Here is a 144,179-nt window from a genome sequence, read left to right on the forward strand (position 1 = left end):
TTCCTAAATCCTTCTTCTTCTGTTAAGGAAAATATATATAATAAGGAAAACATTATTTATTTTTTATTACTTAACATATATCTTAGGAAAATGGACCTAAGAAAGATGTGACTAATGACAGAGCAATCCTGGCTTCTGTTCCATCTCTCCTTCAGATGACAATGAAAATGAAATTAAAAAAGGAATAGAAACGTATTTAGATTTACTCTAATGTCTTGCTGGATCTGAGAGACCATTAGCATGGATACTATTTCCACTTGTACAGATCACAGATCTTCTACATCAATTTGTCTAGTATGCTTATCTGAATCTTCTTTTAAGCTCACCATGAGAACTAATGAACAATAATTTTTGGATCACTTTTTTTAAAGTGTTTTTTTTTCCTTCAATCAATAAATCAAAGCTTTTTTTCCTCCATTTTCTACCACCTTCCTACTCTCACTAAGAAAAAGTTGAAAATCAAAACCGTTGTTACAAGTATATACTCAAGCAAAACTAATTCTTGAATTGCCATGTCCAAAAGTTATATTCTTGAGCTCAACTAACTCCATTACCTGTCTTTCAGGAAGTAGATAGCATATTTAAATTTAAGTCCCCTGGAATCATGGTTGATCATTGAATTAACTGGAATTCCTGTGTGTTTTGCCTGGTTCTGCTCCTTTCTCTTTTCAGTGCATATAAGATTTCCCAAGTTTCTCCGAAACCATCCCCTTTATCATTTCTTATAAAACAACAGTATTCTATCACACGCATATGCTGTAAGTTGTTCATCCATACTATCATTGTTGGGCACTGGTCAGCAAGCATTAACTGAGGATTTATTTATTTATGCTCAAGGTCTTCTATGTTCTAATCATTGTAGTTACAGGTACATAACTTTAAGTGGTCATTGTTGATCCTTCCCTCTTGCCATAGACCTAGTTTAGTTTCCTTTCCCTTGATTTACAATATCAGTGAAGTATTTTATTTCAGTTTTTGTAAGCAACTCATCAGTAATAGGCTGAATTCATTAGACCTATCAATTCCTTTCTGTCAAATGCCATGACACTTTGAAATTCATAATTTCATAACTATCCATAGCTATAACCATTAGTTGGTTTTTTTTGTTGTTTTTTTTAGACAGCAAGCCTAAATTTGCTTTTATTGTTCCTTGATCTGCTCTAGGGAGGGGGACAGAATAATTTCATTTCCTTTTCAATTTTACAGCACTGGGATACTAACTGAGGTCTCCTGATTCCAAATCTATTATTGTCTCTGCTCCACACACTCCCTTTCTTAGACTACTATTTTGTGTTGTAGGTCATCTTATTTGTGGGCAATGATTGTGAATCTTTCTGCCTTTCCATTTCTTCATGTATGAAACAGGAATATTAAATTTTACTTCCTCTTTCAAAGGGATGTTTTGAAGACAAGTGAGATGGCATACCAGAAAATACTTAAATCTTTATAATGGAAACATTAAATAAATGCTAGCCATTTTTATTACAATATACATTCTCTGTTGAATTCTGGATGGACTCTGAAAGTTCCGTCATGAGCCATTTTATGTCTCTTTCAATGCAAAGAGTAAGAATGAGTCTTCAATACATTTTCCCCTACTTAGTTTGTGTCCACATGCCTGGCAAATGTTCAATAATTTTCAATTATCAACGATTATTTTGCAAAAGAGTTTGATGGACTAAAAAGCTCAAATATATTAAGATCCAAAGATAAGGTCAAGAGTTATTAGCCCATAGTTTTGTTTCCTCATTTTCAATCTCATCCAAGTCCATCTCTATATAAGTATCACCCAGGATGTCAAATAAATGAACTAATTCTTTTCTACTCTCCCAGCCAAATTTTCACATGACAGCAATAAGAATAAAGGATGTGATAAAGGAGAGCAACTTACTTATTGTCTCATACATTCAGGCTTAATTACCATCTTTGTGTCTATAAATCCTGTCATTGAAATGACCCATCTCTCTATTAAGTCCTTTGCATTTTATGAAAATTATTATTTACTTAAGATAAAGCTATCTTGTAACCTACTGCAACCAAAAGGCTCCATGTCAAATGTACATTAGATAGAAGGGATAAAGAAATTTTCTGTTAGCCATTTTTCAGATCATTCAGTTAGTTAGCTTTCATCAATTAAAAAGACTAATACCATCATTTGTATGCATTGTGGATAGAAGAGATATTCTTATGACATTAGTTATCATTTTTATTAACAAGCTATGTGCACTATTCTTTACTTTCTTTTTTTAGAATATCATCACATTTATTGCTAAATCCCCATCACCGTGTCTTTGGAAAAAAACTCCACAATTTTTAGAGGGTCAGGACCAAGAAAAGTCATGTATGCTGGTGACAATTTTGATAGTAATTGTGACAATGGTAATGACAGTGATTAGGGTGGTAGCTGAGTGATAGTAGCATTGGTAGTGGTCCAGGTAACAGAGTTTGTGGTTGGTGGTGGACATGGTGATGATAAGGGTTCTCAAAGTGATTGTTAAAATGCTGGTGCTTGACACAGGGTTATTAAGTATGGTCATTATATATTGGCAAGAATTGATGTTATTGGTTAAGATGGTAGTAATTAGACTTCTGAAAAAAGGATTCTTTTCCTTTTTTCCCTTTATCTACCTCTCCTACATTTAATTTACACTATCTCTCTGCTTATTTTCAGGTTATATTAATGATGTCTCAGAACCCTTTCAAGAAAATCAGAGAAGCTATACTATGAGTGTTAGTTGAGCCTTATAGGACATCAGTACATTTATGGACCTTTCTCATTGTCATCGAAAAAGCTTGGTTGCATTTCTGAGTGCACTATGACACTTAGGCAGCAAATTAAGCATCAACAACATGGCTCAGTGAACAGAAGCAAATATTCACCCTCAACTGTACAAATCCATTTAGCAACAGTATTTGACTACCCAAGCTAGGTCAATGACAAGTTAAAAGAATGTCTGAAAGGTATTCCTATTCTTTTTTTGAGGGCAGAAGGATGGTGGCAGATGGGAAATATAAGAACGGTGGGGGTTATTCATCTGGGGTTTTCTTTAAAAGCTGTTTAACTAAAAATATTGGATGTTTTTTTTGTTTTTTTTTAATATATTCTACTGAATGGCATTATCTATAGCTGTGTTTAGCATCTGGTTGGAGATTCTGGTTGGTTCCTTTTACTTCTCTTTCCCCTCTCCAACCTTTCACATCTGTTTGCCTTAGATGTGAACCAAGTGTCTTCCTTCTCAAAGACCTGTTAAAAATCGGTAATGCAAGGGAGCAGGCAGGCTAGCCTGGCGGCCACTCATTCCTTATGAATCATCTGGCAATTTTGTAGCTTGACAATTGCACCTCATATATTTTAATATTGGTTTTGAAAGAAGAAAGTGGGTTACTTCCATTTCTTTATAGCTCCCTGTAATTTCAACTTGCTCTTTACTTATGTATGAAGCCGACTTGGGTGGAAAGGTTAGAGGCAGATGAATTTCAAGTTTCAGAGCCCAGGAAAGGCCAATAAAATGTGCAATAATCTTAATGCTGGGGTTTCACCGAGCTGGAAGTGTGTTTTATATTCATGGATAAAATACCCTGAAAATGAGGATACAGGTTGGATATTTTAAAGGATTTTTTCCTTTTATTTTTTTCCCTCCCTGTTTAGAATTTTCCCAGGTTCTTTGTATGAAGACAGGGCATAACAAGCTCTAAAAACTGTTGCAACATCTTCAATATCCAGTGAAGATAAAAGTTTTCTTCAAAAGCCTACTGGGTTGATCATTGAAGAATTCATCTGCTCTCCTGATGTCTCTACTCCAGTTATATAAAGAGGTCGTGCTGATATATTCCTTTAAATTTTATAAAAGTTTCATTTCTCACAACAACAACATGAGGTAAAGGGAGCCCAAATTATTATTTCTCTTTGTTGATTGGGGAATAAACTCAGATAGGTTAAATCTTGTCTATGTTGAAACATTAAGGAGCAGAGTCACAAATCAAAACTATTTCTCAAGAATAGTCCCAGTGTTCTTTCTACAATGACAGTCTGCTAATTTAACCTTTTTCCTCCCTTACAATTTTCCCCACTTGTCCTGTACTTGCTGTAAATATCTTAACAACAATTAAAATATAATTTTTTATTTCCTTAATGCTATGTGCATATTCTGAAATCCTGGATTCAGAATCAGATCTTCTGCTAACTAGTCATGCAACTGTTGGCTAGTTTTTGAACTTTTTGAATAAAGATAAAAGCGTGTGTGTGTGTGTGTGTGTGTGTGTGTGTGTGCAGGCACGCGTGTGCATGTATGTGCATGTTTTCTCTTCTGATGGTAGGGAAACAAAGATCAAACAAAGGGACAGAGCCACTTTTGGGATGAATGCACTGGATTATAAAAGAAAAAAAGGATACATATTAAAATGTTTTTGCAACCTTATTTCTCAAATTTCCTGATTGGACATTATCAGAATTTTTAATTCTACCTTTGGTAAATCATACAGTTAATCTCCCTGTGTCCTGGTTTCTTCATATATAAAATAAGGATATTGAACTCAATAACTTCTGATGTCCCTTCTGGTTCTAAAACTATGAGGTAGTTGGTGTTTAGTAAATGAATGCTGAGTTAAACTGAATTTGTTGAACTACTTAAGAAGTCAGAGAGCACCTAGAGTTCTTGAATGAATTCAAGTCCTAAGGTCCAGAAGAATTATATATGTGTATCAAAAGAACTGGATTATTTGATTATTTCATCACTGGCAATGATTTTAGCTGGGTGACTCAATGAATCAAGATCCCTGTCTGGAGATTGGATCTTTTTGTTCCATATCTGGTTTCAGATACTTCCTAGCTGTGTGACCCTCGGCAAGTTGCTGAGATCCCATTGTCTACCACTTAACCACTCTTCTGTCTTGGAACAAATACTTACTATTGATTCTAAGATGGAAAGTAATTTTGTTTTCTAAAAAAGATTATGGAGGATATGAAGTAAGTTTGTTTTCTAAAAAAGATTATGGAGGATATGAAGTATACCACAAGATTCAAGAAGCTGGTATCAACCACAGATAATTGAATAATGTTAAATACAACACTAATAAACTCATTCTCATTGAGTATAACCTTGATTCCTGACAAAAATCTAGTTTATTTAAGAGGAAAAAATAGTTTCTAGAAAAGGAAACCATGATCATTGAGAATGGCTTCATCAAGAAAAGATCATATCAGACTAAATATATATCCTTTCTTAACAGATTTATTACAATGATAGTTTGGTTGAGTATTACATACTATAAATATATTAGTCAGATTTCAGTAGAGCTCCTTAGTAAAATCTACATGCTTTCTTCAAGGATAGTAAGGAAAAAGAAGTTCTAGAAAAATATAATTGAATTCAGAAACATTCATTTATTCGATAAGCATTTATTAAGCAATTTTTCTTATCAGTCACTCCATTAGACACTCAATTCAAGAAGACAAAAATACTTCCTGCCCTCAGGGTGCTAAGTTAATTAAATAATTGGCTCTAAAGAGGATCAATGAATGGTTTGAATTCAACTTACAATAGAATCACAGATTTATATTTGGATGGGATGTTAGGAGTCACTTAGTACTATCCCTTCTTTTACATATACAGTTGAAGTTCAGAAAGATTAAGAGACTTACCCAAGATTACAGAGAGTAAGAGTATAGTGGGGAATTTAAGTGGAATACTGGATAAAGCACCAGGCCTGGAATCAACAAGATCTGATTTCAAACAAATGCTTACACATTTACTAGGTGTATGACCTTGGCAAGTCAATTAACCATGTTTGTCTTATTCTCATCTGCAAAATGATCTGGAGAAGGAAATGGAAAACTAGTTCTGAATCTTTGTCACATAAACAACAAAAGGGGTCACAAAAAAGTTGGACATGACTGAAGTGCCTGAATACCATCACAAGTAGTAACAGGCAGGGATGATTTGAATCAGGATCCCATAACTTCAAAAGCAATACTTTCACCTGGGCCACATAGAGAGATATTTCTAATAGAGTATCCCGATAGGTTGTTTTCAGTCCTATTTTATCTAACCTTAAAAATCAATGTCTTGGCTGGAGGCATAGACCAGAGGGTTATGAAATTTGTAGTGAAAGAAGAATGTTTGATGATATAGTAAAAATTCAGAGGGGAAAAATATTCAACCGTCAAAACAATGGTGTAAACCTACTTAAAATCATGGCAATATAAAGGAAGTCTCCTGAGATATCCATTTTTGAACTTTTAATATCATACAGTTTAATAGAAATTGATGTGAATGGACAACCGAATCAAATTTCTAAGAACACAAGAGATTCCCCTATTGACGAATGCTCAAAAGATATGAACAGCCAGTCCCTAGATGAAGAAATTAAAATTATCTTTAGTCAAGTTTAAAAAAATGCTCCAACCCACTATTAATTAGAGAGATCTAAATAAAAATAACTGAGGTACCACCTTGTACATAGTAGATTACATGATATGACAAAAAAGGAAAATTATAATTGTTGGAGGGGATGTGTGAATATTGGGGCATAATACACTGTTGGTGGAGCTATGCACTAATACAGCCATTAAGGAGAGCAATTTAGAACCATGACTAAAGGGTCTTAAAATTGTACATATCCTTTAATGAAGCAATATCACTACACTACTAGGGTTGGATCCCAAATTAGATCAAAGTAAGGGGGAAAGGAATATTTATAAATAAAAATATTAATAGTGTCTCTTTGTGTGGTAACAAATTGGAAACTGAAGATGTGTCCATCCATTGGGGAATGACTGAACAAGTGGCAATGAAATATTTTTGTGCCATAAGAAATGATGAACAGGATAATGATAAAAAGTGGAACAACTTATAAGAAGTTTGGAAAAGTAAAGCAAGCAGAACCAGAACATTAAATGCAATGGCAATAATAATGTATGCTGATCAACTGTGAATGAAAACTATCTCCAACAATGTAAGTGTCCAAGTGAACTCTAAGAGACTCATGACAAAAAAAGCTATCCACTACCATAGGAGGAACTGATGAAGCCTAAATGCAGATTGGAGCATACTCTTTTTTAATTTATCACCTTCTAAATTTTTTTCTTGTATAAGTGATATGTGTCTTTCACAACATGATGAACATGGGAATATATATTGCATGATAGCACATGTATAATTTTTATCAATATTATCTCCATCTTAAGGGTGGAGGAGATATGCGAGAGAGGGAGAGAATATGGATTGCCCAGTGTCATAAAGTGATTATTCAAATTGTATCAACATGTATCAACGTGTAAAATAAAAAAAATACATATTTTAATGAAAGTAATATGAAGTTTTATATTTGAGTTAAAAAATCAAGTCAACAAGATCAAAATAGGAAAGGAGTGGTCAGACAACTGTTCACATGAAAGATCTGAGGGCTTTAGAGTACAATTGCAAAAATAATTAAGATTCTAACAGTAATAAAATAAAATGGAATCTCAGCCTGCATTGAGGTTAGCATGATCACAAAATGATTTAAAAGAAAGTTAGCCACTAGGGTTCAAGTTCTGCTTTCAACAACTATATGATCATGAACAAGTTACTATTTCTTAGTGCTTTAAATCAATTCTGAGGTTATATGAAGGAAGGAAACAAATACTTATAGGTCAACTACCTTATTCCAGGCACTATGCTAAGCCTTTTACAAATATATCATTTAATCCTCACAACAACTTTGGGAGGGAGGTGCTATTATCTTTCCCCCTTTCATAGTTAAAAGAATTGAGGCAGACAGAGGCTGAATGACATCCCTAGGGTCACACAACTAGTAAGAGTCTGGGGCTTGATTTTATTCTTTTAATTTTTAAATTTTAAAAATTTTATATTTTCATAGTGTTCTTTTTAGTAAGTGACTAACCTATGAAACCAAACTCAATAAATATGAATCCAAATAAAGATTTGAAAAATTGTATACTTCTATCAGCATTCAGTCTCTAAATCTTCTTTCTCTGGAGATGGATAGCATTTACTTTCCTAAATCCCTCAGAATTGTCCTGGATATGTGTATTGGAGAGAAAATTGGTCTATCACCTTTGATCATATTACATTATTGCTGTTATTGTGCACAATGTTAAACAGCTGGAAAACAGGATAGACCAAACAGAAAAGGAAAATCAAAAGCTTATAGCAGAAAACCAGTCTCTAAAGACCAGAATTTGACAAGTAGAAGCCAATGATCACGCAAGATAGCAAGAACTAATAAAGCAAAGACAAAAGACTGGCAAAATAGAAGGAAACATGAAATATCTTAATGACAGAATGACAGATCAAGAAAACAGGTCTAGAAGAGATAATTTGAGAATCATTGGTCTTCCTGAAGAATCAGAAATTGATAGAAATTTGGATACCATATTACAAGAAATTACACAAGAAAACTGCCCTGATGTTCTTCAACAAGAGGGCAAAATAGACATTGAAAGGATCCATAGATCACCCTCTACACTAAACCCTCAAAAGTCAAAACCCAGGAATACAATTACCAAATTCAAGAGTTTCCAAGTTAAGGTAAAAAATTACAAGAACCCTGAAAGAGACAAGTGAGATATCAAGGACCACCAATCAGGATCACACAGGATCTGGCAGACTCCATACTAAAAGACTGCAAGTCTTGGAATATGATATTCAGAAAGGCAAGCAAACTGGGTCTACAACCAAGGATCATCTACCCAACAAAACTGATTATATACTTCTAGGGGAAAGTATGAACATTCAACAAGATAGAAGATATCCAATTATTTTTAAAGACAAGACCAGAATTAAATGGAAAGTTTGATATCCAAGCACAAAAACCAAGAAAAATATGAAGAGATAAATAATAAACTGAGGGGAAAGAAAGAAAACCCTTATTTTTATATTTGCTTCTTTAAAGGCTTCAATAAAATCAAATTATTTGTATTCCTATATGGAGAAAGGTTATATATAATTTTCAAAAATTGTATTCACTATTATAGTAATTAGAAGAATTATTCATAGGGGGAGACTGGAGTACTAAATGGTCTAAGATGATACAGGGGGAGAAAAAAGGGGTAATAGAAGATGGCACCAAGAAAAACTTGAATGAATAAGAAAAATAGGATAATCTATAACACACAAAGAGGGCATGGTGAGGAATAAATTATCAGAAGGAGAGGAAGAGAGCTTTACTAAGTAATACTTAAACCTTAATCTCAGTGGAATTAACCCTGAGAGGGAAGAGTAGCTATATCTATTGGGATATAGAATTCTTTGTAACCCTTCAGAGAAAGTCAGAAGGGATAAACTAAGGGTAGCAGAGAGGTGAGGAGTTCAAAAAAGGGAGGTAAAGAGAGGGGGATGGAATTAATTAGGCCTTAAAAATAAAAAGAGGGAAACAAAAAGGGAGGGGGTAGAAGGGAAGCAAACTAAGGCAGGTAATAAGGGGGACTGATTTAAAACAAACCACTGGTTTAAAAGGGAACAGCATAAGAAGAAGGGGCAGAACTAGGAGAGGATATCAAAATGTTGGGGAACACAAAACTGATAATTATAATCCTGAATGTGATTGGGATGAACTCACCCATAAAACAGAAGCAAATAGCAGAGTGGATTAAAAAACAAAATCCTACCATATGTTGTCAAAAAGAAACATACATGAGGCAGGTGGTTAAGATCAAAGACTGGAGCAAAACTTATTGGGTTTCAACTGAGAAAAAGAAGGGAGGAATAGCCATTATGATATCTGGTAAAGCCAAAGTAAAAAATAGATCTGATTAAAAGAGATAGGGAAGGTAACTACATCCTGATAAAAGGCAGAATAGTCAATGAGGAAATAGCAGTACTCAACATGTATGCACCAAATGGTATAGCATCCAAATTTCTAAAGCAAAAATTGGCAGAGCTCAAGGAAGAAATAGATGAAAAAACTATTCTAGTGAGAGACTTGAACCTCCCACTATCAGATCTAGATAAATCAAACCAAAAAATAAATAAGAAAGAGGTAAGAGAAGTGAATGAAATCCTAGAAAAATTAGAGTTAATAGACATGTGTAGGAAAATAAATAGGGACAAAGGAATATACCTTCTTTTCAGCTGCACATGGTACATTCACAAAGATTGACCATGTAATAGAGCATGGAAAATTGGCAAACAAATGCAAAAATGGAGAAAAAAAATAAATGTAACCTTTTCCAATCATAATGCAATAAAAATAATAATTAACAAGGGCACATGGACAGGCAAACCAAAAATTAATTGGAAATTAAATAATATGATTCTCCAAAATCAGTTAGTTAAAGAACAAATCACAGAAACAATTAATAATTTCATTGAAGAGAATGACAATGATGAGACATCGTAACAAAATCTGTGGGATGCAGCTAAAGCAGTACTCAGGGGGAAATTTATTTCCTTGAGTGCATATATTAACAAATTAGAGAGAACAAAGATCAATGAACTGGGCATGCAAATGAAAAAAACTAGAAAGGGAACAAATTAAAAATCCCCAGTTAAAAACTAAATTAAAGATTATAAAAATTAAAGGAGAAATTAATAAAATTGAAAATAAAAAACTATTGAATTAATAAATAAGACTAGGAGCTGGTACTTTGAAAAAACAAATAAAATTGATAAAGTACTGATCAATCTAGTAAAAATACCTTCAATTTCTATTTTTTTTAATTGCTACTGCTAGTGTTTCTAGTACAATGTTAAAGAATAGAGGTGATAATGGGCATCCTTGTTTCACACCTGATCTTATTGGAAAAGCTTCTAATTTGTCCCCATTGCATATGATGCTTGTTGATTGTTTAAGATATATACTGTTTATTATTTTTAGATAAGGATCTTCTATTCCTATACTTTCCAGTGTTTTCAGTAGGAATGGTTGTTGTATTTTGTCAAAGGCTTTTTCAGCACATATTGAGATAATCATGTGTTTTTTGTTGGTTTGCTTGTTGATAAGGTCAATTATGTGGGTGGTTTTCCTGATGTTGAACCATCCTTGAAATCCTAGTATAAATACCATCTGATCATGATGGATAACCCTCTTGATCACTTTTTGGAGTCTTTTTGCTAGTATTCTATTTAAGATTTTTGCATCTATGTTCATTAAGGAGATTGATCTGTAATTTTCTTTTTCTGTTTTTGATCTCTCTGGCTTTGGAATCAGTACCATACTTGTGTCATAAAAGGAATTTGGTAAGACTCCTTCTTTGCTTATTATGTCAAATAATTTGTATAGTATTGGGATTAATTTTTCTTTGAATGTTTGGTAAAATTCACTTGTGAATCCATCAGGCCCTGGAGATTTTTTCTTAGGGAGTTCTTTGATGGCTTATTCAATTTCTTTTTCTGATAATGGATTATTTAAGTAATCTATTTCTTCTGCAGTTAATCTGGGAAAATTATATTTTTGTTAATATTCGTCCATGTCATGTAGATTGCTATATTTATTGCTATACAATTGGGCAAAATAGTTTTTAATGATTGCCTTAATTTCCTCTTCATTAGAGGTGAGGTCTCCCTTTTCATTTTTGGTACTCTTAATTTGGTTTTCTTCTTTCCTTTTTTTATTAGATTTACCAGTACTTTGTCTATTTTATCTGTTTGTTTGCTTTTTCAAAATACCAGCTACTAGTCTTATTTCTTAATTCAATAGTTCTTTTACTTTAGATTTTATTAATATCGCCTTTGATTTTTAGTATTTCTAATTTAGTATTCATCTAAGGATTTATAATTTGTTAATTTTCTAGTTTTTTAAGTTGCATGCCTAATTCTGCCCTCCCTAATTTGTTAATATATGCACTCAGTGATATAAATTTTCCCCTTATAACTGCTTTTGCTGTATCCCATAGGTTTGGGTAAGATGTCTCATCATTGTCATTGTCTTCAATAAAATTATTAATTGTTTCTGTGATTTATTCTTCCAATAAATTATTTTGGAAAATTATATTATTTAATTTCCAATTAGTTTTTGTTTTGCCTCTCCATGTATTCTTACTAATAACTATTTTTATTACATTATGATCCGATAAGGTTGCATTTATTATTTCTGCTTTTTTGCATTTGTTTGCCATGTTTCTATGCCCTATTACATGGTCTATTTTTGTGAATGTCCCATCTGTTGCTGAAAAGAAGGTGCATTCCTTTTTGTCCCTATTAATTTTTCTTCATATATCTATTAACTCTAATTTTTCTAGGGTTTCACTCACCTTTCTTTTCTCTTTCTCATTTATTTTTTGGTTTGATTTATCTAGATCTGATAGGGGAAGGTTGAGGTCCCCCACTAGTATGGTTTTGCTATCTATTTCATCCTTGAGCTCCACTAGCTTCTCCTTTAGAAATTTGGAAGCTATACCATTTGGTGCATACATGTTGAGTACTGCTATTTCTTTATTGTTTATACTGCCTTTATTAGGATGTAGTTACCTTTCCTATCTCTTTTAACCTTATCTATTTTTACTTTGGCTCTGTCAGAGATCATGATGGAAGGCCCTGCCTTAATTTTCTCATTTGAAGCCCAATAGGTTTTGCTCCATCCTCTCATTTTCACTCTATGTCTCTCTGTCTGTCTGTCTCATATGTGTTTCTTGTAGACAACATATGGTAGGATTTTGGCTCCTAATTCACTCTGCTCTTTGCTTCTGTTTTAAGGGCAAGTTCATCCCATTTACATTGAGAGTTAAAATTATCAACTGTTCATTCCCAGACATTTTGATTCTCTCTCCTAGTCCTGTCCTTTCTTCTTTTACTGTTTCCTTCTATTCCAGTGTTTTGTTTTTAATGAGTTCCTATGATCCCCTCACTTGTTGTACTTCCCTTTCTCCACCCTCCCTTCTTATTCCCCTCTTATTGTTCTTTAAAGCTATGCCACACTCCCCCCAAACCCTCTCCCTTCCTAGTATTGCTTCCCTCTCCACCAATCTGTTTCTTACCCTTCTACTTCTCTATAGGGTGTGAATCAATTCTCTGCGCCAATGGATCTGTTTGTTCTTCCCTCTTTAATTTGATTTCAGTGCACTTAAGTATTGAATATTTCCTCTCACTAATCTTTACCATTATACTGTATTGTTATTTTCCCCTGTTGGTGCCATGAGCTTCTTTATGGAATATAAATTTATTCTTTTTTGTTTTCCTATTTTTCTTATTATTCTTTCTTTCCTCCCCTTGTTTTGTGTGTGTGTGTGTGTGTGTGTGTGTGTGTGTGTGTATGTGTATAAATTGATTGTCATTTCATCCTATACAGTTTGTGCCTGTTCCCTCTATGTAACTTCTTCTAGTTACCCTGTTGGTAATATTTGCCAATATCTTCTTTTCTTCTTGGAATACAAATTGATTGAACATGTCGGGTCCCTTAAAGAAAAAGAATTTTTTTTTCTCCTCCCCCCATTATCTTAATTACCTTATATTGTTCTCTTGAGTTCTGGGTTTGGGCAGCAAACTCTCCATTTAAGTCCAGTTTTTATTTGATGAATGTTTGGAAGTCTTTGATTTTATTGAATGACCATACTTTTCCCTGCACTAATATAGTCAGTTTTGCTGGATAGTTGATTCTTGGTTGCTTTCCAGAATATTGTGTTCCATACCTTTCAGTCCTTCAATGTAGATGCAGCCAGATCCTGTGTTATCCTAACTGTGGTACCATGATAACTGAATGACTTCTTTTTAGCAGCTTGTAATATTTTTTATTTCTATTTCATTTGCACTCTTTTCACTTCCTTGAAAGAAGCTGTCAATTGTCTTTTCTCCTTTTCTGTTGCTTACTCATATTTTTTCCTTCCTTGGTCTGCCAGTTTGAGCAGATATATTTAATGGTCTTTGATGAAAGATCTCCTCCCCTCCTCCCCAATACAGGTTTGTAGTTGCTTTCTTTGCCCTCTGAAGACTTCTTGTCTGTTCAATTGTTGGGATTAATCCTGTATTGATTGGATTAATCTTACAGCTTAATCTGCCCTGAGGCTAAAACCTTGTGAGGAGGGAAAAAGGAACAAAAAAAGAAAGAAATAAAAATGTGGCAGGACAAGAAGGAGCATTTTTGCTGAACTGATCTCTCCAGCAGTGGGGTCCCCCTGCACTGTCCACTGTGTTTGATCTGGTTTTCTTTCCTCTTGAAGCCCTGTGTTCTCTATTTCTGTATGAGGAAGGCAAGCTATCTGAGGTCTTGGGTTTTTCTTTCTCTAAGCCACCATCTCCAGGGCATTTTTGCTGTGTTTCTTTGGTTTTCCCCTCCAGTCACCTCTCTAGTGCCTATGTTTAACTCCCCAAGTCCAGTACCAGCAAGGCCCACCTGCCCTGAGATTTCCCAGGCCATTGGAAACTATGCACAGCATGTGGGGGAGTTGTCCTGGTATTCACCATCTAAGACCTCAGATCTGACAGTTCAACAATTGAAGCCTTTCTCTTGGAGTACCTCTTTAGTTGTGCTGCAGTAGGGTTCCCCCTGGTCTGTCCTGTTATTAGATTTGGTCCTCTTTCTTCTCGAAGTGCATTGTTTTTTATCTAGGTGTGTAAGGGTGCAGAGGCAGAAGTTTTAAGATTTGCTCCATCTAAGCTGCCATCTTCCTGGAAATCCCCTAGCAGTACCAGATCTTAAACTGTATAATAAAGCAATTGTCATCAAATCAATATGGTACTGGCAAAGAGATAGAAGAGAGGATTAGTGGAATAGAATTGGGGTAACCGACCTCAGCAAGACAGTCTATGACAAACCCAAAGAACCCAGCTCCTGGGACAAAAATCCACTATTTGACAAAAACTTCTGGGAAAATTGGAAAACAATATAGGAGAGATTGGGTCTAGATCAACATCTCACACCCTATACCAAGATAAATTCAGAATGGGTAAATGACTTGAATATAAAGAAGGAAACTCTAAGCAAATTAGGTGAGCACAGAATAGTATACTTGTCAGATCTCTAGTAAAGGAATGATTTTAAAACCAAGCAAGAGTTAGAAAAAAATACAAAATGTAAAATAAATAATTTTGACTTAACTAAAAAGTTTTTGTATAAACAACAAAACCAATGCTACCAAAATTAGAAGGGAAGCAACAAATTGTTGAAAAAATTTATAACAAAAAACTCAGACAAAGGTCTAATTACTGTATAAGGACCTAAGTCAATTTTATAAAAAAAACAAGCCTTTCCCCAATGGATAAATGGGCAAGGGACATGAATAGGCAATTCTCAGATAAGTAAATCAAAATTATCAACAAATACATGAAAAAGTGTAGAATAACTCACAGGACAGCAAAGGAAAATGGGGAATGTTGGTGGGGATGTGGAAAAATTGGGACATTAATGCATTGCTGGTGGAGTTGTGAATTGATCCAACCATTCTGGATGGCAATTTGAAACTATGCTCAAAGGGCTTTTAAATTCTGTCTGCCCTTTTACCCAGCCATAGCATTTCTGGGTTTATACCACAAAGAGATTATAAGAAAAATACTTATACATAAATATTTAAAGCCACACTCTTTGTGGTGGCAAAAAATTGGAAAATGAGGGAATGTCCTTCAATTGGGGAATGGCTGAACAAATTGTGGTATATGCTGGTGATGGAATACTATTGTGCTCAAAGGAATAATAAACTGGAGGAATTCCATGTGAACTGGAAAGACCTCTAGGAATTGATGCAGAGTGAAAAGAGTAGAACCAGGAAAACATTGTATACAGAGACTGATAAACTGTGCTAAAATTGAATGTAATGGACTTCTGTACTACCAGCAATGCACTGACCCTGGACAATTCTGAGGGACTTATAGAAAAGAACGCTACCTACATTTAGAGGAAGAACTACAGAAGTGGAAACACAGAAGATAAACAACTGCTTGAACATATGGGCTGATCAGGATATTATTGGGGTTGTAGATGCTAAACAATAACTCTAGTCCAATTATCAATAATATGGAATTAGGTCTTAATCAATGATACATGTAAATCCCAGTGGAATTGTGAGTTGGCTACAGGGGAGGTTGGGGGATTTGGGGGAGAGGGAAAGAACATGAAATATGTAACTATGGGAAAATATTCAAAATAAAATAAAAATCTTAAATTAAAAAATAATTTAGGTACATATACTTAAATCTAGTTCTAGCTATTACCTATTATGAAATGCATTGACAAGGAATACAGCATCCAGATGAGGGTGACCAGAATGATGAGGGGCATTTAGGCAATTCTACATGAAATTTGGTTAAACGAACTAGGAATTCAGTTTGAACAAAGGATATATAGAGAAGATGAAGGAACTGTCGGAATATGAATAACGATTGAAGCATACTATTCTTCACTTTTATTTCATTCACTAACTTTTCTCTAGTGTAAACAATATGTGTATTCTTTCACATGATAAACATGGAAATGAGTAGTGCATGATAACACATGTACTGTATATATCATATTACCTTCTATCTTGGGGAATGGGGAAGGTAGAGAGAGAACTTGGATCTCAAAATGTCAGAAAACAATTATAAAATTATATTGATGTGAAATCTGAATAAAATATTAAAAAATCCTTAGTTCAGTCTTTCCCAACGTTAAATGTGAATAGACCATCTCAGATGTAGAAGATTTTCTCTCATTAGAGGACTTAAAATAAAGCCAAGAGAAATAATTATTGAAGATAATTATTGAAGATATCATAATGGTGTATATTAATGAAATAATTATTGAAGGTATCATAATGGAGTACTTTTACAGATATTGGTTTGACATAGTTCTCTTCTGAGGTTCTTTTCCATTCAGACATTCTGTAATTTTGTGGTTTTTAGTTTCCACATCTCTAAAAATGTGATAAGACTAAATGATCAATGAGGTCTCTTTAATTTATATAATTCAATTTTCTAAGTTTTTTTTTAGCTTTAAAAAGCTATATTCTTTGTTTTAAGGCTTTTCAACTCTACAAGATTAGGAAATTGTAAATTAATAATTAACAAGGGACAAGCATTAGGTAACTCCAGGTAGCCCTGGTGTATAAAATGAATTTTGCACCCTTGGACTTCATTTCCCAGAATCCTCTTCCTTTTTCATCCCCACATTGTGATAAAAGTTTGTTGTAACCCCGCCCTTTTTTTCTTCCAGTGTTTTCCTCCTGTTTCCCCCACCCTTGCCTCCTCCCCACCCCAATAGTGGTCACCTTAACTCTCTCTTTCTACTCACAGTTTTTATTTCCTCTACTTCAATTCATTATTAATGACATTTTTATAAAATATAAAACTTGGAGTATTGGATATAATTTTTAATTTACACTGCACTGATATACAATGGATATTGGAATGAAAGTCATGATTGTGCTGTGACTAGAATTTTGATATTGGAGTTATGAAGATCTGAGTTCAAGTCTCCCTACTACTACTACTTGTAAGCTATCTCTCCCCAGGAAAGACCTGCCACATTTCTGGGTCTCAGCTTCCTCACCTGTAAAATGGCAATGATAATATTTGTATAAACTATTGTACTATAAGAAATGACAAACAGAATGATCACAAAGGAAACCTGGAAAGACTTATATGAAGTGATACAAAGTGAAGTGAGTAGAACCAGGAGAATACTGTACACAACAGCAATTTTATTCATTATCAAGTGAATAACTTAACCAATATTAGTAATACAAGGGTCCAAGACAACTCTAAGGGCCCATGAAGAAAAAGGCTGTCCACCACTATAGAAGGAACCAATGGGGTATGAAAACAGATTGAAACATATTATATTTCACTTCATTTCTTCCTTTAATTTTTATCTAGTGTAAGTGATACATGCTAAATATGGAAATATGCATTGCATGATAACATATGTATAACCTATTTCATATTACCTATTGTCTTGGAGAGGGGTGAAGGGTGGGAAGGAGAGGACAAAATATCAGAAAACAATTATTAAAATTTGTTAACATGCTGTCTTGAAAAAAATTGAAAAATAATAGTTGGAAAAATTTTCTTAGATATAATGTTTGAAAATATTAAAATTTATTCTCTATATATCTATAACTATCTGCCAGTCTCCTATAGGACAGATTATCTAGACAGAAAAATAGCAGTTCCTTTTGTTCTTTTATATTCATTAAAGAATATTCTAGAGCAGGGTATAGGAAGAAATTAAATTTCCTGAGATATTACACTTCTGAATTGAACTAACATACCATTCATTTTTAACCTATATATTATACCTTGATATGCACCCATTACTTGTATCCAAATCTCAACCAGAGGTACCTAACCTGTTCCATTCATTTTGACTATCCATGCATTGCAAAGTATCATAACAATAACATAGCATGGACCTTTGTGTTTTAAAAGTACTTTATTTATATTAATGCATTTTATCCTCATACCAGTCCTTAGTTAGTTAAAGGCAAGTATTATTTATCATCATTTCTGAGGAAGTAGAGGTACAGAAACAACGCATTATAAGATTTGCCTATGATGATATCACAATAATTGAATTGAATTCTAATTATATTCAATTACAATTCAATTCAATAAGGCTTTATTTATAGTCTTGTAATGTGAAAGACTCTGAGCTAGGAACTGGAAACATAGAGATAAAAATGAAAATAAAACAAAATAATTTCTACCCTTAAGAAATTTATATTCTACTGGTGTGATACCACATGTGAGCAAATAAAATATAAGTACAATAATTACAAAAGAAAGAGAGAACATTAACAACCACAAGAATCAGGAAAGACCTTATGTAAGAAGTAGAACCAGAGTTGCACTTTGAAGGAAGTCAGGAATCCCATGAGGTGGAGGTAAGGAGACAATGTATTCTAGACATGGCGGGCCCATTGTGAAAGGCACAGGAGGACGTGGAAATGGGGAAAGGGGAATATCACATGTAATGGAAGAACTAGAAAGCCAACTTTACTGGAACAGGGAAAGTATAGAGTGAATGACAATGCTATTAAAAAAAACAAACCTTATATTTCTAAACCCATATTTCAATATATCTTCAATGGCTTGGGCAAGTGTCTCAATGTTTCAAGAATAAGCTCTCAGTCCCAACCCCAACTATACAAAACCTGAACAACACAATCATGAGGCATTGTTTTTAAGCCATGAGTGGTTTTGAGTTACTCTTCTTTGAATCTAGAGGTATGAAACCCAAGAAGCAGATAAAACCAACTTAAAGACTAGTTGGTCTGATTCCTAAAATCCTGGAGCTACAGAAGCTAAAGAAACTTCTGACTTATTTAAAATAACTTTCCTAAAATACTCAGTAAGCTACTTTTTATTAGTCTCTTTTCTCTCTATTTACGCTCTTCTATTACCCAAAGTGACTTATTGTAGAGGACCTGGTCCAGTACCTGCTTGGAATGAGACTATTCTACAGGACACAGAAGTTACAGTTGATTAAACAAAAATAGCATCAATGAACTGGTTCTTAAATAACTTCTATGAAAAATATTGAGAAACAGGTTATTTTTTCAAGTTCCAAAATGGTGAGAATGAGGGTTGCGAACTTATATCAAGGACACAATCAAAGGACAAGGTATTGCTAAAAAGATTTAAAGTACTCTCTTTGGACACTGGCTCAAAGCTAGAATTCATAGATAAGTTTACTTTTTAATGTTTCCCAAAATTTGCATTTTGATACAATTTTTAATAATCCCTTTTTGAAATTTTGCAATCCAAATTCTCTCCTTCTGCCCCACCCCAACCTCCCACAAGGTAGCAGGTAATATGAAATAGGTCATACATGTATTATCGTACAATATATATTTCTATGTTTGTCTTCCAACTCTCAGGTTTTATGAAAATGAGAACGATCAGTAACAGAACTAATTTTACCTAAATAAATAATATAAAATTTGCTTTTCTCCAGGAAAAGCAGTTTCCTTCCTGGGAGAAGGAAAAATCCCAAAGTGTGGATCATTCATGACTAATTCAAAGGAATATAGAATTAAACAAGAATGGACTCAGAATGTTCCTGCTAGTCTTGAGTAACATAGGAAAACTGACTTTTTTCCTTAGTATCCTTACTTTCATTCTTCAAAGGAGATATAATTGCTATAGGTGCATCTCATTTCTATACCAGATTAACCTGAGCCTCAGAGCCAGGAAATATGAAACCAAGCAATGTTTTGTTCTGTACTTTGGATACCTTTTCTATATTTACTTGGATCAAAGGAAAATTCCAAATGAAGCTGATCCATATTCCAATATGAGGAGTATGCTTAGAAGTAGACTGAATTTACTAGATAAAGAACCGTTCATTCACTTATAGTTCACATTCACCATTTCTTACAGGCTGTAGTCAATGCAAAAGATTCCCCTATGCATTTTCTTTAAATAATTATTTTTTTAAAAAATGGAATGGGATTTTCATATAGGTTTTTTTACATAGATTTTTATAGACAGTGAGCTTCAAATTACTGAAGCTATTGAGGCAGAGAGAGGAGAAAGGATATTAAGAAGAGTGAGTGTGAAGGGAGCACAGAGACAGAAAAGAAAGCACCTATGCTTAACAGAGATCTGGAATTTATTAAAAATGTTGAAACAAACAACTATAATCCCAATAATAGAGTTTATATCATACAAGGTCTTTAAGTACTTTATTTGTTTTATTTTTTTCCAGATTACATCTCAATATAAATTAATCATTTTCTGACAGTTGGCAATTCATATTCTCTCTCAGCCTCCCAATTCTCACTCCTTTCCGATATAAGAGTTAATATCATATAGGTCATTCATGTGTTATTATACATATTTTCATATTCATCATATTGTGAAAGAAAATGTATATTACTTACACCAGAGAAAAAATCATGAGGAAAATTAAATGAAAAATGATATGCTTCAGTCTGTCTTCAGATTCAGGTAGTTCTTTCTAATGTGGTAGGTAGTCTTCTATTCAAGAATTTCACTTTCCTAATTACATGTGATAATTTTAAAAACATATATTTTTCAACATCTTAGATCCAATTTGTCTCCCTCCTTCCCTTCCCTACCCCACCTCAGAAATGGTAGGCACTTTAATTTAGGTTATACATTTATTACCCTAAAACTTACTTCCATTTTGTCTGTTGTAATACGACAGTGATTTCCAAAGTGGGCGCCACCACCCCCTGGTGGGTGCTGCAGTGATTCCGGGGGGAGTGGTGATGGCCACAGGTGCATTTATCTTTCCTATCAATTGCTATCAAAAAAAAAAATTTCCAGGGATCTAAGTAATATTTTTTCTAGAAAGGAGGCGGTAGGCCAAAAAAGTTTGGGAGCCACTGTTATACTAGAATACTCAATAATTCAGAGGAACTTGTGAGAAAGAATGCTGTCCACATACAGAGAAAGAATTGTGGAAATGGAAACGCATTAGAAAAATATGTGATCAATCACGTAATGTGATAGGGATATGATTGGGGTTTTATGTTAAAGAATTGAGCTACTGAGGATATGAATAACAAGGAAATAGGTTTTGAATAATGGTAATGTATAACCCAGTGTAAATGCTTGTTGGATTAAGTAGCGGGGAGGAAAAAGCAGGGTAGAGAGGGATCATGAATCTTGTAACCATGGGAAAATATTCTAAATAAAAAAAAAGAATAATAAGAGATTACTCATATAAAACCAAAATCCCAAAATAAAAACACAAACTAATGTGAAAAACAGTGTGCTTTAATCTGCATTCTGACTCCTTTCCCTTGAGGTTGATAGCATTCTTTTTAAAGTCTTTCAGAATTGTCTTGGATCATTGTATTGCTTACAGTATCTAAATCTTTCACAGTGGATCATCACAGAACATTGTTGTTACTATATATAATTTTCTTCTGGTTCTGCTTATTTTGCTTGGCATCAGTTAATATAGGTCTTTCCAGCTTTTTCTAAAATTATCCTGCTCATCATTTCATATGACAAAATAGTATTCCATCAACATAATATTTCACAATTTTTTCAGCTGTTCCCCAATTGATGGATAGACCCTCAATTTCCAATTCTTTGCCACCATAAAAAGAGCTGCTATTCATATTTTTGTACAAGTAAATTTTCCACCTTTTTAATGATCACTTTGGGGTATAAACCTATTAGTGTTAATATGGGATCAAAAGGCATGCACAATTTTATAGTCCTTTGGGGGTATTTCCAAATTGCCCTCCAGAATTATTAGAATAGCTCACAACATGTTGGATAGTCCTTCAAGCCCTTTATATGTTACCTTGTTTAATTCTCACAACAGTTCTGTGAGTTAAATGCTAATTTTCTCCACTACAATTTCCCTGATGTCACAGAAGCCTCCTGTTCAATCCATATGGTGGTCTTATATACTCTTTACCTGAAGGATCCAAAGTTGAAATTATCCTATGGGGAAAAAAAGGTAATTTGAGCTGCCCTGGGTTTGCCCTAAAATATCCTGACTCACAAACATTGAGAGTACAGGTAAGAGGAAGAGTCATCTCACATGGCCTGGAAGCAATAGAGGTTAACTAAAACTGCCCCAGGCCTGTGTCAAAGGATCATGATCCTTGCTGTTAACCAAATGGTCCATTGACTTTTCCTGAGAATCATTTACTCAAGGAATTAATCTTTATCTTATCTTTGGAGATTAAAGTGGGATAACCTTACAGCCCTCTGTACTGAGTTTTCATTTCTAAAGAAGTCCACCTGGGTACCCCATGAGAAGCTATTTTTTGCTCCTCTGTCATGTTGGAAAGCTTATGACATTCAGTAAACATGATTCAGAGAGACTGCAAACTTAACAGTGATTTGACTCTACCCTGTGACCCAATATATCACTGTCTTTAGGATGCCTGATTCTGTAAGCATGGTTACCTCTCCAGCCATGTGGATCAGAACTTCTCTATGGATTAATAGATCATCTTTGAAATTTTCTGTGGTTGAAAAAAATCTCATCCTATAACCAAACTGATGATCTCTCTTTGGACTTAAATAGACTTGCTTTTTGCTAAGGTGTGTACTTTGCTGAGACACCTTAAAAAAACTCCTTCTTATTTGGGAGGTCCTGCAAATCTTGCCACTTTTCATGGTCTTCATAAAATGTAGGTCGCTTCTATACCAATATGTGAAGCATTGAAATAGTTTGGAGGAAATGCCTGAACATGGTTGCAAAACAGCTATACAGATTGTTTCATTGAATCCATCTGGGTTGATTTTTATTGTTGTTAATTCAAAGGCTTCTTGGGGAAAGAGTATGGAGATTAGGCTTCTTTCCCCTTCATTTATTAATTTGTCAAATTTTGAAAGATGTCTTTATTTCTTACTATGTTCACAAATTTCTTTTAGTATCCCTGCAGTATATATAAAGTTTATATTTCAATGGTCATTGCCTTTATAGAGCTTATAATCTCATAAATGAAGGAGACATAAACATCAATAATTACAAAACACAATATAATATTATGAGTGCAGTAGAAAGAACAAAACTCTGTATACTTTAAACAATTGTAACTTTCTTCTGGTCTTAATGTGCTTTCAGCAGTTGTTTTCCCAACAGATTACTTTGCCCTCCATTAGCCACCAGTAATTAGGGGGTAAAGTGTGGATGCATTTCCCATATGCCCAGGATACAGATGTGGCTTTATTAAGGTACAGTATATACAATGCATATCTATGTTATAAAAATTCCAGACATGCTTAAGCAATAGTCATAAACCCGTTAAATAAGACCATCCCAAGCAGTAAGAGGCTCTGTCTGCCAGCTGGGTGAGCCCCTTATATATGTCATTTTGATGTAATGCACTCCCATTCCTGCTGTTATTATATGCAAAGTATTTGAAAAGATGGGAGATTGAATTGAAATCTGATTACATCTGGGTTGTTTTTTTTTTTTGAAACATCAGCTCCCCTTCTCCCTCTCAGACAAAAACTCTCTTCTGTTTTCTTTATAATTTCACAAATATGTACACATGTACACAACCTCTCCGCTTCCTCCCACCCATCATCCCCCTGCTCTTTGAATTTCTCGATTGTGTGGGCTTCTTAATTTTCATTTTAAAATGCAATCAAGGTACAAAAAAGATGAAATTGCGCATTACAGGCCCCAGTAAAAGAAATCCATAACCTCTCTTCTAACAGTCTCTGAATGGAGAGTGAGCACGCTATCAGATGGAACCATAGAAATGCTGGGCTTCTTTGAATTCTAGCCCTGTCAGCCATTTAAGAACAACTCTATAATCACAGACTACCTTCTGTTGTATTAGCTTTCACTACCTAAGTGACTTTCATACGAGAATCTTAAATCACTAACAACACATTTGATTAGTCCTCACAACTACCCTAGGAGGGAGATAAACATGTTCTTCTCTGTGAAGAGATGGAGAGAAGGGGTGATTCAGTCTAGGGGGCACAAAAGCCCAGCTAGCTACCTAGAGACATCCTGAGATCCTCCTAATGACATTTTCCACGTATTCACAATAAAAGGAGTCCTTTTTATGAATATCAATTCACATGGAAAATGTAGGCATGTGCTGAAGTCTTGCTTCCTCCTTTCCCTCTTCACGCAATTTTGGACGACAGGAGACGTTGAGTACGTTCCTAGCATGTACTAAGATTCAACAAACTGGGACTCAACAGACATGTTTTCGAGATCTCTCAGTCAAATAGTGCTAGCCTTGGAGTCATGAAGACCTGGGTTTCAGTTCTGTTCCAACACAGGCTACGTGAATGAATTTGTGTCAGTCACTAAGTCTCTCTGAGGTTCAGTTTGCTTATCTTCGAAATGGACTTGCTGCCCTTACCTCACAGGGCGATTGTGTGGGAGTGTCTTTTAAACTTTAAATTCTTTATGAATGCTGTTTGTTGTGGTCATGGTAGTAATGATAATTATGAGGAGGAGAAGGATGAGAAAAATATGTACTGAGCACAGCAAAATGCATTTGGAATATAAAGATGAAAAATGGTACGTGCTGAAAAAAATAAAATAAGGGGAAATGGGTAGGTTGGACTGGACTAGACTGGGAATAACACAAATGGGAACACACCCCACACCCCACAAGGTAAAGGACAGACCAGAAAAACTGAATAAACCACACAGGGAATGTGGGGAATGGCTAATGACAGTTTAACAGTCATCCACACAACCAGGGATACCAGGGATGTTAAGGTAACTCAATAGAGGGTGCTTGTTGGTGTAGAGGAGATCCAGGAAGTATATTAAAAACAGATTTTAATGTTGGTAAGGTGGGAAAGTGGGTGAAGGATTTCTAACACGGAAGGAACAAACCAACTGCCTTTAGAATAAAAGGAGTTCAGCTGGCTCTTCCCTTACTGCACAGACAGCTCTAGCTAAGTTGGAGAAGGCTGGAGTTTGGGATTCTCATGGTTCCAGCTGATCCTAGAGGATGACAGGAACAGGAACAAATCCTTGAAGAGCTAGTGAGTCCAAATGAGCCGTAGGGAGAAAGGATATCTGAAAGCCATCCTCCAGCTGCAGATTGGAAATTTTTTCTCAACCTAGGCTGTGCTGATGGATGGTCTCTTCAATCTTCTTTCAAAGCCCCAAACTTCACAGCTACTTGAGTCTCAGCAAGCTGGACCACAGATCCACCCTCCCTCTTCCAGCTTAACCAAGAAGACCACTCTCCTTTTCAAATCTCACTCTTCATTCTATCCTGGAATGTCCATGCACTCAGTCAAGGCTTGCTTTTAGTTGTCAGCTTTCTATCCTAACTTAAATCTCTGTCTACTCTCTAACTTACCTGTAACAGTTCCCTGACTGTATCTAGTCCAGCACAAACATTAAGTTAAATTTTTGTGGAAAACTTCAAGAGACAAAGAATAGCCTATGTCCTGATGTTACTATTTTGATTCCCCCCCCATGTGTATGTATATGTATAATCCTTCTCCAGTAAAATGCAAGCCCTTTGGGAGCAGGGCAAAATTGATTTTGTCTTGTTAACATCAGAAATCATTACTGTGCATTGAAGACAGAATGAACATAATAAATTAATCCTAAAAATGATCTGGTGCTGACTATGTAATAGATTGTTGGATCAGAGGAATTGATGGGGTCTACAATACACAATAGTAAATGACCATAGTAATTTAATGTTTGAGAAATCAAAGGATTCAAGCTTTTGGAACAAGAAATCCATTTTTGAGAAATACTACTGGAAAATTTGGAAACTGTTACATTATGGCAGAGATGAGGGATAAACCAACATCTCACACTATATACCAAGATGAGGTTAACATGAATGCATTATTTATGATACCATGAACAATTAGGAGAGTATGACATAGTTTACCCATTGAATTTATTGAGAAGGCAAGAATTTATGACCAAACTAGAGAAAGAGAGCATTATAGGATGTAAAATGAGCAATTTTGATTATATAAAAGTAAAAACTTTTATACAAAAAAAACATCAGCAATATTAGAAGGAAAACGAAACTGGGAAAAATTTATAGCCAATGTCGCTGATAAAGTACTCATTTATCAAATATATAGAGTTCTAAGTAAAATTTATTTTTAAAATGACATTCTCCAACTGATAAATGGTGGAAGGATGTGAATGCTTGGTTCAGATGAAGAAATCAAAGCTATCTATAGTAATATGAAAAAAATGCTCTAAATAACTCTTCATTAGAGAAATGCAAATTAAAATAAATATGAGAGAATGATTCACACCTTTTAAATTAGTCATTTTGACAGGAAACTAAAGTCATATATATTGGAAGGGAAGTGGGAAAATTGGGACACTAATGCACTGTTGGTTAAGTCATGATCTGATCTGACCATTTTGGAAAACAATTTGGAACTGTCCCCAAAATGCTCTAAAACTGTGCATACCCTTTGATCTAGTAATACCACTACTAGGTCTATATACACATAGATAAGAAAAAATGGAAAAGGACCTATTTATACAAAATATTTATTGCAGCTTTTTTTGTGGTAGCAAAGAATTGAAAATTGAGGGGTAGTCTATCAATTGGGGAAAGACTGAACAAGTCGTGGTATATAATAGTAACGGAATACTACTGTGCTATAAGAAATGATTAAATGATTAGCAGGATGATTTCAGAAAAAAAACCTGGAAAGACTAAAATAAACTGATACAAAGTGAAGTGAGCAGAACCAGAGGAACGTTGTACACAGTAACAACAATATAATTTTAATGCACAACTCTGAAGGACCTAGTTATTCTCAGCAATACAGTGATCCAAGACAATTTCAGAGATTCATGGTGAAAAATTTGATCCACCTCCAGAAAAATAACTGATGAATTTTGAATACAGACTAATTGAATAAATACTATACTTTACACCTTTTTATTTCCCTTTGAAATTGTCCCCACAAAGTTACAAATATGGAATTGTATTTTATATACTTGTAGATATAAAATACATATCAGATTGCTTGCCATTTTAGTGAGGTAAGAGTGAAAGAGTGTACAAAGGGAGAAAGAATTTGGAACTCAAATTTTTAAAAAATGAATGTTAAAAATATTGTACTCATGGGGGCAGCTGGGTAGCTCAGTGGATTGAGAGTCAGGCCTAGAAATGGTAGGTCCTAGGTTCAAATCCTGCCTCAGACACTTCCTAGCTTTGTGACTCTGGGCAAGTCTCTTGACCCCCATTACCCACCCTTACCACTCTTCCACCTAGGAGCTAATACACAGAAGCTAAGGGTTAAAAATTAAGAAAAGAAAAGAAAAAAAAAAGAAAAAATATTGTACTCATAATTTGGGCAAAATAAAAATGTAAAAATGAAAATTGATTTTTACATTGAGTTGAAGTTTATATACTAAAATGTATCTCATTTATTTAATTAAATATTTCCCAATTACTGGCAAATATTTTTAATTGTGCTCAAAATTCTTTGTCTTTCCCTCTTGTACCTCTGCCTTCCTTGAGAAGACGAGCAAATTGATATTGATTAAATATGTAAAGTCACATAAAATATATTTCCATATTAGCTACATTGCAGAAGAAACAGGAAAAATATAAAACAAGGAAATTTTAAGAAGAAAAATGTACTTCAATTTGTATTCAGAGTTCATTATTTCTCTCTCTGAAGGTGGATAGCATTGTTCATTATGGATCCTTTGGGATTGATTTGGACCAGTGCTTAGACTGCATTCCTCAATACATAGTTTTTTTCATTGATTCCCTTAATATACATGACCTTTTTTTCTTGAGAATAAATGCGGTTATTTTTCTAGCTCTATAAAATAATTCTTTGGTATTTTGAATGGTATGGTATTCATTAAATAAATTAACAGATAAAATTATAATTTTATTATTTTGGCTCTGTCTACCCACTAGTAATTCACATTTCCCAAATTAAGATCTGTTAATATTTCTGTGAAATGGGTTTTTTAAATGTAGTTGTATAATCCCTGGATTTCTCTTGAAAGGTAGACCACCAAGTATTTAAACTATCTGCAGTTATTTTAACTGGATTTTTTTCCATCTCTTGCTGATAATTCATGTGTTTATTTTATATCTTGTATCCCTGATAATAACATTGTTAATTATTTCAACTACTATTTTACTTGAGTCTCTAGAATATACATCCCCATCATATAATCTACAAAAAGTGGTAATGTTATTTCCTGAGTAACTATTTTTATTCTTCCAACTTCTTATTATTGTCAATGTTGAGTTGTATTTTTAGTACAATATTGAATAATTATGGTGATATTAGAAACCCTGGCTTTCTGTATCATCTTATTGGCAAGACTTCAAGTTTATTTCCATTAGAGATAATTCTTACTCTTGGTTTTAGATAGGTACAATTTATTTTATTAAAGTGTCTATTTACTATTATACTTTTTAGTGTCTTTAGTAGGAACGGATTTTGTATTTTGTCAAAGGCTTTTTATATCTATGGAATAATCATTTGATTTTTTGGGTGCTGTAATTAATATGGTGAATTACACTAATATTTTTCCCAATATTGAACCATCCCTTTATTCCTGGTATGAATCCCAACTGATTATACTATATAATATATTGCTGTAATTACTGCTAATTGATTTGTCCTTCCTATTGTTTGATTTGAAAAATTTTGTATTCATATTTATAAAAGAAATTATTTTATAATTCTCTTTCCCTGTTTTTGCTCTCCCTGGTTTATGGAAGAAAATCATATAAGAAATTTGGTAGAACAACTCATTTAAATATTTTCTAAAATAGTTTGTATGATATTGTAATTAATTGTTCCTTAAATTTTTGGTAAAATTCACTTGTGAATCCATCTGGTGCTGGAACTTTTTCTTGGAAAGCTCATTAATGACTTATTCAATTTCTGTATCTAAAGTAAAATTAATTGAAATATTCTATTATCTTTTCCGTTAATCTGAGCAGTTTATATTTTTATAAATATTCATCCATTTAACTTGAATTATATTTTGTTTGTATATAAAAGGATAAAGTAACTCCTACTAATTACTTTACTTTCATCTTCATTAGTTGTGCATTTACACTTTCTATTTTGGATTCTGATTAATGTAGTTTTCTTCTTTCTTTTCTTAAATTAATCAAAAGCTGATCTTTTTTTTTTTTCATAAAAGCATGTTCTGGCTTTATTTGTTGATTAAATTTTTAGTTAACATTCACTTTTATCAATCTCTACTTTTTCTAGGATATATATTTTTGTATTTTCTTATTGATTAAATTTTTTCTAGTGATTTTTTAGTTTCATGCCCAATTCATCATTCTCCTCCTCTTTCTTTTATTGATATATGCATTTAGAGATATAAAATTTCCCCTCTGTACTGTTAGCTACATCCCACAAATTTTAAAATGTTGTTTCATTATTATGCTTATTGAAATTATTGATTGTTTTATGACTTATTCTTTAATTCACTTATTGTTTAGGAACTGATTATCTAGTTTACAACTAAATTTTCTTCTATAGCCCTTTATTGAATATAATATGTTGCAATGTGATTTGAAAAGGATGCATTGAATTTTTCTGCTATTTGCATTTGATGGTGAAGTGTTATATTTATTTATTTTTAGCCCTATTACATGATCAAATGCCATTTACTACTGAGAAAAAGGAATACTTTCAATTCCCATTCAGTTTTCTCCAATGTCTATCATTTCTAATTTTTCTTAGATTCTATCCATCTCCTAAATTTCTTTTGTATTTATTTTTTTATTTATCTAGCTCTGAGATCAAAAAGTCAAAGTCTTTCACTAGTATAGTTTTTCTGCCTATTTCCTTCTGTAATTTATTTAATTTCTCCTTTGAAAAACTAGATGCTATGCCATTTGGTGCATATAACCTTTGTAATGACATTACTTCATTGTCTATGGAATCTTTAGAAAAAAAATCCATTTCCAGGTTTTTCTTTATGTGAGATCATGATGGGTAATTTTATTTATTCTTTTAAAATACAACTGAAGCATAACTGCATATATCTCTGTTTCAATTGTGTTACTTCTAAGTAGCATAGTATTGGAATCTGGCTTCTAATCCATTATTCCATATTCTTCAATTTTATGAGAAAGTTCACCCCATTCACATTCATATTGTCCCTTCTGAAAAGACTACTTTGTTTCTGCCTTCTTTATGTCCTTTTTTTTCACTTTCTCTTTCTTTTAACCCCTTCTCCTCCTCTTTGTTACATGAGATAGAATTATATTACCAGCTGAGCATGTGTTTGTTCATATGTACATATATATGTGTGTGTGTGTGCGCGCGCACGCGTGTTTGTGTATAAACAATTTCCTTCTTTGGACCAGTTGAGATGTGAGTATTCTCAATTTTAATCTCAGCTCTTTTGCCTTTGGAATATTATATTTCCAGATTTTGGATCCAGGATTACCTGCAGAATCTTGTATGATGCTCACTATGGGTACACAGTATTTGATTTATTCATTTTCTGTTTGTATGTATTTTTTCTTTGATCTTGGCTCTCAGGAATTTGGCTATAAGATTTCTGATAGTTTTCATTTTGTAGATCTGTTTTTAAGTAATAGATCAATTATTTTAATTTCTATTTTACTTTCTAGTTCCAGGATATCAGAGCAGACCAGCTTGATGATTTCTTAAAAAATGACATCTAGACTCTTACTTTGATAATGGCTTTCAGATAATTTTAAAATTCTTGTTGCTTAACCACATTTCCATGTCAGTTGTTCATCCCAATGAGTTATTTCACATTTTCTTTTTTTATTCTTTTTATTCTCATCAAACTATTGTCTTTTCATAATTTCCTTCCTTTGACTCCATTTCTTTACCTAATTTTTCCTCCATTACTCTTATTTGATTTTGAATATCATATTTTTAGCACTTCTAGGAATTCTTGTTGGAATTCTATCTAGTTTTTCCTTTGAGTATTTGCATGTATCTATTTTGACTTCATTTTTGTCTTCTGAGTTTTGGATTTCATCTTCCCTGTCCCTTCATAGTAGTTTTTATGGTAAAATTCTTTTTTCTTGTTATTTGCTATTTCACAACAATTTTTTGATTATGAACTTTGTGTTAAAATTTGTTTCTGTCCCTAGCATAGAGGGTAAACTGAACATTTTCTCAAAATTCAGACTTTTCCACCCAAAACTGTTTTCAAAACTAGTTTTGATGTCCTTCATTAGATTTTTTTCTTGTATAAGTGAAACATGTCATTTTTCACAAGATTATGAACATGGAAATATATATTTCATGATAGCACATGTACAAACTATATCATATTACCTATCATCTTAAGGACAAGTGAAGGGAGGGAGAGAACATAGATCATAAAATGTCAAATAATGATTATTAAAATTGTATCTTCTTATAATTAAGAAAATATAATAACAGCAACAACAGCAATAATGATAATAATAAAGCTAGTTTGGGGCATTTGGAAGTTTCAGGTGCTTCCAAAGTGATATGATGTAGGGAAAAGTATGGTCACTATTCAAATGGTCTGCATCATGGTCCTTATCCAGTATAGGACTCAGCCTCTTGGGAATTTAATAGATACTGATCCTCAGAGTGCCTGTTGCCATAGGATAAGAAATGATACTTTTTCTGAGTGTCTCGACCCTTTTTGACCAAAAACAGTACTGATACTCAAGGTACACGTTCCCTCTTACCTAAGTGCTTAATCTTTACTCTTGAAATCTGACCCTGAATTGGATTTAAGTAATGGAGTTTCCAAACAATATTTGGTCCTATATCTAGTCCTAGCAAAACAGTTAAATGTCCAGGTCTCCCTACCATCTTTGGCTTTAGAACTGCAAAAGACATTGTTGCTTCTTTTTCCACCATCTAGTCTCACCACTGGTGTTTCATCTCCATTGGCTCCAAGTCAGCATCCAATACAGATATCTCTTTCTGACTTTTAAGTTGTCTTAGGCTAGAAAAATCTCTCATTCAGAAAAATTTTTGGCTCTGCTCTTCTAGATTTGATTTCAGACATTATTTCAAAGTTGTTTGGAGGTTAGGAGATCATACCTGAGTGTTTTCTTTACTCTGAAATATGGCTCTACCCTATAAGTCAGAAGATTACATTTTTATCAGACTTTGAGATTCAGAAAGGCTAAAAAGCTAGTAATTTTTAATGTGAAAATTTGGATGTAGGTTTCTTAGTGCCAAGTTTTAGTGCTTTTTCTATAGAATTATAATACTAGTGAATAAATTTATAAAGATTTGGTGCTTCAAAAAGGTGTCATTATCAAAGTCATTCCTCTATTAATGCAAACCATAACTCCCTCATTTCTTAGTATATGTTCTTCATCATAAAAAAACAAATCTTTACCTAATGAACAAGTAGAACCTTAGAAGATAACCTTCAGTCCTAAAACCTGATAGTTAAATTTTAAACTTTTTTATGCATCTCATTTAATTAATTAATATTATTATTCTCATTTTATAGGGGAGATTATTAAAACTTTTTACTTTTGTGATCTTGGCCAGCTTTTTTAACCTCAGTTTCTATTATTTTGATGGTGTTTTTTTTTTGTAAAAATGTATTTTTTAAAAAACAAGCATTTTATTTTTACTATGTATTTTAAAATTTTAATTTCCAAATCTTTCCCTCTAGGTTCTCCTTCCTCCACTGATAAAGCAGTCAATAAGACTCATTTTACATGTGAAATCAGACATAACATTTTTCAATATTAGACATGTTTATAAAAAAGCAAAAAAAATAAAATGGGAAAATTATGCTTCAATTTGTACTTAGAGTTCCTGAGTTCTTTCTCTGGAGACAGCAATTTTCATTATGAGTCCTTTGGAATTGTCTTGATCAGAGTAGCTAAGTCTTTCATGATTGATCATCTTTTGAATATTCCTGTTAGTATAAAATTACATGCTGATTCTATCCACTTTACTTTGTATCAATCCATATGGGCCTTAACAGGTTTTTCTTAAAACATTCTGCTCATCATTTCTTATAACATAAATAATATTTCATCACAATTATATTCCACAAGTCATTCCCTATTGGATCGCCATCCTCTTTTTGTCTTAACTTCCTTGGGTACAGATTTACACACCTGGTAGTTTCTTTCAGATGTTCCCAGGCAGTTATCCTCATCCTCTTTATACTGAAACCTGGCAGGTTGCCACTATGTTCATTGACACTGCTAGGTAAACTTTTGCTTACTCTTGTCAAGTATCACATCGCTGTGATACTTCCTATTCTATCGCCTAACAATGGCACTGTGCAATGGATTAACTGTTTTTAGGATGATTTTATGCATTGTTTTCATTATTAAAATATATATATGGCTAGATGCCAGGGACTATCTCTATCTCTTCCATGTGTATATGTATATGTGTATATATATATATATATATATATATATATACACACACACATATATATACACACACAAAGACATATATATTACACACATATATTCATACATATATATTCATACTATATATGTACAGGATGGATATATATTTGTGCACACATGTAAATATTATCTATATGCATGCATGCATGCATGCATGTATGTATGTATGTATATATAGATACCCTTCCTCCAAACTAAAGTCTTCTGGCACTTTATCATGACATTGAATTCATCCCAAATTTTTATATCCTATAGAATACCAGCCGACCAAAAACTTGGCAAGTGCTATTTAGTTAGAAATATTTTGGATTATTTTTTGAGGCTCAATTTATCAAGTCTGTTAAGTTCTCATTGCTCTAGGTACATAGATTTCTAAAAACACAAGTTGAAAAGAAAGTGCAAATATCTATTTTGGAAGGGATTTTCATCATTGGGAGTTCCCTGCAACAATAAATCACAGATCTGTTGCTTGTTCTGACCCTTATGACTGCTTTTTGCTGTACTGCCTTTTTAGCAACAGTCAAACATGCCACAGCATCAGATAGTTAGAGATTTGTAAAGAACAGCAGAGGTCATCTAGTCCAATTCAAGCCCCTAAAGAACTCCCACTATAGGAACATCTTCCTACAAATCCTCAATTTATTTTAAATTGCATATCATGTTCTTTGTTATCTGATGTTCCATATTAAAAAAAAAACACAACAACTACTAATTTGAACCACTAGTTAGTACTTTGACATTGGGCACATAATGTTTTCATCACTGATAATTTATTATTATTATTATTATTATTATATATTAAATTCTATTTTTAATATAGACTATAGAAGAGAAAACCACATGTGGAAAGTGAACAATTTGTAATGAATCAGGTTTCTGGGGAAATAATATTTATTTCTATATTATAGATTAACATTTTGGAATGAAGGAATTAGAGAGAATTGTTATAGAATGCACCCAATGAAGTTAGTAAAATGTATATATACTTTCAGTCATAAAATATTATTAAGAGAGTTTTAAATTAAAAAGTTAGAAAGGAAAAATACTTATATACAGTTAGTAGGTTAGAGTGTAGTATCTAAGACAGAGAAAGAGGGATAGCAGTAGAGACTCTAAGTAATTCTCAGAATTGATGATCCAACAAAAGAGAAAGCAAAATATATAATAAACAAATATGAATTCCTTACATATTAATACAGAAATGCATGAAGTAAGGGAAATTAGAAAGATATCCTGGTGGTGCTAATACAAGAAGCAAGTTTTATCTTGGCTACCATAGAGACATGGTAAAATAGGATTCATAAATGGAGTAAAGCTTTGAAAAGATACACTGTATTCTTATTGAACAGAATAAGTGAAAGGAGGGGTGGCAGAGGAAAAGCTTTATATATTAAGAAGATATACACAAATAAGAAAATTCAATAGCCTGAATGGGGAAGCCTGGTAAAAAAACTTTTAAACAAAAAATAGCAGAAAAAACACAAAAGTTATATTGTGGAAATTTCAAACAAACCCTAGGTGTGAGGTGGTACCTCAGAGTTCTTTTGATTTGCATTTCTCTAATTATTAGAGATTTAGAACACTTCCTCATGTGCTTATTGATACTTTTTGATTTCTTTATCTGAAAATTGCCTATTCGTGTCCCTTGCCCACGTATCAATTGGGGAATGACTTTATTTTTTGTACAATTTATTTATCTCCTTGTATATTTGAGTAATTAGATCTCTGCCAGAGGTTTTTGTTATAAAGATTTTTCCCACTTTGTGGTTTCCCTTCTGATTTTGGTTGCATTTTTTTTGTACAAAAACTTTTTAACTTAATATAATCAAAATTATTTATTTTACATTTTGTAATTTTTCTAACTTTTGTTTGGTTTTAAAATCTTTTCTTTCCCAGATATCTGACAAGTATACTATTCTGTGTTCACTTAATTTACTTACAGTTTCCTTCTTTATATTCAAGTCATTCACCTATTCTGAATTTATCTTGGTGTAGGGTGTGAAATGATGATCTAAACCTAATCTCTCCCACATTCTTTTCCCAATTTTCCCAGAAGTTTTTGTCAAATAGTGCATTTATGTCCCCAAAGTTGGGCTCTTTGGGTTTATCATAGACTGTCTTGCTGACGTCACTTACCCCTGGTCTACTCCACTGATCCTCCCTTCTGTCTCTTAGCCAGTACCATATTGTTTTGATGTCCACTGCTTTATGGTATAGTTTAATATCTGGTATTGATAGGCCACCTTCCTTCACTTTTTCTCATTATTTCCCTTGATATTCTTGATCTTTTGTTCTTAAAAAGTTCTATCAAATGAACTTTTTTGATTGGTATGGCACTAAATAAGTAAATTAATTTGGGTGGGATGGCATTTTTATTATGTTAGCTTGTCCTACCCATGAGCAAGCAATGTTTTCTCAATTGTTTAGATCTAGTTTTAATTGTTTGGAAAGTGTTTTGTAGTTTTATTGTCAAGATTTTTTCTACTTTTATTATGTAGAAGATGAATAGGTGTGAACTTGAAACAGGACAAGATGGATTCAGAACTGAATGAATGGCTAGAAGAAGGAATAGTCTTAATATATTACTTTTGAAAGAGGTTCCCAGTGGAGTGCCCCAGTGATTTGAGCTGCTTACCATTTGTGAATAAAAAGACTCCATGCATGTTTGTATTGTAGGTGTTGGGGGCAGCTGGGTAGCTCAGTGGATTGAGAGTCTGGCCTAGAGGTGGGAGGTCCTAGGTTCAAATCCGGCCACATACACTTCCCAGCTGTGTGACCCTGGGTAAGTCACTTGACCCCCATTGACCACCCTTACCACTTCCATCTAGGAGCTAATACACAGAAGTTAAAGCTTTAAAAAAATAAAAAAAAAGAATTGTAGGTGTCATAAATTGGGAGAAGAAAAAAAAAACTAATGTTTTGGGGAGACCTTAACAAGAAAGAACGAGGGGCTGAGTCATGCTGCATAAATTAAATTGAAATATATATTAAATATTGCATAGGTAAAATAAATGTCACTTGACATTTAAAATGCTCTGTCTGTTGTATTTCGTTTTGTATGCCAAAGGAGATTTAAAAGTAAGGGAGTCTTACTTATATTTTAGGAATATTAAATTGCTGCCTTTGTAGAGAATCATGAGAGACTAATTAAGAGGATACTGCCATATTCTATCGGTTGTTGCAACAGCAGTGTTTATGGAGATAAAAGTGGTTATATGTATTATGATGCAGTAAATATCCAGACAGAATCAGAAAGATTTGAATTTAGGTACTGCTTGTGGTATATTATTTGTATCAGACTATATTATTATGGAAAAGTCATTTATATTTCAATGCTCCAAATGGAGGACCAAAACTTCACTGAATTGTAGGAGTTTCCTATAGCAATAATATAAAAATTGTATTCTTTTATTATTTTTATTATTAACAATATCCATAAAATACTGTGATCATTATTATTATATCAATAATGATATAGGAGTTATATGGAACCATACACCTCTATCCCTTCTTTCTGAAAATGATACAAAATCTAGAGTTGTGACTAATAGAGGTCAGTATTGTACAAATCGTACTTGCTATTCAGAATATGTGAAAATGACTAAAACTTCTATCTGTGGTGATAGGCCCTATTTGTAATACTACCTTCTAAATTTTCAGTCCATCTGAAATCATTGGTCGAAAAAAGCCTCATCTTTTCTTTGTAAACATGTGCTGTGCCTGTAAGTTAGCTATGGAGTTGTTCCTTAGTAATCTAGTCATACCATATCATTTTGTTTATGCTTTTGTCAATCCAGAAATCAATTCTTTTGCTTGCCTTTAATGATTCCAGCAGAGTCCCACCTAGACTAGTCTCTAAGAGTACCATTGTCAACATTCTTGGCTTTATATGGAGGCTAAGATGGTAGCTGTTCTACTTCGATGTAGAGAGAATATATTCCAAAACTTCTGAACAAATCATAAGCATATCCTACAGGTGTAGGGAAAACAACACAGTGGTTTCTTCAAATCCCTTAAATTTGTTCCCTTCTTGAGATGTTTATTTTGACATTTGTAGGAAACCACCCTCTTTTTTATAGTGCCAACCACTGTGACAGATGAGAAGATACTCATGTGAGTTGTATGAAACCAATGAATTGGTCTTTCCTGGTTTCACAAACGGCTTTGACATCTCTCTTGGAGTGTTTCAGTTGTTTGCAAAATTACTATAAAACAAGAAAAGTTACCTGAACTTGTATGTCTGGCATCAGTATGAACAAAGGCCAGTGAAATGTAGGTGGGGAAATAATTGTTCAAAGAGAGAATTACTGGTAACATTGGATTTGGCATATCATTATCTGGATGAACCATTTATAATGAATGCCATTCAAGAAAGACAGATGTATCATCGTAAGGATGTGCCAGAAGAGAGATATTGTTATCAATGATACCCATTGCTGATGCTTTATGCTTTTATTAAAAGGAATAATAATATCTGCCAAATATGTGGCTAAATCACAAACATCCTTCCAGTCCAACACGGCATGTTTAAAAAAAAAGACAGATTTCTCCAAAAAGATTGAACTTTATCCAAGGGCAAAAGGATGAATAACAATACTAAGTGGAGAGTGGGAAAATCTGGGTTTGATGCTGCTTATAAAACTTGGAGGGGATGAGATAGCTCAGTGCATATTGCATACAATCTTCCCTGATGATACACACTTTGTGTGGTGTCATAGGCTGCATCCACCAACATTGTTGGATGTCACATGGAAAATATTCACATTTAGGAAAGAGATTAGTTTCATAGGCAATAAACCCATGTTGAACTAAAAGGCAGGGAAAAAAAGCCATAAAAATTTTTCCATATATGCATTTGATAGATGATTTATTATCTGTGATGTATTATGTATTGTGTTACTATTATGGAAGCTAAAGTGTAAAAAGGTAGTCCCCATCCTCAAACATTTCCAAACATGGAAATATTTGTAGTTGTGAGGAATAGTAGGAGGATATTAATATTAATATGATTAATTATTATAACTATCATTTATATAATATATTAAGATTAAAAAGTACATTAGAAGTGCTTTTTCATTCAATCCCCCCAAATCCTCTGAAATAAATGTTATTATAATCAACATTGTACAGGTGAGGAAACTGAGATAAAGGGAGGTAAAATGAATTTTTCAAATCATTTGGGCACAAATTGCCACAAGTAAACACCTGAGAAAGGATTTGAATTTATCTAGGTTTTTCTGACTCCAAGTAAGCCACTTAGCTGTCTAAGGATGTGATAGACTGAAATCTGCAATTTCAAGAACAGAGAATTTGCCATCAATAATTTTAACTCATTGATTTGCAAAATGCCTACACAAGTCAGAGAGTTGGATTTAACCTTTAGGGATTAAGAAAAACCAAATCTTAGTCACATCAAAGATATCTAGTAAGCCTTTAATTTAGTGACCACAGAGGCCAGATCCCCCTCCAGTAACCTCCAATGTAGTAAATATTCTTGTCTGGAGTTTGAAGCTATATAGGTTCCATATTTTACTATATCACTATTCTAATTATACTGTTATTTATATAAATCATCTTTCAACCCCAAAGAATTCTAATACGTCTGATATTGTGTTAATTAGCATTATCTAGTAAATTAAAATGTAAGAGATAGCTTGAAAAGAAAAATAAAGAAATGTGTGCTAATGAAGCATCTACCTGAATGAGTTTTCCCTAATCAGACTAGGGAGAATATAGTTTTGTTCAGAAGCATGTCTGTGGAAGAGGAAGAAAGAGGCAGCATCATTTTTTTAAATGAAAGAATACCTAGCATTTCACACTAACCCTCCAGGACAATACAGTGGACCTGCAATGTTATAGAAAATACACCAGTACATAATGGTCTGCAGTATGAAAATGTGTTAGCCTTTCTTGATTAAATCCTCTAATCTGTTTAGATAGGGTCTTATCCAGGCAATATAATGGGAATAAAGCAAAGTTTTGATGAATTTCTCCTGTTTAATTCTGATAAAAGAACATGGAATTTAGTATTAGAAAGAATCTTATCGAAATCAGTTAGTTCTCATTGTGTTGGTGATGCAACTAAGTCCTAAAAAGGTGAAACAACTTGCCTTGGGTCAGTTAGTATATTGTAATGTCAACATTTGCTTCCAGATTGTCAGGTTACATATGCAGTGTTTTGTTTTGTTTTTTCCTCTCAATTGAAAAAGGGAAAAGTTATTTTTTAATTTGGATATTAATATTTAAAAGAGTGGTGCCAAGAATTGAATAAATATCAATTCTACAATGATTTTTAGTAATTTATTTATAAAATATAAGAAAGAGAGTATAGAAGTAGAGAGATGAGAAGAGGGTAGAGTAAGAGATCTAGCTTAAAGAACTAGACTATGTACTCAATCCCTGGCTTTACTCCTGTAGTGCTCCAGAGGTCCCAGCTGGAGAGCCTAAAAGTCAATTAACAAGAGGTTTAGCTAAGAGGGCTTCTCCCAATCAAGGGAACCTCTGGGAGGCTAGACCCTCCAGGGAGGCTAAGGTAGTCAGGCTTCTTCACTCACCACCGGTAGTTCTAAGGAGAAGATTTAAGAAGAGTCTCACCAAGGTCACAGGGTCCCAGGTCTCAGGCCCAGCAAGTAGCATCTCCAACTCAAACTCCAACTCCAGGTAATTGAACAAGAAGACCCTACAGGAAGTTGTCACTCCCTTTTAAAAGCGCTTCTTTTTTGTCACTTCCTGTGCCTTCCTCTTAGTTTATGTGTCCAATCACAACAGATGCTTTGCTTAGGACTTCCCAGGGGTTAGTCAGTCAATTCCAATTAGTCATCCACTCTTGCACACATGGGTCACAGATTCATAACTTGGGAATTAAGTGGTGATATTTTCACCTTTGGTGATTAAATCTAAAGATGGGCAGAGTAGGTTTAATCTCATTATCTCACAATCACACAAGGTCTGTACAAAATTGGACCATACTAAACACTGAAGAATTGCCTCTGCATTCTTAACTCAGAAAGGGCAATTAGGGCTTTACTTTAAGATTTCAAAATATAGATTATAATGAAATTTTGAAGTATGCTTCCTCCTCTCATACTCATATTCAGCCCCAAACTCTCCAAATGCTGGTTTTCCCAGAAGTAAGTTTAGTGGTCCAGATCAGCGGTTCTCTAAGTGATGAACCATAGTGGTCCCCAAGTCCCTTTCAGGGGGCCTATGATGTCAAAACTATTTTCATAATAAGACTGAGATATTTTAATGTCTTATTTGGTAAACAGAACCAGATATTACTCACTTGAAGAGTCTTCATTAATTTAAAGAATGTAAAAGGGTCCTGATACCAAAAAGTTTGATCTTTACTCTAGATAAAATTTTCCCTATTCTTCCCCTTTATATTTCCTCTCCTTCCCTTGATCAAAATTCAAAAAGTCCTTGATCAAACTATAATTCTTTGAAAAATGTCACAGGGTTACAAATTCATATTCATTTTCTTTGTTTTGGATTGCCACGCCTAAAGAATTTATTATCAATTTTACCAGTGAACCAATGCTAGAATTTTAAATATGTGTGAATTGAATATCTAGGAGACCTCCATTGCAAAAAGTATATAGGAATCATAGGTTCAGGCCTGAAGTGAAAGTGGCACAGAAGCCAGAAAGCATGAGGTATGAAAGCCAGTGGCCAATGCAAGGATGGGGGCAGGAACTTAGGTTTGAAAAGCCAGCATTGATAGAGGAGTTACTTTTTTTCTCCCAGTTCTCCCTAATTTGACTTCCTTTGCCTCTGTATCTGTCTTTGTTCTGACTCCTTCTCTGGGCTGGCCCTTTCTCAGAACTCTTACATCATCTTGCTGTCTCTGGCAAGTGAAAGCCAATGGAAGGGACCATGTGAAGCTGGAATCTGGGACCTAATCCTACTTAAATTTAAAAGGCTTATATGAACTTTGTGGTGGCAAAAAACTGGAAAACAAGGGTATGTCTGTGAATTGGGGAATGGCTGAACAAATTGTGGTATCTTTTGGTGATGGAATAATATTGTGCTTAAAGGAATAATGACCTGGAGGAATTCCATGTGAACTGGAATGACCTTCAGGAATTGATGCGGAGTGAAAGGAGCAGAACCAGGAGAACATTGTACACAGAGACAGATACACTGTGGTAAAATCAAATGTAATGGACTTCTATACTAGCAGCAATGCAATGACCCAGGACAATTCTGAGGGATTTATGGAAAGGAAAGCTATCCACATTCAGAGGAAAAAATACAGGAGTGGAAATACAGAATAAAATAACTGCTGGCACACATGGGTTGATGTGGACATGATTTGAGATGTAGACTCTAAAGGACCAGCCTAGTACCACTATCAATTATATGGAAATAGGTCTTGATTGATGACACATGAAGAAATCAGTGGAAATGTGTGTCAGGTACGGAGAGAGTAAGAACATGAATCATGTAAGCATGGAAAATTTATTTTTCTAAAAAATAAAATTAAAATAAAAGAACATAAAAAAGAAAAAAGGAAAAATGTTTAAATATTAAAGGAATCTTTACTTAAAAAAATTTAAAAGGCTGAAAACTTTATTTCTCTCTTATTCTTTCTTATAATAAATGCTTATAAATTTAGTATTGTGTCCAAGATTAATTTTTATTTACAACACATATTTAATTAGACTGATCCTTAGGAAGCAGATATGATTTTTCATTGAGATCATACTCGAAAGTTTCTAGGAATAGTTGCATATGGCAGAGTTTGTGTGCAAAGTTGTAATATTAAAGAATGCAGGATCATTTAAATACCACAGTAAAGCACTGGAGAAATTCTGTACTAACTCAGAGTAAACTAGGCATTCAAAGTACACAGTTTTCTTAAAAATTCATATAATAAGATAATAGAACAAACTATTTAAAAAATAATGAAGTCCAAGATAGCATTTGAGTTTTGGAGCTTTTCTCTTTATGTACTACTATGAATTGGATATCTAGTTAAAATGTTTGTTTATATGTTTTGTCAAAGTAAGACTTGGAGCATGTGGATACTCACTTGATGTAATTGATTGAAAGCTGTCATTGCAGAGATCTGAAATAAAAGCAATTAAAAGTTGATTGGGTGGGATGTTTGACTCCAAAGTCTTCTATTGCTAAGGTTCCAGGTTTCTGGATTACAATCCACATAACAATATGTGAACATAGAATTATCTCTGCCTATTTTAATGAAACCTTTAACTCAATCAATCAAAAACTCAAAGTGCCTCTACTTAACACTTAAATAAGAATGTACACAAGTCAAAAACTCTCACCTCCAAAGGGGACTGCCTAGCCATAGGTAGGGTTGAAATTGAAGCAAAATGAAAGCTTGCAATTGGTTTCTGTGAAGAAGAGGGAAAGACAGGAAATGACATGGAAAATGAGGTATAAAAGAGACCATCATGGGCTGGAGAGTTTGGGCTTTCTTCCATTCCTTTCCGGGTACTTGGAGAGATTGGTTCTGGAGATGCCTGCTTTGGCTTTGGGGAAGACTCTTTCCATGGCTCTTGCCTTATTTTGCTGAATGAGTGGCTTGGGCTTTAGAGGAGGTTGAACTGGTGGACTTGTGGCTAAAAACTCCACGTGTAGATCAAGACCAGAGGAAGCGTCCTTCCAGGGTGCTGAACTGGATTTCACTTTGCTGGAGAAGTTCTTAGGGCTGGTAGGCTTGTTAAGAATCTTTCTCTTTATCTACATTTCCCACTTTCATTCTTTCCACCTCTTTGTAAATAAAAGCTGCTAAAAGTCATTTTGACTTAAGTTATAATGTTTTAAAATCGGCAACCACTATATTACTTTATAAATCTCTTATTGAGTCAAAAACCCCAATTTTAGTCCTTACAAATGCTAGATAGAACTTCCCTTAATAACTTGGCAGATACCCTAACCAGATTGGCAGGCCTCAAACTCATTAGAGAATTACTGGGATGTCTACTATGATATATAAAGACTTCCCATGATGAAATGGACAGATGAGAACAGTTCTTTTTCCATTGGCCTTAAAGGTAACTAAAAAAGGGCCCTATAGAACACTGAAGTTTGTCAGACATTGAAGAAACCAAACATCCATGGCCATTGCCAGTCGTCCTGATTTTAGTGTTGCCACTGGACTTCCATGACTCTGGAAGAACAAGTGAGGCTGACAACTTTGTAAAAGTTTACCTCACTTAAAACAAATTCATACATTAGTCAAGACATCACTCTATGAAGCCATTGGTCCTCTTTGAAATGAAGGATGAAAAATAGCATCTGTTTTTTTGTTTATGTTTTTGTTTTGCTTGATTTTGTTTTTGTAAGTATCCATCAAGAAGGAAGATAAAGAAAGGAGAACTTTAAAGCTAAATTAAGTCCTTCTAAGTGCCATGCAAATAATTCCATTTTCCTGATTTATCTTGGCAGCTTGTATCTTTTTCATACGATTTATTTACATACTGGGATAGAGATGTAAAATTCTCTTAGTGTGAATTCTGAAAGTTATATTCTTCAAGATTATTGATGTCTTTTTACTCAAAGAGCCATAAAACTATGCAAACTCTGACCCAGAAATACCACTACTGTGTCATATGCCAAAGGCATCAGAGAAAAGGGAACCTACTGGTACAAAAATATTTTAGCATTTTTTTGTAGTAGCAAAAAATTGAAAAGTGAGGGGTTATCCACCAACTGGTCAATGGCTAAACAAGTCATGGAATATAATTGTAATGGAATACTATTGTGCCATAAGAAATGTCAAGCAGGATGAGTACAGAGAAAACTGGAAAGAATTATGAACTGATGCAAAGTGAGGAGAGCAGAACCAATGGAAGCGTTTATACAATAACAGACATATTGTAAAAGATGATCAACTGGGAAGGACTAAACTATAATCAGCAAAACAAGGTTCCAAGATAACCCCTAGGCTCACAATAAAAAATGCTAGCAAAGAAAGAACTATTGAAATCTGATTACAAATTGCACACCATTTTCATCTTACTTTTTTCATGAATTTTTTATTGTATGTGTGATATGTGTCTTCTGTCATAGCATGGAGAATATGGAAATGTGTATTGCATGGAACCACTGGCAAGACCTATAACAGATTAACCACTTTGTGGAAGGGGAAAGAAGGAAAAGAATTTTGAAAAATGTCAGAAAGCAATTGTCAAAAACTGTTCCTACATGTAATTAAAAAAAAACAACTTTTTAAATATAGCTTTTATTCTCTTCCAATTTAAAATTTTTAAATAATAGCTAGGATTTTATTTGTTATGAATTATTCATTTAAAACACCAATAATCATGACATCTTACATTATCTAGAAACACTTGAAACCTCTTCATAAGAGAAATGTAAATACGGAAAAGTAAAGTAAAGTGTTCTAGTCATTTGTAGAAGGGCAGAATAAGACAAAAAGAAATGTAATATTTTTGGAGTACATGAATACTGAAGTGGATATATTTATTTTTGTCTTATTTCATAATATTTCGTATGATATTATATGATATTTTTTCTATTGCAAATATGTTATTTTTTAAGATTTAAATATTTGAATTTTTTAGAAAAATTTTTCATGGTTACAAGATTCTTGTATTTACTTTCTCCTTCACCCCCAATTAACTCCACCCACCCATATCCAACTTGCATTTCCACTGGTTTTAACATGTGTGATCAGTCAAGATTTATTTACATATTATTGATAGTTGCAATCATGTGGTCATTTATTGTCTAAATCCCTAACCATGTCTGCATCAAGCAGTTGTTTTACTTCTGTATTTTCACTCCTGCAGTTCTTCCTCTGGATGTGGGTAGAGTTCCTTTCTGTATCCTCAGAATTGTCCTGGGTCATTACATTGCTGCAATATAGAAGTCCATTACATTTGATTTTACCACAGTATATCAGTCTCTGTGTACACTGTCCTTCTGGCTCTGCTCCCTTCATTCTGTATCAGTTCCTGGAGGTCTTTCCAGTTCACATGGAATTCCTCTAGTTTACTATTCCTTTGAGCACAATAGTATTCCATCACCAGCATATACCACAATTTGTTCAGGCATTCCCAAATTGAAGGGCATTCCCTCGTTTTCCAGTTTTTTGCCACCACAAAAAGCATGGTTTAAATATCTTTGTACAAGTTTGTTTATATATGATCTCATTGGGGTACAAACCCAGCAATTCTATAGCTGGATCTAAGGGCAAGCAATCTTTTAGAGCTCTTTGGGCATAGTTACAAATTGCCATCCAGAATGGTTGGATCAATTCACAACTCCACCAGCAATGCATTAATGTCCCAATTTTGCCACATCCCCTCCAACATTCATTACTCTTCCCTGCTGCCATTTTATGCAATCTGCTAGGTGTAAGGTGATACCTCAGAGTTGTTTTGATTTGCATTTCTCTAATTATTAGAGATTTAGAACACTTTCTCATGTGCTTATTGATACTTTTGATTTCTTTATCTGAAAATTGCCTATTCATGCCCATAGCCCATTTATCAATTGGGGAATGGCTTAATTTTTTGTACAACTGATTTAGCTCCTTGTATATTTGAGTAATTAGACCTCTGTCAGAATTTTTTGTTATAAAGATTTTTCCCTACTTTGTTGTTTCCCTTCTGATTTTGGTTGCATTGTTTTTGTTTGTACAAAAACATCTTAATTTAATATGATCAAAATTATTCATTTTACATTTTGTAATTTTTTCTAAGTCTTGCTTGGTTTTAAAGCCTTCCCTTGCCCATAGATATGACAGGTATACTATTCTATGTTCACCTTATTTTATTATAGTTTCCTTCTTTATATTCAAGTGATTCATCCATTCTGATTTTATCTTGGTGTAGGATGTGAGATGTTGATCTAAACTTAATCACTCCCATATTGTTTTCCAATTTTCCCAACAGTTTTTGTTAAATAGTGGATTTTCGTCCCCAAAGTTCAGCTCTTTGGGTTTATTATAGACAGTCTTGCTGGCATCACTTACCCCAAGTCTATTCTACTGATCCTCCCTTCTGTCTCCTAGTCAGTACCATATTGTTTTGATGACTGCGACTTTATAGTATAGTGTAAAATCTGGTACTGCTAGGCCACATTCCTTCTTTTTTCATTAATTCCCTTGATATTCTTGATCTTTTGTTCTTCTGAATGAACTTTGTTTATAGTTTTTTCTAATTCAGTAAAAAAGGTTTTTGGTAGTTTGGTAGGTATGGCACTAAATAGGTAAATTAATTTGGGTAGAATGGTCATTTTTATTATGTTACCCCTCCTACCCATGAGCAATCAATGTTTTTCCAATTTTTTAGATCTAGCTTTAATTGTTTGGAAAGTGTTTTGTACTTGTGTTTCTATAATTCCTGTGTTTGTTTTGGTAGATAGATTCCTAAGTATTTTATATTGTCTAGAGTGATTTTAAATGGTATTTCTCTTTCTACATCTTGCTGCTGTGATGTGTTGGAGATACATAGAAATGCTGATGATTTATGTGCATTTATTTTGAATCCTGCAACTTTGCTAAAGTTGTTGATTATTTGATTATTTCTATTAGCTTTTTAGTTGATTCTCTAGGATTTTTTATGTATACCATCATATCATATGCAAAGAGTGATAGCTTAGTCTCCTCACTGTCTATTTTAATACCTTCAATTTCTTTTTCTTTTCTAATTGCTACTGCTAGTGTTTCTAGTACAATGTTAAATAATAGAGGTGATAGTGGGCATCCTTGTTTCACTCCTAATCTCATTGGGAAGGAATCTAATTTATCCCCTTTACATATGATGCTTGTTGATGGTTTTAGATATATATTGTTCATTATTTTTAGGAAAGGTCCTTCTATTCCTATACTTTCTAGTGTTTTCAATAGGAATGGGTGCTGTATTTTGTCAAAGGCTTTTTCAGCATCTATTGAGATAATCATGTGCTTTTTGTTGGTTTGCTTGTTGATATGATCAATTATGTGAATGGTTTTCCTAATGTTGAACCATCCTTCCTTTCCTGGTGTAAATCCCACCTAATCATAATGAATAACCCTCATGATAACTTGCTGGATTCTCTTTGCTATTATTCTGTTTAAGATTATTGCATTTATGTTCATTAAGGAAATTGGTCTCTAGTTTTCTTTCTCTGTTTTTCATATACCTGGCTTTGGGATCATTACCATATTTATATCATAACAGGAATTTGGTAGAACTCCTTCTTTGCTTATTATTTCAAATAATTTGTATAGTATTGGAATTAGTTTTTCTTTGAAGGTTTGATAGAATTCACTTGTGAATCCATCTGGTCCTGGGGATTTTTTCTTAGGGAGTTCTTTGATGGCTTGTTCAATTTCTTTTTCTGATATGGGATTATTTAAGTATTTTATTTCTTCTGCTGTTAATCTAGGCAGTTTATACTTTTGTAAATATTCATCCTACTCACCTAGATTGCTATATTTATTGCCATATGATTGGGCAAAATAGTTTTTAATGATTGCCTCAATTTCCTCTTCAATATAGGTGAGGTCTCCCTTTTCATCATTGATACTAATGATTTGGTTTTCTTATCTCGTTTTTTTTTAATTAGATTGACCAGTACTTTGTCAATTTTGTTTGTTTTTCCAAAGTACCAGCTTCTAGTCTTATTTATTAATTTAATAGTTCTTTTACTTTAAATTTTTTTGATTTCTTCTTTAATTTTTATAATCTCTAATTTGGTGTTTAGCTGGTGATTTTTAATTTGTTCCCTTTCTAGTTTTTTAATTAGCATGCCCAGTTCATTGATCTTTGCCCTCTCTAATTTGTTAATACATGCACTCAAGGATATAAATTTCCCCTGAGTACTGCTTTAGCTGCATCCCACTGAGTTTGGTAGGATACCTCATCATTGTGATTCACCTCAATTAAATTATTGATTGTTTCTATGTTTTCTTCTTTAACTGGTTTTGAAGAATCATATTATTTAATTTCCAATTAGTTGTTTTTTTAAACCCTTGTACTTTGGTGTATTGACTCATAGGTGGAAGAGTGGTAAGGGTGGGCAATGGGGGTCAAGTGACTTGCCCAGGGTCACACAGCTGGGAAGTGGCTGAGGCCGGGTTTGAACCTAGGACCTCCTGTCTCTAGGCCTGACTCTCACTCCACTGAGCTACCCAGCTGCCCCTCCAATGAGTTTTTGAGTTGCCTATCCATGTGCCCTTACTAATTATTATTTTTATTGCATTATGATCTGAGAAGGTTACATTTATCATTTCTGCTCTTTTGCATTTATTTGTAGTGTTTCTATACCCTATTAAATGGTCAATGTTTGTGAATGTACCATGTGCAGCTGAAAAGAAGTTGTATTCCTTTTTGTCCCTATTCATTTTTCTCCACATATCTATTAAACCTAATTTTCTAGGAATTCATTCACCTCTTTTCACTCTTTCTTATTTATTTTTGGTTTGATTTATCTAAATCTGAAAGAGGAATATTTAGATCTCCCACTATTATGGTTTTACTATCTATTTCCTTCTTGAGCTCTGCCAGTTTCTTCTTTAGGAATTTGGATGCTATACCATTGGTGCATACATGTTGAGTACTGTTATTTCTTCATTGTCTATACTGCTTTTTATTAGGATTTAATTACTTTCCCTATCTCTTTTAACCAAATCTATTTTTACTTTGGCTCTGTCAAAGACCATGATTGCCACTCCTGCCTTCTTTTTCTCATTTGAAGCCCAAAAGATTTTGCTCCAGCCCTTGACCTTAAACCTGTGTATGTCCACCTGTCTCATATGTGTTTCTTGTAGACAACATATGGTAGGATTTTGGTTTCCAATTCACTCTGCTATTTGCTTCTGTTTTTATGGGCAAGGTCATCCCATTCACATTTAGAGTAATAATTATCAGTTGTGTATTTGCTGACATTTTGCTATCTACTCCTTGTTCTACCCCTTCTCTTTATACTATTTCCTTTTAAACCAGTGGTTTGTTTTAGACCAGTCCCCCTTGTCCCCTCCTTTAATTTACTTCCTTTTCTACCCCCTCCTTTATTATTCCCCTCTTTTTATTTTTTAAGGCCTAATGAATTCCCTCCCTCCTCTTCTCCCCTCCCTTTTTTTGACCTCCCCACTCCCCTGCTCCCCTTGATTAATCCCTTCTGACTTTCTCAGTAGGGTTGGATAGAATTCTATATCCCAATGGATATAGCTACTCTTCCCTCTCAGGGTTAATTCTGCTGAGAGTAAGGTTTAAATATCACCTCTTAATGCTCTCTTCCTCTGCTTTTTATAATAGTATTCATTCCCTCCCCTTCCGATACTCTCTTTGTGTAGTATAGAATATCCTATTTTTCTTATTCATTCAAGTTTCTCTTAATGTCATCTACTATTCACACCCCCTTCTTTCCCCCGACTCTGTCTCATCTTAGACCATTTAGTGCTCCAATCTCTCCCTATGAATAATTCTTCTAATTACTATAATAGTGAATACAGTTTTTGAAAATTACACATAACATTTCTCCATTTAGGAATACAAATAATTTGATCTTATTAAGGCCCTTAAAGAGGTAAATTTAAGAATTAGAATTTTCTTTCTTTCCCTTCTTATTTACCTTTACATGTTTCTCTTGGTTTTTGTGGTTGGATAGCTAACTTTCCATTTAGTCCTTGTCTTTTCTGTGCAAATACTTGGAAATTTTCTATCTTGTTGAATGCCCATACATTCCCCTGGAAGGTTATAGTCAGTTTTGATGGGTAGTTGATCCGTGGTTGTAGACCCAGTTCTCTTGCCTTTCTGAATATCATATTCCAAGCCTTGCAGTCTTTTAGTGTGGAGTTGCCTGATCCTGTGTGATCCTGATTTGTGCTCCTTGATATCTCAATTGTCTCTTTCTGGCTTCTTGTAATATTTTTTCTTTTACTTGGAAGCTCTTGAATTTGGCCATTATATTTCTGGGGGTTGTCTTTTTAGGGTCTAGTGTAGAGGGTTATCTATGAATCCTTTCAATGTCTATATTGCCCTCTTGTTGTAGAACTTCAGGGCAGTTTTGCTGAATAATTTCTTTTAGTATGGATTCCAAATTTCTATTAATTTCTTGTTTTTCAGGAAGATCAATGATTCTCAAATTGCCTCTTCTAGAACCGTTTTCTTGATCTGTCAATTTTTCATTGAGATATTTCATGTTTCCTTCTATTATATCAGTCTTTTGACTTTGCTTTATTTGTTCTTGCTGTATTGAGAGATCATTGGCTTCTACTTGCCAAATTCTAGCCTTTATAGACTGGTTTTCCTTTTCAATCTGGTCTATCTGTTCCTTCGAAGCTTGCAGCTGGTCATTTCTTGTCTTCAGTTTGCTGATCAATTCATTTGATTTCTGAGCCTCATATGATTTGTGAGCCTCACTTTCCAATTGTGAAATTCTGCCCTTTAAACTGTTATTTTCTTGCCAGATCTCTTCCACCTTTCTCATAATCTCAGATTTGAACTCTTCAGGATCATTTTCATTTTTTCATTTTTTTGGAAAGGTTTGGTTGTCTTTAATTGTTTGTCCTCTCTTTTCTGTTTTTGTTTTCTGTGCAGAAATTATCAAGTGTTAGAGCTTTTTTCTTGGTCTTCTTGTTTATTTCTTGGGCCTTGCTTGGCATCATTATGTTTTATCTGCCAAAAGTCTGACCAAGGCAATCTGATCCTCTTTGTATGGAGTTAGGAAGTAGTTTTTTGCCTGCAGCTACTTTGTGAGTCTCTTGGATACTCTGGGGACCCTCCTGAGGTCTCTGGTCTAGTTGTTTTCAGTGTCGAGCCCCCGGGTTCCTAGCTAGCTGCCCAGAGCTTGGAACTTGGTCCATGCTTGTTCCTCCACCTGAGATTTTCCCCTGAGTCTGAATCTGCTGGGCTCTGCTGCTGCCTCTCTCAGCTCCACTCCTGTGTCCAATGTCTGAGTTTTCCAGCCTCATGTGTTCTCTTGTTTAGCTGTTTTCAGAGTCAAGCCCCTGTGGTCCTAGCCGGCTGCCCAGAGCCTGGACTTGTCCCACACTTGCTCCTCCAGCTGAGATTTTCCCCTGAGTCTAAGCTTGCTTGGCGCTGCTGCTGACTTTCTCAGCCTCACTCCCTTGTCCAAGGTCTAAATTTTCCAGACACCTGGGATCTCAGGTCTTGCTGCTCTCAGGGTCCAACTCCTCATATTGCCAGCTAGGTGCCAAGTGGCTAGATTTTGTGCCCTGCTCACTCTAACTCTGGAGCTCACCCTCTGACTCTGGTACTGTGGGTGGGGTGGGAGAGGGTTGATCCACTCCCATTTTAATGGGAGCTATTCCCCCCCTTATAGCATGGAAGTATCCAAATCCCACGTACCTTTGATACTGTGCTCTACTGTGGGGTCCCTTCTTTCATCTATATATTTTTTTGTCCTTTGGAGGTACGCTATATCACTTGGTAAGGAGAGAAAGTCACCCAACTTCTACTCAGCCACCATCTTAACCTGGAAGCCTGATATTTGTAGTCCAAATGTAGTGAATGTCAGCCCTGCAAAGCCTTGCTGCAGAGATTTTTGGACAGTTGATAGGGTTTGGAATCTTGGGGAAGTTTCAGTTGACCCTGGTGACTGGTGGAGAGCAGCAGGGTTAATCTGAACTCTTTCTTTGGATTGAAACCTGGCTTATATTCTGCAGCTTTTCTCTTTAAAATTATTAGCTTAATTATTTCTTTTGAATCCCCCTAACCTCCCTTGTCTCCCATCTTCATTTTTCCTTCCCTGCCTGGATTTCTGTGAGGGTTTGAAAGGAGGGCAGTTCAGAGTGTTAGTTTTAAACTTGATAGGTTTAAATAGTCAAATAGGGCTTACCATTGTTAAAAATTATCTATTGAATCATCGTATCCAAATTTCCTAACCCCTTTGATTACAAAACCACTTGAGAGCTGAGTTAAGCAGGTCCTTTCTCAGTTTCACATTCCTGTCTCCCTCCCCCACCTGAAGCTTTCACTAGTCGACTGTTAGGGTTACCTTGTATCCTCTATCCTTTCCAATCAACCCTTAAATTAATAAACCCAGTTTGTCTTTTAATCAAAACCTTTGGCTACTTCATTAGTTAATTGATAAGAGAGGGAGAAGGGAAAAAAGGAATCATATTGTCTCTGAGTCGTGAAAGGAGGTGAAGGTGTCCATTTTGGAGGAAGTGCAATCTAATAATACTTCCTCTGAACTCTTCCTTTGTAAACCTGAGAAACTGACTAGCAGCCCTCTAGTCAGTTTCAAGCCATTCTTGACTGTCCCTAACCTTGTCTGTAAAAGTGCCTTTTTTTACTTGAAGGGCTCAGTCTGTTTCAGTTCAGTGTTTGTCTCTAATCTGAGTACCCAGTCATGTTTCCCTGCTGCTGCTGCCTGCCTTAGATTAACTCATCCTCTCCCTTGCAACTCTATATACATCCATGTTTATATTCCCTAAACTCAGCCATACCCTTACTTCTACTATCACCTCATTACCTCAGTACCTTATTACATCCCTGCCATATTCCCTTATTACATCCAGCTATTAACCCTAACCTAATCCTCATATTACACTGACTAATTCACTTAGTACATGTTATATCTGAAGTAGATATCTTTTTATCTCTTTCCATTATAATGGGTACTCTACAAAGTTGCTAAATCTTATTCTTAAAACAGAAGTCTGACTACATCACTCTACCCCTTAAGAAGTTCTTATGGTTCCCACTTGCCTCTAGAATAGGATACCAACTCATCTCTTTGGCATTTAAAACCTTTCATAATCTGGACTAATATTTTTGAGCTTATTTCCATTAGTTTCCTTTGCGCAGTCTTTATTCCAGACAAACTGACCTACTTTTTGCTCTCTGTACAACACAAGGCTATGTTTTACTTCTCAAACACATTCCCTTTGCATCTAGACCTCTTAGAACCTTAGTTATATTTTAAAATTATTTTAATTGGCATTTCCTTCATAATTTTTTGTCCTATACTCACATTTGCTAATTCTGAGCTCCTGGAATCCCATGTTTTAAGTTGGTTAAGGCATATTTTAGTTGATAGTAGGTTGAAGTCAGAGTTTGTGGTTAGAAAGATGATTTCAAATCCAGATTCAAACACTTATGACCTTATGGCCAATAATCATGAAGTCTTGAATCAGAAACTGAAGACCACAGGTTATTCATCAGATTTATTTTTACCCATTGGGGAAAAGAAAGCAAAGGGAAGAAACATTTATATTTACTAACTATATGCCAGGACCTGTGCTAAACACATTTTACAAATATTAGCTAGTTTAATCCTTACAACAACCCTGAGAAGTAGGTGCTGCTATTATCTCCAGTTATAGTTGAGAAAAACTGAGGCAAACAGAAGTTAAATGTAGAGTTCCAGGAATGAATGAATTAAGAAAGTATTAAAGATGTAATCAAAAGCTGACTCTAAAGAGTAAAGTGCTCATATAACAAACTTATGGATATATTTCTAATATTTCACATGATTGATCCCAATCCTTGAACTGAATTGGAGTTCAAATCCTGTGGTATTCAAGCCCCTCCCCAGTCTAAAATATGGAAGGCTGATTAAGATTTGTAATGGTATAGGCACTCAGTTAGCATTCCTATGAAATGAGGCCAGTGTGCTGTTGGTCAAAGGAATTTCTGGTCTGGGCTTTGGCTACTCTATTGTCTTAGGGTCGTGTTCTTTTATCTTGTCATTGATTATGAATAATTTTTCTGCCATGTCACCTATTTGCTTAACCATCCCACATCCCCCAATCTTTGAAACCTCAGTAAAATCCAGTCTGTTTATCTGTCAAAAGGCTCAACCACCATTAGAGCTGAACAGCACAGGCTTGACACTATTCTGATGAATCCTGTGTCTCTTTTCCCTCCCTATGTCTTCCTCACCTTAAGCTTTAAACTCTTCCACCCATATTCCCTCAGTCCCCAGCTTCCCTTTCAGGTGGTCAACCCACACAGGAATATCTTGTAGCTGCTGGTCAGTGACATTAAATGAGGTTCCCAGAGTCATATAGCTAAGAAGTATCTGGGGTCTGATATAACTTTGTCTTCTTGGTTACAAGCCCCAAACTCTTAACTCTTGCTTTGCCAGGTACTTCTTTGTTATAATACACTGTAGGCAGATTCCTGACCAAAGACAGACAACACCTACCAAAGATTCATAAGAATATACTCCCCAGTTTCTTTCATCTCTATTCTAAAGGAATTTAAAAAGATTAAGGGAGAGAAATGATTTCTTAATGATAATCACCAAGTTAGGTACTAAGGAGAGTATTTACAATGAATAAAAAAGAATAACCACTTGGACAACCAGGAATTCTTGGGAGAGAGAGAGAATGAGAGGAAGAGAGAAAGATAAATAAAATGTATGACCTTGTCACTCTAGAGATATAATCATGATTTTGGTAACAAGATGAATTGGAGGTCTTACAGCAAGAGGGTGAATTTGTCCTCATAGATATCATTGAGATTTAGTGAAAAGAACATAAATTGCATTATAACTGTGGATGAATATGCTTTATTCAAAAGTAGCAAAACATATAAGGGTTAAGATATATGAGCACTGTGTATATATGTGCATATTTATATATTGCATGATGTAATATATGCATATATATATTCATTAAAAAAGTTTTTCTCTCAAGATTCTAAGCCTCTCATTAAGAAGGAAAGCAATGTGACACTCAATATATGTATGAAGTCATTTAAAATAATTCCATATTAGCCATATTACAAAAGAAAAAATTAAAAATTAAAAGATTCAATTTACATTTAGAATTTATGAGTTTTCCTTCTGAAGGTGGATTGGATTTTTCATCATGATTCCTATAGAATTGACTTGAATCATTGTAGCGATCAGATTGGTTAAGTCTTTCGTAGTTGATTACCATTAAAATATTGTGACAACTGTATACAATGTTCTCTTCGTTCTGTTCATTTCATTTTGCATACATTCATTAAATCCTTTCTAGGTTTTTATTTTTTTTCTGGAACCTCTGTTATGTCTTATAGGGTAATAGTAATAGTATTACATTACAATCATATATCATAATTTATTCAGATATTTCCCAGTAAATGGGCATCTTCTCACTTCACAGTGCTTTGCCACCAAAAAAAAGGGATGCTTCTAATATTTTTGCATATTTTTTCTTTTTTTAATCCCTTTGTTATTATAGACAAAGAAGTACTATTGCTGGGTCAAAGAATATTCTTGATTTTATAGCCCTTTGGGCACAGTTACAAAATATTCCCTAGAAAGGTTGGACAAAGTCACAGTACCATCAGCAATTTATCCATGTACTTATTTCCCCAAATGTCTTCTAGAATTTGTCAATTTTCTTTTTTGTCATTTAAGCCAATCTCATATACATGAGGTGGTATCAGAGTAGTTTTATTTTGTATTTTTCTAATTATTCATGATTTAATGCATTTTTTCAAACAATAAATGATAGTTTTGATTTTTTCTTCTTAAAATTGCTTATTCATGTCCTTTGAATATTGACTTTTATTTTGTCTCAGTTCTCTATATAATAAATGAGATCTTTATCAGATAAGCTTACAGTATACTCTTCTCCCCTCAATTTCCTGCTTTCCTTCAAATTTTGAATGCACTGGCTTTGTCTGTGAACAAACTTGCTGATACAATATAATTAAAATTATGCATTTTACTTTCTGTGATCCTCTCTATTGTTTACTCATAAATTCTTTATTTATCAAGAAATATGAAAGGTAATTGTCCCATGCTACTCTAATTTACTTATAATATCACCCTTTATGTCTAAATCATGTACCCATTTTGATTTTATCTTAGTATATGATGTGAGATGTTGATCTATACCAATTTTTTCCAAACTACTTTCCAGTTTTCCCAGTGATATTTCTTACATAGTGAATTTTGCCTCCAAAGCTTGGATCTTTGTTTTTATTAAACACTAGATTACCATGGTAATTTACTTTTCAGTATTATGTACCTAATTATGCCATTGATTGCTCTACTTCTTATCCAACACCAAATTGTATTGATAAGTATCACTATGTAGTATACTTTGAAATCTAGTACTATTAGGCTGAATTCCTTCACTTTTTTCATAGATTCCTTTGAAATTCCTGGTCTTTTAGAGAGATACTATTTTAAGAAAAGCTCCATTTTATTCCTACTATTTCTAGTGTTTTTAATAAGAATCAGTGTTGTGTTTTGTCAAAAGCTTTTTCTGCATTGATTGAGATAATCAATATATTTTTATAATTGATAAAAATGATTTATGATTATAGCTTTCCTAATAAAAAGCAGACCTGTATTCTTAATATAAATTTTATTGGGTCATAATGTATATTAGTGATATACTGCTTTAATCTCCTTCTAATATTTTATTAAAATGTTTTGTATCAATAATTGTATATAGACAAATTTAGTCTATAGGTTTTTTTTTGTTTCTTTTTCTGTTTTTGCTCTCATTGGTTTAGGGATGAAACATCATATTTGTATCATTAAGTAATTTGATAAGAGTCATTTACCTTTTCCTCAATTTCCTCAATTACATGTAAATATATTTACATAAAAAAAAGATTTCCAAAGTCTGTCCCTCTCTGCTCAACTTTCTGCTTCAATGATAAAGCAAATAATTTAATATATGTTATATATATGCAGGCATGCAAGATATTTCTACATAGGTAATGCTTTAAAAGGAAACAGAACAAAAAAAGAAAAAAGAAAGTAAAAGATAAGTATGTTTTAATCTACATTCAGCCTCTATCAGTTCCTTCTCTAGAAGTGGATATAATTTTTTCTTATGTCTTTCAGAATTGTCCTACATCATTGGATTGCTGAGAATAGCTAAGACATTCAGAGTTATTCTGCTATAATACTGTGGTAATATTCTCTTGCTTCTATTCATTTCATTTCACTTTGCATCAGTTCACTAAAGTCTTCCCAAAATTTGCTGAAATCATCCTGCTCATCATTTCTTGTAGCACAAAAGTATTCCATGACAATTATGTACCACAACTTGTCCAGCCATTCCTCAACTGATGAGCATCTTCTTATTTTTTTAATTCTTTGATACTTCAATAAAAATTTATTTAGAAGGTAGAGGTCCTTCCCCTCTCCTTTTTTTGTAATCATTTTAGGATCCAAACTTAGGAGTATTATCGCTTGGTCAAATTGTATGTGCAGTTTTATAACCTTTTAAAGCATAGTTCCAAATTTCTCTCCAGAATAATTGGATCTGGTGACAAGTATATGAATAATGCTTTAATGTCACTCTCCCAAACTTCAGGTTTTCTTTTACCATATTTTCACAGTTATTTCTGTAGCCTTTCAAAATTGTTCATGTTTCCAAGGTAATGTGATCTGAAGAGAGGTGTGGTCACTGCTTTCTGGGTCTGCAATCTAGTTTCAGCCTTACCCAACTAAGTACCCTGTTCCATAAAATAGCCAACCCTAGTATTCTTCTCTGCCCTTTTACAACAACTAGAAGCTTGGCCCCTGTCCCCTCTTTGCCCTGGAATTGTGTCCAGGAACTAGGAACTTTGCTACTTTGCATTGACTTTGTGTTCTCCACCCTGGAATTGTGACCAAGAATGGGATAATGGACAACGAAGGGGCCCAAAGGTGCCCAGTCATATACCCAGTACCAGCACAGGGGTTTTTCTGATAAATCTTTTCTGATTGTTTTCCAATTCTTTTACCAGCTTGGAATGCTGACCTTACTGCTTTGCTGTGACTGCTTCTATTATGGCTGCTGCCGCAGTATACACACCTGGTATTGCTGTCATATTGTACGCCTAGCTAGCCTCCACCCTGTACCAAAAACTTGTCCTTCCAACCTCCTAAGTAGCTCTGGACAGGAAAAACATCTTACACCAAATTTTTGTTGGTTATGCTGCTCCAGAATTTGATTTCATATTTGTTTAGAGAAGAACATTGAGAGAATTTGTCTTCATTGTTCCCCTTTTTGCCCTCTTTGCTCAACCTCCCATTAGCTTTGAATATCAATAAAGTATAGTCACATGAAGAAATCCAGGAACTAAGAGGGGGGAAGTATGTTCAAGAGTATTTGGGTGAAGTTAAATAAGTGATATGTAAATGGTCTATTCGTTCAAGAACATAATCAACTACTTGAAAAGAAAGAGGGAAGTGGATGAGAAGTTTAGAAAATTGGGCACAGTCCTGTAAAAGAGGCATGATAGTGTAGTGTAGTGATCAAGAATTTAAATTATTTAGATACCTTTTGGAGTTCAAACTCTGCAAAAAGTAGGCCAGCTAATAATTTTTGACTCACCTTCATGATAAATAGAAGCAACAAGGAGGAATGTTATTCTGGATCTGATTCTCATTAAGAGAAAGTAACTTTTGTTAATGTGGACAAGATGAAACCTTGGATGAAAGTGGCATCTGTATACTAGCGTTTATTATAGAGGAGAGAATAGGTAGGACTATACTAATATATTTTTTTTCAGATTTGGGAAAAAGATGTTTTTAAAAAGTTGAAACAGAAAATTTGATTCTACCCATTAATGTGCTTAGCAAAAATAAAAACATAAGGGATAGGAGATGCTCAAGAATGAAATTTTGCAGACACAAAATGAAATGATTCCAAAGAAGGAGGAAAATAGTATGTGTGAGAATATACCTATATAGATACCCAAGGGAATAATTCACCAACTTATTTTTTTAAAATATACAGAACATGGGATCTAAACCTGACAACAACAAAAAATGAATATAAAAGTGTGATAGGATTCTGTAAAAATAAAAACAGGAAAGCTAAAACTCAGAATCAGATGAGATGACTAATGAAGCCAAAGGAAATAAATAACCTTCATTTAGTCATTTGGGGAAAAAAGAAGAACCAGAAAAAAAATGATAGAACTCTTTTGTAAGGGCAGATGGCATGATGGTCACTCTCAAAAGACAGAGCAGGCAGAGATGCTTGTGTTTTATTTTTTTTTGCTTTATTTATTTTTATTCATAAAGGAAAATGAATGATTTCCATAAAATGATGGTATATCTGAGAAATGTCAAAAATAAATAATATGCCATTGACATAAAAGAAAACTATGGATGTAATAAGAATGCACTTATCTGCTATTGGTGTAGTCATTTCATTTGGCCCACATGAAATCTATCTATCTATATCGATATCAAAATCGATATTAATATAGATATCTTTGGGTTCTGAAAAAATTAAAAGATGTGATTACTGAGGTCCCGTCAGTGATACTGAATTATTCTAAAAAATAGGAGAGAATTATAAGAATAGTGAAGGATGAATCACCAAATTTTCAAAAAAGAAAAGAGTAAAATCCAAAAACTTTAGGCCAGTGAACTTGAATTTAATTTCTGGGAAAATAATAAAATTAATTTTTAAAGGCATAACTACTCAACATTTAGAAGGTTAAGTACTGGTGTAGGCATCAAAATAGGTCATAATTAGCTAAATTCTGTTCTTCCCTTTCTAAAAAAAATAAATTATACTTAATTCTCCAGTTTAGAATCATTACTAAATATCGGTCCCAAGACAAAAGAATGGCAAGGGCTAGGTAAGTGACTTACCTAGTATCACACAGCTAGGAAGTTTATGAGGTCATATTTGAACTCAGTACTTGCCATGTCCAGGTCTGTCCCTCTATCCACTGAGCTACTTCTTTGTTTATTCTTCCTTTTTAATTTTTTTAAGTTTTTGATAGCATTCTTAATCTTTTGGATAAATGAAAGGTTGTAGTTATGGCTTACCTAGGGTTTGTTTATCAGTATGTCTGTTCTTGCAAAACTTTTTTTAAAATTACCTCAGATTATTTTCTTGGAAAGGATGGCAAAATATAGTTTAGGCAACTATACCCCCCAACAAATTTAGAACTGATATGATGGCTAGATTCAAAAGTTACTTATAAATTGTTCAGTGTTCTTGGAACATGGTTCTCTAGATCTTAGTCCCTGGCATGCAACAAGCCACTTGATGAATGTTCTTTAATTGACTGATTTTTCCCCAATAGAATATGAGCTCTTTGAGAGCAGGAACTGATTAATTTTTGTTCTTGTTCCCAATACCTAGTAGAATACCTAAGATTTTTAAGAAATATGTGTTGAAATAATTACTGAACGAATGAAGGAATAAATGGCTATCACATGGAATGATAAATTATGGTCCAAGAGGTTCACAGTAGGCAAAGATGGTAAGTCATAGCTAATAGCATGAAATTTAATAACAATATATGCAAAGAAGATACATGTTCAAAAACATAAGTGTAAAATTTAGAATGGAAGACATAGATAGAAAACTTAGATGATTAAAAAATGGGGTATTAGTGCAATATGAATTTAATATGACAATAGTGTGACAGCAGTTAAAGAAGTTAATATGATATCAGATTGCTTTAATAGAAATAGTGTGCAAGGAAAAAATAGTAGTGCTACTATTTGTTTACTATTGGCAGACTGAATCTGGAGTTTATGTTTAATTCTAGCCATCACATTTATGAAGGACACTGATTAGCGAGAGCATTTTCAGAGAAGGATAACCAGGATGTTAAGTGTTCTGGAAACCATGCAATTAAGAAAAAGAAGTGGAAATGTTTTGTGTAGTAAACAGAAGATTTGGGGTGATAGGATAGCTTTCTTTAAGCATTTAAAAGACTGCCACAAGGAAGAGAAATTGTCCCTGTTTGTTTTGCTAGGTGTCAGAGGGGAAAACTAAGAACAGTAAATGGAAGTTACTGAGAGACAAATCACGCTTCAACATAAATGTAAATATTCTAACAAGTAAAGCCACACAAAATTGGATTAGAGTGTATTGAGAGATAATGGCTTCCCATCATTGAAGATCAAGTGAGAATTGGATGACAATATGTATAAATATAAATATAAACAGGATATATTCTAAATAAATACAAGGCAATTTGAGTGGAGAGATAGTAACAAATTAGGTACACGGGGAAAAAAAAAACATCCTTTTGGAAGTTGTATTTAAGCAGATTCTTGAAGGAAGTCTAAAAGCTAACGGTGGGGGAAAGTGAATACTAGGCATGTTGGGCAAGTTAGACACAAATACAAGAAAGGTAATGGAATGTGGCATATAAGGAATAGCAAAAACATGAGTCTAATCAGACCAGAAGGTGTGTAAAAGGGAGTAATATGTGGTAAATCTGGTACGGTAGGTAGGAGCTAGTTTGTCAGTAGCTTCAAATGACATATAGGGAAGTTTTTATTTGATCCTAGAGAATCTGAGAGTTCCTAGAGATTACTGAAGAGTACAGTAACATGGTCAGACTAATTCTTTTGGATTAACAATTTGGCACCTGCTCATAAAAGGGAAATACTGCAAGTGTTTTAACTGTGTTAAAATTAGCAAGCCACTTAATCTCTGTTGTCTCAGTTGCCTCTTATTTAAAATGGAGATAAAGTATGTACAGTGTCAGCTTCACAAGGTTGTGAGACTCATGAATCATGCGTTCAGGATTGAAGATTTAGAATTCGTCCAAAGTCACACACCTAAATTAGGTCAACACAACTAAATGGAATGATGTATTTAAGGATGTTTTTAAACTTTAAAGACCCTTTAAATGTAACTTATGAGATGAAGAAAGGGAGGTTCAGATAAATAGTTATCTGTTTAATACTTAAACATAACAGAAAGGTGATGGGAACCTGTACTCAAAAAATATTCTTTCTATTACTGCTTCAAACTGGTCTATATAGCTTGGACCACGGGTAGACCTTTCAAGATTACATTTATAGAATATAACTCCATATCAGAATGGACTAAATCATATGAAAAAAATGTCTTTCTCATGATAAAAGCTCAGGCTTCTGCTGACACAACCAAAGGTTTTAGATCAAATGACTTCTAGATCAATGAACCTAAGATAACATTTGTCTAAGGCCCCTTGCATGAATTATGTCAAGACTATGAAACTAATTTCATGTTTCTTCTTAAACAAGCCATAATTTTCCCAAGAAAATATGTTTTCTTCAAAAAATAAAACAACAACTAAATATAAGAGGCTGATAATCAAAGACTTGTCCCTGAATAAAAGGAAGAGGAAATTATAGTTGAACAAGACTATTTTTTTTTCATATTGGTCTCAGTTTGCCCTTGGGTGCAAAGACACATATATATGCACAAATACATGCCAGAAATACCTTTTTTTTGGGGGGGGTTATTCCCTTCTTCTAACTAAATTGCTCTCCAATTTTTGCTATCTCTGAAGTAGATTGAAATTAAGAAGAATCTTATGATGTGTGTGTGTGTGTGTGTGTGTGTGTGTGAGAGAGAGAGAGAGAGAGAGAGAGAGAGTAAATTACATTTCTCCTAAATGATGGTGAAGGACAAAGTAAACACCAATGAATATGCTACTACATCATACTACAACATTTGAGCATCAAAAAATCTATCTGACCAAGAATATTCCTGAAATTCAATCTGTAATGATTATATATATATATATATATATGTATATATATATATGTATATATATATATATATATATATATACATATATACTCATTTTCAATCACTTAAGGCATGTTTTTAATCTGGGTTAGAAATTGTGATGTAGAAGAAAGCACTGTGTAATGAGAACTGAATCTAGGTCCAACTTCACTAATTAACTGAGGGCTCCCTAAAAAGTTTATTTTACTGCTCAAGACTTCATTTGTCTCATCTGTAAAATGAGGAAGATGAACTAGATGATTTCTGAAGTCCTTTTCCCCCTGCTATTCTATTTTTAAAAGTCTGGAAAGGGTAATCGGAATGCTAGGTGAAGTGTCATGCACATATTAAGTATTAATAAATATATATTAAATTGTAAAATCTAAGAATTTTGTACTGAAAAAGATCCTTGAATATAAGATTAGCAGTATTAGACCTGAGAAGATTAAAGATCATAAGATCAGAGTATTTTAAGATTCTGAGCTGAAAGGTAACTTTGAAAACATCTTATACAGATCTCTTATTGTACAAAGAGGAAACTGAGTCCTAAGAAAATTAATACTCAATCAGAATTAGTATTCAATCAGCAAGTATTATATTGATTGGCTGTCTAGAATGCAGTGAGGCTATGGAACAGGAAAAAAAGTCCTCAGATTTCCTTTCTAATTCTCATATGATTCTATGCTTAGAACATTTTACATATAAGCACCCCCTTATTGAGATTTGCAAATCATTTTGCCTACATCATCACATTAATTTCAAATGATGAACCTGTGATTAAGATAATTATTAATAACCCTATTTTAAAAATAAGCATTTGAGACTTGCCTAAAAGCTAATAAGTATCAAATTCAAATCTCTCTCAGTTTCAGATCTACTATATGACACTGCTTAGAAATATGATTTTTGTACTGAAAGAGATACATTATTATTCACAGAATTGTATATTTAGAGCTGGAAGGGATTTCAGATAGAATTTAGCTTTATCTGCTCATTTTATAAATGGCGAAATCTGTCCCATCTCCTGAGTTTACAGCTTAGATAACTTAGATCCATTGAAAAATGACTAATCAATCACTTCAAATTGATTCGATTCACATCAGAAAATACATTAAGTCTGTAAAAAAATTAAATTGAAAGCATTCTATTGGGCCCAGTAAATTCATTCACCCCTATATATTTTCAGGTATAAAAGAGGACAATTGAGACCTTAGATGGTCTAGTTCTCCATAATAGTAGGAATTATTTTAAGAAAAAAAAAACTTTAGACTAGTGTTTTAATAAGAAATTCATACAGGGAATGCATGAGAACACCAAGAGACTGGAGTAGGGCGGAGTCATGATTATGAATTAATTGAGGGGAGACAGAGGAGAGGTAGGGAGAGAAACAGAAACAGACACAGAGATAGAGATAGAGGGAGAAGGGGAAAGAGTGAAAGAGAAGGGATACAGAGGAAGAAAGAGAATTAGGGGAAAAGGAGAGAAAGCCATTCTTTTAAGTGCCAGACATTTCTGAAATTCCATTTTGGATTGATTCTTCTCCAGGTAAAGACTGTTTTCTGTGACTGACACTAGTACTCAAAGACATCCTTTCATTATCAGCTAGTACTCCTATTACTTCCACATCCCTCATTCTTAATACTGTTCACATTTTTTCCTTTTCTTTCCCATTATTTTTTTTCTTTTTAGGGATGGTAAGAATTAGCAAGAAATGAGAAATGAGGCCAAGGAAAGGTGGGGAAGAACAGAACTAGTATTCAAAGTTTTAACTCACCATTTGTTGTCCCACAAAGGGATCCCATTGCATTTGTCAATGAGGCATTGGAGTAGCAACAAAGGATGGAAAATTATCTAATTTTGATCATGATCAAAACACTTGTGCCCCTTAGGGAGATAAGCATTTATGTCCTGGAATAGAATGCTAATCCCTTTCCAGTTGTTGCTACCTGCTCTTCATGGAACTCTTCAATGAAAGCAAGGTAAGTTCTGTAAAACCCATCAAAGCTCTGTGTCCCTGGTAACATTTAAACAGCTTACAGTATGCCTTGAGTCAAAATCAGCAATGAATATATCAAGTTTGTCAATCATAGGATTCAAAAGGAGGCCTTGCTTTCTAATTACTCTGCCAGAGGGTCATTGGACATAATTGAACACCTTAGGATTAGAGAGAACCAGAGATGAGAGCAGCAGGGGAAGGCTGGTAAAGGTTTCCCAGTCCTTTGAATTTTTCTTCCTTCTCTTGTTGAGTAATTGAACCCATTTACTAAAGCTACCTCAACTGGAGGGGAGGCCACGAGGTCTGGCTAAATCCACAGGCCAGAAAAGTGCGTGTTGAGCTTCTCATTTTCACAAATAGATATTAATGGAAAGCCTCAAATTATGAAGGTTTCATTAATGTAAGAGTAACATTTGTGTCTTATCAGGACATGATTCACCAGCCAAAAGCCTCGCTTCACAGGAACCCTCAGGGACAGATAGCCCAAGTACTTCTGCTCATCCATGAATGGCACCCTGCTGCAACTTTTGAATAGAGATGATGCCATGAGGAAAAACCATGTCTTCACTTGAGAAAAGCTTCAGAACCAAAAGATAATCAAAGAGAATTAAAAGGAGACCTCTTTGATGAGCAAACAGCATCATTACTATTAATTTTAATCTTGCTCATTCTATACAGAGCAGCTAAAATTCATTAATCTATGGGACAAAAACCTTTGAATATAACAAGTTTTGGAAAAGATTTTTTAGTCATTATAGATGGAGATGTTCTACATGTGCCTCATGCCTACTTCCTCCACCCCTCACCTTGAAGTAATCATTCATATGTCATATATATTAGAGCTAGAATAGTCCTAATCAAATTGCTGCATTTTATAGCTGAGAAAAATAAGACCTATAAAGTTGAAGTAATATATTTAACATCAGAGATGTTTAGGTCATTATTAGAGAATATTTTTGAGATCACATGCCCAAAGTGCAATTTCAAGCTGCCTTTTAGTCCCCCTGCAATATCCCAGATCAGTGATGGGCACACTTTTTTAAGAGGGGGCCAAAGGAAAGGAAATGCTCATCTGTCACTCTGTTTCTAAGGCAACTCTTTCGAAGTTTCATTGTATTATATCCTACTCATTGTATTCGTCAGATTAGGAATAATGTTGCCTGGCTTGATAAAGCATTTCAGGGGACCATATCTGGCCCATGGGCCATAATTTGCCCATCACTGCCCCAGGTAACAGAGATAGAAATTGGTCACATTGGGTGGCTGGACAAGAGGGCAGGGCATGCAAAAAAAATGTCCTTGGGTGCATAGGGCAGCCTTCCCTGTGTTGCCCTGGCATCTGTGCCACAGCTTTGCCAACATGATTTCTAGATTGTCAAAATGGGATTTGCACCAAGGTCTACTGATTCCAAAGGGAATATTCTTTTCATTACACCATTCTTGCTCTACTCTTCTTCATAACAATCATCTAAGAGAAAAGTACACCTTTTTCCAGTAAAGAGAATGTTGTACTATCCAAACACAAGTGATGAAGAAAGTCCCAGGAAGAGACAAAGAGAAACACATTGTTTGATATATTTTCAAACCCTTTCTCTGACTATACCACAAGGTTCTCACTGCCTACTTTAAGAAATAGAACCATTTCCCAAGCTACCATGACTTCAACAAATATTTATTAAGCCTTGAATAAGATGTGAGTAAGTGGATCAAACACTGGACAGAAAATTAGAATCCTAGTCTAAAAGCAAGAAGAAACCTTAGAGATTATTTAATCAGACATGGACATTTAACAGAAAAGACAACTAATGCCAAGGAAAATTAAGGCCAAATTGCTAGTTAGTGATATAGTAAAGATCATGACTAAAGGATCCTTAATTCCAACCCATTGCTGTTCGGCTATTCCATGAATATATGAAGGCTATAAGCAAAGGTGAAGAGGTAGGGATATGTGTAGGCTATGTTTGAGGAATAAAAAACATTCCAGGTTGGCTGTATTATAAGTTTCATTGAAGTACATAGGAATCAGTATGGCACCATGGAATACACACTTAACTTAATATAATACTAAAGATCCTCTATAGATGGCGAAGTCACCTAGGTGGTGGTGTTTGTTAGCTGACATTGGGATGATTAATTGCTTCAAGCCCAAGAATATCACAGAGACTTCTTTATGGTATCTAAAACAACTTCTAACATTTCAACATACGATAATAATACTCTCGGGGAAAACAAAATAGATGGGATATTTCTCTTGCCCAGTTCATGAAAAGCATTTGTTTAAGCAAACTGTATTTAGCCCATCAGAGTGTTTATCTAAAATAGATTTTGAATATGGACATTGATTTAGTTACAGATTTAAGTAGGAAGAGGAGATTGAGTTGTATTACATTAGGGAAATTAGTGTCTTTTTCTTTCCCTATTTTTGTAGACATATAGACATGTCATATAGTTTAGATAAATGAGAATCTGCATGTGATAGTGGAAAACACATTGGAAACCAGAAGCTTATGTTTCATTTATGGCTCAGTCATTAAGTAGCAGAGTGACCTTAGGCAACTACTGGATTCTTCCTTTCCTAATCTGTCTAATGTGAATGATAATTATAGTAACTTCTTGAGAATGGAAAAGTCCTTAAAGTTTTCTCTTCAACCAAAGGCTCATTTTTTTCCTTTTTTCTTTTTTCTTTCTTTTTATTTTTTTGCCATTTAGTAACATCCCCTAACTCTTTGTGACATCATTTTTTTCCCATTGCAAAGATACTGAATTGGTTCACCATTCTCTTCTCTAGCTCATTTTACAGATGAAACTTAGAAAAGTAGGGTTAAATGATGTATCCAAGATCAGATAGCTAGTAAGTGTCTGAAACCAGATTTGAACTCAGAAAGATGAGCCTTCCTCATTCAAGGCCCAGCACTCTATCCTCTACACTAGCTAGTTGCCCATAAAATCTTATTCCAGTGATTATATATGGATATAAGTCATGGAATATCATAGGCTAAAGAAAAGTTGTTGCAAACCATTCAGATTAATGAATGAAAAAACTTTATTAAACTCCTATTATGTGTGAATAATTATATTAAGCACTGTAAAGAGGAATAAAAACTGACAGTCCTCATAAAAGAAATAAGTTTTCTAAAGGGGCAAATAGCAGTTAGGGAGTTTCAGTTGCAAATCAGATGGAAAAGCCTTTGATCCTTTAGGGCAGGGGTCGGCAACCTTTTTGGCCATGAGAGCCATAAATGCCACATTTTTTAAAATGTAATTTCATGAGAGCCATACAGTGCTCACAGTGCAAGCTCCTGTAATAGTACACGCTCCTGTAACAGCACCTGAAAAAAAAAAAAAAGGACTTTATGGCTCCTGCAGAAAGAGCCATACATTGCTGACCCCTGCATTAGGGTATAGTAGCAAAACTAATGTTAAGGCTTATTTTATTAAATTTTCATTAATTATATGAAATAACTCTGTGATATTTAATCATTTGACAATGCAGAAGACTTTCATTTCTGTATCTTCCATAGTTGTGACAACTAATGAACGTGCTATGTGGAACCAGCAAGGGAAACTGAAAGTCACATCTCCATAAAAGTTGATTTCCTAGATCAATGTTGGGCAAACTACGGCCAGCAAGACAGATGAGGCCCTCTGAAATGTTCTATCTAGCCCCACAACATTATTCTTAATCTGACGAATACTATGAGCAGGATACAATACAATGAAAATTTGAAAGAGTTGCATTAGAAACAGACTGACAGATGAGCATTTCCTTTCCTATTGCCTCTCTTTAAAAAGTTTGCCCATCACTCTCCTAGAGTATAGCTTTGAGGAACTAAAAGAATGTTAGTGGTTTGGGAAGTGAGAAGAATAAAATTATTCTGTACTTTAAATACTAGGATAAAGAATATTTTTAATGTTCTAGAAGCAAACAAGAATCACTGGAGAAGATTCTGGGAAGATGGTGGCTTAAACTGAGGGAATCTTAAAACCTCTGCATCTTTTCCACATGGAGATAGAAAACAAAGCACTTTGAAAAGAAAGAGGAACACATCTAACAACAGGACAGACAAGGGGGATCCTACTTCTGGACAACTCAAGAGGTACGCCAAGAAAAAGTCTTGAATTTTTGAACTATTGGGTCTAAGGGTATAAAAAGGGAATCCAAATACCCCTCCCCCATGGGCTGTGTGGAAACTCTAGTGGCCCCTAAAATCTTCAAGAAGGTCTTCACACCTGCCTGGAGAGAGGGCCTTGCTGGAGCCAGACTTGGGGAATTGAAAACAGGCACTGGAGAAGTGGCTAGAGGAGAAAGCCAGAGAAACACAGCAAAAACACTCTGAAGATGGCAGCTTAGAGGGAGCAAAACTCCAGATGTATGGCCTTTGCCACATTGAGAAAGAGAACAAAGGGCATCAAGAGGAAAGAAAACAAGCAAGACAGAGCAAGAGGACCTTACTGCTGGAGAGCACAGCAAAAACACTCCATCTTGCCCGCCCCCCAAAATTTTTTTCCTCTCAAGGTTTTAGCCTCAGGGCACATTAAGCAATACAGCTAATCCAGGCTTAATCCCATCAATTCCATAGACAAGAAGTCTTTAGAGGGCAGGGAAACTCCAACACCTCTCTACCATAGATTGCAGAGAAACTAACCATAAATCACCATTGCCAGCTGGGGAAGATCTTTCGTCAAAACTCATTAAACCATTTCATTAAACTAGCAGAACAGAGAAGGAACAATATGAATAAATAACTGAAAAAGAGAAAAGAAATTACAATTGCCAGCTTCTTTCCACTAAAGATTTGGAGAACAGATCTCGAAAAGACTATTTAAGAATTTTTGGTTTACCAGAACATTATGACAAAAGAAAAAAATTTGGAAATCATCCTACAGTAAATTATCCAAGAAAACTGCCCTGACATTCTCGAACAAGAGGGAAAAGTGGAAATTGAAAGAATCCACAGATCACCTCCTACATTTAATCCACAACTTACAACTTCCAGGAATATTATAGCCAAATTCAAAAACTACCAGACCAAGGAAAAAATATTACAAGCTGCTAAAAAGAAGTCTTTCAGATACCAGGGAACCACAGCTAAGATAACAAAGGATCTAGCTGTTTCTACATTAAAGGACCCGAAGGCATGGAATATAATATTCTGGAAAGTAAGAGAACTGGCTCTACAACCAAGAATCAACTATTTAGCAAAACTGACTATATTTTTGCAGGGGAAAGTATGGTCATTCAATAAAATGGAAGATTTCCAAGCATTAATGAAGAAAAAAAACTGGTATTAAAGAGAGAGTTTGCTGCCCAAACACAGGACTCAAGAGAATCACCATAAGGTAATTAAGAGAGTAGGTTTGTGGGGGGGGGCAGAAGGAGGGATTTTTTTCTTTCTTTAAGGAACCCAATAAATTCTATTGATTTTTAACATTAGAAGAAAAGAAGATATTGGTAAATACTAAAAATTGTTACTATCAACAGGGTAACTAGAAGAAGTTTACTTAGAGGGAACAATGACAAACTGCATAGGATGAAATGTCAAGATATATATGTATTATATATATACATATATATATGTGTGTGTGTATGTATGCATGTATGTATGTATGTATAAATATGTATAAAACTAGAGGGGGGAATGGAGATAATTTTAAGAAAAATGGGAAAACAGACAAAATGCAGTAAATTTATGTTCCATAAAGAAGCACGTGGGGCAAACAGGGGAGAAGATCAATACAATGGAAGGTTAAAGAGGTTGGAGAGAGGAAATTCTTAATACTTAAGTGCATAGAAATTAACTTAAAGAAGGAAGAACTATCAGATCCATTAGGACAGTGAATTGATTCTCACCTTGTAGAGAAGTAGAAGGGTAACAAAAGAACTGGTGGGGAGGGAAGCAACACTTAGGGTGGGGGACAGCGGGGGGGGGGTGTAGCTTAAAAGACCCTAAAGAAGAATAATAGGGGAATAAGAAGGGAGAGGTGTTATAGGTGGTACGGACCTTCTGTATTTGGGCCTGATAAAGAGATGGCCCAAAGTCCTCAGATGGTATAAGAACCTGACTGAATCAGGATGGGAAACCTAGGTGAACACCAAAGATTGATAATGAACACTAGGTCCCACCAACATTTATTACTCAGTCGAGCACCAGTCCCACCTACAGTGCTCAAGCTTAAGTGGCAAGTAAGAAGCAGCAAGCTGACTCACACAGCCTCTCTGGCTACTTGGCTTGGGGTTGGGTTAATGGATAAATGTTTAGGGTGAAAATAGTTATTAATGAGGTTGGATAACATAAATGACTGGGGCTTAGCTAAAGTATTCCATTTCTCATTAGATGCAGACTATTAACTGATCATTGGAATAATAACAGGCTTCACCTGAATAAGTTCAAGGATTTTATTGTAATAACTCAAGGGGTAGGATCAAGGATTAGGAAGATGGTGTGGGATGGCTATACTAGTCTACCAATGCTAAAGTTAGTTAATCAGTTGTTAATCAAGTTTGCAGCTGGCTGGAGAGATCCCTTCTCCCACTCAGGCCCTGCTCAGGCCTGGCTGTGGCGTAGACCAAGTCGAGTGAGGTTAGATGAAATTCTTTTAGATGATTAGATGTTTGATGTATATCTCACAGCCCTATTCAGCAAATGATGAATTGATACTCAAGTAATAGAATACAGGTGCTAGTGCAGGTCTATAGGCCACTCAACACCCAGTCCCTGTTCTCCAGATTGAGAAACTGAAAGGTTCAGCTCTTAGGTTTTTATAGTGGTGGTAGCAACCGGCTCTTGCCCCTTGGCTCATGCCATCTGGGTAAATTCTAAATTCCATAACTGTCAGTTGTCATTCAAGTTCATCTCCATCTTCATTCTAGAGGTTGTTATTACAAAGGGAGAAAGGAAAGTACAGTAAGGGAGGGGACCAGGGGAACTGATTAAAAACAAAACACTGGCATAGAAGTAAAGAGTGAAAGAAGAAAGGGCAGGACAAGGAGAGAGAATCAAAATGTCTGGGAATACAAGTTGATAATTATAACCCTGAATGTGAATGGGATGAACTCACACATAAAATGGAAGCAAATAGAAGAGAGCATTAGAAACCAAAATCCTACCATATGTTGTCTACAGGAAAATAAACATGAGATAGGCAGATATACATAGAGTAAATTGAAAGGTTGGAGCAAAATCTACTGGGTTTCAACTGAGGAAAAAGAAAGCAGGAGATGCAATCATGATTTCTGACAGAGCCAAAGTAAAAATAGATCTGGTTAAAAGAGATAGAGAAGATAATTACATCCTGATAAAAGGCAGTATAAACAATGAGGAAATATAAATATTAGTATTCAACATGTATGCACCAAACAGTATAGCATCAAGATTTCTAAAGGAGAAGCTAGTGGAGCTCAAGGATGAAATAGGTAGCAAAATTGTACTAGTGGGTGACCTCAAACTTCTCCTTTCAGATCTAGATATATCTAGATAAACCAAAAAATAAATAAGAAAGAGATAAGAGAGGTGAATGAAATCCTAGAAAAATTAGAATTAATAGATATACGGAGAAAAATAAATTGAAACAAAAAGGAATACCCCTTCTTTTTAGCAGCATTGGAATATTCACAAAGACTGGCCATGTACTAGGGCATAGAAACATGGCAAACAAATGCAAAAAAGCAGAAATATAAATAAAATCTGTAACATGGAAAATGGCATGGTGGACAACCTTAACAGATTATAATGAAATAAAAATAGTTATTAGCAAGATGCATGGAGAGGCAAACTAAAAATTAGTTGGAAATTAAATAATATGATTCTCCAAAATATCTTAGCTTAAGAACAAATCAAAGAAACAATTAATAATTTCATTGAAGACAATAACAATGATGAGCCTTGCCAAAATCTAAGGGATGCAAGCAAAGCAGTTCTAAGGGGAAAATATATATCACTGAGGGCATATATTAACAAATTAGGAAGGGCAGAGGTTAATGAATTGGGCATCCAACTTAAAGAACTAGAAAGCAAAAAAATTAAAAATCCCCAGATGAAAACTAAATTAAAAATACTAAAAATCAAAGGAGAAATTAATAAATCAAAAGTAAAAGAGCTATTGAATTAATAAATAAGACCAGAAGATGGTATTTTGAAAAATAAAGTACTAGTAAATCTAATAAAAAAGGAAAGAAGAAAACCAAATTAATAGTATCAAAGATGAAAAGGGAGACCTCACATCTAATGAAGAGGAAATTAAGGCAATCACTAAAAACTATTTTGCCCAATTATTTGGTAATAAATATAGCAATCTAGATGATATGGAGGAATATTTACAAAAATATAAATTGCCTAGATTAAGAGCAGAAGAAATAGAATACTTAAATAATTCCCATATCAGAAAAAAATTGAACAATGCATCAAAGAATTCCCTAAGAAAAAATCATCAGGGCCTGGTGGATTCACAAGTGAATTCTATCAAACATTCAAGGAACAACTAATCCCAATACTCTACAAATTATTTGACATAATGAGCTAAGAAGGAGTCTTACCAAATTCCTTTTATGACACTAATATGGTATTGATTCCAAAGCCAGGCAGACCAAAAACAGAGGAAAAAAAACTATAGACCAATCTCCCTAATGAACATAGATGTAAAAATCTTAAATAGAATAATAACAAAAAGAATCCAGCAAATAATAATGAGGGTTATCCATCATAATCAGGTGGGATCTATATGAGGTATGTAACAATAGTTCAACATTAGGAAAACCATTCACATAATTGACCATATCAACAAGCAAACCAACAAAAATCACAATATTATCTCAGCAAATGCAGAAAAAGCCTTTGACAAAATACAACACCCATTCCTATTGAAAACACTAGAAAGTATAGGAATAGAAGGACCTTTCCTAAAAATAATAAACAGTATATATCTAAAACCATCAACAAGCATCTTATGCAATGGGAATATATTAGAAGCCTTCCCAATAAGGTCAGGAATGAAACAAGGGTGCCCATCATCACTTCTATTATTTAATATTGTACTAGAAACACTAGCAGTAGCAATCAGAGAAGAAAAAGAATTTGAAGGTATTAAAATGGGCAATGAGGAGACTGAGCTATCACTCTTTGCAGATGATATAATAGTCTACTTGAAAAATCCTAGAGAATCAACTAAAAAGCTAGTAGAAATAATCAACTTTATCAAAGTTGTAGGATACAAAAAAAGCGCACATAAATAATCAGCATTTCTATATATTTCCAAAACATTGCAGCAGAAAGAGTTAGAAAGAGAAACACAATTTAAAATCACCCTAGAGTAGTGATGGGCAAATTATGGCCCACAGGCCAGATGGGGCCCCCTGAAATGTTCTATCCAGTAGCACAAAATTATTTCTTAATCTGAGGAATACAATGAGTAGGATACAATACAATGAAACTTCAAAAGATTTGCCTTAGAAACAGACTGACAGAAGAGCATTTCCTTTCCTTTGGCCCCCTCTTTAAAAAGTTTGTCAATCACTGCCCTACACCATATAAAATACTTAGGAATCTATCTACCTAAAGAAACACAGGACTTATATTAACACAGCTACAAAACACTTTCCAAACAATTAAAACTAATTCTAAACAATTGGAAAAATATTGATTACTCATGGATAGGATGAGCTAACATTATAAAAATGACCATTCTACCCAAATTAATTTACTTATTTAGTGCCATACCTATCAAACTACCAAGAAACTTTTTATAGAATTAGAAAAAAATTTTAACAAAGTTCATTTGGAAGAACAAAAGATCAAGAATATCAAGGGAAATGATGAAAAAAAAAACATGAAGGAAGTGACCTAGTAGTACCAGATATTAAACTATACTATAAAGCAATGGTCATCAAAACAATATGGTACTGACTAAGAGACAGAAGGGAGGATCAGTGAAATAGACTTGGGCTAAGTGATGTCAGCAAGACAATCTATGATAAACTCAGAGCCCAACTTTTGAGACAAAAATGCACTATTTCTCAAAAACTACTGGGAAAACTGGAAAACAATATTGGAGAGATTAGGTTTAGATCAACATCTCACACTCAACAACTTGAATAGAAAGAAGGTAACTATAAGTAAATTAGGTGAACACAGAATAGTATACTTGACAGATCTCTTGGAAAGGAAAGATTTAAAAACCAAGCAAGAGTTAGAGAAAATTACAAAATGTAAAATAAATAGTTTCAATTATATTAAATTAAAAAGTCTTTCTCCAAACAAAAACAATTGAACCAAAATCAGAAGGGAAACAACAAACTGAGAAAAAATCTTTATAACAAAAAACTCTGACAAAAGTCTAGTTACTCAAACATAAAAGGGGCTAAATCAATTGTACAAAAAAAGCAAGCCATTCTCCAATCAATAAATGGGTAAGGGACATGAATAGGAACTTTTCAGATAAAGAAATCAAAACTATTAATAAGCACATGAGAAAGTGTTCTAAATCTCTAATAAGTAGAGAAATGCAAATCAAAACAACTCTGAAGTATTACCTCACACCTAGTAGATTGGCTTAAATGACAGCAGGGAAGAGTAATGAATATTGGAGGGCATGTGACAAAATTGGGACATTAGTGCACTGCTGGTGGAGTTGTCAGTTGATCCAACCATTCTTGATTGCAATTTGGAACTATGCCCAAATAGAGCTAAAAGATTGCCTGCCCTTTGATCCAGCCATACCATTCCTGGGTTTGTACCCCAAAGAGATCATAGGGAAAAAGACATGTACAAAAATATTTATAGCCACTCTCTTTGTGGTGGCAAAAAAATGCAAAACAAGGGGATGCCCATCAATTGTGGAATGGCTGAACAAATTGTGGTATCTGTTGGTGATGGAATACTATTGTGCTCAAAGGAATAATAAACTGGAGGAATTCCATGTGAACTGGAATGACCTCTAGGAATTGATACAGAGTGAAAGAAGCAGAACCAGGAGAACATTGTACACAGAGACTGATACACTGTGGCAAAATCGAATGTAATGGATTTCTATACTAGCAGCAATGTAATGATCCAGGACAATTCTGAGGTATTTATGGAAAAGAAAGCTACCCACATTCAGAGGAAAAACTACAGGAGTGGAAACACAGAAGAAAAACAACTGCTTAAACACATGGGTTGATGCGGACATGATTTGGGAAGTAAAGTCTAAATGACCAGCCTAGTACCACTATCAATTATATGGAAATAGGTCTTGATTGATGACATGAAGAAACTAATGGAAATGGGTGTTGGCCACAGGGGTAGGGGGGAGAGATAGTTGTGGGAGAGCGTAATAACATGAATCATGTAACCATGGAAAAAATTTTTTTCCAAAAAATAAAAAAAATAGAATCACTGGACCTTCTTGATGTAGGGATTAAATTTATTGTTGGTGACCAATTTTAAAATTAATACAGTTCAAGTCAAAATGATTTTTAGAAGCTTTATTTACAAAAAGAGGAAAGCATGAAAGTAGAGAAATGTGAAAGAGGGTAGAGTAAGAAGTCTATCTCATAACCCTAAATGTTGCTCCAGTCTCAGGCTCAACTCACATAGGGTTCATTAGTCAGAGGGCTTGGTGTTGAAGTAAGCAAGAGTTTCACCCATGCAGCCTCCTTAAAGAGGGAGGCCTCTCCAGTGCTAAATCTCTCTGGATATCAGGAAAGGAGGGTCAGCTTTTTTCACTCAACCAATCTGAAGTCCAAAAGAAGAAGATCCAAGAGTGTTTCTTACCAGAAGCAGCTCAAGTGCCAGAGTCCTAGGTCCAAATGAAGCTGAAGACCAAAATTCCAAGGTGAAGTCTCAAAGGAGAATCTCCTCCACACCCCAGATTTGGGTCAAAGACCTTGTGATAGGAAGTTCAGATCCTTTCTATGGACCTTTTTTACATCACTTCCTGCCCCTTCCTCCACTTTATGGGAATGAATTGCAATCTTTAAATTTGCTTAGCACTATCCAGGGGAACAGTGTTTGTATGTCCCACCTCTTGTCCTATGAATTTGTTAACTCATCACAAAGGATTCACAAGTTTCTGACTGAGTTGAAAGGGTAGAGCTCTCTATGTGGCTTTTGAGCTTCCCGACCTAGTGCCAATTAGGGGTGTTCAATCTTTGGTAGATTAAATTTAAAGATAGTCAAGGGGAGAGTCAATCTCATCTTCACATTGAGGATTATGACTATACAACATTTTCCAAAAATGATCATTCACCTACAGCTTGAAGACTTTTAGTACTGGGTAATTCACTACCATACTAGAAGCAACATCTTGATCATACCATCCTCCCCCCATTTCCATATTCACAAATTATGGCATTCTTGAAAGACTTCTCAAGCAACTATAATCCAAGAGTGACACTGTCCTTCTTGTTGTTCTCATATTCCATCCATTTCTGATTCTAAAGCTTTTCCTGGAGGGCCCCCAATGCTTCAGATATTTTCTCTATTTCCCTTCTATTAATGACTTCCTTCAGCAATTAGCTTAAATTCTACCTCCAGAAGAAGGGATTCTATTGTCTTCATCCAAATGCTCTATTAGTTCTAATGCTCATGAAAATCATCCCATTTAACCTATCTATATGCTCTAGGATCATAGTTGTTTGTATGTTGTCACCCCAATTAAAATTTGAGTTTCTTGACTATCTTTATATCCCCAAAAGCTAACATAGTGCTTGGAATGTGGTAAGTACTTAACAAATGCTTTAATTTATGATTGAATATTTAGTTTAGCTTGAAAAAAAGGTCAAGGTAATGAACACATATAGTACACAGATATCCTAATAAGTATCACCTATATGGTTGTGCCTATGTGTACATTACTTTATATTATTAAATTATAATATTTGATGTTTAAAACAGAAAAACAAAAGCACATTTATTATCATGTCCATCAAATAGACTACCGTAGAATGAAAAGAAAGCATATCCTTTAATTGTTTTCTTCTAGCATTAATCATTAGAGTCTTCCTTTTGGGCCACCCTACTTAATCCATCTGGAATTAAGCTGAACTTTCTCTTTTAATCCTTTGTCACAAGAAAAGTTAATCTTTTACTCGTTGTGTCTGAGATCCTTTCTCTTTAAATTTATATTTGATTCTTCTTCTAACTACATAGGTCTTATGAGTTTAATTATTGGATCTAGGAAAAAGATTCACAAATCTGTGATATAGCTCAGGTTTCTCTTCAGAAGCAGTCCCACATCCTTAATTCCCTTTTTAAATTTGGAACTATGTGTCCCTCAAACTCAACTTGTACAAAACAGAATTCATTATCTTTGTTCCTAAACTTTCCCTTCTTTGAACTTCATTAATCTAGTAAAGAAGAGCATCATCATTTTAAATTACCAGATTCACAGCTTTGGTATCATCATCAATTCCTTTCTCTTGACCATATACCTAATCAGTTGCTAAATCTTAAAGCTGCTTTCTCTTTAATAACTCTTATATGTGTCCCCCTTTCTCCACTCATGGAGTGATCACCCTATTTCAAGATCATTTCTCACCTGGACTGGAGTAATAAGTCTCCTTGTCTCAAGTCCCATAGCACTCTAATCCATCTTCCACTCACCTGTGAAAGTGATTTCCTTAGACTCTGGGTCTCGGGTCTCTAGCAACTTACAGTATATGAGCACCTTTGGCAGGAGGATTGAATCTAAGCCCTTTTCAGGGCTGCTAATGCATCTTTGGTGTCTTCCTTTCACCCAACTCTCTCCTGTAGCTCCAAAAAGCTATAGAATCAGAAAAGGAAAAAAAATCAAGGAAAAAAAACTATCTCTGCAGATGGGCTACAACAGTTTAAGGATAACTTGTAAATATTAAACCCTTCAATGAGTTGGAGAGATATATACTCCAAGCATTTAAAGGCTTCCCCTGATGTAATGAGTGAATGCAAGCAATTTTTCCAATGGCCATGAAAGCTGGCTGAAGTAGGTGAAATAAAACACTCACAGCTGGTCAGATATCAAATATGCCAATGTCATCCATTGTATCTTGGGCCACGGTAAGTTTTCCTAACTTGGCTTGCCAGTGGACCACGATGACTCTGGAAGAGAAAGTGAGGCTGATGACTTTGGGCAACTCTGCTTCACTTACATCCAATTCATGAGCAAGTCAAGACATGACTCTGTACTGCCATTGGTCTTCTTCAAAAGGATGAACCACAATATGGTAGGAACAAGTGACTGTCTATTTTTAAAACCAATGATTCCCTATTTGTTCTATGAACACATATCCACTCCTGCTTTAGAATTTTAAAACTTCACAAATTGGTCTCTTCTTAACTTTTTAGCTGCCCCATACGTCCATGTATGCTGTATTTTTCTTCATATATTATAGATTATAAATATTGTCTTACCCATTATAATGTTAACTCCTGAAGCAAGGGACTATTTTTGCTTTTTATTTAAGTGACTGACTCATAATAAGTGCTGAACAAATTTTCATTGATTAATTGATCATTACTTTTTTTTATTGTTGGTGTGATGTCATGGTTATGCTACAGTTAATGCTGCTGCTGCAGCAGCAGCTGATGATGATGATGATGATGATGATGATGATGATGATGATGATGGCCAGGTATACCATTGGTGGATACCATGCAAGACTTGGAATTTGCAGGACCTCTGTTCAAATATCTCCAGTGACACTCTGACACCATGGCCATGATCAGGTAGTTAACCTTAATAAAACCTGAATTTCCTTGTGTGTAAATGTGGGTATCTCTAATTTCTATTTCAGAAGCTAGTTTGAGACTAAAACAAAGCAATATATGTAAATGTTTTTCAGACTTTACTACTATAACTATCTAGCAGGAGCAAAGCACCCATAAATAAAGAACTAGTCTCAGCATCAGGATGTCTGAAGTTCAAGTTCTTTGAAACATTTTATGTGCCTCTAATCATGGGACTTTACCCCTCAGCGATACCTGGAAAATCTATAAGATGCTATCTTGTAAAAAGGTTGCTTGCCAACAAATGTATTTGTGGAGAGTTTTCTCAGTAACAAAATCTCTACATCAGTATAATCACAGACATATACATTTTATTGTTTTATACTGTTAATAATACAATAATTAAAATAAATACCCCACTGTTTTTAGTATCTGGTTATATGACACAATAGTATATCTAGACACTTTTATGAATGGAAATGTTATCACTAATTTCATTTTCCTTTAACAATTTTTGATGGAACCAGAATGTAGGGAAAGCAGGTTTGAGGAGGTTTTAGCAAGATTGGGAATAATGGTGAGTGTTATCTCTAGCTGTATTTCTTAATCCACATTTTTGGACATATATATATATATATATATATATATATATATATATATATATATATATTTTTTTTTTTTATCCTGGGACTCCATTCTAGGAGCATAGGGCCACAACCAGTAGGCAATGGGTCGCTCAGGGTCACCCAGCTGGGAAGTGTCTGAGCCTGGATTTGAACCTAGGACCTTTCGTCTCTAGGCCTGGCTCTCAATCCACTGAGCTAGCCCAGCTGCCCCTACTTTAGGTTGCAGTTTCTTTAGCAGATGTAGTTTTTACAGGGTGGGGTTGTTAGCCCCACGCCCAACCCTCCTCCTTTTTCATCTGGGCTAGGGACCGTCCTTAGCCAAGGAGTGGTAAGGGTGGGCAATAGGGGTCAAGTGACTTGCCCAAGGTCACACAGCTGGAAGTGTCCGAGGCCGGACTTGAACCTAGGACCTCCAGTCTCTAGGCCTGGCTCTCAATCCACTGAGCCACTCAGCTGCCCCTATATATATATATATATATTGAGGAATCGTTGAACAAGTTATGGTATATGGTTGTAATGGAATATCATTGTGCCTTAAGGAAAGATGGAGGAGACAATCACGAAAAACCTTCAAAGGACTTATAAGAACTGATGTAAAATGAAGCAAGCAGAATCAGAACATCATATACAGTTACAATAATAATGTAGGATGATCAGCTGTGATCAACAACTATTATCAGCAATACAAAGATTGAGGACCACTTGAAGGGACTCAAGATGAAAAAGGATATCCACCACCCTGTAAGGAATTGACTACTGACAGAATTCAGATTGAAGTATGTCATTCTTCACTTTATTTCCTCCATAATTTGTTCTCTGGTATATGTAACAGGCATCTTCTTTCTCAACATGATAAACATGGAAATATATATTGTATGACACACATGTACAACCTACAATGTGTTACCTGCCATTATAAGAAANAGGTAAGGTATAGAGGTCATTTTTTACCAATGTCTAAACCTGGAAAACATTCCATGTGTCATATATAATGTTTTCCAGGTTTAGACATTGGTAAAAAATGACCTCTATACCTTACCTCCATGCCATTATAACATGTACACTTACCTTGGAAGTTTTCAAACATAACATAGGTTTAGAGAAGTTGAAAATAGTGGGTCAAGTTGGATATGTTGACTTCCCCCAGTTTTCTTCAATGATATGATTATATAGCTGACTAAATTAGCCCTTACACTGGAAAAAATTATTTCTAAAGAGCAACTATCTAACCATGAACTGAGCTCTCACTCAGTTTGAAAAGTCCATGAACATATTATAGAACAATTTCCCTCTCTTGAAATTACAGGGATCTCAAAATGATCTTCCTCAAGTCAGAGAGCAAAAACAAAGGAAATAAGTTAAATGACAGAATCTCATTCTGGTCTGTTACAACAACCTCCTCTCTGAATAAATTCTTTCCTTGAGCAATTAGCAAGAATATAAAAAAGGAAACCATGTTTCATGCCTACTATTTCCCCCTGCCCAACTCCTAATGGAAATGCTACACAGCAATTAGGGACTGAATTGGAGAGGACAATAAGTGTTTACAAACAAAATAAAAAAAGGAAGTAACGATAATGCACAGTAAAAGTCAAGTGAGTCCAGTAATGTCCTCCAATGATTTGTCATGGAATGGAAAGTAGTCTAGCCTCTTTAAGTCCTATATTTTAGATATCCTTAGACAGTCAATTTGAAATTCCTCTATCTCTCTGTGTCTTGTCTCTCTGTGTCTCTGTTTGTCTTTTTGACTCTGCCTTTGTCTCTGCCTCTTTCTCTGTGTCTTTGTATCTGTCTCCGTGTCTGTGTTTATGTCTTTCTTTCTCCCTTTGCCTCTCTCTCACCTATTATTCTTTTACTTCTCCTATCTGTCATCTCCTATGTCTCCTTTAACCATAGGTTTTCTTCAAGGTTCTCTCTTGGGCCCCCTTTTCTTCTTCTATATTTTTTCCACTTGGTGATGTCATCTACTTCCATGTATTTAATTGTTACTTCTATGTAAGTGATTCTCCTACCTATCCTGCCCCCAATCTTTCTGTTGACCTTCAATCTCACAATTTCAACAGCATCTCAAACATCTCAATCTGGATATTTAATGTTGTTGTTGCTGTTTAGTTGTTTCTATTGTGTCTGACTCTTTGTGACTCCATTTGGAGTTTTCTTAGCAAAAATAGAAGAGTGATATACCATTTATTACTCTAATTCATTTTGTAGATGAGAAACTGAGGTTCATAAAAACAGGGTTAATTGATTTGCCAGTGTCACACAGAAACTATCTATGTAAGTATATAAGAGATATAAGTATCTTAGGCCAGATTTGAACTCAGAAAGATGAGTCTTCCAGAATTCATGTCCAGTATTCTATCCAGTGTGCCACTTAACTGCCCTGGATGTCCATTAGACATCTAAAATTGAATATATGCAAAACTACACTCATCTTCCCCATAAACACTCTTTTATCTCTTCCCTTCTTATTATATAGAGCACAACACTGGCCTTCTAATCCAACCCCTCAAAACCTAGATTGCTCATTATCATCCACACGCAACCCTCAAAATCTAAGCTGTTGTCAAGACCTACTGATTTCATCTTTGCAACAGCTCTCCAATATGTCCTCTTTATTCCTCTGACATTGCCACAAATCTGGTGGAGACCTTTATCATCTCACACCTGCATTGCTTCAAGAACCTAATGTTAGGTCTGCCTACCTCAAATCTCTACCTACTCCAATCCGTTATGTATTCAGCCACTAAAATGTTTATTGGTTTTTCCCCCTAAAGTACAGGTTCAATCATGTCACTCTTTCACTCTCTACTTAATAAATTCTGGTCTCCTCTATTACCTCCAGGAACAAATACAAAATTTTCCTTATGTAATAATGCCAGCAATATTATATAAATATATAATACATTGGTATATTATGTTGATAGCACTTCATATAAAATTGCATATTCATATATAATATGTATATATCTTAAAAAGCCTCCTTACTGCCAAATTCTTTCTGCACAATATCTGTGATTCAGGAAAGCCAAGGACACAGGTAATGACTAACTGTTTTCTATAGGTCTATAAAATATTCATTAGCTCACTATTGTTTAACTGAGCTAAATTAATTTAAATTTGGACAAAAGGAGAAAAGGATAAAAGAATCTTAACCTGTAAAGCAAATCCTAATAATGAAGTGAGGCCCTCAGCTGGTAACTCTAATTTAGGACAAGCGTATACTTTATTTAAAAAAAATTTTTTTTAATCCTTACCTTCCGTCTTGGAGTCAATATTGTGTATTGGCTCCAAGGCAGAATAGTGGTAAGGGTAGGTAATGGGGGTTAAATGACTTGCCCAGAGTAACACAGCTGGGAAGTGTCTGAGGCCAGATTTGAACCTAGGACCTCCTGTCTCTAGTCCTGGCTCTCAAACCACTGAGCTGCCCAGTTGCCTCCAACAGTATACTTTTGAAAGGAGGTGATATAGAAAGGAAACATATTCCTAAGGTCAATGCAGGTTGAAATTCTTTGGGAGGATTTTGACGAAGGAAATGCCAAAAGGGATGGTTGGGGGACAATATATTTCCAAACTGTGTCAATTAGTATTCTAAGACTGTTGAAAAGAAGAAAAAAAAGTGAATGAAGAGGTGATGAAAAGAAAGCACATAGGGAATCAGATTGGGCCCAAGCGATATCAAGAAAAGGCAGGAAGAGTACCCCTGGCATCAGTTTCACAAGAGTTGATATCATTTACTTTTTTATTTTTTTTAAAACAAGGTGGACCATTGGAGAGAGCTAGACTTGATTCAGAAAGACATAAGTTCAAATGCAGTCTAAGATGCCTCCCAGCTATAGAATGAAGACATATCATTTAAACACTTTCTGTCTCAGTTTCTTTATCGATAAAATAGGGATATAGCACTTATCTCCCATGATTGTTGTGAAGATAAAATGAGACAATATAGGTAAAGTTCTTTGTAAACGCTGAAATGCTTTATAAGAGTTAGTTGCTATTTTTATCAAGCCATTATTAATAACAACTCTAACAAAGATCCAAGGATCTGTCTTAGTTTGTGTACTACTTCTATTTATGCCATAAAGAAGTAAGTAGAAGAGGACCAAAACTGCAGGCATAGAAATGTCCAGTTTTCTGCTGCTGCCAACTTTCTCCTTGAAGAAATAATCATGTTTCTTAATGATAGCTTGACTCCCTGACAAAAAAGGCAAGGTCAGATTAATATCATGGGTTGTCTGCAAAGGTATTTTATTGGTTCCCTAGCATCACACTCATGCCTGGCTGTCATCCGTCTCATACATAACTCATATTTCTATAGGGCCTTAAGGTTAAGAAATTGCTTTCCTTTTGACAAACATTGAAGTAGGTAAGTGTCTTAGGGGTTAAAATGCCTAAGACAAAAATGAGAAAAACAAGACAGAGAAGTTAAGTAATAAACTTGATCAAGGTAACAAAAGGCAGGGGTGTTCTGAGGCTCAAATGAGATAGCAGATATAAATCATGCAAGATGTAAAGTGCTTTACAAATGCCAGTTATTAGTCATAGTAATGGTATTGTTGTGGTGCCGTTGTTTTCAGCCTATGGTCAAAAGGTTTCTAGTCTAGAGAGGATTCTTTTCCCTTAGATTTCTACAACACTCCTGCTGAACTCAAACATTGTTTAAAAAGCAATACTGGGGTTTTCTGGGAAACATTTAACATGTGGGATTCTCTGGTGCAAAATGTGTGAACTCGCATTTTTAGGTTTAATCTTCATTATTAACACTTTCTTAAATCTAAACACTCAATAAAATAGATAAAACCTTAATTTATATCTATTACTTATTTTTAGTTATAAATATTCATCCTGAAAATTAAACATTTGGTTTTGCAAGCTAATTATAACTGGCTTCAGTATAATATGGATTATAGGCTACTCTTATTTCAGTTGTGTATTGTCTATAATCTGGCTTCAATATATACAATTTACCTCAATGTATTTCCTCTAAGACCTCCAATGATCTCATATTTACCAAATATAATGGTTTTTCCTCCAACCCCATCCATTTTTAATTTTTTTGCAGCATTTGCATTTCTTTTAGCTCCTCTTTCATTTCTAAATGTCTTCAGACCTTCATTGGATCATTTTCCTAGTCAATCTCCTTGACTGAGAGTGTCTTCCATGACTCTGTCTTGGGTGTTTTTCTCTTTTCTTCCCATGCTTGCTCACCATGGTTTCAATTATTTCAATGCAAATTTATCTCAGACCTATAAAACTAGTCATAGTCATTCTAAGCTACAGTTCCACTTTACTACCTGCCTTGAAATGGAAGTCCATAGTTATCTCAAACTCAACAAATACAAACTAGCACTCATTATCCACCACTTTAATCTATCTTTCATTCAACTATCAAAGTCTTAAAATATAGGTCTACTCATGTCACTTTCTACTCCATAAACTCTAGTGACTTCCTCTTACCTGCAGGTAAGAATAAAATGAAAGCTCCCTGGCATTCAAAGTTTTGATTCTATGTGGCTAGATGTCAGCATCATTCCTTCACTGTGGTCTCATTCAGGCTAGTACCTACTTTGGGGCTAAGAGCTTCTTCAATTGGGAATATCCATCAGTCATGTGAGTCTCCTTTGTGAATTCCTCCTATATCTTCCATTTTGGAGAAGGGCCCAGGTTAGGCGGCCTTACTTCCTTTCTTCTGATTTTCCATGTCTTCAGTTCCATGCCTCTAATATAACCTTACCCTGATACTTTCTTCAGTGCCTGGTCCTTTCTCACTCTGGAATATCACCTTTCCAGAGCCTTCATTTTGATCTTCCATCTATCCTCTTCTACTGTGTTTCTGATTTCAGAAGTACCTCCTCTTTCTCCTTGCATTCTTTAAATTTCTTTTTGATTGTATTTGTCTCCTAATCATTTAGCATAGTGTCGTGTACATAATAAGCTCTTAATAAATGCATGTTTCCTTGTCTCCTTATATTTTTTCTTTCCAAATTAGTTCTGTCCCAAGTTTTTGCCACCTGACCTGAATTACCCAAAGTTTTGTAAGTACTTCACCCTAAGATTATATTATTATTGGCTGAAAATCTCTCTATAATTTTTACTTAATTAATAATAAATTTCTATGTGATCATACCTTTCACATTCCAGAGATTCAGATCATCACTCAAACCCTGCTCCCCATTTATACAATTCCTTATTCTCATCCCCCTCAGTGAATTTCCTCCAAAGTTCCAACTAAAAACTCTCTGTTCCTTCTGCTTTGCCCTGTAAAATGCATGCTCCTAAGAAAAAACATTATTTTTTTATCTTTAAGCATTTCTTTTCCTACTCTTACAATCTTCTGACTCTCACTAAAACCTGATTCCTTCTTAATGATACAGCCTTCCTGTCTTCCCATAATACAACTGACTACACTTTTGATTACAGATAAAGGTAGGGAAATCTAACACACTGTTTGCTAAACATAGCCATTTATGGATTCTCTTTATACCAGCTTTATTTAGCAACCCTATCTCCTTTGATATTCATACTTTCCACATCTACTACCCAGCCTGATAGGTATTGCCTACAGATCTTCAGAATACTCCCATTCCTACTTTAATAAGTTCACCACCTGACATACAATCCTTCTCTCCTCCTCACCTCTGACCACAATGATATCAAACTTCAACATACTTATAGATTCAATCTACTTATTTCCCACGACCATTCTTCCAGAAAATCTCATTCTCATGCAACAATGGTAATACCCTTGGTTTTGCTAACACTTACAAATATTTCAAACCCATCTCCATGAACTCTGAAATTCCCTTATTTGATTAAAATCCATTGGAATTCCTTCTTTCCATATGCTTCATTATTCGATTGTCTCTTTAGACTTCTTTTTTAAAAAAAGAGTGGCAAGATAATAGACCAGGCACACACACTCACCTCATCTCTACCAAATTACCCACTAATGAATGATAATGTAATGGCTCAAAACTAATTCATATCAATCAAAAACTATATAAACTATTTGACAAAATAAGTAAAGAAGGTCTCCTACCAAATTATTTTCATAACACAAGTATGGTGCTAATACCTAAGTGAGTAAGACAAAAAACAGAAAAAGAAAATTACAGATTAATTTATTTAATGAATATTGATGCAAACAATCTTAAATAAAATACTAGCAAAGAAGCTACAATGATATATCACAGAAATTATACAACATGATCAGATGGGATTTATATGAGGAATTCAAAGTTGGCTTGATATTTATTAGGAAAACTATTGCATAATTGACCATATTAATAGCTAAACTAACAGAAATCAGGTGATTATCTTAATAGAGGCAAAAAAAGTCTTTTCTATAATAAAGTTGTATTAAAACACTAGGAAGCACAGAAATAAAATGGCCTTTCATTAAAATAATAAATAATTTATTATATTTTGTTATATTTTTACATATATTATTTATTAAATTAATAAGTAGTATCTAAAACCATTAGCAAGTATCATCAGCAATGGGGACAAGTTAGAAGACTTCCCAATAATATTGGGAGTGAAGCAAAGATGCCCATTATCACCACTATTATTTAATATTGCACTAGAAATATTAGGTTGAACAATGATAAGAAAAGGAAATTGAAGGAGTTAAAGTTGGCAATGAGGAAACTAAAATCATTCTTTGTATATGCAGGATACAAAATAAATCCACATAAATTATCACCATTTCTATATATTTCCAACAAAGTCCAGCAGCAAGATTTAGAAAGAGAAATTCCATTTACAATCACTCTAGACAATATAAAATACTTGGTTATCTTTTTCCCAAAGCAGACACAGGAATTATATGAATAGAATTATAAAACACTTTTCACCCAAAGTTAGATCTAGACAACTGGAAAACATTAATTGCTTATGGGTAGGCCAACCTAACATAATAAAAATGATAATCCTACCTAAATCATTTTACTTGGTCAGTGCTATAGCAATCAAACTACCAAAAACTATTTTATAGAATTAGGAAAAATAATAACAAAATTCATCTAGAAGAACAAAGACCAAGAATATCAAAAGAAAATAAAAAAATGTGAATGGTGGCCTAGTAGTACTAGATCTTAAACTGTACTTATAAAACAGTAATCATCAAAATAATCTGGTACTTGCTAAGACACAGAACGGTTGAGCATTGGAATAGATTAAGAGTAAATGGCCAATGGAATATAATATTTTGATAAAGCCAAAGATTCCATTTTTGGAATAAGAGCTCACTATTTGACAAAAACTGCTAAGAAAATTGGAAAACAGTATGACAAGATAAGGACAAAATGAGTATAATGATTTATACATAAAGTTTGATGTTATAAGTATATTAGGGGAACTTAGAATAGTTTACCTGTCAGATCTATAAAAAAGTAAAAAAAAATTATGACCAAATAAGAGACAGAGAACATTACTAGATGTAAAATGAATAATTCTGATTACATTAAATTAAAAAGGTAATGTAATCAAGATTAGAAGGGAAAAAACAAACTGGAAACAAATTTATAATAAATTTCTCTGATAAAATTTTCATTTCTCAAATATAAAAATATTAAGTCAAATTTATAAGGCTATAGTTCATTCCTCAATTGGCAAATAGTCAAAGGATATCAATAAGCAGTTTTCAGAAAAAGAAATAAAAGCTATCAATAATTTATGAAAAGGTTGGCAGCTGGGTAGCTCAGCGAATTGAAAGCCAGACCTAGAGACAGGAGGTCCTAGGTTCAAATGTGGCCTCAGACACTTCCCAGCTTTGTGACCCTGGGCAAGTCACTTACCCCCCATTGCCTAGCCCTTACCACTCTTCTGCCTTGGAGCCAATACACAGTATTGACTCCAAGACGGAAGGTAAGGGTTTAAAAAAATAAAAAAATAATAATATATGAAAAAATGTTCTAAATCACTCTGATTAGAGGAAAGCAAATTAAAGCAACATGGAGTAGAACCACATGCCTATCAGACTGGCCAATAAGGCAGTAAATAAAAGTGACAAATGTTGGAGGAGATGTGGCAAAATTGGAACATTAATACATTGCTGGTAGAATTGTGAACTGATCCAAACATTCTGGAGGGCAATTTGAAACTATGCCCAAAGTGCTATAAAACAATGCATAACCTTTGATGCAATAATACCAACACTATGTCTGTATCCCCAATAGATAAAACAAATAGGGGGAAAGAACCTACTTGTAGAAAAATATTTATAGCTGCTCTTTTTATAGTGGCAAAGAAATGAAAAGTGAAATGATGTCCATCACTTGGAGAATGGCTGAACAATGTGTAATATATGATGGTGATGGAATACTATTGTACTATAAGAAATGATGAACAGTATTTTTTCAGAAAGAACTAGAAAAATCTTCTTTAACTGATGCAGTAAAGTAAAGAGAAATAGGAGAACATTGTACATAGCAACAACAATATTTTTTTATTTTTTTTAATTTCAGAATGGTTACACGTGATACATTTAACTACTCTCAGTGATATAATGATCTAGGACAAATGTGAGGGATTTATGAGAAAGAATGCTATCTACCTCCAGAGAAAGAAAAGTTGGAGTCAGAATGCAGATGAAAACAGTTTTTCACTAATTCATTTGGGGTTTTGGTTTTATATGATTATTGTTATTTAAAATGAGATGGATATCTCTTGATCTTTGGAAGAAGGATAGACAGGAAGGTGCTTCTATAAGCTGGGCCTGCTAAACTGCCCCAAGATCCTCAGGTGGTAGATGGATCTAGGCTGAGTGGGACAGTGATGCCTGGATAGCCACCAAGATGTGTTGGTAACCACCAGGGTTTATAGATGATCAACTCAGCTAAGCACCTGACCCAGTAATAGTGCCCAAGCCAAAGTTATTGAGGGAGAAGCTGTAAATGTTGTGCAATAGCCCCTCTGGTTCCTTTGCTTGGGGTTAGGTTAAGTGATAAAGATTGGTAATGGGCTAGTTATTGGTATTAAATGGGTAACACTAACTGACTAATGTTGGTAATCTTTTTCCCCTCTTGCTGTAGTTATTCACTTGCCCCGGGAATGAATGCCAGCCTTCACTTGTATCAAGTTTGAAACAGCATTTAATGCTTTGGCTCAAAGGGGTTAGGAATCAAGATAAGGAAAGACGTGTTGTGAATGGCTATGCTATATCTGTAGAGAGTTAAAGAAATCTAAACCAATGAGCATCTGGTTGGTATTTGGCTGGAGATTCTTCTCCCCATCACGGATCCTGGCCAGACTCGGCCGTGGTCTAGACCAAAGGAAAGGAAGGGGTAGTGATGTTCTTCTTGGCAGCTGTGCTGTGGTTATCTCCCAGCTCTGTTTGGTAGTAGATAAATGAACCTCTAGTGGCAATAGGTGTGGATGCTAGATCCGCAGGTCTATTGGCCTACCCACCCATCACTACCCACTGCTCTCAGAAATTCCCTTCTCCAGACTGAGACCAAGAATGACTGAGTCCATGGACTTTTCTAGACATGGTCCCAACTGTCTTTTGCCCTTGGCTCATGCCATCTGAGTAAATTCCATGTTCTATACCGACGATCTGTCGCTCAAGCTGTTCTTCATCTTTTTCCAGAGGTTATCTATAACATTATTCACTTGCATAAGTGAATAATGTGGAAATATGTTTTGCATGACAATTAATTTATAATCCAGATTGAATTGATTTCCAGCTCTTGGTGGAAAAAAAGGAGACAATTTGGATCATATAACTTCAGAAAATTTATGTGGAAATTTCTTACTACATGTAATTGGTAAATAATTAAATTACAAAAAAAATTTCTGGAGTATTTTAACCTACAAAAAGAAGGGATAAAATAATATTTTAGTTCAAAACAATTTAGAAGGTTGGCATAAAAGATCTCTTACACCAGAGTGGAAGTGAAACCCAAAGGAGCATGCCCCTTAAGCTGTGGGGGCAACTGAATCACAAGGAAAGGTTTCTGGATGACTCAGCCATATATGGTAAAAGGGGCCCAATAACTATTCAGAAGGAGATTACAAGGATCTCTTTGCTGGCTGTAGGTGCAAGGCAATACAGTTCCCATATGTAGATGCAGATCATAATCCTGGGTCCCAGTATCAGGGTTAGCAAGGGCATTAGCACACACTGGTGAGGTGATGGCAAACCTATGACATGCGTGTCAGGACTGACACATGTAACCATTTTTATGACATGAGGCCACATGTGGCCGCATACAAAGAAGTCTCATGCCAAAGATAAAATATTTGCTGTTGTGTAGTGTAGACATTCTGTGCACTATAGATGAAAATTCTACCTACATTTATTTATCTATTTTGGTTTATTAAATACAGTTATATATTATAATTATACATTTTTGCCATTTAAGCTATAAATATTGAAAAATTATGCTTTTTTTTCTTGAAGTGACACACCACCCGAGTTATGCTTGTTTTTTTGGCAAATTTTGACATACCAAGCTCAAAAGGTTGCCCATCACTGCACTAGTGCCTATGGTGACAGAGGTGGAGGGTTTCCTGAACACAGTTCCAAGATAGAAAAGTGTGCATGTGTTTGTTCACAGACCAGAGCACAGTCTAAGGGAGAGTATTAAACACCGCTCTCTTTATATCATACCACACTGGAAGTACTGAAAACTTATAAATGTCCAGTGCTAGCTCTGATGGCAACTTCACAAAGAACCTAAAGCTTAGAACAATGCTCTCTTTACCACAAGAATAGAACCCAAATTCAACATTTTTTTTGTTAGAAAAAATAGAAAGCTTAGAAAAAGACCAACAACAATAATAACAAAATACTCGACAAAAATGGTTTTTTGGCGACAGGGAAGACAAAACAAACAAACAAAAACAACCTCATAAGAAAACAACCAAATGAATACTACTATATCCAAAGCCTCTAAAAAAAAGAAATAGTTTTAAACCTCAAAAGAATTCATGGATGAGCTAAAAAAATGATTTTACAAATCAAATAAGAGAGGTAGAAGAAAAATTGGGAAAAAATGGATGTGATACCGGAAAACTATGAAAGAAGTTAACAGCTTGAAAAAGGAGGCACAAAATTCTTGAGGAAAATAATACCTTAAGAAACAGCATAGGCAAATTGTAAAACACGCATAGAAATTCATTGAACACAGGACCTCTTTATAAAGTATAATTGGCCAAATAGAGAAAGAAATATTAGAAGTCATGAAAAAGAACTTTTAAATGATAAAATTGGCCAAATGGGGAAAAAAGTTACAAAAATTCACTAAGGAGAGCTCCTTAAAAAAATAGAATGGGCAAAATGGAAAAGGAGATACAAAAAAGATAGAGAAGAAAATAATTTTCTGAAATTAGAATTAGTTAAGTAGATACTAATGATACCAGGAGACATCAAGAAATAATCAAAATCAAAAGAATGAAAAAATAGAAGAAAATAAGAAATATCTCATTTGAAAAAAAAAACTAGCTCTGGAAAATAAATCAAGTAGAGATAATTTAACAATTATTAAACTATCTGAAAGCCATGATCAAAAAATACCCCAAATGTCATCCTTCAATGGAAACTCCCCTGATATTCTAGAATCAGAGATTAAAATAGAAAATGAAAGATTCCACTGACAATTTCCTGAAATAAATACCTAAAATATAATTCCCAGAAATAGTATAACCAAATTCCTGTACTCCTAGCTCAGGTAGAAAATATTACAAGCAGTCAAAAGAAAACAATTTAAATATCATGGAGCTAGAGTCATAAAACATGAGCTTCTGTATTAATAATCCTTCAAAGGGAAAATGGATATTTAATGAAATAGAGGACTTCCAAATATTTTGATGAAAAGACCAGAGCTGAATAGAAAATATGACTTTCAAATACAAGACTTGAGAGAAACATAAAAAGGTAAAAAGAAAAAATAATCAAAAGATATTCAATAAAGTTAAATTGTATTCATCCCTACATGGAAAGATGAGTCTTTTAATTCCTAAAACTTCCTCATTATTAGGGCAGTTAGAATTAATATACATAGACAAGAGGGAAAGAGTATGATTTGAATATGGTGGGATGATATCTAAAACAAATTAAGGGTGTGAGAAAGAGAAATTCATTGGGACAAAGGGAAAGAGAAAAATAGAATGGAGTAATTATTTCACATAAAAGAGTAATGAAAAACTTTTTTTAGAGTGGAATGGAAAATGAGAAAGGAGAGTTGAGAAGTACTTGAACCGAATTATCAGAATCATCTCAAAATGAGAAGAACATACACAATCGATTCCGTATGCGAATCTATCTTACCCTAGAGGAAAGTAGGAGGGGAAGGGGATAAGAAAGAGTTGTGGCACTGAGAGAAAAGAGGGTAAATTGAGGGACATGAATGTCAGAAACTGAACACTTTTGAATATGAACAGAATGAAAGGAGAGAGAAAAGGACATGCAGAGTGGGAATAGGATGAAGAGTAATACCCAATAATGAGAATGGTGTTTTTTTCCCTATTCTCTCTAATAAAGGCTTCATTTCTCAAATGTATAAAGAAATGGGTCAAATAACTAAAAATACAAGTCATACCCAATTAATAAATAAATGGTCAAGGGCATTCTCAGAAAAAGTAATTAAAGCTATCTATAGAACTCATAGAAACTATAATCATGTAAAAATGCTTGAGATGACTATTAAATAGAGAAATGCTTATTAAAACAACTGAGATATCATCCCACACTAATCAGATTTGCTGTTCTGACAAAAAAGTAAAAATGACAACACTTGAAGTGGGTGTGAGAAAATTAAGACACTAATGTGCTGTTGGGGGGTGGGTAGGAACTTATTCAACCATTTTGGAGAACAATTTGAACCTATATCCAAAGGTCTACCAAATGGTTCATTTCCTTTGATACAGCAATACCATTACGATGTTTGTGTAAAACAAGGGAAGGATCTGTATTTTCAAAAATATTTAACTGAGGCGTGTGTGTGTGTGTGTGTGTGTGTGTAGGCAAAGAACTGAAAAGTAGTGGGATACACATCAATTGGGGAGTGGCCAATTAAATATTAGTATATAGTTGTAATGGAATACTATTTTGCTTTGAGAAATAATGAGAAGTTAAAAAAAACACTTGAAATGATTTGGGCAAGAATTGGGCAAGTAGGAGCTAATTTTCTCACAAGACAACAAGAATTAATAAAGCAAAATCAAAACAATAAAAAATAGAAGGAATTATGAAATATCTCATTGAAAAGACAATTGATCTGGAAAACAGATCCAAGAAAGATAATATGAGAATTATTAGATGACCTGAAAGCCTGAACAATAACAAAAAAATCCTAGACATCATATTACAAGAAATTATCCAAGAAAACTGCCCTGATATTCTTGAACTAGATGACAAAATAGATGTTGAAAGAATCCATAGATCACCCCCAACATTAAATCCCCAAAAGACAATTCCCAGGAAAGTTATAGCCAAATTCAGCTCTGAATCAGTTCTGAAATGGAAGAACATTCATATATATTAGAGTATAGAATTCTATCTTACCCTACAGAGTAGCTGAAAAGGAATAAGGAAGGGGTCATGTGAGACAAGGAGTATTAAAAGGAGGGAAAGACTGTGGGGGTAGGGGGCAATTAATAGACCTTACAGAGAAATAAGAAGGGAATAAGAAGGGAGGGTTGGGAAGGAAAGTAAAATAAAGATTAAAAGCAACACACTGGTGTGGAAGGACGTAGCAAAAGAAGAAAGTAGTATTAAAAGAGGAAATCAAAATGATGGGGATTACACAGATGATAATCATACCTCTGAATATGAATGGGATTAACTCACCCATAAAACAAAGGGGATAGCAGAGTGGATTAAAAACCAAAATCCCACCATATGTTATCTACAAGAAACACACATGAAGCAGAAGACACAGGGTAAATATAAAAGGCTGGAATAGAATTTTTTGGGCATCAACTGAGAAAAAGAAGGCAGGAATTGTGTTGTAATAATAGTATGATATGTATGTAGATGATATATAGATGGAGAATGATATGACACCTCCCTCCTTTATAACAGTGCCCAGGCAGGATCTTTTAGGTCAATGGATGATATCCCTTCAGGTACCACCTGGGATTGATTGGTATTATATAATGGGCTCTGTTTGATGTTTCAGCTTCTTCATCTTTGCTAGATGATATGCCTAACCAGTTTTGAGATATCCACCCCTATCCACCCTCTTCTTCTTCTCCTGCCCACTTCCCAGATCCCTCCTGGGCCCTGGGAATCCTAGATAACCAAGACGATTGATTTCCTAATATCTAGGGGCAGTAGAATCAGAGATGATGGTCTGGGTACAGGTTAATAATGTTAACAGGAACAAACAGGAAGATCTTGTAAGGTTGAGCCTACAAGTCTCAATCCTCAAAAGACCAGGATCCACTGATCTCAGGGCTCAGAGAAAGAAAAGATCCCCTTCCAGGGCTTCCAGGGTGTTTTTATAGCCCCCTGGGCCAACTGCCCTCTCCTATGTCCACACGCCCCCTGGGAACATTCCGACATCCAATGGATCCACCTGTCAATCAACTGTGTGGACTTCTGGCCCCCAGAGATTCAGTATAACAGTTGCAATCATGGTATCTGACAAAGGTAAAGCAAAATTAAATCTGATTAAAAGAGATGAGGAAGGTAATTATATCCCGATAAAAGGCAGTATAGATAATGAAGAAATATCATTACTCAACATGTATGCACCAAATGGTTTAGCATCCATATTTGTAAAGAAACTATTGGAGCTTAAGAAGAAAATAGATAGTAAAACTATACTAGTGGGAGGCCTCAATCTTCCTCTATCTGATCTACATTAATTAAACCAAAAATTAAATAAGAAAAAAGTGTTTAGCATCCATATTCGTAAAGAAACTATTGGAGCTTAAGAAGAAAATAGATAGTAAAACAATACTAGTGGGAGGTCTCAATCTTCCTCTATCTGATCTACATTAATTAAACCAAAAATTAAATAAGAAAAAAGTAAGAGATATGAGTGAAATTTTAGAAAAATTAGAGTTAATATACATATGGATAAAAGTGAATAGGGATAAAAAGGAGTATACCTTCATTTCAGTAGCATATGGTACATTTACAAAGACTGATTGTGTACTAGAGCATAAAAATCACAATCAAATGCAGAAAATCAGAAATAATAAATGTACCTTTTTCAGATCATAATGCAATAAAAATTATAATTAGTAAGGATACATAGAGTGACAAATTAAAATAATTGGAAATTGAATAAATGTATTCTACAAAACTGATGGTTCAAAGAATAAATCAAAGAAACAATTATTGATTTCATTAAAGACAATTACAATGAGAAAACAACATATTGTGAAGATAGGATTAACTTTCCCTTTGTCTACTTTTGAATTAATCAACAGAAACAAATATAACCCTACTTAACCCTAACGTATGCAAAGTCCACAAACTTACTTAATATAGGAGTTTACACCTCCAAAAGCGAAGACACCTCACATAATGCCTAAGTAGGAGAGGTTCCAGAAGTCACTTGCAAAAGTGAAGGACAACTCAGAAGTGACTGACTTCCCCCTGTGCATTGATAAACAGATTTTAAAACAGCAATTGGTCCCTGTAAAATGGAGGAAGGACAGGAAGTGATAAGGAAAAAAAGCAATATAAAAGCCCTGAACTTCCTGTCCAAATTCAATTTCTTCTTCAGACTTCACTTTGGAGGAGCTACAACTTAGAAACTCTGACCTTGGAGGAACTACAACTTTGGAACTCTTGGACTGCTTGTGGTAAGACTTTTCTTGGATCTTCTCTTTGAACTACAATGTGGGTGAGTGAAAAGGCTGACTTTCCTGGCTTCTGGAGAGATTAATTTCTGGAGTGGCCTCCCAATCTTGGGGAGGTCGTCTGGTTATTCATCACTGGGTCCTCTGGCTAAATGGCCCTCTGACAGAGGGCCCTCCTCTGCAGGGCTAATTAGCCCAGCCTGAGTTGTGCCAGGCACTGGATAAACATTAGGGTGATAAGCTAGATTGCTTCCTCTACCCTCTTTCACATTCCTCTACTTTACTGTTCTCTCTATTTTATAAATAAAGTTGCTAAATAAAAAGGTCATTTTGACATTATCAACTTATTAGAAACCACATTCTCTCATATTTTGTCCAACCATAAATTTTAATCCCTACAATACCAAAATTTATGGCATACAGCCAAATCAGTACTCAGGAAAATTTATACCCCTGAGTGCCTACATTAACAAAAAAGAGAAAGACAAGATTAATGAATTAGTCATGCAACTAAAAAAACCTCACTGAGCTAGAATTTCTTGATCTGTTAAATAAGACATTTGGAGTAGGATGGGCTTTGATGTTCTTTCCAGCTATAGACATAAAATCTCATGATCCCATGGAAAATAGAAAACTAATCCAGATTTGACTTAAAGTGCATAATCACCACCTTACCATAATTCATACACACACTCACACATAGATGTATAAGCATATACTCATATAGAGACATACAAAGGCATACAAGCACATAATCATACATGCTTCTCTCTCATCCTCAAAATTTTCAGCACGAAAAAGTGTATAAAATGCTGGATTTGGAGTCACAGGAACTGGCCTCTGCCTCTTACACCCTGTATAACTTTAGCTGAATTAATTAACCATCCAAGTCTTGGGGTGATGTTCAATTGAAATGTTGGGTTAGACTACCTTACCTGACCTATAAATTCCTTTTCAATTCAAAATCTTCTGGTTCCTTAGGGAGAAATTCCCAATTTTGTTTTGCTTATTTCTTTTGTCCTTGACTATGAAAACTGGTCAAGCAGTTGTCTTTTTTTAAAGAGTTAGTTGAGTAGCTTAGTACAGCCCTTTGAGAAGCTCAGGCTCCTGTGCACTATTGTCTTCCAGAATCATTTAGTCTGGGCACTTGAATCACTCTGCCTTAAGCACCCACACATAATATCTGAAGTGAAAAATAGAGTGGTTACAAAGAGTCTCTCTTGTACTCTCAAAACATCTGTCTATTCCCCAAACCCTGCCAAAGCAAAACCAAATAGGCCAATTAGGAGTTTTTTGCTGTTTCTTTAACTTCCCAGAATCCTTTTTTTTAACCTGCCTTAGAGAACATCTAAGTGGAAGTAGCAAAGGAAACAGTTGAAGAGCTAACGCACTCAGAATACTTTATTTGTAAGAGGATGAGGGGAAAACATCCCTGCTTCTTATTTCTAGATGCCAATTTCTCTTACAGAAAAACTGTCTGTGGGACAGGGCTTTTGTACAAGAATGACTTAAGTTGTATCTAGTGCATTTTATCAGTGTGTCTCATCTAGGGTGGCTCAAGGACAGGATGGCAGCAAAAAGGGGCAAGCGATGCATCTTTTTTCTGTTCTCTAAAGAAAGGGAAAGATTCTAGAAGAGATTAGAGGGGTAATATAGAGAAAGAAAGCTTTCTTTTTAGTTCATTTTATGAAGTAAAGGACACACCATAGTAAAATTATTTATGCTAATAGAACAAGTATTTATAAATAGGGGAAACAGAGTATATTTGACCTATTGGTGCCTCATTTCAGGTTAAATAAACTACTCAAGGCTCCATAAAGTCAATGATAGAGCAAGGACAACTAAGTAGCCTAAGGCTATTCTTTCAGACAACCCTATGTCTTATGAGGGGCAGCTAGGTGGCACAGTGAATAGAACTCTGGACTTGGAGTCAGGAAGTTCAGTCATTTTACTCATGTCTGATTCTTTGTGACCCCATTTCAGGTCTTCTTGGCAAAGATACTGGGGTAGTTTGCCATTTCTTTCATGCCACTTTATGAATAACTAACTTGAACAGTGTTAAGTGACTTGTCTAGGGCACAGAGCTGTAAGTATTGGAGGTTAGATTTGATTATAGGGTGATGGGTTTTCCTGACTTCAGGTCTGATACTCTATTTTACCACCTATCTGTCAGGAAGACCTGTGTTCAATTCAGACTCAGACATTTACTGACTGTATGACCCTGGGTAAGTCATTTAACCATTTACCTGTTTCTTCATCTGTAAAATGAACTGCAGAAGGAAATGACAAACCACTCCAGTATTTTTGCCAAGAAAAATCCTAAATACAGTCATGGCTGAAATGACTGAAGAACAACAAAGTCTCTGATGATCTCATTTCTCCGAATTAACAGAGTGACACTATGGTGAAAAAAGAGGATACCATTTTGAATTTAATTAATAATATTTAGCAATTTCATGGCACTTTAAAGTTATAATTTGCTTCGTATACATTATTTTATTTGGGTTTCATGAAAATTCTGTGAAAGAGCTACCATAAGTATTTTTAACTCTGCTGGATATGAGATATTTAACAATTAGAAAAGTTAAATGACTTGCTCCTGCTCAAACAACTGTTTATTAAAAGCAGAATTTGAACTCATGTTTTCTTAAATTCAGATATTTAAATCTACTCACTGTGCTGTGTACAAGCAGATTGTCTAGAATTGGAGTGGAGATAGTTTCACTTTTCCCTCATGAGACCACTTCTAGAGTACTGCATTCAATTAGTGGCTCATATTTTAGGAGTAATGTGGACCAGTTAGTGTGAATCCAAGGTATGGGAAATGAAATGGTGTCAGGATTTGAAATCATTTCATTTTTGGATCACCTGAAGGAAATGAAAATGTTTGCCCTGGCTAAAAAAGAAGTCTTAGGTAATTTGCAATTTTGTGGAAAATGTAATTAGAATGCTCTTAATCTTTGACCAAAAGAACCCATATATAGGTTGTGTAGGGCTTGTATTACTTAGGCTAGTTTGGTATTTCAAACTCAGGATTAGAAAGAAATGAGATTTTTCAAAAAGAGAAAAAAATGAGATATCTCTTTATCATGTAATATTTTTTAAAAAGAAGTTTATTCAACAATACTATGGAAAAATGGTTACAGAACAAGTATGGAATTTTTGTTCACCTGGGCAAGCTTTGCTTCCGCTCTCCACTACCAAATGCACAACAGCTACTTGCGAGGTTAGATTTGTTTACGGATGTTGATTTAAATGGTTCTCCACTAAACCTGAAGAGCAATAAGTATTCATATGTTTGACTTTTATTCCTTATGTGATTGATAAACTACATGAATGCATCAAGCCTCTTTACCCTGGGATATGGGACACTCATGTTTAAAGGGTGGTTCCACTGACTTTTAACAAAAATTTGGGCATGTGTGAAAAATTTCTTGCTGTGCAAAGGGGCTATCTGTCATTGTTCCTGACAAAATTGCTTGGAGAGCCTGTTCCTGTCACATAGGGGTAATACCCTAAAATGATCTGAAAGAAATATAGATACTTTTTTAACAAGGTATTCATAGTAACACTTATTGTGACAGCAAAAAAAAATTGCCAACAAAGTAGGTCCCTATAGAATGGGTAAAAGATTAGAAAAACTATAGCATATTGATGGAGTGGAATATTACTGCAGTGTGGAAAATGAAATATTAAGAAAAAATAATGAAAAGATTAAGTGAAAAGTTCAGAGAATCATGCCTAGAAGTTTAGTCAAAACATATATGGAGATAGTGACCCCTTCTCTTTCTGAATATGTTCTTGCAGAGGTATTTCCAAGTGCCACGTCGACAATTCCTTTAAGATCCATACTTTGGACTCTTCAGAAATCATATGTGTAACTGGAAACTCTAGTTTGTTTCAAACTTATGCCCCCTCCTATTTACCTCCTGAAAAAAAATCCAGAGACATTATTAAAAAAATAGAAACACCAAATAGGAAGAACAGTATACTCAGATTTCAAATTAACCTTTTAATTAACCATAGTTTTCTTTCTGTCTTTCTCATGAATATATGTACACGTCTCCCTTGGGAATCAGGAAATTTGATATTTCTTTTTCTCTCAGCATCCCAGAAAAATACTGTCTGCATATGGCAGTAAGCATGTATGCCAACCTAGATAGTCCTGAGACTGGATATCTGTCCCAGGCCTGAAATCAGAAAGACTCATCTTCTTGTATCCAAATCTGGTCTCAGATATTTACTAGCTGTGTCACCCCAGGTAAGTTACTTAACCCTACTTGCCTCAGTTCTTCATCTATAAAATGAACTGGAGAAGAAAATGGCAAACTACTCCAATATCTTTGGCAAGAAAACCCCAAATGGGGTCACAAAGAATCATACATAATTGAAATAACTGAAAAATAATAGCAGTATTTGTCAGTAATATCTTTCACTTGAGAGAGTAGAAGTTCTTGGAATTGGGTCCAACAGGAGAGAAGTTCTGAAACAAATTCTCAAAAAAATCTAACAAGATATGCCAGCTACTTATATATTCCATTTTAATCTCCATGGTGAGTAGAATAGGAGGCATGGAGTATTATAGCATACATTAATTATTTCAATATATACTTATGCATCTTTTATGATTTAAAGTTTTTTTTTGTTAGAAGAAATTCGTATATTTTTTTTGCCTGCTTTACTTGTAAATTGATTTCTTTTCATGAAGAGATACTAATGATCTTTATGGTAGGGGTCCAAATTGGGTAAAAGTTTGTCACCAAATTTCTCTACATGAATGTGGGAATAGCGAGCAATAAAGTTTGGAAAAAGCCTTGACTGCCTTCATTTAGAAGTTAAGATTAGGACCAAACTTAGTCCACATGAGTCTAGTTACAATCTCTTTCTGGTACAAAGATACCCATTCTTTTGACTTCATTGATTAGTTACATAAGGATAGAAATATAGGTTCTAATTCAGAATAAAGCAGAACAACAAAACACCTATACACTTAAAAATAATAACTAAATTAAATAACTGAACAATAGGATAAAATGAAATTCATTACTTTAATATTATAATGAACAAGATTTGTTTTGTTTTTTCTCTGCAGGAGATTTGTTAAAAAATTACATTCCACCTTTCATTGAAGAAATAGGAGACTATGATTGTGGGTTGCTGCACATGTTGGCAGACATAGTAGCTGTTTTGTTTATTTTGGATTAACTGTTTCTTCTTTTAAAATCTTTGCTCCCCAGGAAGGATCATTATATAGGAATGACTATGCATACCCAAAAATATAATGTAAATACAAAATGCCTTGATAAAAATTTTACAAATAACAATACTTAGAAGAGACATGATAATTGTCTTAAAATAATTCCAAACCTTAATGCAAAATGTAAATATAAATGATTGTGATTATGCTCATTTGAAAGGCTGCCATGTGGAAGGATTATTAATTATTTGGTCTCAGAGGGTAGAACTAAGATAATAAAAAAGACCCAAAAAGGCAAATGTCAGTTTAATGTAAATAAAGATTCCTAACATTTAGAACTACCAAAGAAGAAGACGCTATCTCAAGGAGTGGTAAATTCCTTGTTTCTAAAGGTCTTTGAAAGTGGATACCCATTTATGAAAGATGATTTAAGCTGACATTCTTACTTTGGATTGGATTCTATTAAATGTGAACTGGGCTCCCCTCCAACTACAAATTTCTATAATTCCATGAAGATTCTGGCTTCTCTAGCCAGCACCAATACCACTGTCATTTGGATATTTCTTTTTTAAAATAGATCTTGTTAGTGATCATTCTCAAGCAAGCTGCTTTTAGTGTCCATAGGAACAGGACCAAAGACATTTACTTTCTAATGAAAAAAAAAACAACAAATAAAGATAATAGCAATGGAAACTCTGGGTTGAAGAGGATGGACATTTTAGTGAATTTTTTAAATAAAGTTCCAAACTGCACTCACATATAGCCCTATATATCTACGCACTGTTCATTTCTTTGGCTGCATGAGGAACACTTCAAAAAATGTTCTTTAGGAGCAGCTGGGATAGCTTAGTGGATTGAGAGCCAGGCCTAGAGACAGGAGGTCCTAGGTTCAAATCCGACCTCAGACACTACCCAGCTGTGTGAACCTGGGTAAGTCACTTGACCCCCATTGCCCACCCTTACCACTCTTCCACCTAGAAGCCAATACACAGAAATTAAGGGTTTAAAAATAAATAAATAAAATTGTCATTAAACATGTTCTTTAAAGGTGAAAAGGGGAGTATTGGTACACAGCTAGCCTGGGAAGGTTGTCAAGAGAGTGCCAGTGTGTGTGAGCTGGCTTGGGGATGCCTACAGAAGTCCTGGAACACACACATGGTTGGGTGCAAATCTAGCTAGGGGAGTACTAGAGCACCTTAGCTCTGGCTGTGAAGCTGGGCACAACCAGCTCAGGAAGGAGGCTGCTAAGGCTGGCCACATGTGGCTGGTGCTTTCTTTTTCTTTGGCCTGCTTTTATTATTTAATAAATAATTATAAATTTAAAAAAAGAAAAGAAATGTTCTTTAGAGGCTAGGTACAATGAAAGGCTCACAAAAGGAAAGTAGTGCTGTTCACTTAAAAGAAAGTAAATGTATTCATTAAAATAGATTGAAGAGTGGTACTTACATCATATAATCATAATATTATCTTGTTTATTATCGTCTACCAAGTGCATATTTTAAATATAAACACTTGTGGCTAAATCAAAAATAAGGAGAAGAAGGAATTGTGGGAAGATGGCAGCTTAGATGGAGCAAATCTTAAAACCTCCTGACCATTCCACATTGAAATAGAAAACAATGTTCTTTGAGAAGAAAAAGGACCAAATCTAACAACAGGACAGAGCAGGGGTATCCTACTGTTGGACAGCTCAAGAGATACACCAAGAAAGAGGCTTGAATTCTTGAACCGTTCGGTCTGAGGGTATAGAAGGGGAATACCAGGACCCATTCCCTACATGCTATGTGGAGTCTCCAGAGGCCCATGAAATCTCCAGGCTGGTGGGCACATGGACAAGGAGAGAGGGCCTTGCTGGGGCTGGATTCAGGGAGTTGAACACAGGCACTGGGGAGGTGGCCAGAGGAAAAAGCCAAAGAAACACAGCCAAAATGCTTGGAAGATGGCTGCTTAGCTGGAGCCAAATCTCAGACCTCCTGGTTTACCACACCAAGATGTAGAACAAAGGGCTTCTAGAGGAAAGAAAACCAGGTCAAACAATAGGACCGAGAAGGGGGACCCTACTGTTGGACAGCACAGTGAAAACACTCCATCATGTCCCCCCACTCCTTTTTTTTCTCCTTCTATTGAGGTTTTAGCCTCAGGAAACTTTAAGCAATGTAGACTAATACAGCCTTAATCCCATCAATTAGACAGAGAAGAAGTCTTCAGATGGAGGGAAACTCCAACACCCCTACCCTATAGGCTGCAAATAACTAAACTACAAACCTCCATTGCCATCTGGGGGAAGATCTTTCATCAAAGCTCATTAAATCCATTTTATTAAACTAGCAAAACAGGAAAGGAAAAAAAATATGAGTAAACAACAGAAAAAGAGAAAAGAAATGAAAATTGACAGTTTTTTTCCAGGAAGCAAAAAAGAGCAAATGAAACAGAAGAGGAGGAAGCTCCAGCGAATTATACACAGACTTTGGAAGATCTCAAAATTCAATTAACTCAAGAACTTCAGGAACTCAAAAAGTAATCAAAAGAGGCTGAAGACAATTTGAAAAAGGAAAGACATGAACTAAAATAAGCAAATAAGGTATTAAAAACCAGAAATTACCAGCTTGAAAACAAAGCAAAGAAGGCAAAAGATGATCTACAAAGAAAATCAGACCAGAAGGAGAAGGATGACCAAAAAGCTAGAGATGAAATTCAGTGTTTAAAAAATAGAACTCAACAACTAGAAGCAAATGACTTCACAAGGCAGCAAGAATATATAAAACAAAATAAAAAAATTTGAGGAGAATATGAAATACCTCATTGATTCAATCAAAGATCTGGAGAAGAGTTCTCAAAGAGAAAATTTAAGAATTATTGGTTTACTGGAACATCGTGACAAAAGAAAAAGTTTAGACATCATCATACAGAAAATTATCCAAGAAAACTGCCCTGACATTCTCAAACAAGAAGAAAAAATGGAAAATTTAAAGAATCCACAAATCACCTCCTACATTTAATCCACAACTGACATCTTCCAAGAATATTATAGCCAAATTAAAAAACTACCAGACCAAGGAAAAACTATTACAAGCTGTTAAAAAGCAGTCATTCAGATACCAGGGAACCACAGCTAAGATAACACAGGTTCTGGCTGCATCTACATTAAAGAACATGAGGGCATGGAATATAATATTTTGGAAAGCAATTGAACTTGATCTACAACCAAGAATCAACTATCCAGCAAAACTGACTATATTTTTGCAGGGGAAAGTATGTTCATTCAATAAAATTGGGGACTTCCAAGCATTCAGAAAAAAAACAGATTAAAACTGAGAGTTTGCTGCCCAAACACAGAACTCAAGAGAATCACCATAAGGTAATTAAGAGAGCTTGGTGGAAAAAAAAATATTTTCTTTATGGGACCCAATAAGTTCAATTGAAGAAAAGAAGATACTGGATATATATATGAATGTATGTATAAATATATATGAAACTAGAGGAGAAAAAAGGTGATAATATTAAGAAAAATGGGAAAACAAACAAAATGGTGTAAATTTATATTCCATAAAGAAGCACGTGGGGTGAACAAGGGATAATATAAATACACTGGAAGGGTAAAGAGTATATAGAGAAGAAATATTTAATACTTAAGTGCATTGAAACCAACTCAAAGAGGGAAGAATAATCAGATCCATTGGGGCACAGAATTGATTCGTGCCCTATAGAGAAGTAGAAGGGTAACAAAAGGATTGGTGGAAAGGGAAGAAACACTAGGAAGGGAGAGGGTGTGCAGTAGCTTAAAAAGACCCAAAAGAAGAATAAGAAGGGATTAAGAAGGGAGAGGGGAGAAAGGAAAACTACAATAAGGGAGGGGATTAGGGGAATTAATTAAAAACAAAATACTGCAATAGAAGGAAATAGTCAAAGAAGGACAAGGAGAGAGAATCAAAATGTCTGAGAATATACAGTTGATAATTATAACTTTGAATGTGAATGGGATGAACTTGACCCATAAAATGGAAGCAAATAGCAGAGTGGATTAGAAACCAAAATCCTATCCTATGTTGTCTACAGGAAACACACATGAGATATGCAGACATACATAGAGTAAAATTTAAAGGATGGAGCAAAATCTATTGGGCTACAACTGAGAAAAAGAAGGCAGGAGTTGCAATCATGATTTCTGATAGAGCCAAAGTAAAAATAGATCTGGTTAAAAGAGATAGGAAAGGTAATTACATCCTAATAGAAGGCAATATAAAGAATGAAGAAATATCAGTACTCAACACGTATGCACCAAACGTTATTGCATCCAGATTTCTAAAGGAGAAGGTAGTGAAGCTCAAGGATGAAATAGATAGCAAAACTATACTAGTGGGAGACCTCAACCTACCCTATTAGATCAAGGTAAATCAAACCATAAAATAAATAAGAAAGAGATCAAAGAGGTGAATGAAATCCTAAAAAAGTAGAGTAAATAGATATATGGAGAAAAATAAATAGGGACAAAAAGGAATAAACATTGTTTTCAGCCAAACATGGAACATTCACAAAGTTTTACCATGGACTAGGGCATAGAAAAATAGCAAACAATTGAAAGAAACAGAAATAATAAATGCAACCTTATCAGATCATAATGGAAAAAAAATAGTTATTAGTAAGAATACATGGAGAAGCAAACTAAAAACTAATTGGAAATTAAATAATATAATTCTCCAAAATAAGTTAGTGAAAGAACAAATCATAGAAACAATTAATAATTTCTTTGAAGACAATGGTAATGATGAGACTTCTTACCAAAAAAATACAGAATGCAGGCAAAGCAGTTCTAAGGGGAAAATATATATCACTGAGGGCATATATTAACAAATTAGGGAGGGTTAATGAATTGGGCATGCAACTTAAAAACTAAAAAATGAACAAATTAAAAATCCCCAGATAAAAGTAAATTAGAAATACTAAAAATTAAAGGAGAAATTAATAAAATCAAAAGTAAAAGAATTATTGAATTAATAAATAAGACTATAAGCTAGTATTTTGATAAAAACAGATAAAAAAAAGACAAAGTACTGGTAAATCTAATTTAAAAAAAAGGAAAAAAGAAAACCAAATTGACAGTATCAAAGATGAAAAGGGAGACCTCACCTCTAATGAAGAGGAAATTAAGGCAATCATTAAATAATATTTTTCCCAATTATATGGGAATAAATATATCAATCTAGGTGATACAGATGAATATTTACAAAAATATAAATTGCCTAGATTAAGAGCAGAAGAAATAGAATACTTAAATAATTCCCATATCAGAAAAAAATTGGACAATGCATCAAAGAATTCCCTAAGAAAAAATCATCAGGGCCTGGTGGATTCACAAGTGAATTCTATCAAACATTCAAAGAACAACTAATCACAATACTATACAAATTATTTGACATAATGAGCTAAGAAGGAGTCTTACCAAATTCCTTTTATGACACAAATATGTTACTGATTCCAAAGTCAGGCAGACCAAAAACACAGAAAGAAAACTACAGACAAACTTACCTAATGAACATAGATGCAAAAGTCTTAAATAGAATACTAGCAAAAAGACTCTAGCAAGTGATTACGAAGGTTATCCATCATGATCAGGTGGGATTCATACCAGGAATGCAAGGATGGTTCAACATTAGGAAAACCACCCACATAATTGACTATACCAACAAGCTAACAAACAAAAATCACATGATTATCTCAATAGATGCTGAAAAAGCCTTTGACAAAACACAACTCCCATTCATATTGAAAAAAACTAGAAAGTAGGAAAATAAGGACCTTTCCTAAAAACAATAAACAGTATATATCTAAAACCATCAACAAGCATCATATGCAATGGGGATAAATTAGAAGCCTTCCCATTAAGATCAGGCATGAAACAAGGATGCCCATTATCACTTCTATTATTTAATATTATACTAGAAACACTAGCAATAGCAATTAGAGAAGAAAAAGAAATTGAAGATATTAAATAGGCAATGAGGAGACTAAGCTATCGCTCTTTTCAGATGATATGATGGTCTAATTAAAAATTCTAGAGAATCAACTAAAAAGGTAGTAGAAATAATCAACAACTTTAGCAAAGTTGCAGGATACAAAATAAATGCACATAAATCATCAGCATTTCTATATATTTCCAACACATCACAGCAGCAAAAGGTAGAAAGAGAAACACCATTTAAAATCACCCTAGACAATATAAAATACTTAGGAATCTGTCTACCAAAACAAACACAGGAATTATACAAAAACAACTACAAAATACTTTCCGAGAAATTAAAACTAGATCTAAACAATTGGAAAAACATTGATTGCTCATGGGTAGGACAAGCTAACATAATAAAAATGACCATTCTACCAAATTACTTTACTTATTTAGTGCCATACCTATATAACTACTAAGAAACTTTTTTTTTTACTGGATTAGAAAAAAACTATAACAAAGTTCATTTGGAAGAACAAAAGATCAAGAATGTCAAGGGAAATATTGAAAAAAAAACCTGAAGGAAGGTGGCTTAGGGGTACCAGATATTAAATTATACTATAAAGCAGTGGTCATCAAAACAATATGGTACTGGCTAAGAGACAGAAGGGAGGATCAGCGGAGTAGACTTGGGGTAATTGACATCAGCAAGACAGTCTATGATAAACCCAAGAGCCCAACTTCTGGGACAAAAATCCACTATTTGACAAAAACTGCTGGGAAAATTGGAAAACAATATAGGAGAGTTTAGGTTTAGATCAACATCTCACACACTACATCAAGATAAATTCAGTGTGTGAATGACTTGAACATGAAGAAGGAAACTATAAGAAAATTAGATGAACACAAAATAGTGTATTTGTCAGATCTCTGGGAAAGGACAGATTTTAAAACCAAGGAAGAGTTGGAAAAATTATAACATGTGAAATAAATAATTTCAATTACATTAAATTAAAAAGGTTTTGCACAAACAAAAATATTCAGCCAAAATCAGCAGGGAAACAACAATCTGGGGAAAATATTTATAACAAAAAACTCTGACAAATGTCTAATTACTCAAATATACAAGGAGCTAAATCATTTGTACTAAAAATCAAGCAACCCACCAATCGATAAATGGGCAAGGGACATGAATAGGCAATTTTCAGATAAAGAAATCCAAAATATCAATAAGAACATGAGAAAGTGTTCTAAATCTCTAATAGTTAAAGAAATGCAAATCAAAACAACTCTGAAATATCACTTCACACCTAGCAGACTGGCTAAAATGACAGCAGGGGAGAGTAATGAATGTTGGATGGGATGTGGCAAAATTGGGACATTAATGGACTGCTGGTGGAGTTGTGAATTAATCCAACCATTCTGGATGGCAATTTGGAACTCTGCCCAAAGAGAGCTAAAAGACTACCTGCCCTTTGATCCAGTCATACCATTGGTGGGTTTGTACTCCTAAGAGATCATAGGGAAAAAGACATGCACAAAATATTTATAGCCTCTCTCTTTATGGTGGCAAAAAACTGGAAAACAAGGGTATGCCTATCAGTTGGGGAATTTCTGAACAAATGGTGGTGTCTATTGGTGATGGAATACTTTTGTGCTAAAAGGAATAGTAAACTGGATGAATTCCATGTGAACTGGAATGACCTCCAGGAATTGATATAGAGTGAAAGAGAAGAATCAGGAAAATATTGTACACAGAGACTGATACACTGTGGTAAAATCTAATGTAATGGACTTTTGTACTAGCAGCAGTGCAATGACCCAATATAATTCTGAGGGATTTATGGAAAAGAACGCTACCCATATTCAGAGGAAGAACTACAGGAGTGGAAACAGAAGAAAAACAACTGCTTGAACACATGGGTTGATGTGCACATCATTCGGGTATAGACTCTTAATGACCACCCCAGAACAATTATCAAAAATATTGAAATAGGTCTTGATTGATGACACATGAAGAAACCAGTGGAAATGTGTGTTGACTATGGGTTGGTGGGGTTTGGGGAGAGAGAGCAAGAACATGAATCATGTAACCATGGTAAAATTTTTTCTAAAGAAGAAAACAAATAAAAATAAAAATAAAGTACCTGATTCATAATAGGCACTATATTAAAAAAAAAGGAATGGGTTTCCTCTCCTTGCTCTTCTTCAATTAAATGTAAGATGACTACCAGGGTATGTCTTAGAGACAGCTAGGGGTCAAAGAAGATTAAATGCTCAACTGTACTTGGAGTCAGAAAGAATTGAATTCAAATCTGGACTCAGACACTTCCTAGATATGGGATCCTGGGGAAGTTTCTTAACTTCTATCTACCTCTTTTTAAAAATGTAGATAATACTAGCATCTACCTTCCAGGGTTGCCATAAAGTTCAAGCAGATATTTATTGTGTCTTTTTGCAAATCAAAAACCCTATAAAAATGCTAGATTCTATTCTTTTCCAGGTCTGGCTGGGAATAAGGGACTACTGAGGTCCCTTCCAAGTCTGAAATTCTGTTATATAAGAAAAGCCATAGTATCTATATGCATCAAGCTGTTTGTGAGCAGCTGTCATGAAAAGTGGAAGCAGATTAGACTTCTATTGCATTATCTCCATAGGGAACTACTAGGAAATATGAGGGACTATGTAGAATGGCAGGATTTCAGTTTGACTTAGGGAGAAAAAGAAAGAAAATACCCTTCCTGACATAACTGTCAGAAATGGAAATGGAATATAATGGGTAGTTTTTCTTCAATATAGACAACTACCTCAACCTGGAGGCTAGTTGAACATTTGCCATACATGAGACAGAAGTAATTCATGCAACTGTTGTATTCACTCATTTTTGTTGTCTCTTCCAACTTTTATGTTCAGAGCAATTCATTACTTCTTCTACCTTTTGAAAGGTAAAGGAGATGTTAATTGTCATAACCTGAGACCTGAATTCCAACAAAGAAATGCTTAACCAAAGATGAATAACCATGATCCTTGTTCATGAATTCCTGAATATCCAGTTCCTATTGATATTGGAACTGGGTAAAGAGTAGTGGATTAAAATTCAGAGGATTTAAGTTTAAATTTCTGCTCATCAACAAACTCCCTTTCTATATTTATATTCTTATTTGTTTCTTCATATATAAAAATATGGCAGCTGAATTACCTAGTCCCTAAGATGCCTTTTAGCTCTGTCTCTCAAAATCTTATTATCTGTTGCTATTAGGCCAAGTTCACTCACTAGTCTGACATTTATATCTAATTTACCAAAGGATAAAAATAATAAATCAAGCCAGAAAGGAAAATTTAACATTAAGAAACTAAATTTGTCAAACCATTTTACACAATGTATGAAATATTGACATGTAAGAAATTAAATAAGTAAATGATTTGACACATATGGAAATTATTTGACAAACTTTAAAATGCAATGTTAATTTCAGTTTTGCTATTATTACTGTTGTTAATGATCAACTAATGTTTTATTAAATTCTTAAATTAAGGACAGGAACTATGAATGAAGTATATTAAAAATGTATGGCTCTCCTTGCCTGTATTGGAATTGTACCGTGACATTTCTCTTCCTTAAAAAAGGGGAAAAAGCTTTCCAATACTATGGGATGCTTCCAATTATCTCAAGGAGCATTATAAAATTCTCAAAATGTTCTGAAAACAAAATTAATTTTAATTCATTTTAATAAATCAGTATGTGCCCTACAGCATTTTTAACAGAAGGGAGGAGAGAGTGGTGGGAATTTTTAAAAGGATAGGATGTCATTGCTCTAAAATGGTTGTCAATCACCACCTTCCCTGTCACTCCTCCTTCCTAATGAAAAGAAGTCCATCATCCTCATAAGGATCAAAACTGTCAGCTTTTGTTTTAAATGTTCCTATGGATCTATATGCACCAAATGGCATTGTGGGTATATTTTTTCTGTTTCTCTTTACTTCACCAATGTTTCAGTTCCCTGTCTAAGCTGACCAAATCAATCTTTCTAGTCCTCCCTATTTATTATTAAACCAATTGTTACCTTTTATAGTAAATCTGAAATTGATCCCTTGTGACAAATATGGAACAGGGGAGTATGAGAGGTGGAAGAAAATTTTATTGGGGCCAAAGTCCATAAAATGAAATTAAATCATAGCCAGGTGAATAAGGCATTTAACTGTGGGACCTGCAGCTATGGACAAGGGCAAATTCACAGGTGTTACAGAGAATCCTTTCATCACATAGTAAAAACAACTTACTAGCAAATTGAGTGGTAAATGGGGATCACCTGCTATATCCTGTTGGACTTCAGAGATGAGCTTCTCTGACTTCTAATTTATCTCTTCCCTCTGAATTATGTGGACCAATAGTTGAACTTCGGCTAGTATTTACGATCTTTTGGAGGAAAAAAACCTCTTTCTTAATGCATTTATCATTAATCAATCAATCAATCAATCAATAAGTATTTAATAAATACTTAGTATTTGCTGGACCTTATGCTAGGTATTGGAGTTAAAAATAAGAAGAAAGGAATCCCTAAACTCAATGAATGTATGTATTTATATATCTGTGTAACATCACAAAGTTATACGTGTATATATTGACAATCTTACTTATAAGAAAACCCTTGCTCCAAATGAATCACTAAATCCCTGAGTACCTGTCAATCATCTAAGCCAGAATTCAACTAAAGAGAATTAAAAACTAAAGTATATAATAATCATTCAAGCTCTGGTGAATTCAATTAAACAGATTAATGTCTTTACTTTCTATATAAATGCCTCCCTTTGTGTAGTTCCTTAAAAGTCCCAGGATTGTAGTTCCGTGCAACTTCCTAGATTATAATTGCTCTTCTCTGATTAAGGACATTTGTTATAACTACTTTAGGACTGATTTATTTACAGGTTAGCAATGCATGTGTGTATGTATATATAAGATATGTTCATATGTATATATTTTAAGAATAAATGGAAAGCAATTAAATACAAAATCATGTGGGAGAGAGGGTACTGCCAGCTGTGGGAAATCATGAAAAGTTTCACTTATGAGATGCTTATTGAACTGCCATTTTAAGGAGGAGAGAATTCTGTGAAGTTAAGATGAGGAGGAAGAGGATTTCTAGGAATGTGGGACCACCAGTGAAAAGGCACAAATACAGGAGCTGATGTCTCATATATGTAGAAGAGAAAGGGATTCATTTTGGTTTCAAGGACATAATATTCAACAAAAATGAGAGAATGATTTGGAGTCAAGTTGAAAAGGACTTTGAAAGCTAAAATCACTTAACTTTATTGAATAGAGCAATGACATAATCAGAATTCCACAACAGTGTCAGTCAGTCAATCAACATTTATTACGTACCAAGTATGTGCCGGGCACTGTGCTAAATTCAGGGTAGACAAAGAAAGACAAAATTGAAGAGAAAATTGAACCATGAGAACAAATTAAAAGTCTGTAGTACTAATTCAGGAAAGAAGTGATAAGATTCTTTACTATTACTGTGAGGATGAAAGGAGAGGCCTGTGATTAGAAATGTGAGAGATTTTGTGGAAATAGAAATAAGGATTGGCACCTATTGGAAGCTCATTGAAAAATCTATACTACCTCTCCCCTCACTCCTATGCTATCACATGACATCTAGAATTCCTTTTATTGGTATTCTGAAACAAAAGCACTTTTCTAAGTGTATCTCTTTCTACTTCTCTATGCAAACTGTCCGCTCTTCATAATGATCTCCTTAATGTTTTTTATGTGTCTTGTACAATCAAGGACAGATTAGTGTCAGCAAATAGTAAGAGGATACCCATGATGGAGATTTAACCAGGACAGAGAATTATGGGAGGGAATACTCTAAAGTTCTTCTAACCATGAAAGATTTTAAACAGACTCAAGAGAAAAACCTGAAGAATAGAAAAAGCAGCAACACATAGTTTTATATATACATATATATTTGTGTTAAATAATGCCTTCTCTAATGGGAGTAGAGTAGGGATGGAGATAGTTACTTAGGAATTTAAATGTAATAAAAAATACATTTTTTAAATAAAAAGAAGCATTTATTAAGCATTCAGCATAGGACAGCACTGTGCTAAATGCTGGAGATCCAAAGACTAAATAAAAAATAAAGAAAACAGTCCCTAATTCTAGGAAGTCACAGTCTAATGGAGAAGAAAAGGACTAAGCAAAGAAGAGACATTAAGACCAAGAAAAAGCAAATTCAAATTGATAAAATTCAAAAAACAGGTATGAAGCATTTGCTGTAGACAGTGTTCCACTAGTGCTACAAATTATTCAAAGTTCAACTATCCACATTCAGAGGAAGAACTGTGGGAGTAAAAACACAGAAGAAAAATAATTCTTGATCACATGGGTTGATGGGGATATGATTGAGGATTTAGACTCTAAATGCTCACCCTAGTGCATGTATGGAAATTGGTCTTGATCAATGATACATGTAAAACTCAGTGGAATTGAGTGTCACCTACTGGAGTGGGGTGAGGGTAAGGGAGGGAAAGAACATGAATCTTGTAACCATAGAAAAATACTCTAAATTAATTAATTAAATACAATTAAAACAACAATATACAAAGTTCATATAAGACAAACTTCTAATCTTCCTGAAGCTTCTTGTCTCGTAAAAAGACATACCAAATATCTAAGTAATTCTAAAACAAATTAAACCTAAGTGCATTTGAGAATTGAAAACCTAGTTCTACATGAAGGAAAGATGGTGTAAAAGCTATGATTGACTGGCAATCTAGGAAAGCAAGATGCTCTTTGTTAGGCTTTAAGGAAAAGTTAGTGAAGGAATTCAACAGGTCAAGATGGAGAAGAGTATATAACAGGTAAGACAACAGAATGGGCAAAAATTATAAAAGCAAAAATATGTGAGCATGATAGGCAGGAAGTTTATAGTATGGAGTACATTAAAATAGTTAATATTCATATAGCTCCTTAAAGTTTGGCAAGAATTTTACAAATATATCATTTAATCCTCAACAACTATCCTGGGATACTGGTGCTATTATTATCTCCACTTTTATAGATGCGGATGAGGACACGGAGACGGACAGAAATTAAATGACTTGCTAAGCCAAGCCAAGTCACATAGAACAAGTATTTGAGTTCTACATTTGGACTCCAGTCTTTTTGATCCCAGTACAGGGGTCTATTTATGGCTATTCAAGAGAAAAAGCAAGAATATGAATCATGTAACCATGGAAAATTTTTTTCTAAAAAATAAAAAATATAAAATATAAAAAAATTATTGTTAAATGAATATTTTTCTCCTTTTGGCTATATTCACCAATATCCCATAGTTCTTCCTTCTTCAGTGAAATAGAATTTACTTCCATTTCCACTGGATTGCCTTTAAAATATTTGAAAGCATTTTAAATATTTGAAGGGAATTTTATGCAGGATTACAAAGCTAGATAAGTATATGAGGCTAGATTTAAACTCAAGTCTTCCAGACTTGATGGATACCATTGTATTCATTATACCACTCAATTAGTTTTTGAACTATGAGGAGTTGGAAAGACTTGAGTTCAAATCTCATCTCAGGTGCTTAATAGGTTTGTGACACTGGAGAAGGTAGTTTCCTCAGGCTTCTGAGAATTAAATGAAGTAACATATGTCAGCATTTTACAAAGTGCTATATAAATGTTCACTATTATTCTTATGTTTAAGCTTATTTCTGTTTAACATAAGTTGGTATTAATTGCTAGTCTATGTGATGTCAGAATTAAGAATTAAAATATTTTTGAAAGGCTATAATGTTATATTAAATAAAAATAAGATAAAATATGATAGGCTACACTTGGGTTCAAATGATTGTCTTCACAAATATAGGATGAGACAACAATTAACAAGTCTTTGAAAAATACATAGAAAAGGACTAAGTGCAAGACTACACCATTGAAAAGAGTGACATGGAAATCCCAAAAGCAAATGCAAGTTTTAGTTTGTATTAATTAAATTATACTATCCAGAACTCTATTTTATACCCCTACTTTATTCTTTCCTGCTTTGACTTCATCTATATTATATTCAGTTCTGGCTACCACAAAAATGTCAAAACAAAAATATAGATTACTTTTTTTTTCCTTAAAGAACCCACACTGACTCTCAATGATGGTCACTTTCCTTTTCTAGTTACTTGCAGACATCTCAATACAATAGTTTTTTTTTTTCCCATTGGTCAATATGAAGCTTAACAAACTAAAATTTGAAGAATCTGATTTTTTTCCATTTCTTAAAAACTGGGGTATCATTCTTGACCTCCAAACTCCTCATACTTCTACTATGCTCCATTACTTTTCAAAGAATTATGGCTCAGCAATTACATGCATAAAATCTTTTATATGTGGCATATAATTAGTAATATACATGATATGAACTCTTGGAATATTAAAGAACAAAAATTTTACCTAAATATTTTTTAAAAACACAATTATTTAATCCCTTCAAAGAAGACAGAAAGTTGTAGCTAAGTGCAATTGTTTTCTCAAAGATCTGAATATATTTTATTTTTGTTTTTTTGTTTTTTTTTTGTTTTTTTTAGACCCTTAACTTTCGGTGTATTGTCTCATAGGTGGAAGAGGGGTAAGGGTGGGCAATGGGGGTCAAGTGACTTGCCCAGGGTCACACAGGTGGGAAGTGGCTGAGGCCGGGTTTGAACCTAGGACCTCCCGTCTCTAGGCCTGGCTCTCACTCCACTGAGCTACCCAGCTGCCCCTCTGAATACATTTTAAATAAATAAATAGAGAGATCTATAAGTGAATAAACAAGCAGATGGATTGATGATCAATAGATCAAATAAATAAAGTATTAGGTAGAGTTGGTTTCACTTTGATTCCAAAGGCAGAAAGAAACTTGACCCTATGAGTCAATATCATTTTGTCTTTCAATGCTCATGTTCAATATAAGCAAAAAGTCCGAAATTAATATATTTAAAACATATATGGTGTTTTATGTGATACTGTATTGGGTAAAGAATTTTGAAATACCTATGAAGAGTTGGACAAGATTCTCTAAATAAAGTCATCACAGAGCCTTATTGATTATGACCTCAACCAAAAAGGTGTGTTGGGGGAAACAAAGTCAAAACTATGTTACATTAAAATATGTGGAGTATTCAAGAAATTAAAAAGCCTAAGGCTTGTAGAGTAGTATGAAGTCTACATACCATGAAAATTTTCTCTCAGAAGAGAGGCAGAGAGTGCTGGACATACTAAGCACAAAACATTCAAACAAAGCTAATTAAAATGAAGTAAAAGATAAAATTGACTATTGTTGTGGGACAGGGCATGCCTAATTATTGCCATGGGAGTTATTCCAAAATTAATTGTCTGAGAAGGTAGATCATTGTCTGGCTGGTGCAAAGGTTAAAATCAATAGCAAACAAGAAGATATTCTAAAGATGAGCCAATAATGTTACATGTAAATCAATTGTACTGCAATCCCACTTGAGTAAAACGAAATGTAAACTTTGAAAAAATCAGAAATGGGTAAATGTTAACTTGTCATTCTGTTACAGCTTCTTAGAGAAATTTAACCTATGTTAGAGAGTTTCTAAAATAAAGGAGGCAAAATAATATCAATCAACAAACATTAAATTATAATGGGAGGAGATGTAGCAGTTTAACACATTGTGTTTTAGAGAAGTTTATTATTAAAGCAAGGAGCTAAGCAAAGGGAAGGATAATACAAGATTACCCAAGTGAGATTACAGATAGAATAATGAAAAGAATCACTTTTCCCATTGAGAGGAAAAATGGGATCTTCAATGACCTTTATATAAGTTCTTTCCAAGTCAAATAAATACTCTGAGAATGTTAACAGAAAACTGAAAGATTCCAGATAACTATGAAAAAAAAAACTCTTTAAATTTTTATAGTGACCTATTTTCATCAGTGGCAATAATGGAAGAACCACATTAAAATTCTGCTATCTCAGTCTTCTTTGGCACATAAAGAAGTGGCAAAAACAATAAGGAAGATTGAATAGAATAAGTGGACCTTGGTTTGAAACAAATACCACGAGAAATGTATATTATTAAGGCAATGCTTGTGTCTATTGCTTATTATTTTCACACACAAATATACACACAGAACTATGCTTTTTTGGAAGAAAATGCATTTGATTAGACAGACTAATGACTTACTTTTTAATGTGTCTGTATGTGTACATGTCTAAAACATGCCAGAGATGGACAAGCTGGGCACAGAAATGAATTTAATATAGATATCACTTGGAACTGCATTTGGGAAACTTCACAGTATTTTTGATGATCTGATGTTGCTTATTTCTGCAAGGACTTGTCTGTCTAACATTTAAATTTTCATCTGATGTTTTAAGGATGTTAATTATGAGGCTCTGTGATCTCATAAGAATCAAAATTTCAGGGAATTAAAATGGTAAGAGAAAGATACATAATGCATATAAACAGACTACAGAATATTTAAACAGATGATATCTATAAAAGTGGTATCAAAGGTATAAAAGAATGGGCCAACTATGTAGTAAGAGATGTGGACATTAGGGGAAAAAACCTACTCATAGAATTTACTGGTGCCATCTAATATTGGTTTCTCCCTTTTTAATGTTTATTTTATTTTTATCATATATGAATTCCATGGAGTTCCTTTCTCTCCCTCATTCCCTTACCACCACAGTGTAGAGAAGGACGATATTCATTATGTATGGGCTATACATGATGTATTAACTATTATTGTATTTTAAAATTTGTTTGCAATATCTTTGTGTCTCAATTCATAGTTAATTTTTATAAAAAATCAATATAGTTCTCAGATACATACACATACAAACATATATGTGTATGTATCCTGTATTAGACAGTCTCATTTAGAAGATGTCATAAGTCTTTAGCTCTAGTTTCTCCAGCAATTTGTTCAACTTTACATTGGTCCTTTTTTTCCCTCTTCTGTTAAATTTATCCAAACCAGAGAGAGGGGTATTGATGTTTACAGTCATTGTGTTATTACTATTTCTTCTTGTACCTCAGATGTTTCCTTTAGGAATGTGAATACTAAGGCATTTTAAGCATATATGTTTAAGAATTATATTGGTTTTATTCTCTATGATTTCCTTTGCATAATCTAGTTCTGAATTATCTTTTTTTATTTATTGAATATTTGTTTGTGCTTTATCAGATAGCATTACAACTTCTACTTTTTTTATCAACTTGATGCGTTGTAACTTTTTCTCCATCCCATAAATTTCATTTTGTGCATGTTTTTGCTTTTTGAATGTTTCCTTTAAAAACTAGATTATATGTTGTTGTTATAAATTTTTCATTCTTTTTCATTTTGATAGATTGTTTAATCCAATCACAATTTGCATTATGAGTTAGTTTTATATTTTCCTCTATTTGTCTTTAACATTGATTTTTTTCAAGTTATGATTTTTCCTTCCATTGTAAACATTTGTCTTCTTTATTTCTCCTATCACTTATTTCCTATTTTCAGTTGGTGTTTTCCTTATTAGTCTTTTTTACTTTTCTGCTTTTTTCTGTTTATTTAATTTTCCCTCTATTTTCACATTAATTATTGAGATAGTATCCTCCATCTTTTCCTCCCTTTCAATAGTCTTTTTCATTAGTTTTTTCTTTTACATTTATTTTTGTGCCTTCTTTCAGAGAGTATTTCTCTTGCTATCTTTATTATTCATTTCCTTTCTTTTCTGTCTGCTCTAGACCTTCAGTTTTTGATTCATAATCTCTAAAATTAATGGTCCCTCTCTGTTGTCACTATTGGTGGAATCAAAACTACAGAGGCATCCATTCTGCACCCTTCTCTATGGGAAGTTTCTAGCACTCCCTTATAGAACTTGCTTGAAAGATTCCTCTTTTCCATTATTCCTCCCTCCCAGAATAATGCCTAATCAATACCAAAAAAAAAGACAAACAAAAAACCCTTTGATTGACCATTAGGCAAGGTGTTGTTAGGTTTTGTCCATAATGCCTTAGGCCTACTTCTTTGCTATGACCTCCACTGTGCTTCTGCCTCGATATCTGCTTTTTTAGGTAGAAGGTAGTTTCTTACTAGATTGATCTTACTATGTTTCTCCTTTTGGTTGTTTTACATATTTATCCCTTTATTTTTCTTTTGTCTGGGGTTTTGGAGAAGTAAATAATCTGATTTTTCCCAAGAATGTTTCAGTCTATATATCAATATCCTTAATGAATGTCTATACAAAAGTTTTAAATAAATATTAGCCAGAAGATTATAGCAATAAGTCACAAAGATCATATAGTATGACCAGGTAGGATATATAGCAAGAATGCAGAGATAGTTCAATAGCAGAGAAACTATCAGCATAACTGACTATATCAAGAAAAAAAACAAAAACTATATGATCATATCAATTGATGCAGAAAAAGCATTTTTACAAAATACAATACTCATTCCCATTGAAAACATTAGAAAATTTAGGAATCAGTGAAATCCTTCTTAAAATCAAAAGTAGCTTTAATTGAAAACCAAGAGCAAGCATTATCTATAATAAAAAGAAATTTGAAGCCTTACCAAAGGTATCAGGAGTGAAACAAGTTTGTCCATTATCACAACTATTATTCAATATTGTATGAGAAATACTACCCATGAGTAGCCCTTTGATCCAGTAATAACAATACTAGCTCTGTATTCCAAAGAGATAAAACAAAAAGGGAGAAAAATATTTATAGCTTCTCTTTTCATATTGGCAAGGAATTAGAAATTGAAGGGATTTCCATTAACTGGGGAATGGGTGAACAAATTTTGGTATATGATGGTGATAGGATACTATTGTGCTCTTAGAAATGATGAACAAACTGATTTCAGAAAAAAATTGAAAAGATATACATGAACTGGTGCAGAGTGAAATAAGCAGAACCAGGAGAACACTATACAAAATAAGAGCAATATTGTGGAATGAGCAACTGTGATAAACTTAGCTATCATCAGCAATACAAAAATCCAGGATATTCTGAGGGATTTATGACAAAAAAAATGTTATCCACCTTCAAAGGCAAAACTGTTGAAGTCAGAATGCAGATGAAAGGTATATAATTTTTCATTTATTTATTTGGGTTTTTGTTTTTATCTACTGCTTACAAAAAATTCAATATGGAAATATGTTTTACTTAATAATACATGTATAACCCAGATCAAATTGCTTGCCAGCTCCAGAAGGTGGGAAGGAAGAGAGGAAGAGAGACAAATTGGATCACATAACTTAGGAAAACTTAGGTGGAAATTTGTTATTATATATAATTGGTAAAATAAATGATCAAATAAATAGTTTTATAGAAATTATGCATCAACAATACCATCTAATATTAAATACCAATATAAGGTCATGAGTAATATAAGTAAGTTATGGATACAAGGAAAAATGTCCTTGTGAGATATGTGGATAAGGGAAGATTTTATAACCAAACAAGAATTAGGGCTAGGGTTAGGATATAAAATGGTAATTTTTATTACATTTAATTAAAAAGCTCATGTGCAAATAAAACGAATGCAGCCAATATTAGAAAGAAAAGACAATTTATTAAAATAAGTCATGCCCCAGTTAATAAATTCTTAAAGATTAAGGCAGTTTCAGAAGAAAAAAAAATCAAAGCTATCAATAGAAAAATCACTACTGACAGAGAAATGCAAAAAAAACAGTTTCTAGATACCACCTCACCTATCAAATTAGTTATCATGAAATAAAAAGAAAATGACAAATGCTAGAGAAAAAAATGGGAAACTAATGCACTATTGATGGAATTGTGAACTGATCCCAACATTCTGGAGAATATTTTGGCACTATGCCAAAAGAACTATAAAACTATACATACCCTATGACTTGGCAATATCACTAAGAGGTTTATATCCCAATGAGAACAAAGAATAGAGGAAATAACCTATTTGAAAAAATATATTTGTAGCATTTCTTTGTGTTGGCAAAGAATTAGAAACCAAGAGACAAGTTGTGGTACATGATGGTTATGAGATACTATTATACTATGAGAAATTATGAGCAAGATACAGAAAAATCCTTGGAAGATTTAAATGAGCAGATGTAATGTCAATTGAGTTGAACCAGAAGAATATTGTACACAATAATAACGATATTCAAAGGATGATACACTATTAAAAACTTAGCTTCTCTGGTCATAACAATGCTCCAAGATTATTTCCAAGGAAATGTGAAGATGGGATCAACTCCACCTTGCCCATTTTTAAATTTAATCACCTGAAGTGCAAACACCCCACTTACACTTGAGTGAAGGAAGTCTGTAACCCAAGTATGTAAAAGTGGGTGACAAATCAGAATTGAGTGAGTGCCCTCTGGGCAGTCCTAAGCAAAGCTTTAGCCTATAACTGGTACATGTAAAATAGAAGGAATTCACAGGAAGTGACAAAAAAAGAAGGACTTTTAAAAAGGAGTTACAACTTCCTGTGAACACTTATTTGAAGTTCTGAACTCTACTTGGAGGCTCTCTCCTTCGCCTTGTACAGGATCCTGGAGAAGCTCTTGCTGAGGACCTTGGACTGCTTTCTATTTCTCCTTAGAAACTCTACTTAGGTGAGTGAAAAAGACTGAAGCCTTCCTGGATTTTCTGAAGGAATTAGCGTCAGGAGAGGTCTCTCCTCTTGAGAGAGACTTTGTGACTGAAGCCCTTGCTTTATTCATCCGTGAGCCTTCTGCCCTTGTCCCTTGGCCCTTGGCTCAAGACTGAGGCTCCTCTGGCTGAAGACTAATTATAGCCCTGCCTAGGTTGAGCCAGGGGCCAGACAAAATACTTAGTGTGTTAGTTTAGATAATCTTGCCCTATCCTCTCTCTAATTTTCTTACTTTCATTCTTTCTATATTTTGTAAATAAATTACCGCAAAAAATCATTTGGAATTGATTAAATTCCTATTCAGTCCAACCACAATTTTTACCCTTTACAGACTCATGATCAAAGATGCTATCCACCTTCAGAGAAAAAGAACTAATGAATTCTGAATGCAGATTGAACCATATTTTTTTACTCCTTAGTTTTATTTTGTTTTGTTTGTATTTTCTCTTGCAATATGGCTAATATAGACATATGTCTTGCATGACTTCAATGTTAATTGATATCACATTGCTTACCTTCTTCAAGGATAGGGTTGGGAAAGGAGGAATTTAGAATTCAAAATTTAAAAAATCAAATTGTTAAAAATTTTCATACATGAAAATTGGAAATATTTAATGAAGTAAATAAAGTAACTTGAAAAGAATAATTAAAATGTCTCTTTATCATTGAACATCAATATTTTTCATTCATTCTTAAACTCTGATTAAACACCGTGGGTTGTGTTCCAAGTTCCATTCTTCTTTAGAACCTAATATTTCATTCCCTTCTACATTTTCTTACTCAGAAACAATTGTCTTGTGTTATTCAAATTTCCTCTACAATGTATTAGAATGTCTTTTTCCTAATAATTTTCATTCATTAAACAAGCAACTTGGATGGAATAGAATGGTCCATTTCTGTTCTTTAGCTGTGTCATATGTGCAACACATGATGTTTTGCGGAAGCATTTTCCCTCCTCCCCTATTTGAACTAATGTGAAAATTATGTATGTCCATTCTAAGGTTTAAATCAAAGTTTGAGGACTAATAACTGAGAAAGATTAAAGAACAGAGGAAAAGAAAAGACCCACAGGGGCAGAAACTGTGACAACTAGCAGATAAAAGGAATATTTTCATGGAGAATTCTTCGAATATGAAAATTTTTTTTGTAAAGTTGATAGAGGACTTATTGTTCCAATTTAATCAGCAGATGCGGGGAACTAAGATGGTGGAATGAGATACAATCAGCTTGTGCAAATCCTTCAAGCCCACAAAAATGGAAAATAAAGCACTTTAAAATAAAAGAAAGCAGGAGGGCCACATCTCATTGGGGTGAGAGGGGAGAGTAGTGGAGTGAGAGCTACATGGAGTTGGGGGATTTTGTAATGTGCACACCAGAGCAACCCTAGTGACTGAAAAGTGACCTGAGGCAAAAAAAGAGCATGGGGAACTTCCCAAGACCAGTCCTACAAAGATTAGAGGTAAGGAAGCTTCAGAGCTGGGAGCAGCCCATTGCTTAAAGCAATGAAACCAGTAGAGGTACATAAAGGCTCAATACCAGCCCTGAAGGCTTCCATATAACATGAGGTAACAAAAGGGCAAAGTTAGGAACAGTCCAACACAGGAGACTAAGAGGGAAGTGAAAGCAAGGGGAGTAGAATCCAGCTAGAAAAAAATTGTTGCAAGCTTCCTCACAAGAAGCAAACTGGTCTACACTCTGAAAGTACACACTGAGACCCAAAGACGTCCAGATCTATCCCAAATACCAGAGAAGATTATGCTGCAAGCTTGGAGTATTGCTACTTCCACCCTAGGAGAAGAACAGAAACTCAACATATAGATAAAAGAAACAAAGTAAAAAATAATAAATAGAAAAAATAACAAAAGACAAAGAAAAAATTACCTAAAAAGTTACTTTAGAGACAAAGAAGATCAAAATACAAACTCAGATGAGGGCAACAAGGGCAGAAAGGAAACGTGAAGCCTCAGAGGAAAGTGACAAAGAATATCAGGTCCCAAAAGACTACTTGGAAGACCCTGAAAGAAAATTAAAATTAAATATTGGAATAAATGATAGAATGATTCAACAACTTGGAAATTAGAATGGGTCAGATGGAAATGAAAGGCTAAAATAAAACTCCTGTGAACAAAACAATTTCCTAAAGACCAGAATGGACCTCATGGAAAAAGGAATGAAAAATTGATAGATGGAAAAATAGTAACAGATTTAGGAGCACCATGAGGAATAGAAAGTTCAAAAGACTAAGAACAAGAGAGCGAAAGAAGAGTATAGAGACAGAAAGAGGAGAAAGAAAGGGTAAGGAGAGAAGGAGATAATGAAATATTTTCACATACACCCATACCTTTCAACAAACAGAGGTACAAGGTGAGGGATACAGGAGAGGAACATTTTGTTCCTTATCAGGCATCTTCTCTATGTGTTATTATGGTTGAAAAACCTGGAGGATGACAAACATCCATAAATGGGAGACAAAGCATTTACATAGCTACAGTCTACATTATTCCTGGACATTAAAAACATATTTAAAGAATGGTACTCTTCAGTTGGCTTGCTATCCAATACATGAATCACGAGCATTTTTGTGGTAGAGCATTGGGAAAGTGTTTGAAACTTTCTGTCTAATATTGAAAATTAGAAATTCTGAATTGCTCTGTCATTTTAGCTATTTTATCCCAACCTAAAAGTTAGTAGGGTCTTTATCACATAGCACTTTGAAAACCCAGAAGTTAAAGTAGTTAACAGGAGAAGAAAGTGATGTATAATTTGCCTGTATAAAGAGTAATAATATAGTAGTCTAATAGTAATATTAAGACACGAGTTTGAGGGAAAATGAGTACTGACTTCCATATTTGATTATCTGTGGAGGAATATAGAAGAATAAGCTTCAGAGAAAATATTTGAGGTAGAGACTCAAAATTTTTTGAAGGTAGAAACTCAAAGATGATTCTGTACGTAGACTGAGTGGTCTTGAGTTGGAGGGGGGGAGGGTACAACATTGTGCTCTATGATGAGTCAAAGGAAGTAATCCCTGCCTCTATAACTGGCTAGTGAAGGGTTATGACCACAAGTCCCAACGCCAATCTGCACGGAGCAATCCTAGAATTTGAATACCGCAATGAGAATCTCTTCAAAGATGTATCTATCTGAGTATTGCACTCATGAGCAGCTCCCAGTTGCCCGTGGATAGAAAAATAGAGACATAAAAAAGAAACCTTCAAAAGCATTGTTTAGAGAAGAGCTAACAACCCAAAGGTTAAATGTGATATCATAGTTGTGAGTTGGATACAAGTCATATGCTCCTTCCAAATAATTCGCAAGCAGTTCAATCCTTATGCTCCATAGTTTGTTTCTTATACTGTCATCTCTTTTATGGTGTCATAATAAATCCATGCTTTCATAACACGTTAACATACTTATCTTCAGATTTGCTCTTTTCTTTACATTCTTTTTCTCTCCTCTCTTCTTTATTTCAGAGAAATCTGGTTCTCTCTGAAAGATACTGTGTGCTTGGCACCTGGTATCTTCTTCAGTGCTGATCCCTCCATTACACTTTCCTTCTAAAACACTTGGCCAAGAGAAAGAGCTATGAATACACGGGAAAGTGTGTATTGTATGTATGTATGTGTATGTGTTCATTGGGGTGTCCACTGTGAGTGGCCGTACATGTAAGGATATGTAGTTTTATTCTATTTTGTTTTCTATATTTTATTGAAAAAATATTTCTTCTATAATCCTATGAACCTTGTATTTGTAAAAGACAACTGGATCTCAGTATAACATTTGATATTGTTCATATATATTTTCCCCATGATAGCTTGGTGACAATGACAAACTAAGAGAATGAAAATATTCCTTGAGTGAGCCTGAAGTGGACATGCCAAGAGAAACTTCCTGACCTAAGAGCTACTAAGCTACATCTTTCCAACTGGGCAAAAGGTTCAGTGGTACCTTTGCCATCATAAAGCGATGACACAAACTTACCTTGCCACAGTGCTTTGAAATTCTCAGTCTATTATTGAAAACAAGAAATTCTGTTTTTCCCTATCATTTTAGTTATTTAATGCCAACTTCAAACTTAATAGAAGCCCTATCATACAGCACTTTGAAAACTCAGCAGTTAAAATAGTTAACAGGAGAGGAAAGTGATGCATTGGAAGTTGAAGCCATTATCACCACACATTATCTTTTTTTTCTGCATAAATCCATTTCTTCCGGAGTTTAAGAACTCAGTTCTCATAATGATTCAATAAATATAAACTTTAAAAAAAAATTCAGCAGAATCCCAGTGGCAGAAACAACATTACAATGCTAATACAGTCAGTAGGAGGCCACAGTAATCTAGATTATCATACATAACTGTCTCATGGAAACTAATTTGACTTTTATTGAGCTGCTAAATGAAATTATTACATGATCTATAGATTATTGAGCCCCGTGGCAATACAGGATGGTGAGGTACTATGTGCATCTTTTGCCTTGACGGAAGTCAGGTTTATAAAACAGTTTGCACATTAAGATTGAGTAAAGAAGACTGTAATATTTAGCTATAATCCAGTGTGACTAAATAAATTACTTACCAGCAACCATAAGTATGACAGGGAGAATGCTGCATGTGAAACATTTATTCATTAAGAACATGCTTCTAATGAAGACAAAGTATTAAAAAGTACTCTTGTGTGAGACCTGAAAAACTGAGATGATGAGCTATCTTCAATTTTGTTATTGCCTACTTCTGCCCCATAATTATATCTGAAGAAATTCTATACTGAACATGTCCCATTTCATGAAACTTGTTATTTTATGGCCCAGGGGACATTGCATTTTCCCAGCAAATTTCCCATATACTTGATAAAGGGGGAAAAAAATCTAGTGGTAATTTCAAATTTGTAGCTTTGGAGACAAGAGAAAGGTTCAGGATCACTTGGGAGGCTGTTTATTAAAAATTCCTTTTCAAAATAGAGATAAAGGAGGGAACATTTAGTGAGAGTCACAGAGTAAGGAACTGTCCAGTAATTTCCTTTTAATGTCATTTTCTTGTAAACATCTAAGTTACCACTGTGATAGCAGTAGCTAGGAAAGGTACATTAGAGCTCAAATCAGAATCTTTAACATATAGCATTATGATTTATGGGAAGTGCACAGGACTAGGTTTCAACAGTCTAAAGCTATAACTAGAATGGGAAGTTGGGCTTCATCTCTGCTATTTTCAAAAGGAGAAGTGGGGAACACTTTCTCCTATGATATTCCAGACTACTAATACTAACACTTCTCAAGGTCCCTTATTTTCGCCTATGTACCTGCAGAGGGTTGGGGTACATGAGAAGTCATCCTTGGGAGAGAGTGGGAAGTTCTATTCATAGGTAGTAGAAATCATGAGAGAAGCGGGGAAAGATAATTTACCCTATCTCCTGGCAGGATCCTGTCTATACTGCTCTGTCGTTCCAGCTAAAAATTTACACAGAAGTTGTACTTTCTCACTATGGATCCACAGGTGACCCAATTCTTAATTCTGTGCCATCACTAAACAACTATATTATCTTGGACAAGATTATATATATATTTATACAAGCCTGTCTTATTAAAATAAGGGAAGGTATTAAAAAAAGAGTTAGAGGGTAAAAGTTAAAACCATCATTTCATTACTCACTGCCTTGTGAGTTTGGAGAACAGGGCCTTAGTTTCCTAATTTGAAAGTAATATACTGGAGGAAACCAGAGGTCCTTATCTGTTCTGTCAGAAGTTCCAAAGAGGCTTGGATTCCAATTTTTTTGTTGTGAATATATTTTAGCATCTCCATTAATCCTGGGAACTTCTTGAACATTCTTTTACTTTCTGACAGTCAATTGGTAATATTTCCTTCCATTTTCTGCCTTCTTTTTTGTTATTTTTGCTATATCCAAGTAAACTTATACCAAATACATTTGCAGAAATTAATCTAAATTCTTCTCAAGTTTTCCCCTTCTCTAATGTCTTCTGTAATAGTCAATTTAGTCATAGGACCATATGTTGAGAGTTAGAAGGGAACTTTGATGCCATAAGATCAATTTAATTTATTTTATAAATTATGAAATTGATATCCAGGAATGACAAATGATTTAATCTATGTTTTCTAAGTTACTTCATATGAACTCATATAGTTTGTGAAGAAATTTTGTGGGATATTTACTGTGTATTTCTGAGAGAAGTACCAATAAATGTTTTTTTCCTCAGTACCATCATCAGGGCTAAGCTAAGTCTATGAAAGTATATTACAGGCTCAACAATAAATGGGGCATGAAGAAAAATAGGATAATAAAAGGAAATATATTACAAATAATCAAGTACATAACCCTAAGATAAAATATAAACACAAATAAAAGGAGAAAATGAATATTCATCAAAGTTGTCTGAAATCATGATAAAGGCAATCTAGTACAAAGGTTAAGTTGAAAATGGATTCTCTGGGTATTCTGAGAGCTACCAAATATTTCTGTTTGTGAAATTATTCTGTGGATTGAATTAATTCATATGACACTGTAGAGTCTTCAAGAATACAGTGATGATTATTAAAAAGAGTTTGAATTGTCAATCTACACAAAATAAGACCAAGTTGATAAAAATATCTATTTGCCATAGTTTTAACATGTGTGTTTTTATATTTAGTTACGTATGTCCACATGGACAGTGATTAGATTTCAGACTTGAAAATCAAAAGAGTAGGAAATATTATATTGAAGGAATTATAAAACTCTTCACTAACTCCAAGTTTCCCATGAAAACAAAGACCCATCTTTTCAATGCTGATATTTTACTGGTGTTAGTATATAGTGGTGAAAATTGGAAACCTACTCCCTCTGAAGAAGTATCATAGAGAAGTAATAGAAAATTCTTGATGAGTGCAAGCCAATCTGAAATCCATGACAAGGTAGGCAAAATAGGTTATGAGAATTTATTAAATTCTGACTGTGCCAGATATTGTGCTTAGGCCTTTGGATACAAATACAAGCAAAGACAAATAGAGCCTACAGCTTTGAGGAGTTTACATTGAAAGGTAAAAAAAATAATACACAAAATGAAATCTGAAAACTAAGAATGTTGATTAGAAGAAAAAAAAAAACAATTACAATGGGACATGGTGAAATCTAGAAAGCACTGCTGAGAGAGGAATGAAGTTTGGCTGTCTTGAACCCCTATCCAAAATGGAGGGAATCATTAACATCCCTCATAAATTTGACCATTCTCTAAACTTCACTGTTTCTATTGTCAATATTAACTTCCTCTTTGATGTTTCTCAGGATTTTTTACCTTAAAGCCACTCTTGGCACTTTTTTCTTTCTCAAATCCTGTCCTAAGTCCAATTGGTTTTCAAGATTTATGAATTTTTCTTCCATAATACACTTCATGTATGTTCCCTTCTCTCAACAGCCTTAATCAGCACTCAGTTCCAGGACTTCATTTCTTCTTGTCTGGACCTTTATAATAATTTTGTAATTAGTCACTGCCTTTCCATTCTCTTTCCTCTCCAACCTATCTTCTACATAAGTGCCAACATCCTCTGCCAAGTGTTCAGGTCAGATCATGTCTCTAATCTGCTAAAATTTTTAGTGACAACCCATTGCCTATGAGATGAAACATAAACTCCTTAACCCGATAATTAAGCCATTTGCAATCTGGCTCCCACCTGCTTGTCCATTTTCACTTCAAAATACTTGAATAATGAATTCATTGGTCCTACACAACTACATGACTATAGCCATGCCATAAATACAACACTATCTTGAAATTGTATAAATTTTTACAAATCAAGGGCAGTTAAAAAGGTGAAATGAATAATAGACTAGAAATGGATTTAGGGAGATCCGAGTTCAAATTCAATGTAGAAACTATTAGCCATGTCATGCTGGGCAAGTAATTTAATCCCTATTGTGGCATCCATGTTTCTGAGAGGGGTTCAAGCTGCATCACAGAATTCCATAGTGCCCCCCAGAACACTAAGGGAGGGGGCAGTTAAGGGCAGTTGGAGTCCTTGTATAAAAGCCAGGTCACCCCTCTTGCAGGGGTTCTGACTCTTGGCTCTGGGCACACACACACACACACTCACACACTCACTCACTCACTCTGTGTAACTTTTGAGCTGAGGCATTCAGTCACTGACTGCTTTATTTGATAACTAACCTTCAAAGATAGACCTTCAAACAAAATCACAGTCTACCTTCAGTTTAGCTGTTTAGATTTTAGAACGAAGATTATTTAGGGGCTTAGATAGGAGTTCAGTCATTCAAGATACTTTTCCCTCTTTGGGCGGGAAGTGCTGCTTATTTTGACATAGCTGTTTAGATAGCTTTCCCTTACCACTCAATCCTAAATCATTTCCCTTCTTCCTGTTCCCAGAAACCTTTAAACCAATTGATGGCAACCTTTTTGGCCATGAGAGCCACAAACGCTTGGGGAAGGAGGAGGATGGAGGCGGAAGGCACTGGAATATGGGGCAGGGGTTGAAGGACCCCCTGGGGCACATCCTGGGGCTCTGCCCAGACTGGCAGGTCAGGAGGTGGAGCCAGATATGGCTGGAGAGCCATACGTTGCCAACCCCTGCTTTAAACCCTTATTATTTAGAAACTGTGCCTGGATACAGATAATTTGGAATGATACCCACATCCTCCATTAGCCAAGATCTCTTTCTAGTGGCTCTGAAGTTGATCTTGTCTTCAGAGTCAGTGGGCTGCTCCTAAGACATCAAGCCTCACCTGTTTATAGCCTGTGGGGAAATAATACATATAGAGAAAAGATATTATCATAAGGGTTTGGTCTTTACCAATACCAGCTTGAATCCTGAATTTACCTAGCCAGTTCTAGCCTCCATTATTTGATTGAAAGATGACAGTAACTGATTTTAACAGCTCACTGTGTGGGGCTGGAGGAAGATTCTACTCCCTCACTTTAGCCCTTCCCATACAGTCAAGTCTGCTTGCTTCTCCAAAGACCAGGGACTGGGAGGCTCCATTGCCATCTGACCCTAATCCTACACTATTTATCTCAGTTTCTTCAACTGTAAAATGGGGATAATAATACCCACTTTACTGGGTTATTGTAAGCATTAAATAAGATAATAGCTGTAGATTATATAACACAGTACCTAGATCATAGTAAGTGCTATATAAATGCTAGCTATCATCATTATCACCATTATTATCATCATCAAATGCTCTTCTCCTAAGAAATGAGCCAGCTACTACTATCTTCTCTCTGACACATTCGATGATTTCCCTGGGTTGTTAGTACTACCACATTCCTTAACTTCTCCTGTGCTGTATTTATTTCTGTGGTAGTCTCTACATAAACTATATTATTTTAGGAGAACGAGAATGATTCTAGAATTTAAAAAAATGGAATACAAACTTCTTTAAGGGACTAGTTTTTTTTTCTTTTCTTTATCCTCACAGATCCTCACATAAAAGTTTGAACATTGTAGACACTTGATAAATGTCTGTTGAAATAAATTAGGAATTTAGTTTTTCTTATATAAATAACTTGGAAATGACCAAATTTCTTAGAGTGGCAGCATAATATATAGTAATCATGGCATTGTGCCAGGAAGACTGCATGGAATGAAGAATGGGATGGAGGGAGTGAGCTTGGAAGTAAAACAAACCATTATGCACGGTCTTTTAATAGTTTAGATAATACAATAAAAATGTGAATGGGAAGAATGAAAAGATAGAATTAATATCAACTTATATCTGAAGGAACAAAGAAGAACAAAGAGTGAAGGATGATTTCAAGAATATAGAAAGGATATTAGTACCATGAATAAAACAAGAGAAGTTGTTTTATGACCCCTATTTGAGAAGTCTGGTTTAGGGACATTTCTTTTGAATTAGCAGTATTGACATAGAGGATGTCGGAGAGGTTCAACACATAGTTAGACATATTGAGCTTGAGTTCTGGAGACAGGTTTTAGATGGGGATATAGATTTGGAAATAATTCTGCTTAGATTTGTTGAAATCATCATAGGAGTGAAAGTGAATGTCAAGGGATTCTTAGAAAAAAAGAAAAGGGGGGGGGGAGAAAAGAGGACCTGAAGACAGATGAGCCGTGAAAGGTTTCTGCAAATGATTGCTTCCTTAGGAACAATAGTTGGCATGGTAAGGTTGGCTTTGGCAGTAATTCAGTCACTAATTAAGGGAAACTTACTGTTATATCAAGTCCCTAACTAGAGAGGGGCCATGGAGACTATAACACATTTGGAGATGGACAAAACTCCGAGAATAGGACTATAATGAATGAAGTGCAAGAAAAGATAAGCCCCTTCAGTAGCATGCTAGGTTTTACTTAGAAAGAAGGTACTTCAGGCCTATAGTTCCTTTACTTAATAGTAAGGAGTTTGTGGAGTAAGCAGCTGGGGTCCAGAATTGTGGTGGGGAAGGAATGAATAAATTAGGAGTTAGGGCTATGTAGTCATATTTTTCTTGCAAACAATAAAGTTCTGAGAAATTATATGCAATACAAATAGACATGTAGTTTTCCCCATGCTGGGAAAACAAAGGGTTAATGCGTTTTGTTTTTTTCTATTGAAATTTAGCCCTGAGCTGTTTGACAAACTACATTGCTTTTGAGCTCTTAGAGACTCACATTTGTTTTGCATGATGGGGGCTACCAACTCCTCCCTTCATCTTCTTTTCCCTCTTGGGCCCCCCATTCTGCATGCAGTTCATGCACCCCAGCAGGGCCAGCCTGTTCTGAATGCAGGGACAAGACAACAACACTGACTCAGGGTATTAAAAATGCATTTGGCCTGTGAGTCTGTTTGGGGTTTTGCAGCTGATGACAAATGGCAGAAGCAGTGAAGTGCAGGAGTAAAAGATGGGAACATGTGTGAGAGAGTGCCTGTTGGGCTGATAGCCATGTTGTATGCCTTCTGTCATGCTCCTCTCACTTTTGTATTACCACCAGCCTGCTGAGCTCATAACCAATGAAGTTGGAGAAAAACCTCCCTATTGCTTCTACAGTATGACCCTTGACTGGTTCCACCTAACCTTTCTCATCATTCTTCGATCTCTTCATAGGCTTTTTTTCTTTTTTCCACCCCTAAAATATTAACATTTTCCAGGATTCTGGTTCTCCACTCCCATTTCTTTGTCTGTGTCTGTCTTCTCTGTCTTCTCTGTCTGTCTGTCTGTGTCTGTCTCTCTAACTCTATTTCCTTGTCTCTGTCTTCTTCCCTCTTTTTCCCCTTTCTCTCCCAAAGCTCCAACTATTAACTCTCTGCTGCTAAGACTTGACTTGTCTTTCTGTCATACATTTCTGTCTATCTGAACAACTATCTCAATAGAGTCTGAACAACTCTGCCTAGATATTCAGCCAGCTAGTCAAATGCAGCATATTCACACCTGATTTTATAGTTTTCTCCCAAAACCTCTAGTTTTTCCTTACCTATTTCTCGTACACATATATGTATATTTCTCTATTATTCATGCTCACAATCTTATGCTTTTTTTCCCACATCCCCCTCATCAAATACTCCCCATCCTATAGATTCAGCCTCCAAAATATGTTTCATAGCTATCTTCTAATTTTTTTACTATTGTCTTCATTATATGCAGCTCTTATTAACTCTTATCTACACTACTACAGTAATTTTATAACTCATATCCAGGTGTCAAGTTCTATATATTTTAATGTCCAACAGATTATTTTCATATTAATATTTATAAATAATATCGCTTGACTATGTCACTTATTTAAATATGCATATATATATATATATATACAAAAGGCTCTTCACTTTCTATAAAATAAGATCCAAACTAATTGTTCAATTTTCACTATTCTTTTCATATACCCCATACTCTAGTCAACTGGCACTTTGCAATGTTTGTCAAATATAACCATCCTTTCCTCTCCATCCATGTGTCTTTGCTCCTATAAATTTCTTCACATTCATACCCATACTTGTGAGCTCTGCTTGTCCAATTTCTACCCATTCTTCTACTCAATTTGAGTCTTATCACTTCCTTGATGAAACCAAAAAGGGAAATCCCTTCCTTTTCAGAAATCCTATTTTCCCTTCCTATATACACCTATTCTCCCCTACCACATAGTCATATATGACATCTCCTCTGCTCAACTGGAAGAAGAGTCAGAACCAGATTGTCCTCCTCGTTTTTGTATCCCTAATTAATAGAAGCTATCACAGTACCATGGGCATTAAAGACAATCATAAAAAACGTGTTACTTATTAAATAGTGAAATACTATTCAGGAAACTATTGTCTCTGGAGAAATGTATAATTTGAAGCTAATCAACCTAATATCATGAGACTGTGTTTATTGATGTGATCATCTGGGAATCTGCTTTATTTATTTATTGAATATTCCTATAGATGTTCATTGAGTTTTCACCAACATAATAGACAGGATTTTTGATAAATAGTAAAATTCTCAATTCTTTCCAGGATGGTTGGACCAAATTACATTTCCCTCAGCATTGAAGTATTGTCCTTGTCTCTTCTCAGTCCCTTTGTTATTTATTTTTTTCCATCTTTTGACATTAAGTTGTTTTTCACACTTCATTTTTTAAAAGACCAATGACCGCACAGAGTAATGACTTGCACGTAAATTGGATTTTAGTAGAGCAAAGTTGTACACAATCATAAGCCTCATTCTCTCTTTTGGAATCATCGAAGTCAAGTGGCAAGACAAAAGTCAGGATGACTGGTAATGGCCCAGGATGCAGTGAATGACTGTGTTTTTGATATGACCAAGCTCTACGCAGCCCCTACTTTAGGCCATTGGAATAAATCATTTTTATTTACTCATTCTACCAGGGTCAGTTTTCACATACTTAGAGTAGATCTCCCCCTAACTCACTGATGGATTTGAGGCCAGTCAATTATCCTCAATCTGGGATATCCTGTCTGCTGAAGCTATTTTTATTGGTGTGTGGCCTCTGTGCATGTGAAGTTTCTTGGAGACACACGATGAATGTGGGACACCAAAGGTGGATAAGCAGCCCTGAAAAGGGTTTGGCAAACCCTCACACTAGAGATGTTAGTCCTCCTTTAATACTCCATATGATATGCTAGATTAAGTGAAATATCCAAAAATAACAAAACTAGCAAGTAGCAGCTAAAAGTATAAATCAAATATTCTCATTCAAATTTCTTTACTTGTCTATTATACCACAGTTAGTTACATGAGATTCATAAATGAACCATCAGAAATATCTACTATGTGCTAGACACCAAATATAGATAAAATAAAAAGATAAAAATGAGGCAGTCTCTAATTTTGGGAACATATATTCTGGTGGGGAGAGCAATAGGAGAGTCTATTTATAGTTATATAAACATAAGAATACAATGTAATTGAGGGTATTTACATTTGGGGAAAGAAATGACTTCTTAAAAACACTAACGTTTGAGCTGAGCTTCAGATGACGTTAAGAAGTATTTCTTTGGGTTTATCTGAGGAGGTAGAGCATGCCAGACATGAATCTCAGTCTATAAAAATTCAGTAAGGAGATGAAATATTATGTATATGAAACAAGTAGGTTCATTTTGGTTGGAAAGTATGGTGAGTAATAATGAATCTGACAAATTAGTCAGGAGTCAGATTATGAAGGACTTTTAGTGCAAAAGAGAGGATGAGTCTGTTTTATTTTATTCCAGTAGATAAAGGAAGAGAGGAATTCTCTGGTGATTCTTTAGTTGGAAACTGGCATGGACCTAGTTTGAGGAAGGCTTAGAGTCTGGCTCAGGTTGTGATTCTGTAGCTGTGAAGCTGAGTAATAAATAAAATGTTGTTTTCTTTGACAGAAATAAGGAAATTAAGAATGGTGGTTTTAGGGGGAAATGTAATACGTTGTCTTTTAGCAATATCAAGTATTATATGTCTATCAAAATCAAGCTGGAGCTATCCAGCTGTCAACTGAAAGTGTGGGATTAGATCTGAAGAAAGGGAAGTAAAGAACAGATATATGTATGAATTGATTATGTGGATCCAGAAATATTTGTTGAATCATATTTTGGTGTTCACTAAAATTCCTTTAGAAGCAAAAAATGGTAAAATGAAGAGTTAATGTGAGATCCATATTGCAGAGAGGGGTTCAAGCTTCAGAGAGGGGTTCAGGCTACATCACAGAATCCCAAGCCCTCTCATAGAGTTCTGGGGCAGTTAAAGGCAGTTGGAGTCCAGGTATAAAGAGGGAGGTCTCTCTGCTTGCTGGGTCTTGGGTCCTGGATCTTGAGTCTGGGGGGTGGTCTCTGCAATCTGGGTGACTCTGAGCTGAGCCATTCAGTTCCCGACTGCCAAGCTGTTTTACTTTGTTTAGAAATTCAACAATATCACAGTCTACCTTAGTTTAGCTTTCTTGATTTAGAAGAAGAATATTTATAGGGTTAGAAAGCAGATCAGCCATTCAAAATACCTTACCCCCTTTGGGGAGAGGGGCTGCTTTGACATAACTGTTAGACAATTTCCCCTACCCTTATCAATCCTAATCCATCTCCCACCTGTCCCATTCCCACTTATCATTAAACTTTTTATCAATTGGGCACAATACAATATATATATATATATATATATATATATATATATATATATATATATATTTGGGGGGGGATATATTCACAACATCCTTAAGCCAAATTCCTCCTACGTGTAGCCCTGAAGTTAATCCTAATTCTCTTGAGCCAGTGAGCTTCTCAAACATCAAGCTTCCCCAATCCTATCCTGTGGGGAAATAATTCAAAGAAATTTGTCATCTTTAGGAGTTTAGCCTTTCTTTTATTATTGTCTTGGCCCAGGAGTTAACAAATCAGTTTGTCCACCATTACCAAACTATAACTCACTTTCCAACTGCTTAGTGGGAGGCAGGAAGTGAAGGAGCATTTTCACAAGATCCTGCTCCTCCTTTCCAGTCAAGCCTGCTTGTGTGTGTGTCCCACCAAAGAGCAAAGGATCTGTGAGAGTACATTGCCACAGACTCCTGTTATCTATAGTTTCCCTAATACAACAGTTATTCACTCACATTGTAATGAAAATAAAATACTATTACTAATAGTAGTAATATTAAAAATAATTTATAACATTTATATATTGCATGATGTTAGTAAAACATTTTAGCTACATTATTCCCTTTGATCTTTGAAAATTCTATTATTAGCTCCATTTCATAGATGAAGAAACTGAGGAAAATAGAGTTTAAATGACTTGCCCCAAGGTCACATAGAATGTAAAGCCAGATTTCAACTCTGGTCTTCCTTACACCAGGCCCAGCCCTCTGATTGCTCTGTCATTAGATTGCAACATAATACATAGAAATCCACATACAATAAGCACTACAGGAAACACAGTACAAAAAAAAGAGCAGAAGCATGTTAGAGCAGATACAAGTACCCATATAATTTTGAAAGCTTTCCTTAGTTTCATTTTTAGCATCTTTGACACATTATTAGACCAAAAAAAGAGCAAATGTGGAATATTAATGTTGCTAAGGCTAGTCTGCTAGATTGTCTAGAAGAAGCATATGGAGAAGCAATAATTTTTCATGACACCTTAAAAGTATTCCCAAGACACATTTTCCTCAGTCCCCTACATAGCCACTCACATATCCACATACTTCTGTGGGGGTTCAGGAATCCAGGCTCTATGGCAAGCTTCTGGATGTTTTACACCATGGCAGGGCTATTCTCAAAGGTCTCAGATGCTTTGAAGAGCAATTGGAATAAAGCACTCTGAAAGCTCTTGGAAACTTGCTATTCTGAGCATGAATTCCCCTTTAACCTAATATTTCTATTGAATGTATAGACTGCTCTTATGAATATATGTGGGGCAGTTTTTGGCACAATGCTAGGTGAAGGGTTCTCCCAACTATTGATCTCTGAACAATAAAGAATAAATGGTGTCCTGGAAATTTGATTTTTATGCAATGGAAATGTGCTGAATCATCAATTACTGTTATACTTCATGTGTTTCAGGGACATTTATAAATCTATGGGACCAAATCGAATATGACTTAGAGAATCTAGGGAAAATATCTTGTAAGGGCGAAAAAGGGTGGGTTTTTTTTGGTTCATTATATTAAAAGATGGTTGCCAGAGGATTGAACTATTATCAATCTTCAATTAAGAATAATCTAAAGTCAAAATTGACTTTAATGGAAGTTTATTTACAATTAAGAAGAGAGAGGAAATAAGGAAATAAGAATCTAAACCAGTAGGCAATTTGCTACGATCCTCTAATTAATTCAGGTAGATCTAATTAACCCTCAGCAAAGAGTCAGAGGGCCAGAGGCCCTCTATTAAGGAAGTTCCTTAAGAAAAGTTCAAGAAGATTCAGTCAGTCAAACTCACCACCTCCACGAACCAGAAGAGCTAGAAGATCTCCTTCACCATCCACCCTCTTCAACAGAAGACCTCAGCTGATTGAGAACCTCCTTTTAAAGGGGTCACTTATGCATCACTTTCTGTGCCTACTTCCTAATTTGCATGTCCAATCACAATAGACAATTCTCAAAGTACTGTCTAGGGGGCAGTCAATTGATTCTGATTCCTCACCCACTCTAGCACAGGTAGGTTATGTGGGTTACGGACCTCCCAGAATTAGAGGTGTTCTCACCTTTGGTGATTAAATCTAAAGATGGTCAGTGTAGACTTAATCTAATTATCATAATCTGCAAAAGGCATCATATAGAATCATTCAAAATATAACATGGAAAAATAAAATTGTATCATAAATAATACTGACATAACACACTGAATGTTTAAAACTATTTTTGTGGGCCTCATTCATTTCTAGAATTTGTATAGGAGATAAAAGATCTCAGAAGCATAATATAATGCAGAAACACTAACATACATTTTTCCTTTTTATAGCCATCCTCCTGTGTAGTCAATATCCTAGTCCAATGCTATTCTAGGGAATGGAAGTGACTCTTGATTCCCAAAGTTTATGCCACTGGAATGAAAGCTTTGAACAATCATACCAAGTGAAAAAAAGCTTTGAATATTGGATGAATATCAAGTCACTGTCATACATTTTATTGCATGTCCCATACCCAAGGTTAGTCTGTCTCCACTCCATCTCAACTCAATTCCTCCCCCCCCCCAAAAAAAAAAAGAAGCAGGAGGAGCTCAGAAAAAGCATAATACAAAAACAATGTATGATTCTGTTTTAGGCAAGGGTCGTGGTATCACACATCTAGATAGAACAGGGACTTCAGAGTCTTTTTTTGCTACCCTTTCATTATACAGATGCAAAAGTTGAAGCCCTTGGTTGTTAGATGTCTTGCCTGTAATTTATAGGGTAGGATAGAAATTTAAGATAGGTAGCAGGCAGGTTAAAGCAAATCCCTTGGCTAGAACATGGATATTCCAATTTGGAATGCAGAAAGAGGTTTAAGTGAGTGATCTGGGCTGTGCTGGAGTTAGGAGGGTGGAACTGTTACCCAGCCAACTGAGACTCTACTAGCTTCGGATTATTGGGATTTTGGAGAAGATTGGAGAGACCATCTATCAAGATAACCTAGGTAGAGAAGGGTTTCAAATCTACAGTTGTTGGACAACTTGTAGATAGCCTTTCCTCCCTAGTGTTCATTGGATTACTGGCTGAATAAGGATTTGTTTCCTGAGACCTGAAGTCATCAAAGGATCAGCTTGGACCAGCTGTGAGAATCCCAATATCCCAGCTCTCTCCAGCCTTCAGCCAGGGTTGCCTGCCTGCCTGAAGTTAGTTTAACAGAGAAGCAGGGAGCCAGCTCAATCCTTAGTATTCCATTTTGACAGTTGGCCTTCCCTGAGTGTTAGATATTACCTCACCCACTTTCCTTACCTTGAAACCATTAAAACCTTGTTTTACATACTTTGTTCCTCCTCTCAACTACATGAACCCATATTAAAATATTTGTCATTCCTGGTATACTTGGCTTGTGTGGTAGACAGTTAACAACTGTCATCACCCATTGCCCACATCCCTCGACTGGTTTATTCAGTGTATCTAGTCAGTCCTTTCCCTTGTGGCGTGTGGGTTTGTTCCTTGTTGTGTTTGGTACCCTGTTTGTTACTTGGCACTTTACTTCTTTCATGTCTAAGGTCACAAAGCTAACTGCCATAGGTATGATTTCAATCCAGACCATTTAGCTTCACAATTGCTCTACTGTACCATTCTGGGCCAACAAAGGTACTTAATGTCTATGTTTGTAAATACATACTGATTTTCCTGAGATACAAAGGATACAGTCCTTAAATATTGGCTTTAGTAAATGGATAGCTAGTGAATATAGATTTCTGTTCCTTTCTAAGGATTCTTATAATCTCAGCTAAAGGAGATTACCATAAAGTTGTGGTTCTATTATATGAGAAACAGACTAGTAGATCAAATGAGCCTCATCTACTCCAGAGAACTTTCCCTATCAGATAATATCTTGCCCAAGCCCTGAGCCTTAGATCATCTCTTGGGTGAAATTTTCTTACTACCTCATGTTAATTAAGTGGTAATGTGGCCATGTAATAAGGCCATATCCTAACTTAGATTTTAACCTACTTCAAAGACATAACCTGATTTGCCTGTTTTTCATCTGAACTTACTTTCTTTGTATTCCCAAATGGAGGTAGAAAAATGATACTAGGAGGCAGGCCACTGCCTTACACATATATGTAGTCTCTCTCTACACAGCTCTTTGGAAATACATGGCCCATCTCTATGCCTACCAATGCATACATCAATTTCTGACATGATTATTCTCTACCAAAGCTTCTTACACCAAACTCACTTTTTTCTTGCCTTCCCATTCTTTCCTATACAATGACTTGTTGACATATACTACAAATATGAGCTCTCAGATTATATTACTTCCTTCACCGCATGCAGATTGAAAACAATCTGTATCACCTTCCCTTTAAACGAACATCATCCATTGTTTCTTTTTTCTGTCTCCATACAATTTGGAAGAGCAAGGTCCTAATAGAAATAATGTTGTTGACACCCAAAAAATGTTTAAAATTATTTTTATTAAGCTTAATCTGTTTCTGTAACTTGAAGAGGAAACATGGATCGAAGGAACTTAATAAATTATGGAAAGACTAAAAATCAAGTGAGATAATATTTTTAAAATTCTTAGTATAATGTCTGACTCATAGTAGGTGATTAATAAATTTTTATTTCTTTCCCTTCCATTCCATCTATGCCCTGTTGCTTCACCTTTCTGTTCTCCATCTACTTTACTTGAATGGCTCTATTCTGTCTCAGATCTTTCTAGTGAAACATCCCTTTGCTTTCTAGTCTCAGGTCCTACAAACCCTTAGTATAAATTTAGCATGACTTGGTCATGGAACCCCATGTGATGAAGCAATGTTTCAACTAAACCTACTTGCCTTTCCTTTTGTCTAAAGTCAAGGTAAAACATATACTTTCCTCTATTTTTTCTTGTATTTAAAGAAATCAGATAGGATCAGAAACTTCAGTTTTCAGGTTTTGTTTTTCATCTTTTCTTTTCCCAAAGTATCCACAGATACTCAATAGTTCTTTATTCATTATGTTTCATTTTTCCCCCTTTTGGCCTGGAGAGTATGTATTAATACTTCATGAGAACTTATTTATATTTATAAAGTTTCAATCAAAATGAAGCTTCAAAGGCAAAGATATTGAGCTCAAAACCCTCATGTGTTATAACAATTGGTGCCTGTAAGGCTGAAAGTTAATTGCACTCAGGCACCCACTCCTGAAATGGTAGTTTTTCTTAAAACCAACAAATTAGTGTTTGAACAGCAAGGTGCATTTTTTCCTACAATCAATGCTGAGGTTCAATGTTAGCTAGATTATTGAACATTTTGAGTTCCTGGCATAGAAAAGGTACAATAAAAAGTCCCAACTTGCTCTGTTATTGAATGGAAGCTCTCAGGTCTGTGTCCCCTAACTGTTAAATAAGAATGAAAAAACTTGTTGATATCTATGTTCATTTAGAGTTTTCAACAGAGTTAGGCTGTCAAGGGGGAGTTGCAGGGAAGATCATCCTGCTCTCTTTGTCTCAAGATATTCTTGACTCTGTTGCTCTATTTTTCTGGCTGCTGTTCTACCCTTGTGACTCAGTCTACCCAATGATTTCCCTCACACAGTCCTCACTTCCCAGCCCCACAACAGATACACATAATCTTAAGGGGAAAGAGTAAATTTTTTTTACACATGACTAAAAAAACTACATATTATTATTATCTTTGTTCTGTTGAATTCATTTTACTAAATATTTCCTAATTACATATAAATACGGATTATTCTACACCTAGAATTATTGCTGGCTAACTGCTCTTCACTTCTGCTTTAGAGCACTGAGAGAAATTAAAATACTCGTCCCTGGTTACATGATTAGTTTGTGTCAGTGGTGGCATCTTAATTCAGATCTTCCTGTCTTCAGGATTATCTCTTTTTCCATCACATGTTTTGCTTGACACTCATTTTATCTAGCTGTAATATTTATGAACTTATTTATTGATTAAAACATTTGTTTAAATATGATAGTTGATTAACTGATTGATTCCTCAGTCAACTTAGACTTGGAAAGATATTCTAAAGACTATTCTAATACAACTCCTTCATTTTGCAGATGAGGAAAGACATGGCAAGAGAAATTAAGTAATTTTAGCATTCATCTACAGTATAAGTATAAATATAAATTCAGGGCTTGAACCTGAGTTTTCTCTCTAAGTTCATGGCACTTTCCATAACATTATACTGCCTCTAGGATTTCAGGACCAAAACTCTCACAAAATCAGTCAATGAAGTTCTTTATTTGTGTCTGTCAGAGAAGTGAATATCCATCCATGGAGGCAGGCCTGCTTTCATTCTATATCAGGGCAGGCTTCCAGGAGGTGAAGCATTTTAAGGTACAGTCATTATTTAGTACAAAAACCATCATGACGTAGTTGAAATAAAAAAAGCACTACATTTAGAATGATTGGATCTAGGTTTGAATTCAGGCTTTGAAACATACTAGCTCTTTGATGCGTATTATATTATTCAGCTCATTTTAATTCTTCCATGTGCAAAATGAGGTATTTGGACTATATTATAGTTTCATAGATCATTTTACTGGGTGTATGTGATCACTGTCTATCCTTTACCTTTTTTGGAGCCATGGATGAGAGTAGGCTGAAGAGTAGAAACCAACATTGAATGAATAGTGCAAGGCAAGCCCTCATACCAGAAATGCTAATATTTCTAGAACATTCCATACCAGGTTGAGGGCAGCCAATCTGTCTCAAAGACATTAGTGAGCTAGGATGATGTCTACCCCCAAGTGTCTATTTTGGTGGCCA

The sequence above is a fragment of the Gracilinanus agilis genome, chromosome 2 (assembly GCF_016433145.1).
Source record: "Gracilinanus agilis isolate LMUSP501 chromosome 2, AgileGrace, whole genome shotgun sequence".
NCBI classification, from domain to species: Eukaryota; Metazoa; Chordata; class Mammalia; order Didelphimorphia; family Didelphidae; genus Gracilinanus; species Gracilinanus agilis.